Below are 144,179 nucleotides of genomic sequence, written 5' to 3'. Positions count from 1 at the left end.
GGACCCCCCAAGGCCTCACCCCATCCCCCACTTACTCTGTTGACTCAATCTTTGGCTATAAATGGGAAATTTATAAAAAGTCCAGTAGACAGAGGGGTTGAATGGCTGCAACCCCCTCCAGAAGAATTCCTTCACGATGCTTACAAACCGGAGCGTGTATTTGGCGCTTTCCTCTCTCTGACAGACTTTAGCCACCAGTGAGTGCCTAGGGTACGTATCACAGCTTTCCTTAATACGCTGTTTTGCAGGCAGACCAGAACAAGGGAGAAATAATATGCCGTAAGCTATACTCATTAATTCATTCAGAGCACAAGATGCATTGAGGCCTGGTGCAGAAGTGGTGGCATTTCTAGGCACATCACTGTTGCTGCAAGAACAAATCTTACGGATTTGAAGGAGAATCCCGCACACCCTCCTGGTTTTTGCCATTATTGGCTGGGCAGCCTTAGCTAACAGGCATTTCCCTATAGCTCTGCCTGCCACAACTTCTCATGGCTGCCACAGGGCAGCCACGGAAAGCAGAGAACGACAGCAGGCTCCCTCCCAAAATAGTTCGGGCATTGGTCACAGGACAAATTTTGAGAGTTATAGACTGAACCATATAGTACATGACCCTGTCAGCCACTCAAGATACACAGAACATCTGCTTTTTGAGGACAGCATTACATTCTACCACCAAATTCAAGTCTTCAAAATCAGGCCTTTGTACAAATTACTCAAAAACACATATGTTACCCAGTCCTATGAACACTAAGGGTTATTCTGTGAACAGCAGGAAAGCATTAGAACCTGGAATTCAAGTGTGCCCTGACCCTAAATTTATGAAGCAAATGTACAGGCAGAGTGGAGGGCATTTTCCTTAGCTTGTCAAGACAGGCATACCCTGTAGCTGTGGAGATTTCATTTCCTTTGGGAAAGGCATTTGTGCCCTGCCTGCCTACTTCCATGGAGATGGGGCTTTTTACAGGTTCGGGGGAATACAAAGATAAGCTGATATGGGAGCTCACAGGAACACATCTATCTGAGGACCTCCTGATGGCACAGTGCCTGCAAAATAACACACTGTCACACTTAACTTTTGTTTCATTTTTTCCCCTTTCTCTTTTTATTTTCCACATTTTTTTTTTTTTTACAGCTGTTCTTTTTTTCTGAGGTTTTTGATGTCCACAGCTCTCACCAATTAACCTTGTCTCCCACACACACTCTAAAATGAATGCTATGTGTTTCTAAAAACCTTTGCTTTCCCTAGGTAATAGGGCATTTTCTCCTCCTTTCCCTACTACCACCTTTTGGTATCCTCCCCACACACCTCTCTAATTCAGTAGTCTCATTACACTTATTTTCATTGCCTACCTTCTTCCACCTTCTCCACTAGACCTCCTCCCTCCCATTATTGCCTTACAAATCTCTCCCTTTCTTACCCAGATAATTTTCTCCACTAACCATTCCCCCCTTCCTCTTTTATCCTGTTCAGTTCCTACGCCCCCATTTCATTCCTACCCACACAGCATGCATTGTGCCTTTCTCCCCCCGCCCCAGTTTCAAAACTCCTCATTATATTTCATTTTCCTGAATTCTATTCAGGTTCTTGTATTAGCCTTCTTTAGGCTCAAATGCTCCCTTCATCTTGTTACTGCATGTTTCCTATCAGCTACCCTTTTCCTTTCCATGTTCATTCCCCATCCACTCTCTCCACTTTTAACTATAGTAGGATAGGTCCTCTTATTAAAAGCTATGGCCTATCAAAATTTCAGACAAACTTTTCTGATCAGGAATAAAGCCCCTGCCATCCCCCTTGTGCTATTTATGTGCCTGTAAGCTCCAAACATGCTTCAGTCCTGCTACATGCAGTCTTCTCTTGTCATTCATCTTCCATGTGCTTTCCTAACCTGGGATGAACCGTGTAGCTCAACCCTGGATAGTCAATGCTCATGAAACCAGGCATACATTACATCACGAAACTCAGTCAATAGCTCTTTCTGGTGGCACAAGCTCACAACCTGCCATTGACTCCATGAATACTGAAATCAGCCCGATTTTAGATTTCACTAGCAGACAGACTGACAGACTCTCTCTCTCGCACCCTTGCCAGCACTAGCTGGTGCATGTCTGTGTGTGCATACCCCAGGATGAACAGGGAACGCTGCACTGTGTCCACTACTCAGCAGTAACGTGAGCTCTGATGGAAGCTATGCCAACGGACAAATACAATTCTTTCTCAGCGTGAGGTGTGGGTTGTTTTTTTTTTTTCCAGTAGAAAGAAGGGCATGATTATAAAGAATTATTAAAAAAAGTCAAGAAAGTTAGATCAACAAACAAAATCCAATTAAGGAAATCACTCAATCAACCTCCCAGGGCTGGGGTTGATCAGGGAGCCATTCAGTAGGACCTCCAATACAGAGCCTTGAGGCTGTACAAAGATGGTTATTTTCCATGCTGTGTTTATCTAAACAAGCGCTATACTTAACCTCCCTCGGCCTCCTCTCTCTCCTAGAATCAAATGACTACATACTTTGGCATTTTAACTCCAAATGCAAAAACCACAATACCTGGTGAGAGATGTTGTTCTTAGCAGGAGGGCTGGCATCGAGCAGAGAACAAACACAAGCACCAAGCACCCAGGCTCTTGGAGCTACTACAGCACGGTAGCCAAAACCAAACACCCCAACCAAACAAAACTGGTATTTTAAGCTTTCTGCTGAAAAAGCAAGCTTGTACATACATTTATCCCCTCTGATTTTGAGATGGAATGGTCTGAAGGCCAGAGAAGAAAGCTGCTGTCCAGGCTTCATCAGATCTGGGAGAAGGAGCATGGCTCCTAGGACCTCCCAGAGCAGGGGTGACAACTAGACATCATATCCACAAGCCTTAACTAATGCCCCTTCTGCAGTTGCCACTCAGCTTCTAAGGTCTCTCCATCTTGTCCTCACCATCAGCCATCTCCCACTCCTCTCCTTCAAACCACACAGAGAGGGAATGTAACTCAGGACTGTCTGTAAAATGCTCTGCCTTGTGACTTTAAGGCCTAGCTAAACCAACATGGAGAATTCAGCCTCTGCCTTTGGTGCTAGTTACACAGAAGTGTTGTTCTTCAGCAAAGGAGCTGATGCTACAGCTGAGAAGAGGTCTCTTTAATCCAAAGCGTTGGGGCCTTGTGCTAAACCATTTCACCATCCCCCTCCTCCCCAAATCCTTGAGGTGCTTCTGCTGGTAGCCAGTTGCCATAGGAACCCTAATCTTTATCTGTTTTTCTTGTTAAATAAGCTGGCATCAGTACTCTCCTTTATGGGCTGCTCAGTCCCTCTCCTCCCTTTAACCCTCCCTCCTTCAAAAAGAGATAAAGAAAAGAGGAGAATATGCTTGACAACCCTCCTTTCCTCCCCTCTCCCCTTCTCCGCAGCTACTATGAGCTTCTCAAGTCCAAAATCGTGAGTTTGGCAGAAGCAGCCACCATAATGCAGAGGGGTGCGTTATGCCTGCCTGTTCTCTGAATTCGGCAGATAGGAGAGGAAGCAGAACCAAGACAGAGAGCAACAGGTAGGATAACACAGCTTGAGAGCCAAATGCTACAGTGACAGACACCTAATCCCAATTACTTGAGATGAAAGCTTTCCAACACTTCCCATGACACCTCCCACCTCCTGCAGTCCCCAACATCAGCCTTGTCTACCTCACTACAGTTAAGCAGTGCAATTTTAACGCCATTAGTGAGGGGACAGCCCTGAGAAGATGTTTCAAAGTTGTAAACTGAAAACGGAAAGCAAAGAAAGCTAAATATACAAGAAACACCAAAAAGACAAGGTATCTGCAGTGGCCTAGAGCTTTTTAAAATGAAGCAGTTTTCTTCCCTTCTATGGGCCAGAGATCTAGGCCAGAATTATGTAGGTCGCGAGCAAACCTTGTTTCAGCTGGTCTTAAGCCAATCCTTAGAAGGTGATAACTCCCACTCAGAGACACCTTTTTTTCCCCACCTCATGTATTTGCTTGAAAGAGAGACAAAGAACTGAAGTGGCAAAGGATGCTGAGTGAAGGAATAGAGCTGGCTGGGTGTGCACGTGCAATGGTCTGACCACGCTTTCCATCTCAGTAGGCATATACGTATGTTAAATGCACAGATTCTGAAGCTGTTCTTCCCCTCATAACACTTTTGAGCGCGACAAATACCATCCAGAGAAAGAACAATCCTATCATCTTGTTTATTCGCATGAAAGAAGAGACCTAGAAAGTTATTAGCATCAAGATGGGAAAGAACAGGCAGAAGGGGAATCTCAAGAGGCTGAATTCCCACTGCATCCAATGCTGAAGCAGGCTAGCAAACCAGGACCCTATTTACCTGAATCTGAAGTAACTAGATACTCCTTCATTCACACCACAACAAAAAAAACCCTCACACCATAGCAGAGGCATCAGTTTCAGGATCATTTGGGCATACCCAGGGATCTTCAGCAGCTGTTCACTGGCTTATGAATCATGGTCCTCATGGAAGACTTTGCAATGCTCAGCCTGCCTCCAGGGGATGAGGGCACAACCCTGATAGCAGCTGGATTGCTGATTTCTGGCTAAATCGAGACTTGGGCTGGCCTGCGTTTAGCTGAAAGATCCAGCAGCTCTGGCAAGTCAGCGGTAGAGAAGCAGCTGCTGTTACAGAGTGTTTTACAATTACTTGCCCTATTGCTGCACTTTGCACGTAGGTCCCCTGCTTGTCCAGCACACATGGATGCTCTTACATCTCTGTTTAGCAGGACCTCAGCTAGACTTCCCCTGGCTCTTTTTAGACATACACCTTCTTATATTAGCAGCCCTTTAATTTAAGTTCAGAGTTCAGGCATAATTCAGGTGAAGATTCAGATAACCAGCTCTACTCATGCAAGCTTTACCCACACTAGTCCATGCTCTGCCAAACTGTAATCTCTTAGGATCTGGACGCTCTTGACGTTCCTCCTGCTTCTCACTCCCAGGAGGGTTGGAAACAGCACTCAAGCAGCCCTCTCTGGGGATATTTATGCATGTGCGGTCAGGCCCACAAGTAGCAAGAAGAGACAAGTGAATAAAATAACATTAAGTAAAAGTTCAGCTAAGGTTCATTCATATTCTGGATGAAGATGTTGCAAATTCCTACTTCAAGTGAATCTGTCCTCTGTCAGAAGTCCTTTTCCTTGTTCCTCAGGAAAGCAATTTTTAAATTCAACCTAAGTTTCCTCTCCCACTCTACTTTGCTTTTGCCATTTCTCTGTGAGTGCTGCTTTTTTGAAGAGGTGCACACAGGAATCCCAAGTGACTTTGCTAGCCCCTTTTTATAATGTATATTCCAGGCTGACAGAGTGTACAAATCAGCTGTAAAATATTGTGGGGGTTATTTCTTCTGCTTCAATCCCCATGAGCCTCCCACCTCCAGTTTTGCTCAGAGATTCATAGTTTCTTTTTAAGGTTGTTCAGCTAAGTTAAAACAATCAAGCTTCCTCTGAGTTTGTATCTGAACTAGAAAGAGGTGGCCAGGGGCTGAGGGGAAAATTGTGAAAGATTTATCCAGTAAGCATTCATCATTTGTTGTTTATTTGAAATTAGACTTCCAGTCACTCAGAAGGTTTGCACGCTGCATTCGCACAAACTTTGTGAGGCAAGCATTGTAATGAAGTAAGTGGGCATTGCAAAGAGCTTGAGGGCTCCTTCGCGAGAGCTTGGCACAGCAGTTTTTGTTGCTTTCCCCTCCCAGCTCAGCCCATGCAAGATTTTCACAAGGTCCTCCTCAGTTTATGAATCCCTGCTGCACTAAGACTTCTCTGCCACCACCCCCACTCCCTCAGTGACTCAGACTTATTAAGATAACTTCTCTTTTTCTAGTTCCTCACCTCCAACACACTCAGTGCATTAAGCCACACACTCCTGCGCACACATAAAATCCTCCCCCAGTCACCCTCCCTCATCCAACTTTCCTCCTACAGTTCTTGCACTCCCCCATCCTGGAATGACAGAGCCAGTCAAAACCCACCCAAATGAGCTCAACCTTCACTTGTGCTCCTGGCTTCTCTCAGGCATCCCGCTGTGAGTTGGTGCTTGTAGACACCAGGACAAACAGGTCTGGGGTAGGAGTATAGATTTCTTCTTCCTCCAGCACAGCTTTCAACAAAGACAAGGTTTGTCCCATACAGAAGACCAGCCATGACCAGGCACGTGGTGAGGAGAGGCTACGGTGCTGCAATGAAACTAAGTACGTGCTACATAGGAGGTCTGAGTCTGCCCCGTATGCAGTGTGCAAACCACAGACATGGTGTGCTATGGACTGGTTTTGGAACCTACTGGCTCCTTAGCAGGGCGAAGCTTTGTCCCACACAGGAAGAGGGATTTATATGTTACTACTTACCCCTGTTTTAAGAGGTTTCAGGCAACAAAAGCTTCTCATCAGACTTTAGGACCAGCAGGTACCCTAATTTCCCACCAGACTATGGATGCTGTGCAGGCAGTGATGCTCAGGTGGTCACTACTAGTGACCTACGGTGACCACCATAGGTAACAGGAGGCTGAGGCAAGACAAGAAAAGAGTCCTTCCAGCCCCTGGGTCCCATTGCCTGTGCTGGCAATAGAAGGACCGTGATCTGCAAAGAAACACTGGCACTGAAGGGGAAAACAGGCTTTTGCCAAATCCAAGGATTTGCTCAGATTAACAACTCGGCTGCTGTACGGGCCTCTGTGTACACGCTTGCTTTTGTTCCTGCTTTTCCAACAAGTGGGGAGGAGTGGGATGTGCCTGAAAAAGTAGGACGGGGCAGGAGCAAAAATCACGTTCCTGGAACATTCAGGGATACATGTAGGGAGAGTTGTCAGCCTGGATCAGAAAGGGCCTCGGGACCGGGAGGCAGAGGGCTTACTGCACTGTGGGTCGCGTAGGTAGAAGTCTGTCCCCATTCCTAATTCTGGCAGCATCAGGTAGGAGTAGGGAAAACGGCTGAGGAGAAGGTTGAAGCAGAAGGAGTGCACAGATCAGATTTAAAGAAGGAATCTGCATCCTTTGTACCAAATGTAGTCACTCTTAAAATCATCTTCTGTCACACTTTTGTACTGATTAAGAGACAGTGTTCACTTCTGAAGCATACTTCTGTGCGTCTTCATTTCATAACCACTGGCAAACTGCTGGAAACACTTGGAATAAGGCAAACAGCTTTGCATGCAAACGGATTTTGCTGTTTTGCTGATCTGTACAGCTCTTTGACATGCACCACTTTGACTGCAACATTAAGGTCTTTCTTGAGCAAAAACTTCCAGATCTAACTGATCAGTGATGCGCATAAGCGAGTGACCCTGCTGGAGACAGGAGAAAATTTGAACTGTGGCCGTCTCGGGTGAAAAGATCCTTCATTAATTGCACTGCAACCCTTCCAACCACCTTCTCCAGTTGAATGGGTTTCTGATTTGCCCTGCACTATTCTGCTTTTTGGAAAACAGGAGTCAGATTCACTTTGTTCCTCACTCAGAGCCAGACACACAGCATATATCTTCTCAGTGTCTAAATGTGCAGCATAAGCCTCACACATAAAACACCATCAGAGGAAAACAGTTGGAGAGAAGAGACATAGGAGAAAGGCTGCCCTCTTCACTTCTTCAGTATTTTTGTTGGGTTGCATATTTCGCACTCTGGAAAGTTGCTGGATTACTTTGCTCAAAGTGATGTTTAATCACTATGAGTCCTGATAACTGGACAGAACCACACATTCATTATTTAGAGAGCTGTTAAGACATCAGCAGTAACAGAGAGGCAGCAGCTAAGCCAAGGCACCTCATCTTTGAGCCTGAAGGTATCATTCCTGTGAGAGAAGGAGAAACCAACATCTGGACACATACTAACCTAGGTCTCTCTCTGTGATGAGTTGCCAATAAGTGCTTCAGCGCCTGTTAATTATGGTGGTGTTTCTACAATGATGAGATGACTTCTCTGTGGAGAAGAGCTCTCATCAGGAAATTGGTTCTATTGCAATTAACATCTTTGAATATCCAAATTTAACATCCTCCTTGAGCCTTCTGCCCTATTTCAGGAAGTTTGTGATCAATCAAGTCCTGAAATAGAGCTGGAGATCTGGGATTCAGAAAGGGGGAAGGAGTTGTATGTTTGGGGGCAGGAGGGTTAAGCACACAACAGTTTCAAAATCACCTAGTTGATGTCTCTAGCAGCATTTCAGCCTCCCATCCTCATATGCATCATTTCCAAGAAAGCTACTATCATCATCACCACCACTATTTAAAGTCAGAATAGGTGACACACGCATTCCCATGCCTCTGTCCTGTCTTCAGGTTCAGCTACAGAGCAGGATCTGAGACAGAGACAACCAAAACCACAGAAAATATTATTGTCCTCAGGAGGTTCAAATACCACCTATGAGAACAATTAATGCAGCATGCCACACAACTCACCTTCCCAACCCCCTCCCCTCAAAAAAAGCCACAAGCTCATCAATTTTCACTTTCTAGGGCTTTCTGTCACTCCATCAGTCCCTACCAACTGCAGCTCCTCACAGAGCCAAGGAGAGAATGAGCAGATGCCAAAGGAGAAAACAAAACCAGCAACACATTTTGCTGGTCTTGCTCTGGACCACTTTGCATCTGAAACATCCAGTACTTCCAGCAGCAGCCCTGCCATAACCTAACTCAGGCAAAGAGGGCAAACAAGTATTTCCAATATATCCCTTTCTGGGATGAAGGAAACAGGCTGTCTGTGCAAGGCACACTTGAAGAAAAGTATATAGATCTAGCCAACAAGTTTTTCTCATCTTTTACCAAAAGAAGAAACCTGAACATTAAATCCACTTACTTTATATCACTGTCAACAACTGGGGGAAAAGAAGCCATACACAGAAAGGATCTAGTAAAAACTTCACTGCTAGCTAGCTATTAAGTTTTAAAATAAAATTCACAGCCAATGCTATCAGAAGGCTAAATCCTATGGCTCTTCGGTCATAACAATGAAATGGGATTTATTTTTTTTAATAGTATGAGAAAGACCAAAAAGAACTTCTGCTGTATTATATTCAGTTATATAAAATTTGATTTCCTGCTAGATGGTATTACACCTTCCCCATCTTTAAAAACCAAAGAAATAGAGTCCTATATACTTAGCTAAGCAAATCACTAACTTAGAGAGATGTTACATTTGGTGTAATTAAAATAAAATGTCATACCACTTTAGGTTCTACACTGCCATCTCTTGTCGTAAGCGTCAAAAAGAACCCAAAAAACTCAGTGAAGCTTGAAAGATACATATAAGACACACATAAGTAAGGTGTAGAGTCTTGGACCGCAGCTACAGCTGCTCTTAGAGTCATTTACACCTATTCAAAAATCAACAAAATATGCTTAAAAAAAAAAAAAATAATCACAGTTGGGCAGTAGAGCCCAGTACAACGACGGCAGGAATCACGGGGATTCTGTCTCTCTGTTCTAATGAGTACCAAATCAGACATGATATGAGCACAAAACTGTATAAATTAGTCCTACAGGCTTTAATACTGAGTCCATCTTTGTTTTCAGAGGGGGATGCTGCTGAGACAGAGACAGGAAGAGACTTGGATAAAGGCCTGTTCAAAGAAATCAAAGAGGTGGAATAAGAGGAGTGGGAACTAGTGAGCTGCTGAGTTAAAAAAAAAAAAAAACACCACTGCACAGCACGACGGCTTAATAGCTGAGAACACAGGGCAGAGGGGGCTTGTGATGTTCAGCACCAGCCTGTGAGTGGGCCCTCAGGCACCAGAAGAGCAGCATCAAACCTTCTGCAGCGCTGCATGCCACATCTTTCGACCGAGCAGGTGAGAGAAGACAATGAAGTTATCAATTGAATAACATTTATGAAGAGCCACAACCAATATTATGAGTCATTAGTGAAAGTTAGGAAATTGGGGTTCCCTTGTCCAAAATCATTCTGTATTTAATACCCTCTGTGTAGTGGCTGTTGCAAACTCATCACCCTGTCTTCCAAATCACTGTGATGTGCTTGTATTCACAGTGAAAGACATCTTGACTGTGATGAGTTCCGAATAAAATTTTGGGGGATTCTGAAACTAGTAATTTGAGGGATCTCAAAACCAGGTTCATGTCAACGAAGGAAGGAGGGTAGTAGGAAATAAAGGAGGATAACAGGAAAGCCAGCTCTAGCAATCCCATAAGATTTCCACTCACTGGTAGAAACCAAGTGGGGAATAACCATCAGACAGGAGCGCTCGGTCTATCCACTCAGGTAACCAAAGGGGCAGGTGGAGAGGAAAGGTGGCTTCAGGGCGCTGGCAGTCTGAAGGCAGCCCAGCTTCCCATGCCTGCTGCCAGCAGGTCAGCAGCAGAGAGCACTTGCCACATTCAGGAAAAAAAAAAAAAAAAAAAAAAAAAAAAAATCACACCCTAACCGCACAGGGAAGGAGAACTGCAGAGATCACAAGCATCAAGCAAACTTCATTCTCAGGGCAGGTCAAATTTGGGTTTTACCAAGGGTGAGAGGACCCCTCTAAAATCTTTGCACTTCAAGGCATAAATTCACAAGAGGTTATTAAAAGTGTAACATTATTCAGAGTTTGCAAAGTCCTCTGTCACACTCCAGCACTTCCACTGTTCCACACCATACATCTAAAGCCACTTAGTCCTTGGTGACATTTAACCAGAAAATTCCTCTTTAGCTCCTGGTACATGCAAGCTTATATAAAAGTTTCCAACCTCCGCATATTCCAAGGATGCTTGTCTTTCCACCGGTCCCACATGCCGGAGAAGTTCTGTCGGCTCCTGCACCTCCTGCCCCCAGTACGTGGAGCTTGTCTTTCTTGCCAACTGCAGGAGCTGCCCGGCTTGATGGCAGGAAAGCAGTAGAGCCAGGGAGGCTTGAGGAGTGCCCCGAAACTGCCCCAGGGTACTTGAGTGGGGAAAAGGAGGAGGGGTGGGGGGGAAGAGGTGGCTCCTAAGATGCCATTGGAACCGCTGTCATATGAGCAGGCTCCACTTCCCTCCCCATTTTTTATATTTAGGTCAAAACAAGTAGTTACTCAGAAAAGAAAAAAAAAAAAAAAAACACACACACAACACACCAAACAACTCCTTGGCTTATTTTTTCCATGGAGGACCTGACAATGTTTGAACATCAGGACAGCAAGTAAAAACAGAGCAAGGAATATCCATACAATGTCCAGATCCTCCTGAAATCTTACTTTAAATCCAGGAACCATGAGCATCAAAAGTTAGAGTAGGAAATAAAGAATCCCTTGCCTTGCCTCAAACAGATAACAACCAATGTGGTTTTGCAAAAGCTCTACGTGTTGTAGCCTTTCATAATGAGTAACAATATCAGGCAAAGCACGTAAGTCACCTTTGTAATACAGTATAATAATAATAATACACTACCATAGTTTGCTGGTACATCTTTACATGAGTAGGATGATATTAATCTTAGAAACATTAGGAGCTTTGCTTACAGCCACACAAAAAGTCAGATTCGGGAATAAATTTACTTAATTTACAGTGCACAGCAATAGTCCATCCCATGCTAATGCCAGCTGTTCTGCTTTTTGTCAATATGTTCTTTTTATTGGGAGTTTGGATTGCTGTTTAGCTGGTTCATTTGCTATTTTGTGTCACACATCATCAGCTCTTCTCTGCTGGTGTTTTCCAGCTTTACAGCTGAGGATTATCCCTTTGGGCTGATCGTCCTTTTTCCAAAAAGGTAACGCTGTGAAATACAGGAAGCAGGTATAACAAATCTGGAGAGGAAAAAGCTTTCATAGATGTCTGCCAACTTTTTTAATCTTTGCATGTTTCCCCTTAACACCTACTAACCTCCTACCAGAGTGGCTGAGCTTCAAAGTATACAAAAAGAAGTCTCCACCCCATGAGGTGGTCACAGCATCCCACCTTCTGCAACTTGCCTGGGTTATGCCGCCCAAGGGGTAATACCAAGCCTCCACAGTCTCAACTCTCAAGCCCAGCTCCAACCAGGTAGCAGGGATGTCCTGGGACATCCCATCACCCACATTCCTCAGGCACCTGTGCCTAGTAAATCAAGGGACTCACTGACCTGGGTTGCATTGCTGACCTTCACCTTGAAAACTGCTGCCTCTGCTATAAGCGACCAACTCAGGACACAGGGCACAATGCTCCCAAAGAAGCACCTTCAACTTAGAGTGACCTCATCATTACTACTACTTTTAACACTTGCTATCATTTCTGCATGAAGGTAAATAAATCCCCATCTTCTCTCGGAGACAGAGAGACTCTTCTGAAATATTTCCATTCAGCATTTTTTCCAAACAGCTTCTTTAACATGTCTTTTTTTAAAACCAACGCTGACTCACCCTCTAATGCAAGATAGTCTGACTCACATTTAACACTTTGATCTCCACGGCACATTTTGGTCAGCAACTGGCTTAGCCATATCCTTGTACTACATGTAAGGGGAAAGAAAGGAGAAAGCAAAATGTACTCAAACATCCAGTCAGTTCCAGACCAGCGAGAAGTGCTCAGGATAAACCCGCAGAGAAAGGAAAATTGTTTCAGCACCCAGAGACCTATTACAAATTAGAACAGAAATGAAATTTTTCAGCAAGAGACAGATTTGCACTTTTATGTTCCCAAATTCAGAGGAAAAGGGGGCTCCATACAAGAGATATTTTGCTTAGAGGGGTTTCTTTTTCTCATTTCGCTTCATCAAAATCCTCACGATAAAACTGAATGGCACCACTTCAGAAACGAAATAACAATCCAGAAATAATTTCCCATTTACACATAACTTGTGGTGGAATTTATTACTTAATACTGCTAAAGTATCTAAAAAGGGGAACCCTAAAATATGAAGCCCAAATTTAGGTCAGATATAAACTGCTACCACTTTGCCCATGGGAAGTCCCCAGTTCAAACAGCAAGGGCAACGTCAACATCCCTGTTAGAGTCTGACAACCCTGACCCAGGGAATGCTCCTGTGAGGTGGATCCAGTTAAACCATCTGTAGCAATTTTCCGGAGGAATCCAAGAAACTGAGGAGCAGATCTTATTGATATTAATGGGATCTGGGAGACTTCTTACTTTTAGCTTTCTTTGAAAAGTCTCCAGGTCAGCCTCAGAGCTTGGCCTTCACCTTGCTGTAGAGATCATAATCAACAAGGTCTTTGCCCACTTGGGAGCAAACTAATATCTCCTACACACAGGCTTCCAGGTAACTTACAAGTAGTCACAGAATCATAGAACGGTTTAGGTTGGAAGGGACCTTAAAAATCATCTAGTTCCAACCCCCCTGCCATGGGCAGGGACAACTCCCACTAGACCAGGTTGCCCAAAGCCCCATCCAGCCTAGCCTTGAACGCTTCCAGAGATGGGGCATCCACAACCTCTCTGGGCAGCCTGTTCCAGTATCTCACCACCCTCAGAGTGAAAAAATTCTTCCTAATATCTAATCTAAATCTACCCTCTTCCAGTTTGAAGCCATTCCCCCTCATCCTATCACTACACGCCCTTGTAAAAAGTTCCTCCCCAGCTTTTCTGTAGGCCCCCTTCATATACTGGGAGGCTGCTATAAGGTCTCCTCAGATCCTTCTCTTCTCTAGGCTGAACAACCCCAACTCTCCCACTCTGTCTTCATAGCCTGTGCTCCAGCCCCCTGATCACCTTCGTGGCCCTCCTCTGGACCCATTCCAACAGGTCCATGTCCTTCTTATGTTGGGGACTCCAGAGCTGGACACAGTACTGCAGGTGGGGTCTCACAAGAGTGGAGTAGAGGGGCAGAATCACCTCCCTCGACCTGCTGGCCATGCTTCTTTTGATGCGGCAGGCTTTCTGGGCTGTGAGTGCAAACTGCTGGCTCATGTCGAGCTTCTCATCAACCAACACCCTCAAGTCCTTCTCGTTAAGGCTGCTCTCAATCCATTCTCCATCCAGCATGTCTTTGTGCTTGGGGTTGCAAGCACAATAGACTTCAGTCCCAACTAAAGTGAAACAAATGTAAACTCACAACCTAGAATTTAAGAAGTTGTTTATTAGCTTTGAGTGTGTTTTTTTAATCATCTTCTGATTAAACAGGACAAAAAGGAGATAAGAGACTGGGGGAGAAGAGGGGAGAGATTTTGACATAGCGACTGGAAATTGATTTTAAGTGACAGAAGGTGAAACAGGCTTGGCTTACGGCCATGTTCTGAAAGGCAGGGTGCAGGGACCTTGAGACACCCATATAAACACATATAATGAAGCATTCTTGCTCACGATTCTTACCTAGATATCAACAGACAGAAAAATTCCCCTTGCTTCACGTACTTCCTCTGTGTTCCGGCAGACGTTAGCACCCAGATCTGCTGCACCCACATGTTTTTGAGTTCAGTCTGTGTTTAACATCTCGTGAGATCACAAAGGCCTACACTTTCAGCAGATGCTTTTGCAGGCCAAGCAGGCAGGACCAGGCTCTAGAAAACCCTCTGCCTGGAGTCAGAAAGCATTGCCAGTGCCTGTCGCCGCAGCATCTGAGCTCTGCGTGAGCAAGGTGACTTCAAGAGAAGTTGTACTAACCTGCAAACCTGTTTCACACCCTGTTGGAAAGGAGTGACAGCTTTATCTTGTTCCTTGCCCACAGCAGAGGCATGTCACAAGCTCCCCTGTCATGAGGGGCACCTCTATCACCAGCCCCAGCAGGAGAGCAAGCGCTCAGTAGAGAGCCAGGCTCAGGTTTTCTCCAGTATAAGGTGGCAAAAGGTCCAATTTATCACATGCCTCTACAGTTTGTCAGCTGCGCGTGATCACTTGTGAATAATGTTCTCCTGCCCAGCTCAGAGGCACATACCCATGCCCTCTCGCTGACCGTGTGTCATATGCAGACAGGCACGCATCTCCAAGCTGCAACTGAGATGCACTTATCCAGTGCTTTATGTGCACAGCACTTGCAGTTAACGTATACAAAGCGATACATATCCAACCAGCCAACCCTCTTCTTATCTCAGGAATACTAACATGCTGCCGACTTAACCCACAACGTTAGGAAGAGTCTATGTAATACATCTGCCAGACAACAAAGGCACAAACTCAGGTGACAATCCTGCCACCAGGATAGTGTATTGTCCATCTCCTCCAGCTCTCACTGGGACACTTTTCCCTCCAGCTGCACACCTTGCCTATGCTGTAACCAAAAAGGGAGGAATGTGGTGCAGCCAGTTGAACAAAAAACAAACAAACAAAAAAACACAAACCCAAAACAATCCCTCTGATTTCACAGGGGCAAGGTCTCTAAATCACATAGGATTTAAGAGGAAAAATTGCATCCGAGAAGCCTGGGCAGAGCTTGGCCCCAGATGCACCCCCTGAGCTCCCAGCAGGTGCCCATGAGCTGACATTGGTGCACAGGCAGCACCAGGTCCCTGGCACAAACCTTGGGGAAACCTGGCACTGAGATGAGGTGTTCCCAGGGCAGCCACAGCCCCACACCTCCATACAGGTAGGGAGGACTTTGCGGACCACTGGACAAGCATAGATGGAAAAAATAATGAAGTAGTTCTTTAGGCATGACAGTCTCCAAGTAACTGAAGTTGCATACCCAATGGTGGCCACACCTCCTCCACCTGGAGGAGCTGATAAAATTGCTAGTACCCTCCTAGCTATTCCCCAAGGAAGTCCTATTGTGAACTGGTAGGAAACTCAACTAGATCACCTATTTCTGAAGAGAACCACCAAGATGCAAGCAGCAGAGGGTTTTAGCTCCGACGCTCAGGTTGTAGCGGTCTGTTCAGGCACCAGCCGCCTGCCCTGCTCTGGGCTTGTCATGCCACCCTGCCCTCTCCACTTACTGCTCTGGGACTTGGGAGCACAGAGCTCCCCAACCTGCCTGCACAGCTGAGAGCAACAGCGTTCCTACTTTGTAAAATACCAGCCTTGGTGGGTAGGACTAGGCAGAGCACTGCTCACGGCATTTATAAGCTGCCCTTCCAAAAGCACTGCACAGCAGCAGGATAGGATCCTTGGCAAGCAGATCCTTTGCCTGAGGGTATAAGCACAGATTGAGACAAAACACTGCCTATCAGGCTGCTCCAGCCAGAAGGAATGAAGGTCAAAGGCTTTGGGAAAGAAGACACAGCTGAGAAACTGTGCTAGGAAGGCAGCAGTCAGTAAAAGAGCATCCAAACCTACTTTCCCTACAGCCCCCGAAATCCTCTTTCACACTGGAAAGATCCTCAGGCTGGCTAAAAATCAGAGAAAGACTTTGGTGTCCCAAGCTCATGTGTCCCCAAGGAGGTAGCCAAAAGAACTATTTACACCTCTAGAAAACTTTTGGGAAAAAAAAAAAAAAAAAAAATCATCATTTTGCCTTTATTCCTGAACTTCATCTCCTGCAGTGAGAGGCGAACAGCTTGCCCTCTGCCATCCCAGTGGTGCTGCAGGGATTAATTTATTTCTGTACCGGGATTTGAAAACCATTTTAGAAATCCCCAGAATTTGTCATTCTTCCCAGAAGGCACTTCGGAGAGAGGCTTGTGCTCAGCGCGCTGGGGCCAAGAGCGGGGCCGGGGCCGCAAAGACCCAGTCCGAGCCATCAGCAGCCACCCCACGGCAGAAGGTGACCCCGGCACAGCATCACAAAGACACTTGGCGTACAGGTCACTGTCTGCAAGCCAGCATGCTCTGGTAAGGATCCCCACGCACTGTGACACTGGGTGCAAGAGGAGCTATGCTCGAACGCTTACAGCGGCAATAACCAGACAGTGCTATTCCATCTCCTCTTTGGAAGTCACAGCAAGGGCCAACATCATGGTGATGAGCAAGACAGCTGGATCCCCAGAAAACATCAGGAGCCCTGTGTTTATGCTCCCAGGCAGGCAGAAACACACGTTCCTCTCCGGTTCATAAAAGAACCACCAAGACCAAGAAGGAGGGAGACAAAGTTAAGCAAATGTCTCAAGAGCAAGAGACAAAACAAGAGCACTGACACCAACTCACGAGCCCTCAGGCAGTTTCTTGCCAGCGAGTCCATCCCCAGCACTACCTGCACCTATTCACACTACTTTCTGTCCCCTGTTACGTATTAATAATTCTTGTTGATGGCCCTTCTGGTAATACATTACTGACAGAGTGGTTTGGGCCAGAGCAGTAAACAGCAGCAAGAACAGTCAAGCCCAGCAGAACCTGCCTGGCTCTGAGGGAACATGCAAGAGCGCCTGAGAAGGCGAAGCAGCCAGCACAGAGATTAATGCTGCAGAAGAAATTCAGCATTTTTCAAAGCTTCGCTTTACAAACTGCATACAGGCAGCAGCAGCACGGAAAAAAAATAAACATATGAACTGACCACTTAATACCATAGTTCAGACACCATCTGCTTAGGCACAAGAACCCTGTTTGCCTGATTTAGTTTGCTCCCTGCTAAGGAGCCCTCCTAGCTTTTATAGCAAAAGCTAAGGCATCAGATGACCTACCCTGAAATAGTCTAGCTACAGGAATCACAATTTTCCTGACACAACCAATTCCAAACAGACAAGCCACTAAAATTTGAAGCACCCCCACAAAGGAATCAGTTAAGTTGCTCCAAAATTCATATTTATTTTCAAACCAGCTACAATGGAACATTAACTCCAATTGCACATAGCTTTCCATGCTTAAAAACAAAACAGAAGAGATTCACGGAAGGAAAAAAAATGTGGCTTCACACCTGGAAAAGTCCATGTGAGACAGGAGGTCTGTTGCTCATTCTAGCATCTCTACATAAATGAGATTTTCTTTACACCACAGCATTCTGATAGACCCCAGAAGCTTAGAGCAATATCCTTTTGGATGCACAACTGTTTCTTCAGTGCATATTTACTGACTTTCTTCCAGCCCATCATTCTTTATTTGGAGCTATATTTTTATGCACAGAACAGTAGCTTTCAGAGTTATTAAAAAGTTCATCTGTTCCAGCTGCTTATTCCTCACTTAAACTCATCATTAATTCTCTTTTTATGACACCATAATTGTCCCTATGGCAACCAATTATGATGTCACAACAAGATTACAATTTTAGATAGGGGAACAGAATTAGCTTTTTCATTATTTGTTTAGGTCCCTAGCGGCTGTCACGCCTGATCAAATCACCGGCCCATGAGTTCAAGAACTCTCTTTACAATATCCCCCCAATACCTGAGATTTTCAGGGAAGGCAGCCAGAAACAAGCAGTGGCGCATGCCCAGCGAAGGATGGAAAGTTGCATTGCCTGGAGAGAACCCCTTTCCAGCCCCTGCAGGTCATTCTCTCACCGCCCCAAAGCAAGAAAGCATTGGCAACTTTGGTAACATTGTGGGTAGCCAGTAGTCAGAGCTGCTACAGATATGATTCATTTTCATGTAAAAGCCTAATCCTTCTTTGGATCCTACTAAATGTTTGTCTTCAATGACTTGCTGCAGCAGCGAATTTCCTATTAAAACACACAAGACAATCATCTATGGCAAGGAAAGGAAAAGCCCCTGAGCTCACTTATTTCATTGCATTTTCTTCTGCTCATAAACTAAATAACCACAGTCTATCATCTCTCTTCCTGCAGAATAGTCACAAATACACTTGAATGCCTGAAGTGATTTACATTGCTCTACTCCAGTCTCTTTTTATTTCATCTGTACTTTTTCAAGCTGCCAACAAATCAACGAAAGAAAAAAATGGAAAAAGAACAAAGAAGTCAAATATCAGCCACCCAGGTACAACTCAGCACATCGACAATGGCAGATGTCACATATTCAAGATAAAGATGATTTGTCCCCTTTCCTCCCCCTGTGGGTTTGGTTTGTGCCTTTCTGGCGAGGTGAACGAGTTAGGGTAGCAGCGAGAGTTAAGCTACGAGCGAAGCTCATCAAAAAAGGGGGCTGTCCCATAGAATAACACCAGGAGCTGCACAGAGGCACCAGCCGCCCCACCTCTAACACATGCTTCTTTCACCAACCAGATCTGGCTTTGAACCATTAAGGAACAATCGCCAGAGACCAGCGTAGTCACGGGAGATCCATGCATTTTCCTTTCCAGGTAATTTATCATAGTTCATGGAAAACTTGACAAATGAGCCCAGATTCCATAGAAAAAAAAAGATGGAGAGGGCAAGAGATTTACTTTCATGTCCTACATTGAGACCAAATCACAAAACAACCGCTTCCCAACTGCCCTTGCAGCTGGCAAAAGGGTTCCTTTTAAAGATGTGGTTCGCAGCAAGCAAAATGGCAAGATCTCTGTTTGGCTGTAGAGCTACTGCAGCACTTTAAAATTGACATACTTGCCAGTATCCACTAAAAGAAGTCACCACCTCCACTTCAAACCAGATTTATCTCTTGCCAAAAGAAAAAAAATCCCCAAAAGCCTCCCCCGAAAAAAAAAAAAAAAAAATGCTTTTTACAGAAAGAGTTCCCATGTTTTGCCTTTTTTTTTTTTAAATTTGGAAATATTTGTGAAACAGTAATGAGCACATACATCTCTTCACCCTATTTGTAGGAGGGGTCCATATAAAAACTAATTTTAGCTTTGGAAGACTGCTCTCCACAGCCTGTCTGCAGTTGATAGAGATGGGATCTTCCAGAGGACAATTTGGAGCCAGAGCCTGAATTAGGCTGGCAAAATGGTCCTCTGGAGAAGATTCTCTCACTTGCTAATGACTGTTGAGGACATCAAGGGAAGGTAGCCTCCCCAGCCCGAAATGATCCTTCAAGAATAACTCTTCCCCTCCTCCTATCGACTTCTTCACACATATCAGTACTCGCAATTTTTCCAAAGTCAGTTAAGAAGTGACACCCACCATCAAGGCATGCACGCGGGGACTGATTCATCACAGCAGAGCCATTAGAAGGAAATGCATTAGTCTTAATGGCAAGAACTGCACACTCACATGGTCTCTTCCCAAGAAAGTTCTTAAATCCTGTGGGAGTCAGATGTTGGGAACAGCAAAACCAGTACAACAAGTAGACTCTGCTCTTTGACAAATCAGCAATCCATTGCCTAGACATAATTTATTATCATAAACACTGTCTCGCTGTTTCGCTTATCATTTATATTCCTTTTTGGACTGTAGTTACCAACACTCTCCAGCCTTGAACGGAAGACGGTCATCAACCGTCCGCACATAGCCACTAAAAATATGCTGGCTGCCTCTTTCTCCATTGCCCAGATTAGTCGGTTGGGAGGTCCTCAATCCTGAACGCCAAATCTCACAGAAATTTGACTTCTACAAAACTCTTACCCTGTTGACCCAAGCACACAGTGGTGCAAACCCAGTGACCAGAACATGGGTAAGAGACCACCATCCAACTGAGAACCACCAGGTACCCCTCCCTGAGAGGCTGTAAATGCACATCTGACTGCGCCACGGTCGGAGGGAGAAAGGAGCAGCAGAAATGGCTACAAAACCAGGTCAACACTTCCCGAGGGGAGAAGCTTTTTCAGCCCTAACATCAGAGATCACTTTCATTGTCTGTGTAAGATAGGAGTTAGTGTCCAGTGGGTGACTACCTGGGGTTTTATTAATCAGGTGCATACTGCCACTAGCTGCAAAGGCAGACTCCCAGGCACCAAATATTCTCAGAAAGAGACAGGAAAAAAAAAAAAAAAAAAACCACAAAACCAAAAACAACATTAACCATACATCTGACATACATTCAGCTTTCAGACATCCCTGGAGAATGACTTCTCTGTTTAGCCATAAAAATATGGATGGCCGTCCACTACCCTGGTAATATACGTTAATCATGACATCAAACGGCTCCTGCTAGCAGTCAGAGGACAATTTGTCTTCCATGTTCATCCAGTCTCTGGTCCTTCAGAGGAGGCTATGTATTTTAGGGCTGATTAACACTAAGTGTGGTTATTACAACACATTTCTATCACAGAAAATTAATCATGACCAAGATAGTTTCACAGATGCTACCAAACAAATTTGGCTTGCCAGAATTCAGCATTTCCATTCTTTGGGAAATTCTCATAATTCAAATCAAAACGAAATAGATTTTCTCTTTTGAATCAGACTGAAAAAAGTAACTCAGCATGAAGAAATTCCAAGGAATTATAATACCAAGTATTCTGTATTTCAGATATTAAGATTAATATATTAATGTTTGCTCATCTTTTTTTAAACAAAAAAAAGAACAAAATCAGCATCTTCAAGAAGATTTCAGTTGGAAAATATTTATTTTTTTTTTAAAAAACATTTTGACATAATAAGTTCCACTGGAAATTTTACACCCTTCATTGTAGAAGAATGGAATTAGAAGTGAATGCATATGTTGTGGTACCTTCCGATGTATTACCTCACACCCTTAATTTAGAATGAGTGAGAGGTCACTTTGTTTTAAGGAACAATCACGTGTTTTCCCATTGCTGCTCTGTTTAAGCAGATCCTTTGCAGAGCATCTTTGAAGTCTTCCTCCTGTTTTCACAGGCACCCACAGCTCAGCCTCCTCAGGCAGGAGCCCTCCAGGCGTACCTGCTGGTTCCCACCACCGCCTTGTTTGTACACCTCCGTCACTCCAGTCAGACGCTGACACGCACTGTTGTGCCTGCAACTGCCTAACGCTAAGATGTTCTCACTGTTTTGCATTTATCCTCCTATTATTTGTGTTTTCACACATAATAGAAGCCGCTTTGTCTGCCTGCATAGTAAATTCGCCTCATTGTCTTACAACCTTGCTGCGAAAAGCTGTTCGGATTGATTCACAATAGGGCCAACATTTCCATCAAGCAAATATCACTCTCGGCACCTGACAAATTGTGACACCGTTTGCACAGTGACTGAATCAGAAACAAAAAGCTCCCGCTGGATGCTCGGGCAGGGGGAGGGGCTGGGGAAGGGGGTACCATGAAGGGAGCAGAGGCAACTGCCCAAGCAGGGCTCAGCCGCAGCAAGACTCAGGAGAGTCCCACATTTTCTGGCCGCCATCCCCAGGTTGCCATCAGCAGTGGGTGGGAGAGCTGACTTGCCAGGGAACAGCTTTTTGAGACAGCAGGCTGCTTCTCCAGCGGGAGGGGAAATCACATCTTTCTCTTTTTCAGCCTTTGTATCGAATTGGGGAAAAGTTGGGCTACAATTTTCCACCCCAGCTTATTTCCTCTTTCTTTCTCTCTGTTTCACATCCCTAATGGCCTCTTTCAAACTTGGAAAAGTTACTGTTATAAAGCATGACCTAGTGCACCCTAACCATGACTTCCCACCGTGCCCTTCTCTCCTCGTCTCCAATTAAAATTGCTTGTGACCCACTGGAAATCATAGAACACCAGATTGGAAGGGACCTCAAGGATCATCTGGTCCAACCTTCCTTGGCAAAAGTGTTATCTTTGGTCAGCTGAAGGGTCCAAAAGTCTGCCTGGGGCTGAAATGATCAAAACTTCTTTTCGTGACCTACATCTCCATCAAACACAATCAGGGAGAAGCAGGCAGACACCGGAGCTTCCAGAACCAACTACAGACCCACATCCACATCCTCCAGGAGACAGTCAGCTGCAGCTTCCATTCAGTAAGATGTACAGCTGCAGAGGACAGCAAAATAATGTCACTGGTGGCAGAAAGGCAAGGCCATCTGGTATCTTGGCACTTCACGTGTGAAAGAGGATGATCTGTGATTTTCAGGAAGCAAAAGATATGAGTAATCTCAGGATAAAGGCCAAAGACCAAAAAGAAAGTGAATTACCTTCTTTTTCTGCTAAGTCAGGAGAGAGGCATAATCAGCGTGTGATGAAAGCTTTCCCTGCTGCTGCTTGTGCTGCCACTCTCCCTGAATAAACAACGGCCCTTAACGGTTTGGAAGTGAGGAGGAATGAGCCCACCACTTTTACAACCACAGGTCAGCTCCCCTCTTCCTTCCATCTCCCTCCCAAAATTAGTCATCGCATCTTCTGTTCCCGCAGAGAGACAGCGGAAGCTGTGAAAAGACAGGAGCCTCCACATCGGGGTCCAGCAGCTGCGACTTACTCTTCGTCTGTATTCACTTTGTACGCTTGTTTTACTTGAATTCGGTACAAGACCGGGTACCGATATAAACACCAAACTCAAAGCCTTTCTTCGAAAAAAGGAAATTGGAAGTGTAAGCAGCATTTGTATCGACAGGTTGAGAATATTGTCACAGTCCCAGAGCTGATGGCAGAATTACATTTGGTTGCTTTCGTTTCAGTGCTAAGGAGGTAGGGGTAAGGTGAGAAGCGTGTATAGCGTAATCCAGGGATTAGGGAGAAAAGACCATATTGCCCAACCACGGAATTAGAGCATGCTTTTCTTTTAAATTCCCTGTTATCTGATCTCTCACGTTTTCACCAGACATGAGGGGAAAATTGGGAAGAATGCATGACCTGATCATGAATAGGTGAATCTAGGTGACTACATATAAGGAAATAAAAATATATGTGTGTCATACTAAAGATCTCTTCAAGTTACCAGTTATAGCCAGAGACAGCTTAGTTTTGTGTTTTCCATAAAAAAAAAAATAGGAAAAAGGAGCACAATTTAATCCACTCAAAAAAAACAACCCCACACAACAAAAAGATCACCGCATACGATTTTTTTTCCAAAACACATTCATTAAGGGGAGAGCTCACACACCAGCTCTCTGGGTCCACCCTGCCCTGGAGAGAATTTCTCCGAGTGCTTCTGGCTTGAGATTGCCTGCAGGCTTGAATGAGCATACATAATGCTCGGTTTATGTTGTTGAGGGCCATCACATCCCCAAGAGGGGTCTGGACAGAAGCTTGCCGTGGGCTGGGAGAGCCCAGGCTATTCCCAGAGGGAAAGACATGCAATATCCCCTCTGAAAAAGCAGAGAAGCTGTGTTCCAGCCACCCCTCTCTTTGGAGGGCACCAAAGCCTTCCAGGCCAGACTGTCAACAGCCATCCATGCTAAAGATTATGGGTTTTCTCTCCCTCAAACGGATTAAGGTTTAATAGGTAAGCTTTGGAAAAGAACTGCCACCCCTGTCACTTGTCTAAAGGCCATCAAGTTAGCAGTTTCTAAACAGCACATATAAATTTTGTGAGGGGGCATCTTAACTGCTATGTAGGTCCCAGTCCAGCTCGTATCTGCCCCAGCATCACAGCCAGCATTAGTCATCCCTCCCACTATCTGCTGAAAGAAGAGAAACCAAGAGCTTACAAGACACCAAATAACCCATCACTCAGGAATTTTGCTGTTCACTCTGGATCATAGCACATTTATCAATGATATGGCCTACATCAGACTCCGGGAAACAAAAAACATAGTTTTGCTGTTTGCCATCCAGGCTGAATCAAGATTTGCAAGGTCAAAAGAGAGTCATCACAACACTACCTTGTATCCAAGCCACCGTGAATCTACTCCAGCACTGTTTGTAATGCACCAGCAGGGCTTGTCGAGCATCTTTCAGCATTCCTTCAACACCCGAAAAAAATAGAAAAAAAATAAAATCTGAAAAGCTGGAGGAGGCAACTGGTGCCTCCTCCTTTTCGCCATAGGTTTGCATTACATTGACAGGGAGAAGTCCAAAACCAGTCTCTATCTTTATATCCAATTGCACATGAAACATGTACATAACCACTTTGAAGCCCCTGCAACATAGTCTAGCACCGTAGAGCTTGAAAACTTCCAATACTGCAAATCTCAAGGGGAAAGGAAGCAGCTTATCGTGAGCATCTTGACAGTAAAGAACCAGGGATGCAGCCCTGGACTATAGAGCTCACACTAGCCTTGGAGGCAGGAACAAACTGTTGGAGCAAGCTCGGTAACTTAAATCCAACCTTGTAGAATGTGAAGCCCAATAGTTTATGTACTTGGGTGTTCTTCGTTCATTGTACCGTGCACCGCACAGCTCCAGGTACGTAATCCCACACAGAGCACCGGTGTCCTGGCAGGAAGGTAGGGTGACAAATGCAAATTACAGAATGAAAAAGGAGGGAGAGCAACTCAAAAATAAAGAAATCCAGAAATTCTATCACAGTAAGAACTGGTAGGAACAAAAAGAAACTACCTGCTCCAAAGCCAAATATACCGCCCTGCAAGAGAAGTGACAGTTGCAGCTGTTGGCTACTTGCAGAGACAAAAATGAAAAATAAAGAATAGCTTATGGTCTTCTCACTAATGGAAGGCCTCCCACAACCAAACATGCCAGCTGCATCGGTACTGCTGCTAATTCCTTCTTCAATGTCATTTTAAATCAGGCTAAAACCTGGAGGTGACTACAGTGCCAGCAGCAAAGGATCCTACCAGCACAAGCAGCTGGCAAGACACTGGTACTGGATATCCCTTAAGGCAACAGCTTCAAAGGCACTTTTATTTCCTACCTACACAAGTTTTTAACATGTGAATTCTCTCAGTATCTCAACTTACAACAAACCTCAAAACTCATAATGAAACTTTATTTACACCTTTGGCATTTCACTTGCTTTCACAGGAGAGTCCGTTGCCCTCAAGGGCATCATCTCGAAACCATAAATCAGGCTAACTTCAGCAATTAATAGCCAAGGACCTGGCCTAGCATGCACCTACACATGGCGTTTCATTGCCTTCAGAGAACCTACAGGATGCAGTGCTGGAGTTGGAATGAAGCTCAATGTGTTTTCACAACAAAAGGATATACTCCTGGGATCATTCACTAATTGGATAAAAGCATAAGAACTACCCCATTACCATCCCTAGAGGAAACTCATTAGCAACCTAATGAAATAAAGTGATGACAGGAAGGTATTTTCTCATCATCTTTTAATGCTAACAGGCTTCAAAGCCATTTTGCTTCCTCACCCTCTCCTATGGTGCCCAGAAACCCCATGGCACCTCTCAGAGCATCACAGGCAGTCCCCTCTCCTGCATGTTACACAGCATCAGGGAGCAGTTTCAGAGCACAGAGGGATTCTAAGACGTTCAACTCATCATCTTTGATGAATCTGTGCAATTGAAGCTTAATCCCTGCCCCACTTGGAAAATGTTCCCCAGTGGGTCAAGCTTCCTGATGAGTCATACAGTTTAAAAGAAATATAATCTGGCTATTAGGGGCTTTGCTGTTTGTTTTTTTATGAAAAGCCAAACTCGGAAACATTTGAAAGAAGTTACAAAATATCAAAACAAATGTTAAAATTTTGAAATATTTTGAAGTTACTGAAATTACAAATATTGAAGCGAGTACCACATAAGCATAGTGCTTGTTATAATTGTCTATATTAAACATGAGAATTTCTTTTTCTCCTCCTGTAAAAAGTGTCACGTCATACCCTCAAATGCTCATGTATCATATAGCCCTAATCAGACATATTTTAGATGTACATATTAAAAACATATTCCTTAGGAACAGTGAGGGAGGAATGGATAATTTCGAATCCGTACAAAGAGGATAATAAAAAGCAAGACAAGGTATTCATCCACCACATTCCCACTATCCACACCTACACCTCTCACCACTAAACACCTTCCTCCGAGTCCCTGGACATTCAAAAAGAGCCCACATCTCTCCGCCAAGAGCTCTTACATACAGTCAGCCAGCCAAATACATCAATATTATTTATCTCTGCAATGCCTCTATGGCCTAGCCGAGGCTATAGGGCAGCCAGCAGCACCATTCCCCAATGCCAATAAGTAAAGGTATATGCCATCAGCAACGAGTTGACGGCAGCCCGAGAGAAGAGCATCCCACATCTTCTCATCTCTCATGTTCAGCCACAAAGGTACACAGGAGCAGCAGTGATGCGTTACATCAGTATGCCTCAAACCTAAGTACAATTAGACACCTCTGTTCTCTGACTATGTGGCCACTTCTCTACAACAATAGGGATTAGCGTTAGGTAGTCTGCAGGGCCAGTGAGCTGGAAAACTTTCTAGGTAGAATTTGAAGCCGTAACCCCTCAAAAAAGGGTAGATGGACGAGATGATAAAATAGCAGTGTCCCATTATGAACTGTAAATTTTGAAGTCAGCTAAGCTTTCAAACAGCTGTTAAATGGAAGGGGATTCTGGCAGTGCCATTCAGAGATGCATTTGAAGGGAAATCCAGGACAGAAAGGTTCAGGACCTCATTACCAAGCCTTTTTCTAGCATAAGTGTTTCAAACCACCAAGCTTCCTCAAAAATGCAGTATGGAAAGTACTGGGGCAAATTGTACGCTGTGACTGAGCCTGCTAACAGGCTCAGCCCTCCGCCAGTTTACTTTGCCAAGAGTGCAGTAGTTAGTGACCATTATTTCCTCAGAACCATCTAATAAATCTTTCACTTCCCCCTCAATCCCTCACCTACCTTTATGCTGAGCCATTTCAGTAAGGTGGTTGGAGGTGCTGAGACATTGAGAAGACCCAGTTAGTGCCCTGTGGCGGGCTCAGGTTACCATAACTCTCCCGTTTGCTCAACACACAAATAATTTGGAGGGAAGACTTGGGTATATTTTACTCTACACAAGATCAAATTATAATCTTGATGGGTAGCTATCCTCTGCCTCTCCCCCAAATTTCAGGTTTTCTCTGAAAGTTGCAGTTTTGGTTATCTTCTGTTCCCCTCTCCTTGTCCTTAAAGCTAGGGTTCAGGATCCATCCCCACTTTGTCACACGGACTCCATCTGCCATCTTAAGTCATTTTATCTTCCTTTGTTTCTCGAAGAGGATTTACAAAGAATCAGGTAGATATTATCACTTACAGGTTACAGCCTTACAGGTGGAAAAAGCTGAGAGAGAGTATAAGGGACAAGTATTAGACTTTTTTTGTTCTGTGTTAACAAACAAACAGCCCCTTCCTTGACCCTACACTGTCTCCTATTCCATTTGTGGGTCTCCCCTGCAGACAATTCTAGTGAAATTTAAGGTGAAAAACCCCACTTTCCTTCCCAGTCACCCCAGCGTTATCTTTAGAGAGGGATTCAGGCCCAGTCTGGGCAGGGAAAGCTATGCAGGATTCATGGCCAACCTGTGGCACATGGCAGCCAGCACACGTTAGACAAGGTGGTGCTGGTGTGAGGGCCACATGCATCTTAATCTTCACCAAGAAAATCCTGCCTGAATTCATTTATGGGCAAAATGCAAAAGGCAGGTTTACAGAGGGGGGGGAAAGCCTTTATGAGCTGGCTGAGATGCTATCAACCTCCCTGCTGGCAGCATAAAGTGGGTTGCGGGTACATCACCGATGTCCTTACCAGGAGCTCAGCACCCCAAGAGAATGGGTTATGGGAGAATTCAGGGGCTTGCACAACACGGGCACCAGGGTAGCAGTCATACCCCCAGGCCAGCACATCCGCACCGGGAGAAGAGAAAAAGTGCAGCACAGACAGAAATGAGAAGTGAAACCGGAGAACCCTGGTGGCTTTAGATGGGCCTCCAAACCTTGGACTCACCTCTTGGCACAGCACTTTCTATCAGACCTAAGGCCTTCAACAATGAGCAAACACATTAATATTTTATATGCATAAATACATATTACCTCCAAAGAAAGGATAGTTAAATAAAGGGAGAAAAACCACACACCATACGCTGGAATTAGCAACATAATGACATCCCTTCATCTTACATTCCTGGGCATTTATACAGAGTATGCACCGCAGCTCCTGAACACACAGCCCACCCTGGTACACTTTCCTCAGCCCACACAAGGTCCTATAGTAGGCTCCTATAGACTCTGCACATATATATGCGCATCTTCTTTTAATGTACTTATACAGGTTTTTTCCATATACACCCAGTCCTTCACAGCTTTTCTCTGTTAAGAGCAACAAATGGTCAAATCATTCAAAAACCACAGAGTGGAGGGGGGATGCACTGGGGGCGTGCAGGTGAACAGTATAATCGAGTTAATGCATCACTCCCACACACAAAGGTTTTAAAAAAAAAACAAAACAACATCCTCGTAGAGAGTGAGACACGAAAAGGAGCTCCAGCTTTCCACACCTGTTTTATTCCAAGGCAAAGTTCCTTGTCATCAGTTCTGTAACTAGAAGAGGTTGCCACAAAGCTGCGAGCCTCCCTTGCTTGATTACTTTCTTCCTCTTTCCCTTAATATCTGGGAGATTCTTTGGCTGATAGTCAGTATTTCATGCCCAGGCTGTGCTGGATTTACCAGTAAAGAAGCAGGAAGAGCACAGAAGACTGTTGCACATATGCATCACCTGCCCAACATCTTGGCCAAGTTGCCAAATCAAAACCAAACCTGTCAAAAGCCTGGTGAGACTTCGAGCAGATCATTTCATCAGCCCCATGACTGACCCAGGTGAGAAGAGCTGACCGTCCACTCGTTTATTCCAAAGGACTAGCCAGAACAAAAGTGGTTTTCCACCCCGTCAAAGTTACATGGCATCTAATTCAGCATTGATTGGCCAATTAAATTCTCCACCTGCAACAGACCCAAAGCAATCTGAGTCTACAGGTCTGTGCCTGTGCTATGCAGCAACTTTATTAGAGGATCCTGCTTTCGAATCACTGGTGCATTTATCTCCTTCTGATTATGTAGGTAATTCCACTGCAGCTCACGTTGTGAATGATAACTCTGGGTACAGCTACACGGCTTTGGTAGAGTACTGCTAACCTCAGATACAAAAGGGAGCACGTATAAGACACGCTCTAAATTCAAAGAGAGTCCTTCTACTTTGCGTGACCTGGAGACATCGATGGCCAGACTTGCAGCCGCATCTCAAAGTCAGGAGGGAACTTCAAATGTCAACCTGGTTTTCCCACGGGATTATTCTTGTTTGTGAACTATCCTAGCCTTTTTCTGCATTTTGCTCCTAACACAGAACTTCCACATCAAAGCTTTATAAATCAAAGAGCTTCGTGAAGGCCCCTTTACGTACCAGAGGCGTCCAGTGATACGCTTCGGGAGAAAAATCATAAAATGGTGGTGGATGTTTTGGGTGACGAAGTAAATTGAGTCACTGTTATGCGAGTGGGTGGTAACAACTCTGTACAGTACATACCCGAAACTCTTAAAGACAGTTGTAAGCAGATCGTATGAGATTAGGCCGAAGAGTGAGAATTATTTTCTTGACATTTGGTAGAAGATAAAAATTCATCCATCGTTTTCATGCAGAACGACCTCTCTCATTTATAGAGCTAGGATGTATTACGATTCAGGGAAACTTAAGTAAAAGAAATCAACACAATCAAAAGATCAAAGGCTGGTGTTGGGTGTTCTCACTTTTACAAATGTCATTCAGCTTTAATTATTTATAATGCTCCACAGTACACTAGTAAATGCTGTCATATTTCATAAAATAATTAAGCCTTAGTAATAGGAGACACCTCCACCATCCTGTCTCTATTTAATATTTACTGAGAAGTGATGTGTGTTTTTACGATCATTACCATGTCTGTAAATAAATAAAGCAAAAAAATGAGGATGTTTCCTACCCTTAAATTTCTATTTTGGTCTAAGGCCCCATCTGTAGTCCCAGGTACTTACGTGCTCATCAACAGTAACGAGACTTGGGTAATCCAGGATTTCCCAGGATTTCTCTGCCATAACTTTTTGCCCTTCAAATGCAGTAACAAAAGCCACTCTAATTATAACTCCGGCTACTTTTTGCCACAACAGACACGCAGCTATTGCTGATGGTGCGGGAGGAGCGGCCAGCTCGACTCTCGGCGTCTGCTTGCCAGAGGAAGGGTCGGCAAAGCACACAAGGCACATCCCGGACAGGTTCATTTATCAAGTCAGAGAAAAACATCAGCCAAGGAACCTCAAACCGCCTATTTTAGACAGCGACATTTCTGAGTGGAAATGGACGGCCAACGGACACAGTGAGTTAAGAAAACTCCAGCCACTTCCATTACTAAAAGCGAAACTCATGGTTTCCTGCTCAGGCGAACCGCCTTAGCCAAAGCCAAGACATGATAACCAAGCCGCCAACACGCTGCCTATGAGCGGCACAGGACTCTGAGACAATTCGTTACGGCCCCACTTTTGGCAATCCCCGAGCCGTACACAAGCAAGAATCCTAAAGCCTGCCACCCGCAGCAGCGGGCTGGATTTCTCCCCTTGGTCAAAACGAAATTACGTTGCTCTACATAAACTATTCCCTAGTGACGAGTGTTTGCCAAACGCCACTACGGCTTTCACAAGATGGCCATTAAAACTTACAACTTTATTTTTATTTCCAGTGCCACTAATCAAGATTCCTGGATTTCTAAATAATAATTAAGAAGAAATTAAAACCCATTTGCATTATTCATGGTTTTGATGGGTTTGCTTTTTGTCTTGTGTTGGTTGTTTTGGTTTTTGGGTGTTTTTTTGGGGGGGTGGGGGGGGTGGTGGTGGTGGTTATTTCATTAACCTTTTACTACTTCTCTAAGCTTAAACAATTAAATTACAAGACTGCATTTTGGGTAAGTTTTTAGACCTGCAAACACCTGCAAGAAACCTACCAGATAGAGATTTATTTCCAAGGTTTTCTCTAACCATAGCCTTTTATTGTGGAAATAGTCTCACTGAGTATCTCTTTGGTATAATCTGAATTTCTCATTATTCCAATAATTACTTTGGGAAAGCTACTTTAATCTCAACTTTAGTTAAAAGAGACCATGAGGTTCCTCACAGAACTCTGCAGTGACAAAATAATAAAGAATTAAAAGGAAAGAAAAAATGACCCATTATCTTTGTGTCACAATGTCTTGTAAATATTCTGCTGGGTCTAGAAACGTGGAGGGTAAACACTAGTCCAAGAACCAATCTGTAGAAAGCATTTTGCTCTGGCAGGGGTACATATTTAATTCAAGTTTTTGGTTTGGGTTTGGTTTTTTTTTTTTTTTTTTTTTTTTCATTTGTCACTTTCTTCATCCTGGGGTGGGAAACTGAGCTTCTGGTTCTATCAGTTTGGGGGGGGGGGGGGGGAGGGGAACAAACAAAAAACAACAAAACGAAACAACACCGCTTTTTCATTTTCTGAGCCCGTATTTCAGCTTTTAAGCAGAAAAGCCAAAACATTTTTAAGGTACCTAATTCCACATTTATAGGGTAAAAAATTAGCCCTAAAGAAATACTGCACAGCTGTTGGCATTCTGATGTTAGCATCCAACTATTAAGTCGGTTGGCCTCACTTAAGTGCATGAGGCTGAAAAGGGAGACCATTTCTCTGAGCTTCCATTCAGCCTGCACAGGGACCGGCTCTGCAAGACATCCCTCATCGAAGGATGGACCCTTCCGGTTGCAGAGTGCCCCTTCCCTCCCTCGCCAGCCCCTCATCGCCAGCGAGACCAGCGGTACCCACCTCCTGAGCTCTGGCAGCGGCAGCCCCTATTGCATCAGGCAGGGCAGGCACCTCGTCTGCAAATTAAGATCCACTTAAGGGATGTGTGTTGGCAGCACATACACACACACACACAGAGACACACTTTAAACCCATTAGCTCACGCATAAGCACAGATAAGTGGCATATCCCCACTGTGTATGTATACATAATTACAGCATATTACTAGACAGAAAACAGCAAGCAAACATCTACTCTTAACAGAATGACAAGATTTTGGTGGAGACAACGAGATGTGTGAATGTCAGGTGCAGGGTGGGTATGGCTGTGAACTCAGCAAGGTCAAGGGAGTTTTTGAGCTCCATGTGAGGCACACCTGTATTATTTAAAGCAAGTTTTTCCTCCTGATGGTTTGATACGCAGGACAAACGTGTCTACATTGGTATTTACTACACAAGATCATCACATATTTAATACAGCAGCTTCTGTATTGTAAGCCACTGGCTCCATCAGCACAAAACATTGTTTTTTGAACTATGTTACTCCTGGTTTTGATACAATCCTAGAGAAACTAACAAGTTAGTTATAGCTAATGACATAGTTGTTGCATAAATAGATCTGCATTACAATGAAAGCAGTTGCTGTTTGGCAACAAAAAAAAAGGGGGGGGGGGGGAGAGAAAAAGATAGACTTTAAGCTAGGCTGGAGTAAACCACAGTTTCATAATACGGAGTGATTAACATAAAATTAGTACAGGAAATATTTTTCTTCTTCCTTTTATCCTTTGTAACAATACCTTGACCTCTCTTTCAGCCACGTTTCCTTCCTTCAGTTGCCACCAACAGAGTTTTTCACATGCATTTTCATGAATCTTTATTATTTTAAGCGAGTTCCAAATGTTGAAATGTTGGGGATTTTTTCTGCATGTATAAATACAAATACATGTGTGTGTGTCAATGGAATGCACCTGCATAGAGAATTGTAAATGAGCTGCTTGAAAGTCTGTATGATGCCTTGAATAACTTCTATTGTACTAGCGGATAAGGGAGTCCAAGTGCCAACATAAATAGATTTTCCTGTATATAATATAGTCATTCACAAATGTATTTCAGCACCATAATTTACTGAGAGAAATGGTAGCAATTGAAGGAACCTGAGGGGTGCAGAGTATGGAGAGCTCAGTGGAAGTCCTTTGTGGAAGTTTTCTACTCTTCTATCTACTGGGATTGTTCTCATTACAGATAAATGAGGGAGTGTGCATTGTCTGTTGGAAACCAGCTCCAAAAGAAGAAAAGGTGTGGAAATCCAAGGATGCAAAGAAAATGTACTTTCTTGCACATATCTTAAGTCAGGTAGAATGAATAATATGCATCCAGAGATGCTTAGGAAAGGGCTTTTAAGTCTACAGGTTCGGGACTTACTGTATACTTGCCTAGATGGAGAAGAGAAGAGGCAGGAGGAAGAAGAGAAATAAGCCCAGCTTTTCCTCCTACGAGCGTTTATTATGAAACCCTGACAAACACACACCATGCAGAAAGCTTTAAGAATATCCCTGTCTTGAACACACTTCTAGTTGATGTAGAGAACAGGATGTTATAAGCAAATTTTAATATCCCTCCCCAAAAGGAGAAGACGCCCAAACTAATGCAATAAAAATGAAAACATACAGCCTGAGTAGAAGCACCTCCAAGATTTATTGCAAACCCCATGCCTTCTGTACCAAGAGCAGACACCTTAGCAAACCTGTCTCATTAGCAGTAACTTCAACAGCCCACCTACAGAATCTGCCTTTGCCTGTAATAGACAACTTGCCCCTAAATGCCATGTGCTAGGAAAACTGTCAGGGTAGAGATGCAAAAGCACCAAGAGAAGACTGATGTAATGCTCTTTAGGTGTCCGGTAAGTTTTCCTTTTCACATCACTCACCTTATGGAGTCTAGAATGAATCACCCCAAACTTCACACTCATCAGTGAGACCATCAGCCCGTGTGGGGAAGTCTCTCTGCACACATGAAGTCTTATATAAAACTTCAGCTTAATTACATCAGTTTTAAGCCCTACCACATGCAGAGACTCAAACCATTACTAAATTATCTCAGATGTATCTCAGCACATTAAAATAAAAGTATCTCCATGTCAGGGGAGATTCTTCAGCTAATTTACCTAGAGCTACGGGCACCCTTTCCTTGCAGAGACAAAATAAGTAGCGGCTGTGTTTTCTACCCTCCCAGTTAAGAGGGCTCACCCCTAAGCACACTAGAGTACTACTTACTGATGGTGCACTGCCTCTGCTGGGGCTTTGAAGCCAGAATTAGGTAAGACTCGAGAACTTTTAAACATGAAGCTTCTCAGAGAGCAATCACTTTCAGAAGCTGCTGACCATTAACAGATCTCAGGTGGTAACAGAAACGCAGACAAGCCCCACCGACAGCCCCTTCACACAGGTGTATTTACAGCAGGAAGAAACCCATTCATTTGACATCAGAGATGGGGGATAAGCCCATGGCCATAAAACATACATAACCCTAGTTATGAAAGTAGCACCCTGCTTCTGCTACAGCACGTCATGTGGCACCCCGGTGGCTGCCTGCTGTCAGCCCACGGCCACGCGTGGGGGTGCTGGGCACAGCAGCCCACCTCTCTTGTCAACCGCTGGGGCTTACGCAAGGGCTGCCGGCACGGGTGGGGAGCGGGCAGGGAGGGGACACCGGCACTCCGACAGACTTCCCGCAGAGAAACCTCTCTCGGCAGCAGCGATGCCACCCGAAAGGTTTTTTCCGATGCCTTTTGCGAGCGTTTGGAGGCGCCGGGAACACGGGCGGCCGTGTTTTTATTGAAAAGGACAAAGCGTAAAGACAAGATCTATTCCCCTGGCAGCCAAGCAAGATCCCTGACACTCTCTCTGAGTAACTCTGAAGTTCACCCACGTACACCGTCCCCCTCCCCATCTCCCCCAGCGCTGCCGCGCCGGAGGAGCATCGCAAACCAGACGGCAGCGGCGGGGCTGGGAGCAGGTCGCTGCCTTAACGGAATGCCGATCTGAGGGGGGGGCTCTTTTAGACTTCGGGCTAAAGAAAAAGCCTTCTCGGGCTCCAAAATGCTGCCCTCACGCCGCTGCCCGGCCGCACCGCCGCCGGACCCCGCCTGCCGCCTCCCCGTGCCCGGGAAGTGCCGCCACCGAGATGGGCACCGAGGGCTCCCGGAGCCGTCCCCGCCCGCCCGGCACCCACCTGTAGGACACCTGCTTCCTGAAGGTGAGGCTCCGCAGCTTCTCCTCCAGCGACTCCTCCGCCGCTGACAGCCCCGGCTCCTCCGGGACCCCGGCGGCACCCGCCGCCTCCCCACCACCCTCGGCCCCCCGGCAGCCGCCACCGCCGCCACCCGCCGCCCCCGTCTCCTCCCCGCCGGCTGCGGCGGGGGGATTCATTGCGGCGGGGCAGTGGGGCTGAGAAGGAGGAGGCGGGGGGGGCGGCAGGCGGGAGCCGGCCGGCGGCTGCAGGCGCTGGGGGGCGGCCGTAGCAGGGGGACCGTCGCGCCGGGGGCCGCGGGGCGCGCTGCGAGCCGCGGCGGCTGCAAATGGCAGCGCGGCCGCGCAGCATCCATCGGCGGCCGCACTGCAGCGGGGCATTGTGGGAAACTCCCGGCCGCCCCCGCCCCCTCCGCCACGCCCCGCCGCCCGCCCGCCAATCGCCGCGCCGCGCCCGCCGCCACGCCCCCCCGCCACGCCCTGCCGAGCCACGCCCCCGCGGTGGGGGCACTGCGGAGAGCCGGGGCTGCCGCGCCGCGGTCTGACTTCAACCGCGGCCGGTTCCCGCCTACGGGCACCTTAAAAATACCTTTTGAGAGCGACCTCGAGTGCCCCAGAGCATCCAGCGGTGCCCCAATCTTCTTATTACCCCATGTTTGTTTACATATTAATCACTTTTAATTTTTCTTTTCCCCCCCAGCAACCCCAATTTAGTACGTTCAGAATCAAAGCGCCCAACGAGATACCTGTTGACACAAGCGTCACAGTGCCCCTTAGTAAAATAGGTTGTCCTCCCACCTTGTTCCCCTCTTCTCCCTTCCGTTCGTTGGGGGAGACTAAGGAAAACTTTCCAAGGAGGCGACAGCGGGAGACTATTTAAGCGCATGTGCTGACAGTGACAATAAGATTAAAAAGTACAGAAGAAGTCAAGGCTTGGGACTATACAGAAATTCTAGTAGGAATTATGCGCAGACAGTGCTTTATTTTCTGCATCCAAAACTTCTCCAAGGCAATGCAATCCAAAATAGAAAGACATAAGAAAAAAAAAAAAAAAAAGAGGAGAAGCGGGAACAATGACACCCTACAGAGAAGGAAAACCCTACAGGAACACATTTCAGACCCACCCCTTCTCCACAGGTCTCTCCCAGCTGCCCGTATGCACCAGCATGCAAATCTTGCAAAATCTTGGGCATCAATCAGAATTAGGACAGTCAATAGCTTCTTTACACCTGATTCTGGCTCCTTCTCCAACCCTATTTGAAGATTCAGCTTCTCCATACGTAGCACACATCATGTATACGTCTTTCACCTCGACTTCAGCAATGTCAGGCAATTAATGTTTTCCTGTCCCTTGTTGGCAGTAGAGAAGGGGGATGAAAGATGAAAAGTGGATTAATTTTTTTACTATAGTTCAAGCATTTAAAAGCTTAACCAACTTTCAGAATTATATTCTACCCCTATGCATAAATGATGCATATATTATCTACATGCACATATGCTTCCCCCAATATGTATATAAATTTTCTCCCCCTAAACCTCAGAGTACTTTTAGTTACTAATGAAGCACACAGAAGAAAGCATAATTAAGCAAAACTAAAGCTCTTATGCAGAATTGTAAAAAGAAGGTCTGGATCCTGCTCTGAGCTGCATCCAGAGAGATCTTCAAACGAGCATGGAGCTCTACTGAGACCACCGATGCCTTTTCCATGAGGAGCTGGGACCTCAGTTGGAATGTCTCCAGCTGAACTTCCAGGGAAATTAGTAGCCAACAATGCTAGTGAAAGCATCCAATTTAAGAGCATGTGACAACTATGTTTTGGCAGAAACTAAACCATTTTGAGGTGGAACTGCTACAGACCAGTTCAGACCTAGCCCGACAGCCGGCTTCAAGGATGAGCAGCAGTGCCATAAGCCCCCCCCTCTCGCCATAAAATTATCCTCGAGGTTTTGTCATTGGTGAAAACTGTATGTTGTGTTGCTATGAGAAGATGCCAATGACATGTGCAAAAAAAAAAAAAAAAACAAACTTTAATTGCAAATTAATTTTGCACTTGGAGAGCAGAAGAGTGTGCATCATCTCACAGCTTTTTTTCTTCTCGCCTTTGGTCCCTCTGAGAACAGTTCTGTGGCTTGTGCCCCAGCAAAGCGCTCCCGCCTCCCCCAGAGCATCTGGAGCAAAGCCTAACAACAAAACTGATTTTCCTAATCCCCTCCCTCCCTCGAACATCCACGCCACTGAGCCACGTCCTCCTTCTCCAGCACAAACCCTGCTGTAGCTCCTGCTTGCCAATAACCATTTTGCCCACGTTTACAGTGGGCTCCGGGATTACCTGTTTTCCCTCTGACTGCTGCGATTTGCATGACTCATTTGCAACATGAAGTGCTAAATCGACTTCCGATGCCTTTTTCTGAATATGAGCAATTACGAGAGAATCTGAGGCTCGCGAAGGAAAGCCCGGCTTACACAATTACACCTGTGGCACAGCCATCAATTTCTGCCGTTTGACAAAGGCGGCACCAGCAGAAACTTTGTCAGAGCATCACGTTTGCTCCAAGACGTGGCCGCAGACATGCCATTGCATCGGGAGGGAAAGGATGAGCACAAAAATAGATTTTTTTAACAGGTTTTGCCAGTATCTGGGATCGCCGTGCTGGCAAAAGCCTGAATTCCCACAGCCGGGATCTCGTTTCTTAATGCGAAGGGCTTGGTTGTCGGGTTAAGAGGAGCACCTCGCATCCCTCCGCGGTGACTCCCCTGCTCATCTGGGAGAGCTCACAAGCTCCAGTAGGTGGGGAGGTCTTTTTCCTGGGTGGAAACTTCTTGCCCTACTGCATGCCTTGAATAGCAGGGTGGGTGGTGGGAATGAAAGAGGAAATGCAGAGAAAGAAGGGAATTCATCCTTTTGGAATAAAGCTAAGGGAAGGAGGTTTATTCCATTATTCACATGCGCACTGCAGTAAGTTTTATTCGGACTGGGAGGGACTGAAAATCCTATTCCTAATGGAAAAGAGGTGGCTATATGAAAACAGTGGGGAAGAAAGTGGTGAGGCAACCTTACTTGTTCAGTGTGCCAGGCTCAACAGTGGGAAGTCAGTCTACTTTAAATGCTCCATACTCCTTAAGGGCATACAGAATTCATCCTCAGGATAACATTCAACACTCACCTTCCAGAAAAACATACAAAAATACATATATTTATACACATATGCCTATTTTTTAAACATGACTGAACAAGCAAGAGCTTCCCTTCCCAGATCCAATGCTGATAGATATGCCCACAAAAACATTCACTTTTGGTCAGCATTTGAAGCTCAAGTGGAGCACTGCTTATCCATTGGGTAACTGAGAGATGCTGAGGCTTAACATAGAGCGACCCACTCTCACCACAGCAGATCACCATGTTGGGCAAGCAGCTCTGCCCGCGCTGGCTCCCGTTAGCTCTCCAGCCAGTTACTGCTTTCTGCTACATTCTGTTATTTTTTTCTTTTACCAAAAGATAGAGTTCAGGATCATGGGTACTACACACAAAACAACAAGAAGCAAAATCACAACCTTAGACTTCAGGAGGGCTAACTTTGATCTCTTCAAGAAACTGCTTGGGGAGATCCCGTGGACTAGGGCTCTGGAAGGCAAAGGGGCTTAAGGAAGCTGGTTGGTATTCAAAGACCACTTCCTCCAAGCTCAGGATCGGTGCATCCTGAAGAGCAAGAAGTCGGCCAAGGGATGCAGGAGGCCTGCCTGGTTGAGCAGGGAGCTTCTGAACAAGCTTAAGTGGAAGAAGGAAGTTTACACCCAGTGGAAGAATGGCCTAACCCCTTGGGAAGATTACAAGAATGCTGCCAGAGTGTGCAGGGATGAAACAAGGAAAGCCAAGGCCGCCTTGGAACTAAACCTGGCAAGGGATGTCAAGCTCAACAGGAGGGGCTTCTTCAAGTATATTGGAGGCAAAAGGAAGACCAGAGAAGCTGTGGGCCCACTGTTGAATGAGACAGGAGCCATGGTGATAGAGGATGCGGAGAAGGCGGAGTTATTGAATGCCTTCTTTGCGTCGGTCTTTACTACCCAGCTGAGCCCTCAGGAGTCCCAGGCATTGGAGAAAGTAACGGGGAAAGAGGAAGACTTCCCCTGGGTTGAGGAGGATCAAGTGAGGAACCAGTTAGGTCAATTAGATATTCACAAGTCCATGGGCCCTGATGGGATGCACCCGAGAGTGCTGAGGGAGCTGGCAGAGGTCATTGCTGGGCCACTCTCCACCATCTTTGAAAGGTCCTGGAGAACAGGCGAGGTGCCTGAGGACTGGAGGAAAGCCAATGTCACTCCGGCCTTCAAAAAGGGCAAGAAGGAGGACCCAGGAAACTACAGGCCGGTCAGCCTCACCTCCATCCCTGGAAAGATGATGGAACAGCTTGTTCTGGGCGTCATCTCAAGGCATGTGGAGGAAAAGAAGGCTATCAGAAGTACTCAGCATGGATTCACCAAGGGGAAATCATGCCTGACTAATCTGATAGCCTTCTATGATGGTGTGACTGGATGGATAGATGAGGGAAGAGCGGTAGATGTGGTCTACCTTGACTTCAGCAAGGCGTTCGACACGATCTCCCACAGCATCCTCATAGGGAAGCTTAGGAAGAGTGGGTTAGATGAATGGACAGTAAGGTGGATAGAAAACTGGTTGCAAGACAGAGCTCAGAGGGTTGTGGTTAGGGGCGCAGAGTCTAGTTGAAGGTCAGTGACGAGTGGTGTTCCCCAGGGGTCAGTACTGGGTCCAGCCCTGTTCAATATATTCATCAGTGACTTGGATGAGGAGATAGAGTGCACCCTCAGCAAGTTTGCTGATGATACCAAGCTGGGAGGGGTGGCTGACACACCAGAAGGCTGTGCCGCCATACAGAGAGACCTGGACAGGCTGGAGAGTTGGGCGGAGAGGAATCTTATGAAATTCAGTAAGGGCAAGTGCCCGGGTGCTGCCCCTTCACAAATGCCATGGATCAAATCCAGGTTTATACCAAATAGGTTTATAGAAAAAAAAAAAAAAGGGCTAACCAGAACCTAAGCATTTCTTAAGACAGTGGAAGTGAGACAACCCAACAGACATGGACTTACTCTGCAGTGGTTATCTTTCCTTGGTTGTATCACAGCACAGATGAGGGCCAGAACTTGTAATTTCCTCCTTACTGGAGATCCACAAAAAAAAAGAAGTAATTTTATAGTAACATATAGAACTTGTGTGAATACAACTTAAGATTAATTCAATTATGAAGAGTTAAAGAAGTCATTCCTGGCTTCTGTGAGGACCATTTGAAGCCCATAGGAGACTGCACCAAGAAAATGAGAAATCAGATCAATTGGTTTTGAAGCACAAACTGGGGGGAGACAAGACACACAAGCGTTTCTCATTCCACAGAAAGTGAAGCATGGTTTTGTTTCTAGTTACTGCCTTGCCTGGATCACCTTGCTTTGGTTAATCTGGGCGTGCTTTATTGAGAGGAGGAAGCCACCACTGGCCCCATTTTGCAGACCAGGAATCCAAAGCATGGAGAAGGATCAGCCAAATTCACCCGCAGGCCATGAGCAGGACTAGACCCAGAAGCTCGTTCCCCCAGTCCCTCTCCAGCGCTCGCTCTCCCTCCAGGAGAGATAATTCTTACAGAATTATCTTATTTACGGCAAAGGTGCAAGGTTTTGCTCACTGCTTCTAAACTCCAAGCTAGTGAGGTCCATGTTTCTAAAAAACCCCAAAGCAAACAAACCAGGAAAGGGAGCACCAGTAATGAATCTACCACGAAATACCTGCAGGGGCGGCGAAGTCTGTGCTGTTGTAAAATAGGTACAAGCAATAGCTAACAGCAAAGGGTGAAGACTTACCACCTGAGCCACGCCGTGAGCGGCATTGCAAGGAGCATTCGGACACCCTTCCTCCTGCCCTGCAATGGGAATCGGCCTGAGATACGAGTATCAAAATCCAGCCTTGAATTCAAAGAGTAACATGCGTTTCAAAGAACAGCACGTACCGGAGGGTGATAGGTAGCGAGGCTGACAGCTCATCACCCAGCATTTCTCCATTGTATGTGGGTTTCTTTTTTAATCACAGACTCCCCGCAGCATCGCCTGCTGTGTGATGCTTTAAGGGTAATAACTGAGACCTGAGGAGATTCTTAACCATTCATTAATCACCAGTCGGTGTTTTGTATGCTCGGAGGAACTGAGCTCAGCTAAAACTGAGGCGAGGGTAACTTCCCCAATCAGTCATGGTCTAACGATTTTCCTCTAAAAATGTTATGTATGGCTTTGACGCTGCTAACAAGTGCCCTGGATCAATAGTTCTGGCAAGTGAAATTGCCTGTTGGGAAAGCAAAGGGCACCGGAGAAAGAGGGTGGCTGCAATAACCTCTGAAACGATAAGAGCAAAGGAGCGGGATGCAGAACTTCACGAGCAAAGTCAAGTTCTTCTTCCCCCACCTTCCAAACGAAAGCATTGCAGACCTTCTTCATTCAGGTACAGAAACCAAATTTTGTAAGAAAGAGCTGCTTCATCAATTGCTCTGACCAAGGAGGGGGGTAGATAATATGTTTTGGTGCTGGAACCAGGCTCCACCTGGGAGAGATGCTTTTGTTACAGCGCTGCACGGAGGCTGTGTGTGCCATGGGACAGACCAAAAAGACTGGATGGGCAAAAAATAAACCTTCTTGTGATAATAAATGGTGGCGGGCAGCAAAGGCAATCCTTGGGTTAAAAGCATCAGGGTAGAGCTTAGGAGAGAAGAGCTTTTATTTTCCTTCACTGCCAATTTCTTTTGCTACTTTAACCTCTTTAGCCTAAACCCAAGGCATCTCTGAAAATCTGCATCAGCCACAAATTTAGTGCAGGCCGGGGTGTTCCAATTTTCATGGTAGGCTGCCTTCCCCAACCTCAAAAGCCGCCTTCTTTAAGAGGCCTTGAAAAGGAGGCACCAAAGCTATCTGTCATGCTCCTATTTTCACTTCGGTAAAGCTGGAACTATTACCTCTATCACTAGCATTTCTTGTGGAGGATAAGCTCTTGGCTGCTATTATATGGATTCACAGTACTCATATACAAGGTCCCTTTCCTAGTGGAAAACTAGCATAATACAAAATACACCATTTGTGAAGCCAGCTCTGCACAGGGTAATTTCCACATCTGCACTAGGCCATCCATCGCCAGGTTCCCTGGATGACCAGCAAAACCACAGAGTCCCCAAAGTGGAAGAAATTAGGCATTTTCTTTTTCATGTCTACTCAAAGTAGTGAAGGTCAAGGCCGTCCCCTGGCTGGATGCTGCTTCTGGGCTGCAGGGCACAATGTCGGCTGTTCGCACAGGCGAAATAGCAGCTTCTGAGGTGCTGGAGAAAGCTCTCCAGCTATCGCAGGGGTGAGTCAGGGTAAGGGAAGGAGCTGAGGCCAGCAGAGGACCCGACCCCTAAAAGCCGAAGCAGAAAAAGCCCTTTTAAGAGTTCACTGCAGTTTAAGCCATTAGTTGCCCAGTGTAAAGTCAGTGCAGGGAAAGGCCTTACTTTCCGGAGGGCTATTTGGCTCATATGAATCAAGCTCCAGCTTGCTCCAGCAGACCAGTATCACCAGGCTGAAGCTAGAGCCCTCGTGGGCATCAGCCTTCCTGGATCCCACTTTTATAGAGAGAGAATTTAATATTAATGGGGTTGTATCGCATAGTTGCACTCAAGTGCCATTATCATCATTAAATGCCATCAGCCTTCGTCTAATTTCCACCCATTATTGACAGATATAATTCTCAAAAAATGGAAGGGGCAGCCAGCTCCAGTAAAAACCCACACCGCTGTTTTTAACCTTCTCTGTTTAGAAATGTGCTAAATTACCGGGGTTCTGCCGTGTTGGAGATGGATACATTGCGCACAGCGCTGCACTTGGGAAAGCCGAGGGACCAGATCTTTTCCAACCATCAGGAAAGCAAACGAGATGTACTTGCTTTTTCTACAGAAAATATTTATTTGCAAGAAATGAAAAGCATAACATACTTAGCTACATATATGTTTAGGCTACAAAAGCAGGTAGTCTGTTCTTTCGTAGAATCAAGCAATTTAAAAAGGAAAAACAGCAATTTCTTTTCACCCAATGGACATGTTTGCGGTGTGAACAGTCAGGTGGGACCGGTATCCAGATGACAGTGCTTGTACAAAAACCAGAGAGGCCATTGAACACATCTACACTGAGTTCAACAGACTTATGGCAAAAGAACAGAGATATCTGCAGTCAGAAGAGGCTCCAACGCAGTTTACCAGGGGGTTTAGGGGGTGTGCTTTTGCATTAGTATCACTACTGTCCTTTTCATCTTAGATAGTATTAAATGTTTGCACAAACCCATACTGTATCCGCATGAGCGGAGGGAAAGGGAAAGATCAGCTGCAATGCCCTAGGGGTGTCACACGCAGAGTGACTCAGAGTCACAAGGTATTGTTTTGCCGGGCCCAAGGCAATGGCTTTGGCCCTGGATATGTATTTCTCTTCAAGAGGGTAACACCAGGTAATTTATCCTTGGAAGGCCCAGCAAATCTCAGGGAAACTGTGATGTACTTACATCACGCGTGGCCAACTGCTTCCCCTCGCTGGTATCTTACTGCGCCCCTGGGGCAGTTAGGGCAGTCCTGCTCCCAGGGAAGGAGGGATGAGGGATCTTTAGATCCTCTCCCAGAAGACCAGCCCAACAAATTGTGTTCCTTGAGCTGTCAGCTCCCAGGCGCCACTTTTAAAGGCTAATTTACACCATTAAAAAGAAAAAAAAAAAAAAAAAAGCATTCAAAGCCATAATTCTGCAGAACAAAAATGACACCCAAAGATACAATAAAGTCTAAAGTAATTATTTTTTTTTTTAACAAGCCAGAGCTGTCATACAGAAAGGCCAGACAGTTTATGCATACACACAAAATGACACAGTGCAACAACTTTCAGTCGAAAATTGCTAATAGGACAGACTTCAGACAGCAATTCACACGACAGTTTTACGAGTGCTCGGTGATGTGGAATGTGAACAGGTTTCAGAGAGAAACACCTGGACTTTCTGTTGCACCAAGTGGAATGTGCCCTGGGTGTTCAGGTAGATGCCTTTATTTAGTGATGCTTACTACATTAAAAAAACCAACTCTGTGGGGATTTTTTAATTGCACACCGTGCACAGATACACACACGCTCGCGCTCTTTCTTTGCTAACTGTACAAATGAAGAAAGCGAGACACCACTACATCAGCACCACTGAATTAAAATCTGATATGGCAAAGTCAGATACCAGCAGAGTTCTGTTAAAATAAATTGATTATTTGCCTCTGCTTCCCTCTCTCTCCCTCCCACTCCCTTAATTAAGGGCTGCTAAAGTTCAAAAAGATTTTTACCTGCTGGTTCAAAGGAAAAATGGCATATACCATAAAGGTCAGACATGCATAAACAGGACTGCAAAGTATTAAAGAGCAATAGGAAGAGTAAAGCTAAAACAAGGGGGGAACAAATAAAAAAGACTATCACTGCTGATTTATGGAATCAAGAACTAGGGTGTTTCCCTGTGATGTCAGGAGTCCCCTCATCGGCCACTTCTTTCCTCTTTTCTGTAAGACAGGTCCACAAATCCTTCTTTCCCATGTTTTGTTTTCACCTATGCCGTTCCAACTCTTAGAAGAAGAGTATGGAGATAGGCTTTAGGGCAGAGAAGAGACTATTGGTAATAAAGAATTCTGAAATTTCATTTCAGCATCATAAATGAGAGTTTCTTGCGAGATGCACTTTTTTCTACATCGGAAGTCAATTCAGGTATACACCTTGGTAAAGCAGAAAAAGGCCTGACATGAAAACCACAAAAACAAATGGCAATTTCCCTCTCAATCCTGGAGTCTCCAATGGATGCTGGTCACCTAAGCAATGCAGTAGTCGCTGAGATCACACCCTCAACGTATCCCTGGATGCTCACTGTCATTTTATTGGCCACGAGAAAGCTGCAATATCTTGGCCCATTGATCGAATCTTTATATCTTATTTGTAAAGACCTTAACATGTAAGCCAGCTCGTTCATCTTTGCAACCCCCAAAGTTGTTTATCCTTAATGCTGTAGTGCAAAGCAGCAACACATCATAGCTCTACACTACTTACACTGGCGACTGTAACTTTTGTAGTTACAAAGTACTGACCTACCATTTCACCTTCAGAATACAAAATGTTCCCTTTCTAATTAGTGACTCGAGAAAGAAATATTTTAGTCACCAAGAGTATAAAAATACCCCATACACTTCTGTTCTTAGCTGCGTGAGTTTTGTACAATGGCCTCTTGGCATTAGCTAGAATCTAGAGCCCAAATACTCAGTGGAAATCCCTCCCAACGTAGCAATTAGTATCATTCATTTACTTGACCTACATTCTAAATGCGTCTAGACAGAATTCACCACTGATAGTTTGGGGGGATGGGAGTGGAGAGGTGAGTTGCCTTTTTTAGCAGAAAAAAAAACTAAAGAAGAAAAGTTTTTATATTCATTTTCAGCTGTACATTAGAAAAATTAAGAATACACTGAGACACATTGTTACACAGAGATATATGGAAGAGGTCCCCTGCCTGTATAAATCAGACCTGCAGCCTCCAAAAGCAGTAAGTGAGAAGCGTGCTGTGCTGTATCAGCTGGGATCTGGCCTAAGAACCTCAGCCTAATCCGTTATTAGTCTGTGCTGCTTAAAAACATTGAATGGTATGGATGAAATAAGAGAAATGCAGCAAAGAACTATAAATAGCCTGGGATAAAAAAAACCCAACCCACACAACATTATCTACACGCTGGTAACAAGGTTAGAACTGTCACATGCCCTGTGCTTGATACTTTTTAAATATATATATATATATATAAAAATAATGCCCTACATTCTTTCGTAGCTTATCTCCCTAGAAGCAAAGACCCAACAGATCTAGACATGCTTTAAAGCTATGGGCCTAAAGGTAAGTTTACTAGCGTGTATGAAATCATGCTGACAAGCAGCATAATGTTCCAGGTGAAGACTCTAAGGATCACTTAAGTCCTCTAGTGGAAGCGGAAATTAAGTAGCACATAAGGCCTTTGCCTACCTGCCCATACAAACCCATTATTCTACAGCACCAAGTCACTGATCACTGGAAAAAGTACAATGGCAGAAGGCTAAGATCTCAAGTAATATAGCTGAGCTAATTAAAAGCACTTATCCTGGCACCCTCCCTGAATACGCGTTACTACTCCTTCCTCATGCCCTCAACACAGAGCACATTCAGCTGCCTCTCCACGTGGTCTGCAGTGCATCAACATTCACGCCCGGGTCACCCCTGGACTGCTGGGGCTGGCAGTGCCACAGCACGTGTCCTGCCTCCTCTGTCCCCCCGCTAGGTACGAAACACGGGCATAAACCACCTCCGCGGACAGCGAGGTCCTTGCCACGTAACAGCCTGTGGGTAGGTGATGACAGGAGATTCTTTGGCCCCTAGTACCTAGCAGAGAAACCTGTTCTGTTAAGGCCCCTGAAGGAAAATGATCACAAACATACCAAAGTAAAGCAAAACTTATTATAAAGAAGTAATATTCAATATCATAAATCCCCAAGCAATGTGCGTGCTAGGTCAAGAGATTCCCCAAAAGAGTATCTAAAAATAACTTAAAGGATTACACAAATTAAGATTATAGAAATAGATTATCAAACAGTTACAAGAAAACTGGTATTGCCATACTGGCTTGGATGAATTAGTTCCGAGGCCTGACCCAGACTGTGGCCAGTTTAAAATGGTCCAGATGAAAACATGACTATCTCCCAATCAGATTTGATCTGACATGCCCAAACTAAGCAAATAAAATGGCAAAGCTTTAACGGTGACTAGTGCAGTAGGTTTCGGAGAGGGGGGCTTGTTTGGGTTTTGTGAAATTGTCTGTCCTTTAAGTATTGAGAAATAATTCAATTTTGGGTTTAATTCAGTGAAGTCAGCTGTATCTGCAATGGCAGGTGATCCATTTAACTGATAATGGCCATGAGCTCAGGCAGAGCGGCCTCCTACTTATGAACGGTGCAAACAGCAAGACTAAAACCAGCAGCGTTGTGCTTAACAGCTTGGGACCTCTTTTGCAGAAGACAACCATTCAGTTGCCTTCAGAAGTGGCAAACCATGGGTGCTCTGAAAAAAAAAGATGATTTAGGAAATTTCTTAAGCTGTGGCCTTGCCCACTTACACTGACCAGCCATACGGGAGTGGAAGGGTCAGTCCCAGCCTTCTCCTGTCACTTTGCTGACCTCATGTGGCTAAGGAATGCAGCCATCCCTCGTGGCACCCTTGGTGGCACCTACCAGTGTTCATTATTTATGTGAAGCCTTAAATCATTGCTCAAAAAAACCCATACAAAAGTCGTTGGTGGATACTGGAATGATGCAGGGGACCCAGCAGGACCACTGTAAAGGGAAAGAGGCTTTAGGGAGGAGATAGACCCATGCCAAGAAGAAGGGAACGCTTGCAAAATAAACTACAATGGCATTTCTCCTCTCATTGCCACCAAAGGTAAAATAAGGAAAAGGCACTTGCACAGAAGAATAGGGCATTACCTAGAAAGCACGTCTGTACACCAAAACTCATTACAACTTCACGGAGTCAGATACATGTTTCACAGTCACTAATGTGAAACACCTTCTTAAAATGGCAGAGTGGAGACTGATCCACAGCCTGCTGTAACCCACCAAGTTCTTTCCATTAATTTCACTGAGATTTGAGTCAGGCCTGAGGGCGGCAATATAGGATACCAAAGGAAGGAAGTCTAAGGACAATGAAAAACAAGAAAGGAGCTGGTGTGGCAGCTGCTGTAATAAAATACAAATCCAATATTTTACAAAATAGAATACTTGCAGGAAATATCTACTGTACATGGTAAAAAATTACTTGTAAGGCTATGTTAGTATTTCCCTTATTTATCACTAGGAAAAAAAAAAAGAAAAAAGAGCTTCAAAATGGTTTATTCTTTTTTTTAATTGACTTGCTCTGGTAAACTGTGAAGTAGCTATATGCTGGCCTGCTGAATTAGGATTTCCACATTAAATCTATCCTCAGTGGAGTCTGAGCACCCTTCTGTAGTAGCCAGATAAAACCCTGCTCAAATCCTAGGGTTGGTTTGACTGTGCCACTCCAAGGACAAATTTCAAGAAGCACAGCTCGGCCAAAAGCATGACCAGGGTACCGAGAGAAGGAAAACCCTTAAAGGCAACAGCTACATGGGACAAAGAGGAGACAAAGCAGGGAGAAGAGTACTGGACCAGGTTTGGACCTGAATACTCCTCTTGGCTTTTCCACTGAACTTGGGCCAGTCGCTTTACCTCCCTATGTGCCCATCTCATCCCTCTTTTGCCTTGTCTGCTGCCTACATACTTAATTCCTCAGGTCAGGGGCTGTCTTGCCATACAGTTAATACAGTATCTACCACCTCCAGGCCTGAAGTGTGCCTAGCTGGGGCTACCTATACGCCTTATCTTTTCAGCTAAGCAGTTGGTCTAAGATTACATCTCTGGAAAAAGGAGGTAAGAGGAAGATAAAAGACCCATGGCTTTATTTTAGGGCAGCTCCAGTTTGTGGGGAGGGAATGGGTGTTCAGTGATATTTGTGTGTCCGATTTCAGAGTTTGCCCAGACCACTCGCAGGGTTAGGGAAGCTCAATTCTCTTCATTGCGACTGCTTGAACAAAATTTTGCAAAGCTAATAAATACTATTTACAACAGTAACAGGAAGATGGCAAGGAAAGGAAAACACAGGACAATCTGAGACTGGGTCTACATAAGAAATTCCATCAACACATCTAGAAGCCAATAAATTAAATCCATATGGTCCTCTCAGGAGGCACTTCTGGTTTAAGCCTTACATTGATTTAGTTTGTTGGGAAGGAACTGATTTAAGCTAAACAGATTAGCCTTAAGCAGACTAAAGGACATCCATCCGAAACATTGCATAAATTTAACAAAACCTGCTTTCTAAACAGATTTAGTTAAACTACTGTAATTCTCCCACACAGACAAAGTGTGACAAGACAGCGACTGATCTTTGCTTGAATTCCACAAGGGTGGAAGCAGTAGAGAAGCCTACTAGGACTGCTTTCAACCCAGAGAGAAACCCACCCCTCTAAATGATAACGGGGCTGGAGGGGAGAAGAGAGAAAGAGCTAGGGGAGGACAATTCAGCAGCATCATTGCCCACCCCTCTACTGCCTGTGCTGTTAACTCAACAGTATCAGGGCCCATTCTTGTCCCTTCAGAAGCAGACGACTCATGCTTCTCAATATCCCCAAAAGGCTCAAGTGCTGTAGACCAGTAGGCACGGTGCTGTGGCTAGATTCTGAGCAGCATTATGCTGCACCTCCTCTTTCTCTCAATTTCCTCTCCCAAGAAACCTGTCACCCACATGCTCCCATCAGTTTTGCATATTCCACTCTTCTACAGAATGTTTTTTGTGCTCAGATTAGGATGTGTGCATGCACGCACGCACACCCACCAGTCACCGGCACACTGCTGGCATCATCTGCCATCATAATTCAATCCTGCCCTTGCAGTATCAGACAGGAAAGGAACAAAAGCAAAGACAGGGACTGTGTGTGAAGTGAGGAAGGGAATTACAAAGACAAGAGATCCCATCTGCAGTCACAGCCTCACCAGTCAATGCAGAAGTTGAACTCCCTCTCTTTTGTGCTTTGGTTCACTGAGAATGACAAGTCAGGGGGACTTTGGTTGAAAATATGTGGGAAAGAGGGAAGTCAAGAAAAAAGGCCTTTTTTATTTTTTAAGAGGTGGCATTGACTCTTCTGTCTATTTCAATTATCTTCAGCGTTTCGTTTCCTTCTAGTTCGGAGTTGACTCTGCAGGGAACAAAAAAACCAAAACAACAAAGGTTAACGCCAATAGTTAGTCATTTTTAAAAGCGCATATCCTGCTTGAATTGGCTAATGCTAAAAAGGCACTTGGTATTTACCAGGTACTTGTCAGTAGGAGTATGGTAACACACCAAATTAGTCATCTCTTTGGCTCTAGGTATAACTTCGACACAAGTGCTCAGAAGGCATGTTTGGGGTGATATGGGTCATCCTAGCCCTCAGAATACCATTCTTTCAAACAAAATCCCTCCCTCTCCTGTTAGGCGTGCTTGCTACTGCTTGTTAGCAGAGACCAAGATGCGGGCCAACACGACAGTGGCAGGACAAAGAAAAGGTAAAGTGGAAAGAAAACTGCACACACATATTTAAACCAGTGAAACACTCCCTTTGCAGAGGCCCTAAAAACTTAGATTTCTGCTGAAAGAAAAAAAAATACGAAGGAGCTCTGTGTTAAGTAGTTCAGATAACCTTAAAGGTCTGCCTGTTAAGACCAAAGCCTGCAAACTTTCCACAGTGATGCTTTAGTAAGATCACTATTGTGAGAAGCTCCAGCTCTTCACACCCTAACCTCGTAGAAAGCCCAGTGAGTCACAGCCTCACACTTCCACCCAACTGGCAAAAGCTTATTCCTTTAGGGGACACAGAAGTAAGTGCGTAAAGAAGTGGATAGGCACAACTAACAGGCTTATAGGGGTTAGGTTTCTGGCAGAAGCACTGAGTTTGGTAGCTGTATTACTACAATATTGTTGCAACCACTTCTACGGAGTAACAATAAGTTTGCCTATAAGCTCTGCAGAGACAGAGACCAAACTCTTACTTCACATTCCACAGCACCCAGCACAGCTGAGCCCCTATTCTTACTGCTGGCCCCCAGGCACAAATGACAGCGACACCGAACACCCGTATGAGAAGCAGGCAGCCTGCACTCACCTGTGCTGCTGCAGGCCCAGCAGCACCGACTTCTCTAGCCTCGTCTCGTTGGCTATTGTGAACTGCATGATATCATCCTGCTGCGTCCCTGGCATGGCTTCCAGGGACAGCGTTGTGTACTTGGAGGTGTCTGCTTGCCTGTCACTGCGACCTGCAAAGGAGACTGGGCTTGACGACTCCTCCAGTTGGTGAGGCTCTTCATAAATTAGCAGACTCCTTGACCTCACTGCATACAAAGACAGAAGGCAAAAAGAGATGAGAAACAGGCAGCTCAGGGAACAGCCCATGTCCTTTCAGGAAATGGAAACCGTCAGAGCAGAACTAAAGCTGCAAAGGTCTTTTCATAGTGATTAACTGGTAATTTGATAGCTGAGGAAATATACCACAGCAGTGGTCCAGGTAGGGATCAAAAAGCTCTGAATTATTCACAAAACAAGAACAAAATGAAACAAACGCTTTAATAATATACGTTGAAAGTAACTGCTTCATTACGGTTTTATAGTGCTAACAGTTTTGCACTCAGTCCTTGAACTCTGTTGCTGCTTGCAAAGAACACACCAGCTGATATCAGTTGCATGTTTTAACAGTATGAATGTTTGCTACCGAGTAGAAATCCTGCTACCTTTTACAGGCCACTAGCTTCAGTTCCACAAACTGAAACAAAACTGCTTTAAACAGAAACACCAAGCAGGCTAGCGGGGAAAGGCTTTGCCCATGTCTATGAAGTCTTCTGCCATCAGAACAGCTTCCCAAGCTATCCTTTGAAAGACACAGGTCTATCAAGGAATGGCCCGCTAAGAAGCAGAGAAGCAAGAGGTGCTTGAGGAGGGGGTTAGGGATAGGGGTGGAAAACAACTGCCGAAGCACAACCAAGCAGGGAGCAAGACTGGGATAGTTGTCACTTACCAATGGAGTCTGTGTAGGACTCTGGCGAGGAATGCTGCCTGGGCAACACCATCTTTGTAGCAGAAGGATATGGCCCATAGCTCTGAGAGAAGCTGCCGAAAACTACTGCAAAGCACAGCACCACCATCTGGCAAAGGAAGGATGCAGAAGAGGTAAGTGCACTAGCTCTTGGTCCACACACGCACATCAAAACTAAGAATCAACACAAAGCAGATTTGATACTGTTTCAAAACAAATAATCTGAGGCTATTTTCGTCACTACATACAGCGTCTCATAGCAAAGGCGCATATACAATAATAATTCAGTGTTTTAAAATGCAGATTTCAGTGCTGGATTTTGTTTTCAATGTCTGCCACCATTTTTGGCTGGTAGCCTTATTTACTCCCAAAGTTGAAAAGCAGACACCACCACCATGTGTGTTTTACAGATGCTGCTGGGAATTTCCAAGGTTACTTCTGCTGCTGGCCCCAGTCTTGCTTCGAAGTGACAGAGAGGCTGGCAGAATGGGAGAAAAACTTAGGCCTTGAAAATAATTTCCATCAATTTATAGCACTAGTGTAAAGGGAACTTGCTGGCTGAGTCTAAGGAGGGAAAATGGAAAAGTTTCACTCTAATTCTTTTCTTATCCCGACTACTATGACCGAAATAGGCCAGAGGTAGATTTACAGCCTTAGTCATATTTTTATTTGGATGAGCAAGTTTATTTTTACTGGTATCAAAAGAACTGAGCATCAAAGGTCACCCTTGTTTTCATTTTACCACTCTAGACACCATTTCTCAAATACAATATTGTAGGAAATAATAAAACGGGTCACTCAGAGGGGCAGTGCTCCTTCTTTCATCACTGCAGCATCCAATAAAAAGCACAGGCCCAGGCTCCTCCATAATTTAATGCCTTCCCACAACCATTAATCTTCATCAGCCAGGAGTCTCACCTACCTCAAAATTAATTGTCAAATTCTGAAGAGAAGTTTCCCAAGCTGAGAATTTGCAAGTGAGGGGTTTCGCAGAGCAAGGGATGTGCCTTTGAATGGTAGAAAGAGATTCTCATTCCCCTACAATTCCCAGCTTTAGGGACACTCACCATAAGACAGGTCCCTGTCTGTGTGCTAGCTGCCTTACACGAACGGGACACTTTCCCAGCAACCATGGCTTGGAGTCTCTGCAACTGCTGCAGAAGTGTTCTGGAAAGCAAAGACAAACATCAAATGCACTGATGTACTTGCTGGTCAAACAGCTTTTTGCTTCCAATTCCACACCTGGCAATAATATAACATTTATGATAAGGTACAGAACATTAAAGCCCTCCCCTTGAAGTTAGCAGCAAGGAATGGTTTTAGTTTTGCAAGATTTTTACACCTGGACCTTTCAAAAAGGTCTTTTGGCTTTCCCTCAACCGATGTTTTTCAGCACTTTCAGAAGGCTCTTATAAATAAAAACTGTATTTTCGGCATTTCTACATGAAACAATTCTGGTAAGCATACAAGCAATTGAAACTGCTCTAGGTGCAAGCGACTAGATGCATATACAACCTGGTTCCGTGTCATGAATTCAGCGGGAGTTTCACCATTATGCGAAAAGGTGCAGAAGCAAGTTTATAACTGCTCTAATTGGTGGCAGAGGTATACAGCTACCTCCTTTTTCTGAAAACCTGCTGTACGGTGTTTTGAACCACATGCTGGACCATTTTCAAAGAGAAGGTCTTAAAGCTAGACATAGGCACAGGCTTCATTTCTCATAAATTAATTTATTAAACAAAGCACTTTATTCCTATTTGCTGAATCCTCCAGCAGTTGACAAAAATCACAGATGCCTGAAGTGGCTACTCTAACTGTGTCTTTCAGAGGTCCCAACCATGATGGCAATTCTGTTCTGGTTGGAGTCAGTCCCAGACCAGGAAAGCGTTCTGTCTTTCTGGCTGTTTTGTTTTGGTTTTTTTTTTTTTTTTCTGTATCATCATCAATTACTACAGTTAGGACACTAGGAACTTACACGGGAAATTATCTCAAAGAATGATTGATATAAGCTTTTCACAGCAGTTTTCATTTATTCATGAAAGCTTTTTAACAGACAAGAAGTAATCCAAACGCTTGTCCTCGATGCAGTCAAATATAGTATAATTTTGCATCAGGATGTTAACTTTGCTGTTTGTTTCCAATTTTACTCTTCATTTCTCCTGTAAGTCTCACAACCTATTTCAGAGGGTAACCCCCACAAAACTCCAGGCAACAGCTTTGGAGGCTGTGACGTCAAATGCTAAGGCAAGAGGCAAGGTTAGGGTGTCAGAGAAAATAGAAGGATTATTTTAAGATCAAACTGGCTAAAAGCTAATTGTAGGACAGACCCAGAGGTGCCTCCACAGCTCAATATACACTTGTCTGCCTATTATTATAGATTTTTTTAATCATCAATGCTCATTGCTAATTAGGGTTTAATGAATTCAAGGACTTCAGGAATGCATTCTGAAATGAGCACAAGGCATGCTCACAGCAAAGATTTATCTGGGCCAGCAGATCCTTCTCAACTTATTAAGAAAGGAAGTCTTGCATGCTCTTGAGAGCATGGTTTATTCTGCAACTCAATATTTAAAAAAGAAGAAAGTGATTCGTCTAATTCAGTCCTTTATTCACTATTAGAGAGACCACAGGCAAATTAAGAGATGAAAACTCTGTCCACCACGCAAATGAGACCATCCTAATTTTCCCTGCTCCCTTCTGCATCTCTCCCCAACTCCTCCTCCCATCCACTACATGGCATAGTGTTCACAAAGATTTGGTATATATATTTTTCCGGCACAGAACGTGCTGCATACAGTATTCCCGCCATATGCCACTAGCTATGCTATACAGCAATCCCTTTTTAACCTTGCACTTTCTGTGCTATTATAGGAGACTAAATTTCCCCCCCGTTTCAGGCCTGAGTCACTGAGCTCGACAGAGAACAGCTCCGCAGAGGGAGGAGGAAGGAGCTCTCTTCCTCCCCAGCTCGGGGGCTGGCGGCGGCAGCAGCAGCCTTGAAATGCTGATCGCTCCTGCCACTTTTTGTGGAGGCGTCAGTGAGAAAACAGCTAATGGCTGGTGAGGAAATCAACAGAGAAGAGGCAATTCTCCTCATTTTGCTTATCTCTGCCTTTTTGCGTCCAATTTAAAAAACCTGCCGGGCAGAGTGGGCCCAGAGAGCTGATTCCAAAACACTCTCTTTTTGGAAAGTATAATTAGGCAGGTATTCTGAGGTCTCCTATACACAGAAGAAGATTCATCACCCACCTTATTTACCAACTACCTTCACATAAAATGTCTTTCTCCCCCAGGTCATTTATCTGTTTGAGCAGAGCTACAGTGGTCTTCTCAGCGGACAAGGACTCAGTGTTGGGAGCTGACAGGCTACAGGCGCATTTTCAAACTAAGAGCAAGAGCCAAGGCACGAGCAAGAAACAAGTTTGTTAGTTCAGAGATGATACCAGTTTACCCTGCCACTGCCAAAATGGGGCACTCCTTGGTGCTTTTGTTCTCTGTTTGAATCTGGATTGCGGGAAGACTGGATTCCAGGGCCAAAAGATCTCCTTTCCCCCGCAAAAGCTGCTTTCGTTGTTACCGAACGGCTGCAAGGATGATCTGGACTAAGAGAAGGAAAAGGAGCAGCTCTCTGCTGGAGAGAGGAACTTAGGTTAAACGAAGATGATCCCTCTAGATAGCAGCAGGAAGGCCACGAATGCTTTTAGTGAAACACACTGCCTGTGGCCGAGTCCTAACAGGAGAAAATGCAATCCCAAGGCAGTGTGCATAAGGGGGTTTGCACCCACAGGGATTATTTTCACTGTGTCTGACACATTTCCCAGTGATATTCAATTAGAGGGTCACCTCCGTAGGAGGTGTGAACGTGCTTTCACGCTTTTTCCTGCCAGTGGAAGCACCTCATAGGAAAGCTGTAAAGTGACTGAAGACTCCTGCTCTCCCTTCCACACACTGCCAGCAAATTCACTGTGCCTGTGATGTCTTGTTTTCGTGTGCACATTCACGTATTCATCTTCAGAGGAGTCCCTTTCACTACCAAAGTAAGGAACAAGTCAAGGCTTCCCCTCTGCTTCCAGTGACACTTTGATTAAGAAGAGGAAATTTGTCACTCCAGGATCGAGCCACCTGGGAGACACTCAATTCAGTGCTTACGTTTAAAATCCAACATTGATTTAAACAAAAAAGATGGTTTCTAGGGGACACCAAATACTGTTTATTTTGATCAAGATTTTCCAAAGAATTTATCTACTTTGTGAGGAACAAAACCTAATTTTGATAAGGAGAGAGAAAAATTACTGTCTTCCAAGTCTACACACAGATTCCTTCTCTGTCTGTCCTATTAGAGGGAAAGACAATAAATTCCAAAGTAAAGTTTTCACTGAAAGACAAGAATACGTCAAAGCAGAAAAAAATCTACAATTTGTCCTCATTTGAATTACAAATAAAAAATCCAGAAATTTTTCATCAAAGGTGTTTCAGCATAAACACACTGTTCTGCTGCTTTGAAAACAAGGAGTCAGGCCAGGGCTGCCACGCTTTGTGGACTATTATAAGGGTCGTCTGAAGTGAAGTGCAAGATACCTCACTGCAACTTAAATCCAGATCCTTCACGCCTTGAAAATGACTTGGTAAAATGGCTTTACCAGCCTCAAATAAAGGAACAGCCATGCATATCAGTGAAGTCTGGCAGCTTTGGTGCTGATAAACCCTTGGTGGGTCAGACTGATATGCACCTTAACCTTTAGATGACTGCTCAATAGCTTGAGCCAGGAGCATGAGAAATAGAAGAACATCCCAACTGTATAAAGCTACTGACTTCAAGGTGTCTGTCAGCATGGACACCTACACAACTTGCTAGTCATTACTCCATGGCAGCAACTCGAGCAGCTACTTGGATGCATTGTCCGTCTGTGACGCTCTCAACAATATACCAATTGGATGCTATGTCTATCATTTCTCCAGGAGAAGTGATCATCAATATATTTGTAGCGAACAAGTCTTATGAGGAGTGGCTGAGGGAACTGGGGTTGTTTAGCCTGGAGAAAAAGAGGCTGAGGGGAGACCTTATGGCTCTCTACAGCTACCTGAAAGGAGGTTGTAGAGAGGTGGGGGTTGGTCTCTTCTCCCAAGTAACAAGTGACAGGACAAGAGGAAATGGCCTCGAGTTCCACCAGGGGAAGTTTAGATTGGATATTAGGAAACATTTCTTCACTGAAGGGGTTGTCAAGCATTGGAAGAGGCTGCCCAGGGAAATGGTTGAGTCACCATCCCTGGAGGTATTTCAAAGACATGTAGATGTAGTGCTGAGGGACATGGTTTAGTGGTAACTTGGCAGTGCTATGTTAATGGTTGGACTTGACAATCTCAAAGGTCTCTTCCAACCAAAACGATTCTATGACAAAAACAGACTCAACAGAAGTGAAAAGCAAAACTGCTTCTCATATGACATACACAGTACCAGATGTTTCAATACAGTCTTTAAGCCCAAATAGCCATGGCTCCTAGCCAGACAATGCTGGTGTCAGAGACGATATTCAACCCCCTAGATCATTGGCATTTTCTGCCTTTGGTCCCAGTGCCAAAACCTGAGTGGATCAAACCTTCTTGGTGACCGGGGCAAGTCAGTTCAACTCTCAGTGCCAGCTTCTCCTCACACCCGTTGCGTTTTAAGACAGCAGTACCCCACATGTTCAGATGCTACTGAAACCAATGAGAGCCTGGCTCACTTGTGGCTACAAGACATAACAGATATGCATGCAATAATGCGCTTCCTTAGTTTTAAGAAAACTGCCTAGAAAGGAACTTGGATGGGTTTCTTTTAAGGGACTGAGTCACATAAATTAGGAGAGGAAACATATGCTAGTGTTCTAATACTAAAGGTGCCAAAAATGCTGCAGTCACCCACTCAGAGTAATGAGAATTAAAAACTCCCCTGCGTCTTGATCCCCAGCCTCCTGACTTGCCTTTTAAGATGCATAAATGTCAAAGGAGATGCTTCTGGATGCAAAGGTTTTGACCACAATTGCACCTTTTACATTAAATATTTTCAGATCCAGAATTTCAGGCTAAGGCAGGCTCTCAGGGAAGACTCTTCTAATTTTTTTCGCGTTACTGAGAATAACGTATGAACATTTTTTACCAGAAGAAATTCTAGTGTTTCCATGGTTTGGAGCCAGATTTTGAAATACAAGCAGGGTTTCCCTGAAGCCTTAGGTATGTATCTGTGCAAAATGTGTTCTATATATAGAATAACGTGCTCTAGAAAACTGATTGCACATACTGAAAGGAAACTCTGCTGTTCAATAGTTGTATGGTTTGGAAATTGCCCTTCAGTTCCTCTCAACTCAAGCCAGACTATAAAAACATGATACAGACTGACAGCACATACATGTGCATGGATTTTTTCAGTAAGCAGCTATAGCCCAATTTTGCGACAAGGTAAAAAACCAACTTTGTCTTCATTCATTCTGAATGCATGAGCATTTTTACATGGAATCACAGCTCTTATTTTCCTGTTACCTTTCTTCCACCCTACAATTTTTCACAACAAAAGAACAGCTCTAATGTTTGTAGATCTACTTTTAGATAATACCTTCAACAATGTCTTAATTTTTTACTGCATTAAACACTCAAAGTTGCAACTAAAGTCAATTGGGGCTCTTCTTTGGGCATAGTAAGTAAGATACATGTGTGTATGACTGTGTGCTAGGTATTTTGAGAAATAAAATCCTAAACATTTAAATTTGCGCATCCAAAAATAAACTAACACTGCATAACTTTGACCATCACTGCTTTGAACTTTGATTCCTGACTGTACATAGGAGAAGTAGCTATAGACATAGCTGGAAGTACCAGCTATAGGATGCTGTGAAGACAAGTTCTGAAACATTTGAACAGTTTCTGGATGCCACATCAAGGCTCTGTACAAATACCAATAAGGAAACCAGACATTCTGAATTCACCATAGGAAGTGGATAATGTAAATTAAACAAGGGCCTAGAACCATGCTTTGAATGAGATCGTTGCACAATTATGCACTAAATAAGAAAAGTGGCTCTTTGGGGTTAAGGTGAAAAAAAGCATTATGTGGCATGTTACATAATGCAGGCTTGATGAAAGCAGGCAATTTTACAAATTTCTCAGTACCTCAATTTGAAGCCTTAACAGATTTTAGGTACAGTTTGTATCTAAATTGCCAAAACAGCATTGCCATGAATTACAAGAATTTCTTTGCAGAGGGTCAGGAACATCTGCTTCTCTGCAGAACATTACAAATCAAAATCAATGCTACTGCAGAGGGAAGAAAACAATTCTACTCATCCCACATGCCCAGAGTATGAAGGATTTGGAGATAATATCACTTCACTAAATATTTTTAGAGTGCTTAGCATGAGAGAATTAAGATCATCAAATAATAAAGAAGATGCTAAAGATCCTGTCTCAAAGGATGGACAATACCAACAAAGCTGTTCTCATGACCGCATCTGCAACAACTCCAAGATGAAAACAGCTGGCCAAATTTAGCCAAACAGGGGAGAACAATTTTAGGCTTGACAACATGTTGTTCCTGAGTGGTTCATCCACAGCTGCACCATTTTTTTTTTTTAGAGCAGCTGGCTTCAGCACCTCCTGGGACAGATCCTGAAGAGAAAAGCCTACTCCACACATATAGAACAATTCTTGGTTCTTTTATGTAAAACCCTGGAGGAAGATACAGGAGGCACAGAAATGGCTTGGCTCTCTTCAAACAAGCAGCAGATGTCTTTATGCATGAGCAGTGAGTGGGAGACTCTTCAGCAAATTACAGTGCTACAGGGTCTGGCTCCATGAAATCAGAGATTGGATCCGGAGATTAGAAACAACACATGCCACTCAATTAGCAATACATTGGCTGCCAGACAAGCTCTAGGGCCATTTTCCATGATCGTGGGTCTTGTCTTCAGAACTCAGCCTCCTCCCAAACTTCAGTGCCACCATCATGTTCAGTAGCAATATTCAACCACCACTACAAATGCCTCTAACTAGGAGGTGTTAACAGTGGGTTTATTTAGTATCTACTCATTAGAATTTGCCATTGTTAGAGAAAACACCGACCATAAGCCATGACTGACACTCCACTCTCAGCTAGCATCCAATTAAAGCTTAGCTATTGAACATTTTCTGCCGTGTGTCCTTTGAAAAAGCCACTATTGAGTCGCCCATTTCTTCAGAAATGAAGAAACAAGAAGCAGATTTTCCCCCTCCAAATGAATGAAATTCTGGGGTGTGAAATGGTTGGAAAGGTGCACAATAATTGCAATGACATCTAGTAGTCCAAGGAGAACTAATAATGACTCTTGAGCACTGTAATTTCTAGAAGCGTCATACTCCAGGTCAAGATCTCGTTTCAAAACAGTCTTTCGCTAAATAAAGACAATTTGGAGAGTTGGGTTGTAGTTTTTTGGTTTTTATGTGTCACTAACCATGTTTTCTTGGGCAGTGGAAGAACTCAAAGAACAGTGCTAAAAGGTTTCTCAAGCATACCACATGCTAGGGAGACAATTTAATACCTGACATCAAAGCCTCTATGCTTTAAATCACACTGCAGTCACAATAACTGGCCTTTCTCATCTTTCTTTGACATTAACCAGATCAGATACAGCTACTCTTCACATTTCAATTGATCTCTTAACTTCCAGATTTTTCACTTTTCACCGTAATATCATGCTACAATTTTGTTTTATTCCCTCCGTACCTTACCTGTTAGTATTCTCCAGGACTTCAACCTTCTTGCGCAGCTCACTATTTTCATTTGAACAAGTCTCAACTCTGGAGACAGTACGAGGAAAGAAAGAAGAAGGTAAAAGATCAGTCATTTATTAAGCTTGCTTTCACAGAAACCTCTATAATCTTGCCTACACTTAATGAAAAGTTCACCAACGAACTTCAGTAAAATCTTTAATCATACTTCATGGTGTAAAAGATGTTGCAAAAGATACTACTAGCTGTGGAGCACCTGCTTACAGTCCTCAACTACAGCCCAGCAGGTGCAGCTCATTCAGGATGGGCTGTAACTACTTTTTGCCCATTGAAATAGCAACAGCAAAGACCCTGCTCAGACTTTGTGTGTGCATCAGGCCATGGGACAGATACTTTAAAAGTCACAGAACATGCTATATTTATGTTGTTAGCAAGTATTTTGTGCAAAGGTGTTCAATGTGTGCATTTCATGGCTAGGATGAGACATCAAGCAATTTTGCAAATGCCATGCTTCTGAAATCAGATCCTTGAATTTCAAGTTTAGGGAGGTTAATAAGCCAGGAGGATTAATTTACAAGAGAGTGCTCATTTCCACACTGCCCCTGGAAACGTTCTAAACTGAAGTTGGTTATCATATGACATGCTGCATAAGAGGTGCAAGTAAAAATATGGGACTCCTAAAAAGACAAACATGACCAGCCAGAATAGCTTCAAGAAGGAAAAAGGGAAACACTTTTGATATCTGTATGAGTATGGTAGAATTTCACAAGAGTACCTCTGAGAAAGCAAGACTCATCCATAAGAGATAAGAAGAAAAAAACGAAATTACATCAAGGATATCACCAAAGATGGTACAAGGGGTTTAACAGATCCATCTAGTGAAGTGCATAAAAGAAATAGTAGAATCCTTGTCCGTTGGAAGAACGATTAACTTGGGATATAAATCACTAACTAGGGGTTTGGCTCCTTCTCACTAAAGGAAGTCGATGGGTCACATGCTGTTTTCCTGAGTCCTGCTTATTTTCCCAGGCAGTCTTGACTCACCCACTTCCTATGTCTGTATCCATCTGCACCAGAAGACAGAATATATTCACTTTGAATCTGCCTTTCCCTGGACACTGCCTATCCTCTAGGCCAACAGAGCTGCATGAGGGGGAGGTTGACAGCAGATGGGTCTTGCCTTATTTAGGGCTTAAAGTCTTTGTCGGCATGTTAGCAACACGCTGGAGGTAGACACAGTTACGAATGCGGCACCCCAGCACCCATACAAGCAGAAGCCAGAAGAAGGGCCTTTTCTCAGTCACAGCCACGAGATGGCAGCTGGCACTCTGTACACCAAACAGTCCCAGCATCAACAGCTGGATCCCTTCCCAGTCCAGCAACTAGTGCTATTGGCCCGCTTGAAAGAGGAAGAAGGCTGGCTTACTTTTTTTCCAGACTGTCCATGTATTCTTTCTTTTTTCTTCTACTTTCCTGGGCAGAGATCTAAGGAGAAAGGAAGAAAAACACCAAATATTTGCATAGAAAAAAAAGCATCAGAGACAAATTAATAAACTGGTAAAAAGCCCTGACGTTATTCGATTCAAGCCTCCGTGCTGTTCTCATTTCTATTCCTGGTAAGCAAAGCACTGACTTGGTCTGTTTCCACATCCTGAAGCAAGACTGCTCCTCTCAGTAGTATGAAAAAGAACATTCCCTGCTCTTACAGAACCAACCTTAAAAAGTAAATCAGATTCATCTGGAGAGAATATCCTAGGACAAATACTAAAAGGTGATCACAGGACAATGCATCTGGGAGAGGAAAAGCCCGTGCATGTGCTAGGAAGCAGCTTTGTAGAAAAAGATTTGCATGTCCTGATGAACAACAAGTAAAAAATAAGTCAGCAACACACCCCCGTAGCAAAGGTGGCCAACCAGATCTGGGTCTCCATTAACAAGATTGTAGCTAGCAGGTTGAGAGAAGTGGTTCTTCCTCCCTATTCAGTGCCTGCAAGACCACAGCTGAGTACAGTGTACAGTTTGTGGCTCTGAAATAGATACTTTGGATGTACAGAAGCAAGCCCAAAGGAGGACCACTGCTATAAGAAGCATGCTGGAGCACATGACATATGAGGAAAGGCAGAGAAAGCTGAGTTTGTTCAGATTTAAAAAGAGAAGACTAAGGAGGGAATCCTATTGCTGTCTTCAACTATCTTATGTAGCAAAGATGATGTCAGAGTGTTCTCAGAAGCGTACAGCAAAATGGCAAGAGGCATCAAATGCAAGTTCGGGACTCGTCACCCTTTGAGACAGTAAAATGTGACTGGACAAGCCCCTGAGCAACTTGCTCTAAGCTGACCCTGCTTTCAAAGCAAGGAGTTGGACCAAAGGACCTCCAGAGATCCTCTCCAGTATAAATGACCCTGATTATATGAAAGCAGTACATAAAATGCACAAGGTCATCTCCAAAAATTTTGATAAAATATATTACAAGACCAAATTCCAATTTGGTGTGGGCAAATTTACCCTTCTATCTGCAAAACCAATAACAAAATGCATTAACCTTCAAAGATGTACTAATATCCTCTAGAACAAGCGAGATGGCCAGGTCTGAAAAAAATGCTTTCCTCCCTATCACTAGGCTCATCCCCATGTTGGACAAAAGAAAAGACTTGTAGGGCATTTCACAGCCTTGGTATCAATCATTCATTTAAAGGTCATGGAATTCAGTGATCAAAAGACTAGGGCACTGAAATACATGGATTTTAAAACATGAAACAGTGGAAAAGAACACCTTCATCACCATGGAAAGAATACAGAGGTCTTTGCCTACCATAAGGGTAGGATTGTACTGTTTTTAAAATGGAGCCAAGCAACAGCAACTTGATACCCTGCTTGCTAAATACTCTACTGTTCACATGTTCAGGTAAATAACTAGACAGAGGCACACTGTCACAGTGACAGACAATTTGATGGATGTGGTCAGGAAGAAAGAAAAAACACTTTATTAAAAGACATCTTACAGCATTCAACTGTACCACAGGCCATTACTGCACACTTGTTGCAGCATTTTTTTAAATGAAGGATGAATAGGAATTACCCAGCAAAACTAACTAACATTTACCTTGTTCTTTATTTTCCTGCGGATTTTCTTCAGCACTTTCTCCTCTGCTTTTGTCAGGGGCAGTTTGGTAGGGATTGGATACCCCTCTGCTATCAGCGTCCTCTTCTCCTCCTCTGTCAGGATGAGTGGGCCAGTCCCCTGTAATTTCTGCAAGTGTCATAGAAATGAAATAACACAGCAGTAAGTGCACACAGCCCTGGAGAAAAGGGTGTTAGGGAAGACAGGCAGCAGCTCCCTCACTTCAGAGAGGACTCTGCCTACTAACACAGCAGCCTCTTGCAATTGGGAATGCATGGAAGGGGAAGACCTTTTAGATAGCTTCCATTCAGAGACTGAACCTTTAGGATGGGATTCCCTCAAAACAGTTGTTCTCGGCCCCGCTCTGCACACACGGAGGCCAACAGTAAAATGTCCCTTGGCTCAAACAGGGAAAGAGACAAATGAGAAGCACCACTGAAAATCGCTCCCTAAAGACCACCACTTGCTTTCGACAAGACAAAAGGACAGATGCAGATCTACCAGGGACAGGTTAACCTAGCAGGGCTAGGCCCTAAATGTAAAGCACAATCCATGGTGGGAGAAACCTAATAACACTGTTGAACCCTGTCTCAACTTAGAGGTGAGGCACATGCTGTTCTCTGTGGGAACAGAACAGACCAGTGTGCAAGAATTACTGGATCTGCAGTTTTGACCAGAGATGATCAAATCCATTGCAAAAACAGTAATTAAAAAAAAAAAAGAAACAGATAGATACATGATGGAAAAAGCTAGCCCAACTTACATGTGGGGCAGTCAGGAGAGGGGAATTGGAGAGCGCTGAAGCTGCACGTGATGTCACTTTAGCCGTGGCTTGTAGCTGGATTGGGCTTGAAGGAGGGAGCGATCTAGCCGGGCTCAGCCCTCCTTCAGAGTCACTGCCATGGCTGCTGGGAGGGGTTGGAGGCAAATGCAGGGGATCCACTGCTAAATGGCAAGAAAGAGAGATAACACAAGGTTTTGAGGTGCTAATTTAAATTTCCACTAAAGCCACCACCACCACCCAGTTTCCAAGACTAGAACTGCCTGCTAAGAAATGGATCAGGGAAAATGGCAACTTGGAAGATTTTCAGAGCATGTGGGTCTTCAAAGGAGGAATGAAACACAGCAGCTATCTTTAGGCTCAACAGACAAAACAGGGCTCTGTGCATATGCTCCAGTCATTCCTACCTACACTTCAGCTTCTTCTCCAAATGCTTTGAGGTTTAAGTATAACCCTCCAGTACAAGTCCCCTGTCCCTGGGAAACCACATTAACAGAGGGGATCTGAGCCAGTGTGCTTTCTCTCCAAAAACAATAGTCTTTCCTAACTTTGCTGTGGATTAAACAAATCGCCAGTATTTTTCAAGAGAAGAGATCACGTCCAAGGTATTATATGAATAGAGAGGACAGAAATAATCTGACTCCTAAGGACCTGGTTTGGCACAACTGGGAGGAAGTGACAACCTAGTGACAGTGAAGGCTTTAATGTACTGATGGAGCATGAGCAGCATAGGTAACTACCACAGGAACCTCTCTCACCCTGTGCTATCCAGAGCCATAAGCTAACTTCTACTGCACTTGCAGCCAAAAGAACCGGTGCTAGAATTGGCAAGCTAAGTGCTGCTTATGACCAAATGGGCCTGGACCAAGAGAAACAGGGCAATGTCTCACCTACTCATATTACATGGACAATTTAGCAGATGTCCAAAACAGCCACAACTAAGTCATTATTTCTCTGAGATAAATTTACAGCAATGAAAATTGGGAGTAGGAAGATACAGGGCTGAATTTGCCACCTTCCACTTCTGTTACACTTAGCAAATTTGAGTTGAAAAGATCAAATGGGTGGTGGGGGAGGAAGGAACAAAAATAGTAACAAAAAAAAGCTATTACACATGAGCTCTTTGTGTCTAGCACCTTAACTTTAGTAGTTGCCAGAAGAAGATACACACTTGAAAAACAGCAAGGCCTTTAATCCCACAAATTGAGCAATCAAATCTACGCCTTGGGTTGAGATAATAGCCTCCCTTTTTCCACCTGCTACATCACTTGCTTCTCTCCCTAGAGCAGTTCCAATTACCTACACAAACAAATTCACTCACAGAATATCAAGTATCAGATAACTGAGACCTAGTTATCTGCTCAAATTTTAGCCCAAATATTTGACTCTTACAAACTTTTCTTGGGTTAACATATGTGCGACAAAACTGTGTTTAACTTCAGGGTAGGGATCGTTGCTCCTCCTTTCTCATTTACAGATTAGCGCAAAGGGATCCTGGTGGCTCTTAAATCTCTCCTAAAACTAGTATGCTACAGACAGATGCACCAAACTTTTAAATGCATATAAACTCACATCCTTCCTTTTGTATCAGACATTAAAACAGTAGTTTCCACTTATGCTCTTCATGCATTCTATGCCTTAGTTAAGTCCCCTCAAATTGATTTCTAGCCTAAATAATGTTGTACTTTAAGGACTCAAGCTCTCTCCAGCAACTGTACAATTCTTAATACACTACAGACAAAAAAGGGATCATTTTCTTTGTGATGAGCAAGGGAAAAAAAAAAAAAAAGAAAAAAACATAAACGGGTCAGAGAGAGGCTGGCTCTCCAGCAGCCTGAGTTGAATCCCTAGAAGGCAACAGCTTCAGCCTAAAGATTAACATGGTGAATGAGGAAGCCAAATATTTAATCAGGGTAAAGTACATTCATTGTGCATTCTGGTCATCTCCCCCTGCATTTTGGGTTGGTAATTAACAGACCTTCCTTAGAAGAGAGGTTCAGGAACTGATCAACTTCATGGGGCTCCAGTTTAATCTCTGGAAGAACTTTCTGGCTCAGTGGTTTCATCTAGAAAAGAGAAATTAACAGCATGAAAACCCAAAGCACACATCTTAAAAATCCTAATAGAAGGCTACAAGGATGACTTCTCCATAAATGGAGAAGCTTCCTTCCCTCCTGCTCTGCTACAGGCAAAGCTTTCACCGCTTCACACAGTTTGCTAAACCAGGCTATAGAGAATACTGCCCTGACTACTCCCACTGTGGCTTTTCTTACTACTATATTTAGCTAAATAAAAGATTACGCCTCAGAGATGACATTTCAGACTGAAAGCTAGCATGCAACCCACTCAAATTACTTCTCTTAGCAACAGAGCTGCCGCTAGGATTTGTGCCGGACTGCACAGTCTGTTTGAGCAGACAGAAACACTCCCGGCAGTGGGGGAGAGCCTGTTCAAGACCGTCATCATCTGGGAGCAAGAGCAAGGTGCCAGTCACTGAGCACCGGATTATCAGACCCAAGTTCATTTCACGGTGTGGAGGAGCAGGAAAAGAGACAGTCACAGCTGACCAAAGTTTGGAGGACATCTGGCTTTCCCTGTTGACAGGGCTGGGGGACCAGGCTGCCAAGCTGTTGCACAGAGTCTGCCTGAATGCTACAGTCCCAGGCTTGAGGAAGTCAGTCTGGCACATCAGCATGCTCACTACAGCCGAAATCTCTCTCAATAACCTGTGTTGCACTAATACATGCAATGGTAATGAGTCACCAGCTAGTTCCGATATACTCTTTGCACGTCACGGCATCCCGAGCTACAGCAGGGCTACGTACTGGGGACAGCACATTCAGACTAGAAGAGGATTATGGGAAACTTGTGTTTAATTTTTTCAGTTTCTCATAAAATCATTTCTGTCGCACATTATTTCTCATCCACATCTAAGTGGAAACATTTATTTTCAGCATATACTAACTCCACCCGGCCTGGACTGACATCGCAGCCTGGGGACTGAAAACAGTCATGCTTCTTCCTCCACTGACATGGGGCTCTGGTGAGCCATCAGCTGCTGCAGTTCATTCTCCTTAACTCAACCACAGCCAAACTAAGCCCTTGTGAATGCCCACTGGCTGCTCGAGCTGTGGTCAGAAAGGCATCATCACAAATGCTCCTTACGAGGCAGGTTGGTGTGGAAGCAGCAGCAGCTCACAATGTCAAAGCTTCATAGATCTCACAAAAGTGACTTAGCAGGCAGACAGGGAAACTCTCCAGTTGTTTCACACAAGGAGCCTTGGTCTGATTAGGGGAAGGCACAGCAGCACTAAAGCAAATTATTATGGAAGACACTCAGCTTCTCATAGGCTCGATAGGGCAAATGGGTTAGTCAGTTCAGGTGGGACCGGTTCATTAGAAACTGTTTAAAAAGCTTTTAAAATGCATGAGTCCCAGGCTTTGGGACTAGCATAGAAGAAAAAGTTAAGACCTGAAGATGCAGATAACTGTTTTGAAACACAAGCTCTTACAGCAGTAATGAGACACCAGCAAACATTAAAAAACATTAAAGTAGATTGCACTGTGCACCCTGAACTGACAACTTTTGGCACCAAGGAAGCTACACTGGCACACAGTCTTAGGAGAATCTGTAGCTAATTTTTCAGAGAGGAGAAGAGAAACTCTGCATGTACCAGGGCATCTGTCTGTAGCTCAGGTTGTTCCCCCTCCAGCGACGTGGCCGTGACAGTGAGACTGACTGAAGGAGCAAGGCCTGACGTCTCGCACAACGCTGGCTCAGTCTTTATTGCTGCTGGAGTCAGCTCTGTACCCAGACACCATTCCTCATTTTCCAGGTCACCTGCCAGGGAAGGAAATTGGACACCACATGTTTAAGTCAGAGACAGAAAGACTACAAATGAAAATAATGTCACCCCTCCTCCAGAGAAGGGAAACAAACACAGAAGGCATTTCAGTCTATCAACAAAACTCTGCCCTTACTATTCAGCGCTCAGTCAATGCAGACAACCGTGCCATTCCAGGGCTGTAACCTAATCCTAGCCCCAGGATACAGAAAGGACCAGCGAGGAAAGACACAGAGCACTAATCACTGTACATTGCCGAAAGCTGCTAACACACAGCAGAACAAGACTAAACAAGCCATTGAGTAAAACAGCCAGGGAGCCATGTCATACACACACTAATGTCTGCTGACTCAGTTTTATTCCTCCTTGTAGAGATAGCATTTAGCCAGACTTCTGCTCCTTCTACTGCTTACAATCATCAAATAGCCAGAGCGGTGATATTATACTTCTAAGAACAAAGGATTTTTCGCAGTCTCAACTTCAAAATTTTTCCCCCAAGGATTCACTTAGTAAGTATAAAAGAGGATAAAAGGCTTTGATGATTTCACAGGAGCACCAGTGCTATGGTGATCATTCTCATTTCCTCCCCATAGCCCCTGGAAGTCACAGCACAGGCTGCATATTTTGAGTGGTGTCATGACTTAATCCCAGCCGGCAACTAGAACCACGCAGCCGCTCGCTCACTTCTTCCCCCGCAGTGGGATGGAGAGAAGAATCAGAAAAATAAGGAAAACTCATGGGTTGAGATAAAGACGGTTTAATAAGTAAAGCAAAAGCCACGCACACAAGTGAAGCAAAACAAGGAATTCATTCACTACTCCCCATTGGCAGGCAGGGGTTCAGCAGGGCTCCATCACGGTTAACAGTTACTTGGGAAAACAAATGCCATCACTCTGAACATTCTCCCCCTTCCTTCTTCTTCCTCCAGGCTTATATACTGAGCATGACATCATATGGCATGGAATATTCCTTTGGTCACTTGGGGTCAGCTGTCCCAGATCTATCCCGTCCGAACTCGTTGTGCACCCCCAGCCTACTCACTGGCGGGATGGTATGAGGAGCAGAAAATGCCTTGACTGCTTAGCAGCAACTAAAAACACCAGTGCATTATCAACACCATTCTTCTCCCAAATCCACAACATAGCACTATACCAGCTGCTAATAAGAAAGTCAACTCCACCCCAGCCGAAACCATTACATTTTAAAGCCCTTCTTCCATACTATTTATGTCACGCTTAGGTCCCACACTATCCAATACATCCTCATTAAACACCCCCCGCTTCTCATCCTTTGATATAATACACAGATATCATGCCCTTAGTCTAGTCAATTCCACAAGGCTATTAACAACACCACTTAAAAAAACCCAAACAACAACAATACAAATGCATTTTTGGCACTTGCAATTCTGCCTTAAAAAAATTCCCATTCTTATTGCTAGAGTTCAGTCATGTAAGGTCTTTTCTCTTGCAGGACAGTACCCTACACCATCTGTACTGCATCCCAACAGTGTACAGTGCGGTCCTCTGCCACAACTCGTCAGTAGTTGTGAGAAGCACATCCATAAATCAAGCAGCTGGAATCTGAGGCCAAATATACATAAGAGAAAAGAGCGTTGATCTTTCTTTCAAAGCTTTCTCCTGCCTTCAAACAGAATAATTACTGCATATATGGAATTAAAGCAGAGAGCAAGCATGTACACAGTATGGCTAGTAAACAGCAGCAGAGCTTCGAATTAACTGCATGTGGCACCATTATGAAATTCAACAAGAGCAAGTGTAGGGTACTGCATCTGGGGAGGAATAATCCCATGCATCAGTACAGGTTGGGGGCTGTACTGGAGAGCAGCTCTGTGGAAAGGAACCTGGGAGTCCTGGTGGGCAACAGGATGACCATGAGCCAGCAATGTGCCCTGGTGGCCAAGAAGGCCAATGGCATCCTGGGGTGCATCAAGAAGAGTGTGGCCAGTGGCCAGCAGGTTGAGGGAGGTCATCCTTCCCCTCTACTCTGCCCTGGTGAGGCCACATCTGGAGTATTGCATCCAGTTCTGGGCTCCCCAGTTCAAGAAGGACAGGAAACTGCTGGAGAGCGTCCAGCAAAGGGCTACAAAGATGATTAGGGGATTGGAACATCTCTCTTATGAGGAAAGACTGAGGGACTTGGGTCTTTTTAGTCTAGAGAAAAGACGACGGAGGGGGTATCTTATCAATGCCAGGAGGATGGGAACAGTCTTTTTTCAGTGGTGCCCAGTGATAGGACAAAAGGTAATGAGCACAAACTTGAACAAAGGAAGTTCCCTCTGAAACAAGGAGGAACTTCTTTACTTTGAGGGTGGCAAAGCACTGGAACAGGCTGCCCAGAGAGGTTGCGGAGTGTCCCACTCTGGAGACATTCAAAACCCGCCTGGACGCCGTCCTGTGCAACTTGCTGTAGGTGACCCTGCTCTGGCAGGGGGGTTGGACTAGATGATCTCCAGAAGTCCCTTCCAACCCTGACCATTCTGTGATTCTGTGATCAGCGGGGTAGGAGGGAGCCAGGGTGCTGTGGCCGTGCCACCAGCAGTCTGCAAGGCTGACACAAGACCCTTACACATCTGAAGGTATCAAGCTGGTGAGATGTCAACAGAGTTCAGCTGCAAACAAGTAAAAAAATTAAGAGCTTGTGGCCCCTGTGCTGCTATATTTCCTTACTATTAAGACCACACACGCGTACGGCACACAGGCACTGGGCACAAGCTGGGTGACTGGAAGAAGGGAGAAGTATGTACATCTCCAGTGCTAGTAATTACTTTGTGGTGGGACCTAACCTCCACCGCTGGCAAGGAAGGAGGTAATTTGAGTAAAGACACACCAAGGAATTAAAAATGAAAAATACGTATCCTGTAATCAGAAGCTCAAGAACAGTGAGCACAGCTCTGCCAAGAGAAGTAACTGTACGGCAAGGGCTAAATGCTGTATTTAAGTTTCTGGAGGGCTTACTCCCAAAGCTTTCTGGGAAATGCAGAAATATAAAAATAGAAGTATACATGAAAAAAAGAGGTAGCATTGTCTAAATATTAACTCAGGAGAGACGACATCGCTCTCTTTCAAGTCTTCTTGAGCCTCTCTACTCACAAACACGAGAACGTAGCTCCCCTCCCTGCTGACTGCAATGAAATACGCAGTGGGTCTGTGGACACACTCTAGCTTGCTGTGTGTAGATCACTCAGATAAGAGCTTTGAAGTGGTGTCTTTGCCTGGAAATCCAGAATCTCTTGGCAAATACAACTTTCAAATGCTTGTCTGGATAACTTTTGCCAAAACTTCCCCCACATCGTGTTGTGCTGAGCCTCTGTTTGCTGCCTCTCACATCTCTGAGTCGAGGTACAGGGTGGCAGCACTATGATCTAATCTATTTCAGACTTCCTTTGGGTGGGAAGACTACATACAAATGAGAGCTATCAGTGAACCAAGTAATCAGCCCTGAACTTTCTGAGATTTGTATCATCATGCAAGTAGAAGAGAAATCTAGCCGTGGGTGCCCAGCGAAACAGGGCACGTCCTCTAAGGCTGCACTTTGTGATGTTCATCACCTCTAATCCCCAAACTCATCGTGAGGATTCAGCTGCTGTAAGACAGCAAGATACGCTGGCCTTCGGCTGGTCATTTAACTCCCCTGGAACCTGACTTTGCTGATTAACCTGACATCCCTGCCATCACCACTTAGATCCGCACAAACTGCTCGGAGTTATTCTAGGCTTTAAAGCCAGTCTAACCAGTTCCTGGGGTTACGGATAGTTTTCAGAGACAGCAACACGCCACATTTAACCCTGAGATAACTTTGAAGAACTGCATCTAACGCTTTTTTGACATTATCTCTTATGATGCATGGTGACAGCTGTCATTGCAGATGAACAATCCTGTGAAAGGAAGGGATGGAGCAACACACTGGTCGAATCCCACCTTGATCCTCCCCTCTCCCCGCTTTTTCCAAGCCCCTGTTATGCATTCGCTATCATGGTCAGTGTTGTGCAACGAGTTACTTTCTTTTGACACATTCCAGCTTCTGAAGTCATCAAATATCTCTCCTCTTCTCCAAGAGAGCTGAAAGGACATTTCCCATTCTCCTTTCTTCTCTTCCTGAGCACAGCAGGTTGATGTTATCTGAAAATCATTCTTAGTTTATTCTTATAATAGCCCCTAAGCACCTCAGTCTACTTAGCCAAGCACTGTGCTAGCCGAACAAAGTGGCAGCCCTTGCCCCAGTGAGCATGCTGCACAAAACCAGATAAATTTAGGCAAATAGGGGGAAAATTGAGCAGGCTGCGGAATACTGGTCATACTGAGAGGCATGGCCCACGCTGTGCGACAACAGTATTTCTTATGGAGGGGTATGAAGAACCACGAGAGGTCTTACGGAATAATAATAACAAGCAAGAAGGTGCACATGAAATACTGAAATGAAAGAGCAATGGAGGCTGGCTTAAGGGACCCACTGGAGGAGAAGGGAGGTGTCTTCTCCAAAGCAAGACGTGTTGTGGAAATAGAGTAGATGACTGGTGTCAAAAAATTAAAGGCAAGTGTTTATATTTTATATGATCCAGAAGATACATATGAACTACTGAAACAGAGTCCAAAACAAAAGGCTGAGAAAATTATCTTGGTGATGGTATTCGAGATGGATATGAATAGGGCAACACTGAATTATTAAGGTGAGACAAAATACACTGCAAACCATTGAGATATAAAGAGAAGAAAGCCTGAACAAGAGGTTTAGCTATTCAAATGGCTAGGAAAACCCATATCCTAAAGATGGTCATGTTGCCTGTTAGAAATCTCTTCTCAAGCTTCAAAATCCCGACTCCAAAGTTCACTGTTGAACCAATGATACCACTGCTTTACCCCCACTCAAACTTCCTATGAACTTCAGAGCTCTATCGTGCAATGACTCTTTAGATGAGAAGCACTCCCCTTCACCCACCCTTTCATAAGTCCACGAATGCTAGGCATTTTGGCACATGAAATATGTCATTTGAGGAGTCTACACAGTACTTAGCAAAATCCCAGCTAATGCTTCTATGTGCAAAGCGCTAGCACTATTGAAGTTCATATAAGAACAATGTTAACTGAACATTAACGTTGCAAGTACCCAGGTATTAAGCAGTACCTACAAAGGTTTAATTCAGTGTATTTTTGCACTTTATATACACCTAAAAATAGGAATTTTTTAATAATGCGATCAAACAACTTCTCTGAAAAACCTGTGCCTTACCCAACATGCGGAATGCATGGCGCTCCCCTAACTGAGAAGCTATACCATGTTTTGTTAGTCTCATTTTTTCATGCACAGGCTCATCTCTCCTTTACCAAATACAATTCAAATTCTGTTTCCACAGAGCTGTTTAATTCCCTCTTAGGGCACAATCAAAATGCCTCACCAACCTGAATTAATTTCCACAGCGGTCGTGAAAATTCAAGTGAGCTATGGAGAGATTAAGGCCAAAAAATATCTAGTAATTTAAAATGGCCAACTGGAGACAACTGGAATTGGATTTTTCAGATGATTTAGCACTGTTATTATACTTTATGAAAACACAGTATGCATTGAGTTTTCAGGTGCAGCCACTTCTGCAAGTTAAATGTCAGAGTTTCAAATCCAGCATCCAAAAACCCCAGGGTTTGTGACACATGCATCTAAGATCTTATCTTCTGTGTCCAAAACTAAAATTACATTTCTTCAGAAAGCTTTTGTGTGCTCCTTTTGTCATCAAGCTTTTCCTACTTTTCCTGCAGACTCCTGTTTAGCATGCATCTTCCATCTTCTCTTAAAAAAAAAGAAAAAAAAAAGGCAGGAACCTTACAACGCACCAAAGTAAGTTCAATCAGTGTATTGAGCAAAGTTCTCACTGATAGGAAAAACTCTAACCATGTCCTCTTCTTTCCCAGCTGCACTTATCATGAGTCCAGCTTGGTCCCAGATATAACATGCAATGTGTTGTCAGATGCTGTGTACGCGGTAATGCAGGAGAGGAAGCTCAAAATGGCACATAATTCCCTCAGTACTGTAAGTGTAAGCACTGCACATCGTGCATATCTACAGCAAGGTGTCCAAGTAGCAAACAAACTCCTTCTGTCCTCTGCCTTTATTTTAGAGGCCCTAATCTTGCCCCAGGTTCCACCATCTGCAGTTAAGATGGACAACGCAAGTAGGATCTGCCCAGCGTACTACAAGTGGACTTTCCCTTTTCGCTTTCCTTTCTCCAGATCACTACACCCAAAAGGGAAAAGGCTACGCAACATTTTGTACAATGAAAGCTTAAGATCTTTGAAGTCCATTACGAAGACCGAGTTATGCACAAGTGCTTGCCTTTGCGTGCACAACACACCCAAGCCAACTTCTTTCTATGCTGCACACCATATACATTATGATGATAGCTTTCAACAGAAATGGATTTCAGTGCTCCTGTAAGCATCACATCCGTAGTGTGCACGTGATTTAGGCATACATGAAAACACACAGTGAAGAAGGCCTGTGTTTGTACATGGCAGAATTAATATATGCTACTTTTGTGTTTGTTAAAAAACATTTTTAGTATATCTGTAATTATATATAATATAAAAAAAAAATCAAACATACTCTCTTAACACCACCATGTGCAGCTTTCTAGGATACTCAGATTTCTCTGAAGAACTGCAACATTTTGCTTCTTTCCTTGTTCCATATAATATTATGGGAAGGCAGGGTAGGAAAAGTGGAAAATAAGGTCAAAAATACTTACTTCAACTGTACATTTTTTTTTAATATCAGAGTTCCCAGTGAGTTTTGCTCTCCTTTTTTAAATTATTTCTATCCAACATTATTCTACTTCTTCAACCTTGTCCAACATAGCACTTCTTTTCCTGAGAAAAAGTAAATCTTCTCCAATATTGATTAAATTTTACCTTCTGTGATAGATGTACAGAGAAAAAGAGCTTATGAAGTAACTAAAAAGATCTCCCTTGCTCCTCCCATTGATTTCAGCACTATTCATTAAAGAGTTTAACAGAAACACTTTTTGCATGGGTAACCAAGTTGCTTCAGTGAGTTGCTGTGTATTGTTAAACAAATGAAATTAGAGATGCACTCTGTATCTCTTCCTCCCCCCTCCCAAGCAGAGAGAATGCAAGAATTCAGCGAAACGTGATTTTCACCGTTTTTTCCCCTGCAGTAAAGAGGAAGACAGCACCACCAGGTAAACAAACCCACACGAGGGCTGTACAACTGAACCTAATGTTGAAGGGAAAAAAGACCCCCACAGCCCCATTACCGCCGTGACAGATTGTAATCACACCGAAAATAGATGCAAGTGCTGCATGTCGTTTGAAACAAGCTTGCAATTATAGGCCTGCAGAAGCATTGAGGGATATCCTTACATGTATAAGCAGAATGAAGAGGCAGCTCTCACCTCCTCGAAGTTCACTGTCCAGGCAACAGATTAAACAGCTAGAAAAAGACAAAACCAGAAACTTAAGGAGACCACAACAGACTACTGGTCAAAGGGCTTTGCACAGGTATCAGAAGAGACATCTCTGGACAGGCTAATGCAAGAAGATCCCTAATGAGTCAAACTGTTCTCCAGCCAAGGGTATTTAAATAATCCCCCTCTTCAGCTGTGTCACGAATTTGAGCAAAAGGGCTTCAGCTAATTCCTTTTGGTTCATGGCAGACCTTTGTACTGCCGTCATGAACCGCAGGGCTTGGATGCAGAGCCGGCATGGCTTCTGCGCAGCCGTGCCATGTACAACAGCATGCAGCCTCAGACTCGGCTCATCGCATGTTAATAAGACGCTTTGACTCAGATGCCGCTTAAACTTGCACCAAGGGTCCACATTTGCAAAGCTGCACTTTAGACAAGCGTTCGGTCCTTGCCTGGGTCCTGCCTCTGGGGTTGCCGCCCCCGTACAGCTAGTAGCAGGATCCAAGGGTGATCACTAGCTCTACACCACAGAAATACAGCTGCAAACTGGGAGCCGGCTAACTGCATGGGGAAAACACTTCCTGGAAGAGGCTCACAACTTGTTTGGGGGGGAAATGGCCGCTTGCTCTCTGTTGGCAGAAACACCCCACCACGAACCTGAAAGGGCCTCCGCTGATGCATAGATTCCGGGCGTGCTGCTGGAAGTGCCTCTGGCAGGGAAGTTCAGCGTCCCCAGCTCTGCGGTCTGAGCCTTTCCAGCCTCCCAAAGGCAAGTTGGACCTTTCTGGGGGAATAACTGTGTCCTTGTCTTGCCCCTGGGCTCGTACCATCCCCGGTGCCCAGCGCTGGGCTCACGTAACACCCCCCGGCAGACACAAGCCCTGTTTATCACGCCTGAAATGCTGAACTCCAACACCACTGCCGCTACCCCCCCTCTCCTCCTCCGTGAGGTGAGAGCCCACATTCATCGACAAACAGTTTCTCTTACAGATTTTCCAGATGGCATTTCCCCCTCCCAGCATGCACACACACTCCCACCGCAAATAATGAAACCGAAGCCCTCGAAACAGCCTCGACAAAGGAGATACTGTTTGACTACCAAACATTGGGGTTCTTTTTAACGTGCCAGGCAGGGAAAATTAAATAAACAGGCAAAGATGAGTGGCAGCGATACTAGTAATCACAACGCATAGCAGATGTAGCCTTTCTCCTAGAAAAGGATCACCAGTCAAACGGGCATCCTCGCTTCGAGCAGCACGGAGCCCATCTAAAACCCACAGATTATTTGGATCGCTATCAAAGTTATTAAGGTAGAACCAAAGACACATTGTTCCCCCCATACCTAAACAGCCAGGGTCAATACCCTCTTTCCTGCGGAGAATTTGACAGTTTTCAATCAGAATCATCATGTCATGTAAAATCAGCCAGATGTCTTGAGGTTACAGGTTCTGCCTTAACCTCCCTTCAGACTAAGACTTTACACAAGCATAGCTGTCAGATGGGATACAGTCCCTGATATTTTTAATTATTTTGCCTAGGGGTAGAAAAATGTTATTTTTATAGCATCACCCTTTACATATATGGGAGCGAGGCACAGACTGAGGTGGTAGCTTGGATTTACAGCCTTAAAGCCTGATACTATTAAATGTCCTATAAAAGACTATGATTTTTTTTTTTTTTTAAGATATGCAAAAATTACCCACAGAAGCACTGTGTTCAAATAAAACAGTACTCTCTCACCCATCCGAATTTTTCTACCCACACCCCACACGGATGTTGTGAAGGCATATCCATATTATGGCAGCAATCAGGCTTCGACACACTTTAAGAGGACTTGATGCTCACAGCACATAACGAAGTGAGCATGAATGCCCAGTACAGCACTGCAGAGAGAATGAGATCACTGGTTTCAGAAACAACACGACTGGAAGTGGGAGGAGTATTCCCCTAATGTGCATCATTAGGGAAACTATTCCTGGGAAATCAGCTGCTGTGGTCACTTGACACAGAGTTTTGGAAAAGAACTGCAAATGTCCCTTTGTTTAGAAAGGAACTGCAATAGCTCAGTGTCCAGAAGCTACCCTATATAGGAAAACACCAAGGAAGTGCAGTTCATTTAAACTGTATCTAAGCAGAAATCAAGAGGGAACTTAATCTCAGCCTACAAACAGCTGGGGAAAGAGGTTTCTGAGAGCAGCCGGTTGTTTACTCCAGCAGGAAAAAAGGCCATAAGGACTGCAAATAAAGTTGTCAATTATTAACAGTCAGCATAAGTAAGCATCAAAATGCCCACCTCTAAATCAAAACTGAGGTTTTTCAGACACAGCTGCCCAAGTAGAACTTACAGTCTTGATTCAGTGACCTACTGAGATTTCAGACTTTGGAAGTATAAAACTTCAAAAGTCTTCTCATCCTTTAAAACTGCAGATGCTGACAAGAACTGACTGCTGCCCTTCCATATAAAAATAACCCAAATACAGGCTATCACCACTAAATGGCTTTCTCCCCATTTCCTAAATAAACACACAAAAATAAAAAGCCCACACAGGAAAAAAGTTGCCTTGGAATGTGCTTGCGAGAATTATCAGTATGGCTTTGACAGCATCTTTTCAAAACACAAGTGAATTTCGTTGTCCAGTTCCATTTTCTTTAAAGTCAGGGCAGAGGAGGTCTCACTGTCACTGTTCACATTTCATTGACTATTTATCATCTTTGTTGGTGACACAGAGGTTGGGATTGAGTGCACCCTCACCGAGTTTGCCGACACCACCAAGCTGTGTGGAGCGGTTGACAAGCTGGAGGGAAGGGATGCCATCCAGAGGGACCTTGACAGGCTTGAAAGGTGGGCCCATGCAAACCTCATGAAGTTCAACAAGGCCAAGTGCAAGGTCCTGCACCTGGGACAGGGCAATCCCATGCACAAATGCAGGTTGGGTGGAGAATGGATTGAGTGCAGCCCTAACGAGAATGACTTGGGGTGTTGGTTGATGAGAAGCTCAACATGAGATGGCAATGTGCAATCACAGCCCAGAGGGCCAACCATATCCTGGGTTGCATCAAAAGAAGCGTGGCCAGCAAGGCGAGGGAGGTGATTCTGCCCCTCTGCTCTCGTGAGACTCCAACTGGAGTACTGCGTCCCCAACATAAGAAGGACATGGACCTGTTGGAGCAGGTCCAGAGGAGGGCCACAAAGATGATCAGAGGGCTGGAGCACCTCTCCTGTGAAGACAAGCTGAGAGAGTGGGGGTTCAGCCTGAAGAAGAGAAGACTCCAGGGAGACCTTATAGCGGCCTTCAAGTGTCTGAAGGGGGGCCTACAGGAAACATAGGGAGGGACTCTTTATCAGGGAGTGTAGTGATAGGACAAGGGGTAATGGCTTCAAACTGAAAGAGGGTAGATTTATTTAGATATTTGGAAGAAATTCTGTACTCTCAGGGTGGTGAAACACTGGAACAGGTTGCCCAGAGAAGTTGTGGATGCCCCATGCCTGGAGGTGTTCAAGGCCAGGCTGGATGGCGCTTTGAGTAACCTGGTCTAGGGGAAGGTGTCCCTGCCCATGGCAGGTGGGGTTGGAACTAGATGATCTTTAAGGTCCCTTCCAACTCATTTTATGATTCTATGACTCAGTATTTGGAAAACAACAGACAGAAGCAGGCCAATGCCTCACTCTCTCTGTATAAGCCTACATAAAAAAATAAAATTAGGATATATTATATAACCTACAATACATAATAAATATGACTAATATATACGTAGTATATACATATATATTATATGTGTGTATATATGTGTATATATATAAAATGTATGAAGACCATACTGAGCCTCAAGCCCACACGTGCCTCTATGCGAAAAGACAGCACATGACATCAGTTACTGCTTATGGACTCCATAGGTAAAAGCAAGCATTTTCCTATACAAAGTGCTGCTTGAGATGAGGGCTGGATTTATCATTGAAGGGCTATTTGCCCTGTAGAAGTGGGAGCCAAATACAATGATTTTCAGGGTTTTGTTTGTTTGTTTAGGTTTCTTGTTTGTTTTTTTTCTTTTTCAAACCACCTAAGGACATAGAGTTGAAGCTTAAAAAGGAAAATTTGGGTTTTTAAGCACATTACAGGAAAACATAACCTCAGCAGTAAAAAGCCCAATAACAATACAGGTCCTATTCTGGGGCCAGCCCCAGTTTTGGCACAGTTAAGCGTAAAATAGAAACATACCATTTCTGCAATCAGTCTGTCAAACCTTTTGCCAAGACAAGCCGCTTCAAATCCAACAGTAACTTCAAAGCATTCCTGATCAGGAGAGCATGAACAGGAGGGGCAGGTGGGGACCAAGACTAGTCTCAAAAGCAGAGCCCTCAGGGGTCGGGGAAAGGAACGCAGCCCGCCACCTGGCCACAATTTGAGGAAAGAAACCATACAAATGATTAGTCGGCTCTCCACTGTCTGAGCCCTGCCAGGCTCACAAACTAAAAAACACACAAAAACCAAACACACAGCCACTGCAAACCACCCCCTATCACTTGAGCTGATCCCAGAGGACGGGAAGCCCCATGGAGATGCCACAACCTCAGTATTACTTGTACTCGGTTCTCGCCTATGGATCTCACACGTCCAAAACAAGGGGCAGCTACTGTCCTAAAGTTTGTGCCTATGACTGACAAGATGAGGTATCAGAGGGCAGGGAAGGACCTTACACTCGCATCTCAAGTCACACAGGAGGCTAACCATAGTCCCTGCTGAAACTTGGTTCTCGCCTTGCTCCTGGCCATCTGACCCACAGTCCTCCATTTCCAAAAGGCTGCAGAGACTGCAAAACTGCAGACAGACACACACCAACTGTAACAAAAAATAAAGCTTTTTTCCCCTAACCGTTTACAACTGTCAGAAGTGAACCTATTCCCCAAAAGTCTCTGATGGGCAGCAAGAGGTCTCCCTTATCCATCAGCCCTACTCTCAGCCTCCTCTCCCAGCTTCTTCATTTCCTTCCAAGAAGCATTTTCCACTTCACAACTACCCACCATGCTTCTCCACAGCTACTCTGCAGTTGTCTCAAAAATCCCAGGGCTCACAACTAGAAAGCAGAAATCTGCTGTGTGAGAAGCAGCAGCGCAACTGGTGTGGTTCATTGGTACCTGGGATGAAGCCTCCTTTTTCATGTTACAGCCTGGAGCATTCCCCCAGACCAGGTGCCATATTCACCAGTTCAGGCAAACAAAAGCACATGATCAGCCAGCTGCAAGCGAGCAGGTCAGGCCTATAAATCTCTGTCTCTAGTATCTTTAGTCTTAAAAGCTTTTACAAAGTTTAATATAAGAATAGATTCTCGGGGGGGGGGAACCAAACAACTAAATGTCAGACATCTTGCTCACATCTGCTTTAAAATAGCTGCTCTTGCCAACGCTTTCACAGGCTGGAGATTTAGGGACTGACGCCTTCAGAGACCCCACACAAGCAACAACCTGCCAGTATTCAGAAAAGTTCTTCTGCACAAAGCTTGGGAAATACCCTCAAAACAGTGAAGTCAAAAGAGCGAATAACTGGGGAAAACTGCTGCTGGGACCTTGATTTTATGGATGCTTAAACTTGTTCCCATCTTGAGGTCAACAGGACTTCTCGGAAGAGTTAAACCCAGGCTTACGAGTTTGCCAGGTTTTACACTTCTAGAACTCTTTAAAAAAACTTTATATAAGATTTATAGTTACATGAATAGGTCAATTTAGCGGTTGTAGAAATCATGGTAATGGCTGGGTAGTGGCCAAGTGACCAATGAGAATGGCTCATGGCAGAAGTTAATTGTTGCCCTGCAACAGTTGGTAAGAAGGTGCTTACAGAGTCAGAGCAATCATTCACTCCACTGTAATGTCCGAAAGGAAACATTAAATAACATTTTCAGTAAGATTGTCAGAGACTTGGCAGGGAAAAAAAAAACCAAAACAGAAATAGACACTGAATGGCTTAAACCTGTCTTGAAGATCATGTGCCAAACAAGATGAGCCTTTTTCTCAACGGCCTTCAGACCCAGGCACAACTGCTCTGTGCCATCCTCCTCTTCCTCACACTGCTGCTGACTGCAGGCACATGGGTCCACAGCACCTGCACATGCACATGCACACAAGTGTCATACATGAACTCACCAGCTCATTTCTACTCCCAGTCCTTGCAGATCACGAAACCTCACCATGGAAAAACCATGAAAACACGACAGCTCTAAGAGCTCACCAATCTGCCCGGTGGATTGGTTATTTGGAGAATTTAAATCTTTTACACATTTATATATGGACCTCAGCCAACCTTGTTTCTCAGCCCCTGCCACTCCACAAAACCACTCCCAGTTCCCTGGCAGCGGGATATCATGCTGGAGCACATGGACTATCCCCTCCATACCCTGTACCTCCTGCTCCACAACAGGACACTGATTCTCCCAGTAGCTGTCCCCCTACTCTGCCAAGGAAACTGGCATTCACCAGAGTTGTCAGGATCACTGTGTACCTCCACTGTCTAACAATGGAGATGCTTTCAATCTCCAGTGCCAAACCCTGCAGTATTGCCACCCACAAAATCCTCCTCTCTTGCTCTCATGGACTCAAGAACTGAAAAATCGTCAGGGTGATGCCTTTGGATATCTATCAGACAGCCATGTTAACTGTAATTCTGCAATTTCCTCAAGTATTTCTCTGAGCTTCGCTGTTTTGAAGTCAATAGGTATTGAAAGGTCGTGAGCATGATTCCAGGGTTAAGATTAAATAAAATCCCAAACATCAAGAACAACTCCTCCTCCTCCTCCTCCTCTCTTATGAAACACTCTGCAGAGTGAACAGAAGATGAAATGCTTTCCATTCATTTTCTATTTTTAAACACACTTGTTAATGTTTCTTGGCTTTTTAAAGGATCCTTTGACTAGAGCTCTATTAATTACCCAGAGGTCTCAGCAGTACGAATTTCTTCAAGATTTTTCCCCCAAGGAAACTCCTCTCACTTTTAGCCTAGTTTGAAGCTTCTCCCTATTAACTTCTAGAGAAGCTTGCTTTCTGAAGTTTCTTGTGCTTGTTTCTCCTGCCACAATTAAGGTTTCTATCTTCTGTACATATTAATTTAAAGATATTCATATAAAACAGGCAGGAAATATAAAATGGGAAGGCTTTATGTAGATGATGTTTCCAGATCATCTCCAAAACCCCTGTCTCATGTTGAAAAGCCTTCTCACAGGTTTATTAGTTGTCCTCTTGTGAAATCTCTAACAGACCGCATCTTGTTTTAAAAGAGGGCTTTAGACTACAAAACTGTCAGCCTTTGAAAACTCATGTCCTGGTGGATCTTCATAAACAGCTTAGCTCGTTAATGCTTACGCATAAGCACTAATCTCTCTCTCTCCCTTTTATTGCTATGCAGCTTAGTACTCTACTGCTTTTCACTGTAAAGCTAATGTTGCAGACATAAACCAATTATTAGGAGTGAAAGTCTGCCATGCTGATTATTCTTAATAGTTACCAGATATTCATGGCCTTGCTCCTCCGCCAACCTTGCTTTTAACTTGAGCTCCCCTTCCTGCCAGCAGGCATCTTCACACCAAAACAAGACGGTTGGATCCCTTCCTCCCACCATTCCTGCATTTCCCGTTTTTCCCCTCCAGATGTTTGTAACTGCTGAAGTAAAGATAACTGCTAAAAAATGCTGTTGGTTTTCATCATTTTCTATGCATCACTATTTCCCACAACCACAGAATCTATAAAGTTGCAGTTATTATGTCTTTACATGATCACCAATGACTTCTTGAAGGACATTTTTTTTTCTTTGCTCTTTTCTTTGTTTTCTGAAAAGGAAAAAAGAACAACCTAGGACTTCAGCAAGACAGGTTTTAAGACTGGGGCAGTACCTGAAGTTACATTCCTACATGTAATGTAGGAATGTAAATTTGTATTTAATGTGTATTTAGAAGCATAAATAAGATGATCTGATTTTCATTTTGCGATGCCAGGAAGCTCCAGATACTCACGACCGAAAAATAATTGTTGTTTAGAAGGTTGGTTGGTTGGGTTTTAATAAACCTGAAATCATGTCGCTTTGAAGGTACCTCTAGAGACCATCTTGCCCAACTCCTCATTCAGAGTACCACCAATTTGGATCAGGTTGCTCAGGTCCTTGCCTAGCCCATCTTTGAGTATCTCCACAGCTGAAGACTTCGCAGCCTCTCTGGACACCTGTTCAAAGGTCTGATCACCTCTCATGGTGAAAATAATTTTACTAACACCCAACTGGTTAGTTGGTGTCCCCCAGGGATCAATACTTGGTCCAATCTTGTTTAATATATTCATTAATGACCTGGATGAGGCGACAGAGTGTATCCTCAGCAAGTTTGCTGATGATACCAAACTGGGTTGGGTGGCTGACACCCCAGAGGGCCGTGCTGCCATCCAGCGTGACCTGGACAGGCTGGAGAGCTGGGCAGAGAAGAACCTAATGAGGTTCAACAAAAGCAAGTGCAAGGTCCTGCACCTGGGGAGGAAGAATGCAAAGCACCAGTATAGGTTAGGGGTGGACCTGCTGGGAAGTAGCTCTGAGGAGAAGGATCTGAGGGTCCTAGTAGACAGTAAATTATCCATGAGCCAGCAATGTGCCCTTGTTGCCAAAAAGGCCAATGGAATCCTGGGCTGCATAGGGAAGAGTGTGGACAGTAGGTTGAAGGAGGTCATTCTCCCCCTCTACTCTGCACTGGTGAGGCCACAACTGGAATACTGTGTCCAGTTTTGGGCTCCCCAGTTCAAGAGGGACAGGGAACTGCTGGAGCGAGTCCAGCGAAGGGCAACTAAGATGATTAAGGGACTGGAGCATCTCCCTTATGAGGAAAGGCTGAGAGAGCTGGGACTCTTTAGCCTGGAGAAGAGAAGGCTGAGGGGAGACCTTATTATGGCGTACAAGTATCTAAAGGGTGGGCTGAAGGAGGATGGAGCCAGGCTCTTTTCAATGGTTCCCAGTGACAGGTCGAGTGGCAATGGGCACAAGTTAGAACATAGGAAGTTCCGTTCAAATACACAGAAAAACTTCTTTATGGTGAGGGTGACAGAGCACTGGAACAGGCTGCCCAGGGGGGTTGTGGAGTCCCCTTCTCTGGAGATTTTCAAGACGCGCCTGGATGCAGTCCTGAGTAATGTGCTCTGGGCAATCCTGCTTTAGCAGGGGAGTTGGACTAGATGATCTTTAGAGGTCCCTTCCAACTCTGAAACTCCGTGATTCCATGAACTGGAATTTCCTTTCTCACAACTTGCAGCCATTACCTCTTGTGCTATCACTGTGTATCTCAGAGGAGTCCAGCTTTGTCTTCTCTACACCGTTTCATCAGATAGCCGTAGACAGCAATAAGATCTCCCCCTTTGTCTCTTCTCCTGAAGACCAAACAGAACCCACCTCATCCTTTCCTTACATGTCATGTTCTACAGTACTCAGACTTCATGGTGGTCCTCATTTGACTCATTTGGTTTATCAGTCTCCATTTATTTTCAACAACCACAGATGCAGATACATGGAAACAAGTGTATTTCTGGCCCTTCTCCCATTTCTTTTTGATGGGCACTTTACTTCTAATTGAAAAATGTTTATAGTTCAAAGTTAGTAAGTTCTGCCGAGCACAATTTCCCTGTCTATGGACAAGTTTCTTTACTCACAATGCCTGCAGACTTAAAAGAAACAAATCCCTTCTGTGATTTCATTGTAGGTATTTCAGTTAGCACCGAGCACTCACATGCACCCTTAGGGCATCATCACCCCATCAGGAACATTTCATTACTGCATCACCACGACAAACGAAGAAGGGTTTAGTGCGTCAATGTCAGCAGACTTCGCGCGCATCAGTACTACCTTCATGGAAGTTGTCATCGGTTGAGATGTGGGTCAAGGGAGACTGGGGTCGAGAGTCCCCGCAGAGGGAGTAGCTGTGTTCTGCCTGGATGAGGGGTGCTGGGGACGCTGGAGACAGTTCCACCTCCATTATTTCATTCTTCTCAGACAAGAAGGGATCATTCAAGAGCTGGCCTAGGACATCTGGTGAAAACTCATCCAGGAACTCTGTGAAGTGCTGTGGAGATAAAAAGGGGGGGGGGGGGGGGAAGTTTATCTCCTTGCCTGTCATGCCAACAACAGGAGAGCATTGATCAGAATAATTCCAGTATCTGCACTGGGCATCTGCACCAGTCAGCAGCAGGATCTACCAGCCCTGCCTAACAACCTCCTTCTCCAATCACTACTTCAAGCTGAAGAGCTACAGCTAGAACAAAAGTCCTCTCAGAGGCATACATTACAACAGACGAGCCTGTGATTAACTTGCAATGAAAACAGAAAATAGAAGCACAGTAGCTATGTCCTGAAGCAGCCTCCTCTCCCCCCTCCCCAAAGGTGCTCACTACAGCATGCCACCAAAAATGGAAAAGCACATTTCACCCAGACAGCGCGAAAGATCCAGCAGGATTTATCACCAGATCACTTTATGCATGGAATAGGATATATTGGGTTAATGTTCACTGAAGCAGAGAAGAAAAAGGAAACACACTCAGACACAGACTCTGACACCATGTATGACTATTTGAGCCGTGCAGAACATACACTGCGCTCTAGGAAAACGGGTCCATGCGCGTCCCCAGCCATACAGTTAACACGTTTGCTATAAAACAGGTTTCCTGGCTGATTTATGTATCTATTTTAGAAATGCATTCCACTGAGGACTAGAGCCCCTATCCAGCTTCTAGGCCCCACAGCTGGAGCTCCTGATAGCCAGTACTAACTACCACTTTATTTATTACCCTGAATCCATTATACTGACAGCACATGTTAATGCTGTATTTAGTAGGATAACTTTGTGTTTGTTTCTTATTCAAAATAAGCACAAACCAAACATCCCGGTCTACCTCCTTGAGACTCCAATGCAGTTCCCATCAATAGCCAAAAACTCTGCCGCTCTTCTTGGTTTTGTTTCCATCATCAGAAGACTATTTCTTTGACAGACCAAGCAAATACAGTGCAAGAAACCATTCCTGCTCAACTCATTCACACAAAGAATTCTATTTTTGTACAAAAATATTTGTACAATGAATTGTAGCGAGCTTTTCCAAACAATCAGGCATTATCTACCATCTTATATAGGAGTCTCTGTCGCCTGGGGCATGATCTTACAAAAGCCTAAGTCTGTTTTGCTCTGGTTTTGCAAGCATTATTGATCTTGGCTCTTCGTCTTGCTCTCTCCTGCAGAAACAAACAGTAAAATTCAAGATTCGGCTTCCTGTAGGCTAAATTAAGAATTAAACAAGTCAATATTGTATAAATCCATGAGGGAAGCGGTGTGCCCACACTCCCATGCACGCACATTTCACAGCTCCAGCAGCATCCGTGGCCTTGAAGCCTGATGCTGAAAAATGCTGAGCACAGCCGGCTCTCACAGAGTCCCCTGGAAGTTCGAGCGCCTCTTCCAAGATGCTCACGAATGCTAACTGTGCCTTCTTTCAAAATTAATAAGGCTTCAGTCAATTTTGACTGACACTGAGGAAAAGAAAATATTTACTAAGCATAAGGCAATAAACAGAGGACTGCAGTTACTATGGTGGAATAGCAAGCTAGCTATAGTAAAGCCTTTACAAATGTCAAAACAGATCTGTAGCCTCATATTTACTTGCCATAAGTGATAACACTGCTAAACAAACTCTCAGATGACTCAGCAAGAGGGTCATGACTACCTTAGAAATCCTTGTTTATTTTAATTTTGATAACCAGGGACTCACTAGGACTTCACATCCAGGGCTGCTTCCCAACATCTGCAAGGATGCGCAAAGAAGAAAGGAAAAGGATGCTCAAGGTTAGTTGAACACCCTGGTGCATGAGTAAAACTGAGTAGGCAGCCATGAGAGCATAAACAAGGAACAGAAATGCTTTCCAACCACGACAGAAGTTATGGATGAACCTATAAAAAACAGTGCCTTTCTTAGGGAGAATATTTTCGCCACAGTCGACACCCTTCTTTTCATTTGGGGTAATGGTGACAGTCAATTATATATGTTTGCATATTTTTCTAAAGTTGGCTAGAACCTTTCCCACTTTCTAATTCTTGCATGTGTTATTCTGACTGATGACTAGCAGATGCTGAAATAGGGCTGCTACGATATTTGCACCCTGGTTTCAACTAACAGCTACTTTATCACCAACATCATCCAATCTGAGGATGACATCCTTGAAAATATCATACCTAAGTGTTGACCTAGTCTGATGCTATTTAGACATTCTAATTTAAAAGACTCAACCAAAAGACAAAATGACCAGAGGCTACTCAGCTATTTTTGACAAAATCACAAATAAAGATTTCTATTAGCTTTCTGTGTACTACTGCTTCGATATGGAAGAAATTAATTTTGAATACCATTGTACTTTTTCCATTTGATTAAAGTCAGTTAAGTCAGGTTTTGAGGTTTTTTCTTTCTGAATGGGGAATTTTCCTAAAACCACTTCAGGAAAAGTAAAGAAGGAAACAGGCGTTCAACTTCCCCAAATCAGAAAGAGAACCTTGGGGTGGGGAAGGATGTTCAACATGTTCATCAGCATTTGAGCTTTCTCCTTTTCACGTGCAGCTGCAACGCAGCAAGCTGTGAGGAAGCACAGAATTTGCATTTACAAGAGAATTGTCTGATAGCAAATAAATGGTCAATCAGTTTTTTATATGATTCTCTAGCTTCATTGTAATTTTTAATCTTAGTTTTAATGGTCTGTGATATAACTTTGAATACCGGGCAATAGAGAAGCCTCAAACAATTGCCACAGGCCAGACTACACAGCTACTGAACTCCGGGAACAGATAATTTTAGGGATCCGGACTTCTCACTCAGTGATTATAAAAAGCACCACCACTTGAGTTACAGGAATCTTTCATATGTTATACACATCTCTACTACAGTGAACACTTAAAGCTAGCTCACTTTGATTTTTTTTCTTTTTTTTTTTTTTTTTTACTTAAGCAAACAATTATCTAATTGAAAGCAGCTCCATTTGACTAGAGAATTAAAAAGGAAAGGGCACCTGAGCAGCAGCTGCAGCAGAAACCATCCGGGAGCAGTTAGCCTCCAGCTCCTTGAAACTTCCACCTACACCTAAGCTGCTCCCTCTGTCATTTCAAAGCACATCATCCCATTGCCAACCCTCCTCTTTCTCCTCCTCCTCCTCTCCGCGCTTCCCCCTCCGCTTCCGCACAGACCTCAGCGGTCATCAGACGCTTCCAGAGCTGCAAAGCCACAGAATGACCCTCAATTCTGATATGGCAGTAACCACCCTTGCACTCAGGAACAGGAAAGGGCAATTTAGGGAGGAAACTGAGAATTTTACACTTACAACCTGAATATATATTTGCTTGGAAAAGAAAGAAATTCTTTGTCTGTGGCTTTCAGCTTGGCACCTTTAACGCAGACAGCTCACCTTAAAAAAAAAAAAGAGGAAAGAGTACTTGCATTGAAAATGCGCCTTTTTTTTTTCTTTTATTGTTTTTAATACCTCTGTAGACAGCTCCACTGCCAGCTCCCTGCTTTCCTCACACCCCACTGGCAGCCGCAGCACTAATTGCAGACATGTGTTGGTACAAGGAGTCCGCTTGAATTATTAAAGGATTCTCTCTACATAGCAAAGGGAGGTGTTCAGCTGGGGTTTTAAACCTCTGTAAAAAGTCATGGATTTAGGACAGATGTAACCTTATCTTCTGCTTCCCCTTCCCCCAGAACACTGAAAAGACAAACAAAACAGCAGCGCTCCTGTTTACAGAAAGAAAGTAGGTTGCAGCCCCACAGAATTTCACCACCAATCTGGTTGGACATTTGTTCCTGCCTATAACCCAGGCGCTTTTGGGGAACACAAAACATCTACAGACATCACCCCGCGGTAAGCAAACAGAGGAGAGAGCTCTTATATCCGGGCACACAACGGATTTTGGATAGCTCTTCGAAAGTAGTATTTGGCTGCAGACCAGCTGGCCGCAGGCTACAGCTCTCCATAGCATCTGCCTGTTCCTGCCAGACAAAGGACCTTTTCTCCAGCTCTGCCTCAGGGGCAAGTTTTTGGTGTTTGCTTTTTTTTTTTTTTTTTAATTTCTTGTCTGATGAAATGAACATCTCTGAAGTAAAACAGAGACTCGGGTTTTGCTAGGTGCACGGGAGTACTGACTTCTCCACCAGATGACCTGAAGCCATACAAGAGCAGCACTAGAACTGGTTGTCTAGAGGTGCCACGTTACCTTGACTAAAAATGAAAGAGCCGTGTTCAGAAAATTGGCCTTCTAAGAACTCACTAAAAAAGGAATGAAGAGAAGTCAAGAGCCCCACATGACACTTCATAACTATGTTTAAATTATTAAACAAGTGACAGGCTTTGCCGAGCCTGGAAAACGCACTGCGTCAGCTCCAAGTCCCACACACTGATTGTAGCAGCACAATCCACCCTTTCCAGCAGAGCCACCTCAGAGAGGAGCTACAGCGGCAGCACCCTGGCACACCCCGGCACCCCGCTTCCCAGCCAGGTGCTGCAAAGTGAGCTCTGCTCTCCAAGCAGCCCAGGACAAGCCAGCCTACAGGCAGCGTGCTGGGGTGAGAACCACCCATGAATTCCTGGGAGTTAACAGCTCCCTCCTGGCTCACCCTGAGGTTTCCCCATCCTGGAGGGACCAATCCCCCCTCCACAAGAGGAACTGCCCAGGTGGAAGCATCCCTTCTACCCATGATGCACTCATGGGATTAAAATGAAGGCCACCATCCACACGTAGGTACAAAACTGCCTGATACTTCTCTCTTGTAAGGCTTGAGCAGTAATAATGGGGGGTGGAGGGGCAAGGATTGCACCCTTGGTTCTGTATCAAAGCAATCAGGGTCCATATACAAGGCAATGCTCCTGGAGAAAATGAGGAAAGAGGGGAAAAAGAGGAGACCACAAACCAGCCCCCATCCACGGGGAAGTAAACGTATACCACAGGCGTGAATTTGCCTCCTCCTTCCCCACTCTTCCCCCCCCCCCAGCAATTTCCTCTCAAATTAAGATAACAGGGAGAAAAGGAAATAATTTCTTCAGCAGCTCTTCTGTGGTTTGCATAAACAAAGATGTGTAGGAGATAAACCACAAAATATCACAAAAGATAGCATTTCTAATTAATAGCATCAAAAAGATCAAGAAGCGTGGCTACATGGAGATACCATCTCCTCTTCAAGGAACCACGCACAGACATCTGAGAGCTGCTTATATGGTGGCTGAGGAGGTTTGAGTAGGAGTCACAGCTGCTAACAAAAGGCTTCAAGCTCTGCGGCACCCGGGCAAGGCACCAGTCGTTAAGGATGGCACATATGTGCTGGTCAGCCTTCATGGGTTGAGCTCTACCCTTGACTGCATGGCAAGAGCTGTAAAAGGCATCACGCACCTCGCTATCAGCTCTGCCTGGGTCTGCAAGTGCAGCATCTACCCACAGGGGCTTGGAGCAGAGACCTGCCCTTTTTAAGCTAATGAAGAACCATATCATGCTGCTCGTGGAGGACTGCACACATAAGCCTACCAAAGATGACAATGCAGCAGAGAAGTCCCTGACTTTCTGCATGCCTAACTCCAAGGCTAAACCCCAAGGCACAGGTTAAAAAGCTTCCTCAAGGCAGGTGCTTTCTTCACAGACATGTTACTGGTGGTGCTGTTGATTTTCCTGTTGCAAGTTCATCGGTGATGGACTGGAGGTGTCAGTGTGCACCAGCTTCCAACAATCAAGACAACTGTTCTCAGTACTCACTGGCACTTGGGCATCAGTTAAATTTTCAGAGATTCAAACACAAATTCTGAAGATTTTCAGGTACCTCACTTCTCTGAGATTCTTCCTTTTCTAGAAATACTTTATGCTTGCAGCAGGGAAGCTGGCCACCACTCACTCTTCTCCAAATTCAGACACTGCCTGTATCGTGTGTTACCCATCTTTGGCAGGTTTGAGAAGAGCTACCGATGGAGCCCCTGTAGCCTCACCTCTGCAATTCACTCACATATGCCCTGTGAGCTCCTCTACTGGCCTGGGGTTTGTTGAGACCTCACTGTTACGAGGCAGAGATCCAAGCTCCTGCTGCGTTGCTCTTACATGGATGAGAAACAAAGGACAGCCTAGCAGCAATATAGTATTTTTCCATATGATTGATTCCAAAGACGGGGGCTGAAAGAGAGACTAGACCAACCCCACAGAGTCATTCACCAACATCCCCACAGGGAGAAAGAGTGAAAGAGCAGAAGGCTGCAGCCCATACAGTTTGATATACCAGGTTGCCTACCTTTGGTACGCATTAATTGGGGGAGACAGACGACCAACTACATTTGGCGGCGAATATTTGAAATAAATTAATGCAACCACACCTGAAATAGCTGAAATCTGACTTGCCAAGAGACCCCTTGGACAGACCACAGTATTGAGCATGCAACTGCAGGCACATCTAACTGTTTACTTTTAAGCAGGACACAGGTCCTCCCTCTCAGCCCGATGAAGGACCAAAATAGCTGGAAAAGCTTTCTGATGGCAGGAAAAGAAGTCTTAGATGCAGCCATAGCAGAGAACAGAGAGACTGAGGACTGTAAACAGTCCCCCAAGTCACACCTAAAACATGCTGGTAACACAGCAGAGAGATTTACCCTACCCTGGCTTAGGTACCTGCTAAGGGCAAACAGAGGGAACCCCAGATTTCTAGGTGTTTATCTTCTACAGTGTAAAAAGCAAAACCAAGATGCAGAGAAATAGTTGCTCAATTATTTTACTCTACTATAAAATTCCTTACTGTCTAGTCATTAACTACACTGAAATTACCTCATTTGCAGGAGGATATGAAGAGTAACACGAAATTGGTATTTGAAAACAGCAGAGAGCCACCATAACAGCAGATACGATCATTTGGAGTCTCACACCAGCAATTGCTCATTTTAAGCATAAAAAAAACCCCAAACATTTGGATGGATTAAAAAAATCCACTAAGTGAATAACATTCAGGTTGTGTCATCAGCAAAACAAATGCCAGGAAATTCAGAGCTAATAGATTTACATGGTAATTAAATCTGCACATCTTCCCAACTTGCTCAGGTTACACAGTTGGAAATGCTGAAGTTCATGCTGAGCAAATCTTATAATCCACCCCATTATGCACACATGCATGCCCACACTTCCACTGCAAACACTCAAGTATTTCCAGCCCACAACCAGCAAATAAAAGATGTCTTTATTTTTAAGTAATCGGGGGGAATTTTTCAAGAACCATGTTTACTCCTTTGCCTTTCCTTGTTCCAAAATATTATTTCATGTTCCTTAACACCCCACTGTCCAGAATTTTTTTTGGATTTAAAAAGATAATTCATAATAAAATTAAACTCTATAAAAACTAGGACTAAATATGGGTTGAAATAAAATAATAATAATAATAATTTTAAAAAGCCCTTGTGCAGTTGAGGCAAGGGTGAGAAACAACTCTGAAATTCAGTGTCTCTTAAACCCACTGCAAGCAGAGACAAGGATACTATTGCTCATTCCTAACCCAAGCCTCTTGGGAGTCATAGAAAATACGAAAGTCCTTTTCACGTTCCCCTGCCCTTCCCCCAGTGCATAGTTCTTGGGTCTAGTCTAACTTTTCAATGGGCTGGGCGCATGTTTTGCTATTTCCCACCCTCTCCCCAAAAGAGCCAAAGCCAGAGGAGTGAGTCACGGTGGCCAGAGCACCGGAGCGGTGAGTCAGTGAGCTGGAAGCCCTTTAACAAGGCTCCCCCCATCTGGGTCCCTGGCTGAGACCTCAAAATACATTATTAATTCTGTGTTGCAAGCAAGCATCTGGATTATGCTCTCAGGTCAGATGCACTCATTCTTTTGTTTCGGCTACCTTTTTTTCCACCCCCTTATTTTTTTTGCCTCTTACACCAGGCTCAAGGGTATGCACTTCATTTGTCTCAGTCAGCTCTTGGGCTGCCAGTTTGAGCAGCAGAGCCACAGAAGGCTGAAACTCTCCATCGCTTCTCCCCATGCCCTTCTCTTCACCCGGTGAGCAGCAGTGTCACAATTCTTTACCACCAGCGATTGCAGAAGCTGCGAGACAAGCCTGACTGACAGGTCTGCCTTTCACGAGCCTCCAAACCACCAAGAGTAGGGGGAAGCCTCTCCCCGTCACCTCCAGCTACTGTGACTCACCCCAGACAGAGCTAACCTTCCAAAACTCAGTCATTGGAGTCTGATGATTTTTGGCACCCAGGCAAGATACTTAAAGAGACCAGTTATGTTATTAAAAACTATCTAGTGTCAAAAGGAATAGATGCAGTTGGTTTGTTTTGGGTTTTTTTTTGCCCCAGCTATGCTCCAGGCATGCAACGCCAGTCATAAATATTTGTTGTGAGATAATATTAATTTGCTGGGTTACGCCCCAGGTACGCCTACAGGCTCTTTGGAAGGAACTTGCATTTACCACAAGTTTTACATCTAACTAGTGTCTTCTGAGTAACTACCCAGTGTTTAGCCAAAAAATAAGCAGTGAAAGAAAGTTTTCAGCCAAGTTGAAACCCTCATGTACAAATTTTACAATTCACCAGTGGGCATTTACGGTCTTGTTTGCTGCCCAAAAGTTTGGCAGCAGGGATAACACATTTTGTTATTCCACAACTGGTTTAACATATTGCCACTTTTGAAAGAAAACAGTACCTGGGTTTCTTCTTCAATGCATGCAGATAGAACTTAACATTACAGCAGTGTTTCACAACATCTGGGGGCACAGCACTTGGTTTCATTTATCATCTTCCCTCACCATGGAAATGGGAGGGGAGGAAAGCAATGAAAATTCATCTGAGTCTTCATGTAAGAGCATCCCTTGTCAAAGGGCACAGATAAGCCCTTTGTAAAGGGCACAACCAGCACGATTCCTGTGTTTTAAACGGAATCCATTAGTTTTGCACCCATTTTAGAGATCATAGAATATCTCAAGTTAGAAGGGACCCATCAAGATCTTCAAGTCCAACTCTCTCATGACTTTATGGATGTAACAGGAAGGAGGAAAGGATAACCACTGAGAGAAGTCAGAAGTTACAGGGATTGTCCAGCAATTCAGGGACAGTTACTTAAAACAGAGATGCTGTAACCTGCCCTGCAGGCTAGCGGCAGTTCGCTCATCTGCTCACCCTGCAAGGTCTCATCACAGTTCCCACATGTTAAGCAACACTTGAAGCTGCCAGCCTCTGCCCACGGGCACAACCTCCCAGAAACATAACCATCCCAGGGGGCACGCCGTGCTGGGATGCCGTTAGGAGAGCCCAGCAAAATTGTAATTTCTCCTCTAGGTTCCCCTTCGTGCAGAGGGCCTCTTGCAGAACGCAGATGCTCTCCAGCTCAACTGTTTCATGCTTAAAGAGTTCGCAACAGCCTCCTCCCTGAGGACCAAACCAGTATCTTTCAAAGGAGGATCTTAAATTAGTCCGAGCAGTGTAGGTAGGAAGCAACAACTTCTGCTCCATCTGCAGTGCTCGCTGCATGCTCTGGCTTGCCGCTCCTGACTGACAGGACATTTGACATTTAAAATAAAAATCGCTATCTTCTTCTTCGACAATGTTATCTCTTTAATGGCTGCAAAGTTTAAATGGCAGGGTTCCAGCTTGCAGGAGCAATTGTTCCTTCGTTTTCCTAATGCTGGCTGCAAACCTACACACCACCCATCAAAATTCAGCTCTTTAATTAAAGCTGTCTGGTTATTATAAAATAAGTAAGGCTTTACTATGAGTATTGGCAGCTTAAGGAGAGATTGAGCATTTTATTTCACTAAATAAGTTAGTAAGTTTTGTTTTACAGATTCATTTTTTATTCCAGGAGGGTTCTGCTAGGTTTTTTTGTTTGTTGGTTTAAGTGTAGAAGCATGAAAGCTGAGGCTTGAAAAGAAAGGATAAAAACGTAAGCTCATAAATGTTTAAGTGCTCTTAATTTTTGAAGTCAGATTATCTCTTCAAGTGCCTAAATGCAGACTCCCTGAGTTGATTAAGGAAAATATGAATTAGCTTTTATAAATGTGGCCTAATATTCATAGACATAATGGTTAAAATTGCAGATGCATGTAAAGTTTTAAAAAGAAAAAACACATGACACACATATAATCCTTTCTTGAACCCAAGAGACAGGTGCTTGAGCACAAGGGAAGGAGAAAATATTAGAGTGGTTTTGCAAAACAAGTGTGAAGAAATCCACAGGTCATATCACCTTACCCAGGAGATGAACTGCCCTGCCTGATTCAGAGCTCAAGGATCAGCAGCCTTTGGCTAGTAATGACCTCAGCTGCCACAGGTTTTAGACCCTGCCCAGCAGAAACTGCTGCCCCCTCTATCAGACAAATATCTACTATCAGAGCAGAAAGAGGAACAACACTGGCAGGACTTTGTGTTCAGTGCTGCTATCACTGAGCGTTACACATTAAGTACCATGCACTAAAAAAAGTCAGTTTGATGTCAAATCTTGTTCCAGCATGTGATCTCACCAGATAGTGGAACAAACAACTACATCAAAGAGCCCTTTCCCAGTAAATAAGTCCTACACCTTGCTTTCAGTAGAAACGTCCTGTGTTTTGATCTGACATACCTCTCATCCTTCCCATAAACTTGCATTGAGCCCGAACATTGCGGATGCATGCAGAGCTGATACTTCACCACCAGCAGGTATAACCAAAGCCCTTCCGTCCCAAATCGTCAAAACGTTTCCCCGCTTGCAACTTTGCAGCATGCTTCATGTCAAAACACCTACTGCCCCAGGAAGCTAAGGAAAAGACGCTAGAGCTGCTTTGGATCAGCCAGACCAACATCACAGCAAAAAGCCTTGCGTTTTGAAGCCGTCTCCAGTGGTCTTCCACACCATGAGATGGACAGGTCAAGACGCCCATTTGTTGCACTTAGACAGCCTTCACTCTGCAGATATTCACACAGGAACCCACAGAAACCATTTTGGCACCTAATTTTGTATAGACCAGTACCTCCATCAGCACTGGTACTTTGGCATCCTCCCTCTGAGAAAAGACACATTTCACTTTTATGCCACCACAAGACTGGTGGGTGTCACTTGGTTTTTACTTGTGTCAAAGGCAGACCAGTTTGTTTTGAAGCTCTACTGAAAGCTGTAGAGAGAAAGGAAACAAGGACACAGGATGTGAACAAGATCAAATAAATATATACTCAAAAGTATGCGTAGCATTTGTCTAGACAAATTATTTTAAGATAACCCATACTTGAGAGCTGGTATTTCAATTTCCTATAACAAGTCCTTTGTCACAGTGCCAGACAACATTACTTCAGTCAACTTTATTAAAAAAAAAGTAAAAAATAGGACTGGTACTGGATTAAGGTTCAGGACCCAAAATAGCAGTAGGCGGAAACATCTGTATCCTAAGACCAGGTCTTAAACAAAAACAAAAACCAAAGTTGTGTGCTTAGTTCTCCTCTATGCTTCTTCCCAGAGATGCAGGGACTAGTGGATCAGCTCATTTAATAACATGTGCTGGCTCTCTCCCCCACGAGTCCTCATAATACAAGGGAGACTTTCAACCCAGCGTTGCCTTCATTTGCCTGTGACTGGGCCTTTCAGCTTCTTTAGCGAGCCCTCCCCCATTCAGAGCACCCCCTTCCTTCATCTGTACCTACTGCTGTACCTTCCATTTCCAGACCTCTACTCCCAAGCAGGTGAAAGAAAGGCTACTCATCACCTTGCAGGATGTAAAGAAGATCAGCAGAATCAGGAAGGAAGCCACAAGCTGCAGGCGAAGACCCCGGAGGAGCAGAGCCAGAAAAGCAAGGGTGCAGAAGGAAAGCAGCAGGAGGAGGAGGGAAAGTCACAGTGCTTGGGAAGGGATAAAATAAACCTATGACAGATAAGCAGCGTATTAAGATTGTGCAAGAACTTCCTCCATCCCCAGTTGCGTATTTTTGCCAAGTGTAACTGATTTTTGTGCCTTGCCATTTAAAACTACCTATCTTAAAGTGGTCATTCTCACGACTGCTATGGACTTACCCTCATCTATTCTTTCCCACCCAAAAGGCAAGTTCAAGAAGGAAAGGAGACTTGATAGGGGCCAGCACTAGATTCCTACGTCCCTGAGTCAGCAAAATGGAGGCCCGCCGCTGTGGGAGCAGTGCCAGTGTGCTGTCAGGCAGCACAGCCCTACCCTTCTCTGGCAGCAAACATTTCCTCCAGCCCATGCTCTGCAGTCCTTAAGAGACGGTCAAGCTCTTCAAGCTGTCCCCGTAAAACATAGGATCAAGAGAACCTGAGAGAAGGTCTTTAACCAAGAAAGCATCAATGTTGATTGTAAATCATTCATGAACATTTCAGCATATGCCTAAAAAGCAAAACCAAAACCCCTGCCATCTCACCACCACAGGTGAAGAGAAAGCGACACTGGGCAAACAGCCCTGCTTACCATGGAAACTTAGAAGTATTACATATTTGGGCTACTGGAAGAAAGGAAAAATTAATGAGAATTAACCAAAATCAGAACCTAGAAAACAAGAAAGAGTTAATAGCAAATACAATTCAGAGGGAAAAAAAAATCGCTTCTGAGTTTGTCAGGACCCAGAAGAATGTTAATTATAGATCAGGCCATCGCTTGGCTGCAGTTGGGGAGGGGGGAGGTGGCAGGGATCAAAATGTTTAATTGAATATTCCTGGGAGGGGGTGGTTCTGAATTACTGCTCTTTATATGAGAACAGATGATACAGCCATCCCACAGGATGGTAATGAAATGATTTTCATCCCAACAATAACGGAAGAGAACATAAAAACAACAGCTACACAAAGCTGGCCATTTTAATTAGCAAACCCAGAAAACCTCCATCTGAAAAGTCTAAACAGATCTTCTAAGGAGCTCTTGAAACTATTTTCAGTATGAGACAATACTGATGGACAGGAAAAAATAATATGAAAATATTTAAGTGTAAACAAGGCAACCAAATAACAGCAAGTTAACCTACCTACTGTTCATTCCTGACTAAGGGAAGAGATGGAGAAGGGAGTAGTTAGAGTCCAAGAATAAAAGGGAGAGAAATCTAATTTATGCCTATACTTCCGCAATAACTGATAATCTAGCTTCTCAAATTTAATCTCTTTTTGTAATAACATTACATGCTTAATACACTTTGTCTCTCATAAGGCAACTGACTTGGTGCTATACAAAACAAAGCCAAAGCGATATGAAGTCAACAGGCCACATTCAGTGTAATAAAGAAATAATAAATCTCCAGATGCGAAACACAAATCAGCTGATTACATCACATGTTTTCAGTGGGTTCCCACAGGGATCGGTTCTTGGCCTCAGACTCTAATATTTTATCAATGACCTGAGAGTCACCACCACTGAAGTTTGCAGATATCACAGCATCAGCAGGAGCAGCGAGTAATAAAAAGGTCAGGTCACAAAACCAAAACACAGAGTACTTGGTAAGCAGCCATACACAAGCAACATGTTTTAAATAAAGCTGAAGGTAAAAAGAAAAAATTTAAAAAAAAAATCTTACTGCTGCAAACAAAAGGCCCCAAGTCACGCTTTGATGACTGACAATCAGAAGCAGAGATCTCAAAAAGCACTTGGGACCCTGGAAGAGAAGTGGCTGAAGGTACTGCAAGTGCTAGGTGCACAAAGGAGGCAGACGCGTGCCCATGCTCCGAGCACAAGAGAACCTTGCTGCACAGCAGGTTGAGCCCCTTGGCCAGAGCATAGAGGTCTCACACAGTCCCAGGAGCAGCCCAGCACTGGGGACCCTTGCACAACCATCTGGTGCTGTGGGGCCAGTGCCAGGCTCACACAGCCAAAGAACAGCAGGGAGGTAACGGTACTGCAGAAATTTTGCCTTTTTTTTAGGGGTTTTTTTGCTTGTTTGTACTTGTTTCTTAAATGAGGCTTCATATTTAATAGAAGTTGCCCTATAAAGCTCAACCCCCAGCTACAGCTTTGTACTACAACCTCACGCCAATCGCAAAACCTGCTGCACAAGTCTGAGTCCCCTGCACAATCCCAAGTGCACAGGTTTGAGGACTTCAGAAGACAGAGGGGTGTGAGGCAGGAATTAATTTTCTCCACGCTCATGGCAGACGCAGCTGCTACTGGCCTCAGCTAGGCTCCAATCCTATACTGCCAAATTCCAAGAAAAGAATGTTGAACAACTTTAGAAAGTTCAGAGAACCACGAGAATCACTGCAGAGCTGGAAATCCTGCCTCAAAATAAAAGCAAATAACAAAAGAAGAAACCAACGTATTCAGCTTGTCAAAGAGGAAACAAATGCAGAACATGAACTTTCTTAAGTACTGAAACAGGGAATAAGACTTAGAGAACAGCTCTAACAACTTGCAGCTAAGATTACAAGCTGAAGCCAGATTCATTCATCATGGTTACAAAGGGACACAATATTAAAAAAAGGGAGAACAATCAACCATGAAGGAACAGCATTAATTCTTCGACCCAAGCCATTCTTAATTGAAGACTGGAGGTTTCCCTACAAAGATATGCAGGAATTCAAACAGGAAACAATCTGGGGAAGTTTTAGAGCCTGTGATTTACATAAGGCTAAACTAATCAATCATAATTGTTTCCTTTGGCCTTGTAGCAAAACAAGGCTGTTTACTAGAGCAGCAGCATGTTCTGGAAAACTCGATACAAACTTGAAGTTGGGAAACCTGCTGATGCGGCTTTGCATTCCTATATTCCAGATAACTTGATATCCTTATCAGGAAGGCAGCCGGGGAACACAGTTCAAGAACCAAGGTTTAAAACCAAAGGTTGTTCTTGTTAGACACAGCCCACCTACTCACAAGCAAGCTCCAAACACAGCGCTTGATAAACTTCAAGTGGCCAGCACATCTCACAGCACTAGCCCACTGAAAGCCTTTTCCCTTTGTTTATATTTAAGGCTGGGTTCTCCAGCCCTATTGCATGACTGAATCAGCTTTCCTCCATGCGCCTGAGCTGGGCTGGTGAGGGCTGCGGACACCCCAGCATTGGCTGGGAGTGGGAGTCCATACCACTTGCCATCACCCCGAGAGCTGCACCTCAATAGAGAGCTGGGAGAAGGTGTCAGAGGAAAAATTTGGCCTGCTTGCATTGGACTTCAAGGTTTCTCAACCAAAGAGATTGAAAACACAAACACCCAGCAGCACTCATGCATACAAACTATCCTATCCTTTCCTACCCTATTCCCTATCCTTTTGATACCTATCTGTTCCTCAGAAACAGAGGGGCAGCTGCAGTCGTGCCAAAGCACAAGTAAACAAACTGTGAGTATTCACAAGCACACAGTGTTGTGATCATTTTCAGAGTCCACCTTCAATTTCCAAACAAACAACATCTGACAGACAACTGGTTTCAGTGGTGATGGGAGATTCCCCATGAGACCAGGCGAGGGGAACTCTAGGGTGCGCGCGGGAATTTAAAGGGAACTTCCACATGGAGGGAGCAACTTCAGAAGAAGTCATTTAGCAGTCGCTCATTTCCAAGTCTCTTTTACACGTCTCTTAGTTAGCAAAGCTGCACATGTCTGCACATCTCCATGGCCTATCGTCCTTTCCAAATACCAAGTCTGCAGCAGCAGAAGGCTGCCCATAGCAGAGATATCAGAGGCGAGTTACTTTATTCTTGCTTTAAACCTGAGAAAGAGCCCTAACACAAGCAGGTAACATGCAAACCCATTCAGACACACAGACAGAACAAGATAGCTTGGGCTCATGTTAGAAGAAAGCTTTTTTTTTTTTAAGTTTGATAAAAGAAAACGTTAAAAGCGAACAGCTGACAGAAAGAAAGGAGAGGGAGAATTTAAAGGAAAGGAGGAGTTTCATCCTGCTTTAAAGGTTAATTACAAGATTGATCCCACCAGGCAGCACGAGTTTCTGCACTAAAGCAGAAGGGAGCTCTAGCCAGTGCCTCCAGCCAACACATACACACGCACCCACCCCTGTGCAGCATCTTCCCAGCCTGCCTCCCTCAAACAATGCTAACACGCAAAAAAAGCCCCTTTCACTTGCAGCACTATGATTTAATTAATCGGATACATCGAGCCAGGGCGCTGTGCAGTGCGGAAGACGAACTCTCCTGAGACTGCCAAAAAAAGCCTGCCAGTGTCCCGGGGACAGAGACGGGCGGTGAGAAGTTTCAGACATTGCATAAGCGCAGGCACACGTAATCGCTCATTCGCACTACTCTGGCCAAGGCTAACTCAGACCCCGGCCAGCCACAGCCAGGATCCACTCGAGCTGTTCCGAGGCGACCGGGTGCCCGGTGAGCTGGCAGCCAAGGGAGGGAGAGGCCCAGGCCTGTGTGGGGAAGGAGACGGGGCCTGCTCATGGATGCCTGTCCCAGCATCTAGCAGGCACGAGCCCTGAGCCTCCAGAGGCCCCTCAGCCCCTGCTTGGCTAACCGTTGAAAAGAAGGAAACCACTTAAAAGAAGGGGGGGGGAGGGGGAAAGGTGTTTTTTCCAGGCTCTGTCAACATTGCTGTAAGGAAAGAAACAGGGCCTTGCGGTTAGAGGGCCTGGCAGGAGCCAAAGGCACCATGTTCTGTCCCACACAGCCTGAGTGGGCCCGGGCCTCTTGCCTCCTGGCACAAAGGTGCCCTTCGCCTCGCCGTTCCACATGCCTAAGGGCAATAACGAAGCGATACTCTATCACAAGGGATTTCAAGGATAACGGCATGGAAGATTGCATCACATTCAACGCCGAGATTATTAGTATCATAAAAACGCCAGAGAGAGATGGGAGGTAGAGGGAGTCCTTTGTCGCAGGGCACGGTGCTGGATGCTGTGCCACGCAGCCACTTCAGGTTTTAAAGGGCTACCGAGAGGTAAAGGCAAGCTCAGGAGCTCAGAAAGCACAATTTGCATTCAAATTTCAGGTGTCGTGATTTCTTCCCTGCAGCCTGTAAGCCATCTGTGGCGCGTGGCCACGCAAAAACCTGGCTGCCAAGCACCAAGCCAGCACAGCCCCCAGCGTTACATGGCTCAAGCAGAGAGCACCTGAGGCAGGGAAAACACTTTCCCAGAGCTAAATGAGTCTGGTTCTAGGGAAACACAGGTATGCAGCCAGAAAAATAATCAGGGGAACCTTGTACCGCTTATCAGCAATGCGTAACTCCAGAGCCAGTTAAGGCTATATATACACAGAGCTATATATGTGTGTGTGCGTGTGCGCATGTGTCTGTGTGTATTAAATATAGCTCAGTTTTTTAATATGGCAGCATTGGCTGAGGAACAGTTCGGATGAGCATCTGCTACAGACCATCTGGACTGGGAGGGATAGAGAGTGAAATGCGATGGGACTCTTGAGGAATTTGAAACTTGCAGCGTATTTTACACCAAAAACTGTTGCGTAAGGTACACCGACAAATGTGTGATATCAGGAAGGTTCTCTAACTAAAAGAAGAAAAAAAAAAAGAAGAAGTGATCCTGAAACTGCTGCTTCCTGCGGGGGTTGGAGTTGGCTGCAGGCAACAGCACTGACCTCATGCCGCTGAAATTCAGCATCATTAAAAGAGACAAAACCAAGTTCTCATTACATGCATCAGTATGGGAGAATATCTAACTATTGGACTGGTGTTGCCCCAATGAACTGAAAGTGGTACTTGATGCTCAGTGCATTACCGTGGAGTATCTTAAGCTTCCATCAAAAAATAAAAGCTCAGAAAAACCACAGCAAGTTTTTATTCATTAAATTAACATACAAGAACAAATGGTTCGTGTGTAAAGCACTCTGACATCCTTCTGAGTAAGATGGCTTCATATTCATAATGTATATGCACAGATGGAGATATTATCAGTATTCTTCTCCAAAGACCTCAGCAAAATTCTATGAACCAGAAGATTTTATAAATCAAGGCTCACAATGACTGTCTTATGCAGAATCAACACGAAGACTCAAACATGCCAAAACTAAAACTGTCAGTTTTTCAGAATTGCTGAGCACCCCCTCCTTTTTTTTTTTTTTTTCCTAGTTGCAAGATCTGCAACAGGTATCAAAGGAAACTAAAGAATATGAAGTAAGCTCAAGTTTGCAGGGCCTGCAAACTTCCCCAGAAAATTTAGGTGTGCAAAAATGACAAGGGATTAAAAATCACTGCTCTGATTCTACTAACAAGTTGCAGTTCCAGATGGCTTGGGAAGATCTGGTCTTCAGGAAGAGTCAAAATGAGCATGGTTGGCACTAATGCCAAATGGGAACTCTGCACTTCTGGGATTTCCATGAGCTAAACTGTACCTGTCCTGTAATGGTAGCAAGTTGCTAGCATGTACACACTGAGAACTCAAGGATAGGACAATACCAACAAATAACAACTCTTCTTTTGGACAGAGCAGCTGTCCATCTTTTCTCCACTACCAGTCATCTTTATTTTTCTAATGTTGTAATAAAAAATGCCTAATAACACTTCAAAAGGTCCAGTAGGGTAGCATTTTGTAAAAGGAGCCCACAAGACCATTTTACAGAAGGACCTAATAGCTCTTTTCCACGAAAGGATCCAGTTACACAAGGCTCTGGTTTGAGTTTTACGGGGACAGCCAGCCACACTCAGAAAAGCCAGCAAACAGATGGAGATAATAGAAATTTAAACAGACCATCCAGCTTTCAGTATAACCACCGTATGGGGTATTTTATCAATTGCCAGGTGAGTGGGAGGGTGGGGAGAAGTAGAAGAGATCATAAATCTCCCCACCCTGTCTACGTTGCTCCAATCTCTGGCTCGTGTAGCAGCAGTTAAAAATTATTCCCCTTTTGACAGGGTTTGTTAAGCCAGTCAGGAAAGGTCAGGACAGAACATAGAAATAGATTTAGACCAGATGCCCATGCTAATAGTAATTCAAACCACATATTCCCCACCTGAAATGAAAATATTAAATAAAAGCAGTGATAATCTGATATGCTTTTAAAGGTTTAGTGGTCTAGCCATTTTTATTTAAGCAGATTATTTGTCTGATCCTTACGCAAACTCATTTTTAAAAGTTCAAGGAGGGAACAGAGATACATGTTGAGAAGCAGCCTTTTTTGATGTGTAGAAATTTGCATTTGTGGCTTTTTTGTTGGCAAGATAAAGGCCATACACACAGAGCTGTAACTGCAGGAATAAAAGCTTGATATGACTTTTCATACCACATCATTGTAAATAAAGCTTCCTGTTACTACACAACACTGCTACCATATACCTCCAAGATGGGCAAGCAGAGCGATAATAAGCAAATTGGCTATAGACCCAGCAAAACAGTGTGAAATCTCTCATTGCTAAGGGATGCCCACGTGCATATTCAAGTGCTCTCCTGCCATGCTCTGAAGTTGGCATTTTGTTTAGGGAAGAAATCAAGCAGCTAAGGAGAACTACAGAGAGGCTGAGAACCGCAGCACTGACTTGCTAAAGTCTTCAGTGATGAGACGGGCAGAAAAGAGGCGGAAAGACACAGCTGGGGAGCAGGACAAGAATGCACACAGCTCCTTGTCTTGCTTTTCAACACTTGAATTCCCATGGCAATGACTCTTAGCCAGAAAACAAGAGAACACCTGTGTAACCGGTGCAGGAACCGCCACAGGCAAGCCTCCTCTGCTGATATATCCAAGCTTCGTCCTTGGTAAGATAACCTGTAGCAGCAAAAAGGTCGTGCGGTCATTCACCTCATCCAGCCTCTGCCGATGGTGGCACAAGAGCACGTTGCATGTGATGGGAAGAGCCCTTGGGAATGTTGGGGAAAGGGATGACACCCCAGGTGCTTTTTGCACAGATACCCATCTAGCCATCTAGCCCCAGGATACCCACACCCTTCAGTCACTGCCCAAAAACTCAAACACACAAGTTCTGGAAAAAATCCAGAAAAACAGCCCTAGTTTAAGATGACATTGCCCTCTGGCTCCCTGCAGGACTACCGCGCTCTCACAATGGGAGAAGCAGGCCTTCGCCCCAGTCATTTCTGTTCACAGGAGGGAAAAAGGTGCCCAACTCACCTTCCTTAGCAGTGTAAGGTAAAACACCGGTGCGTAAGGCCTGGGCACCTCTTCCCATGGCAGCCTCCAGCAGAGACACAAGACAGACAACTGGAGGCAGCAGCATGAGAAAGCAATGCTGTGCCACAGCTCCCCTCTCACAGCTGTCACTGGGCATGCTTTAAAACACGTATTTTAAATTAAAAAATTCTCAATGCCCAAATGATACAGTTGTTCACCTTTCCTCAGCTATTAGAGCAACACCAAGAGCTGTGCTGTTGAGCCATTTATTTTAATAAATTAAATAAATACAGCTTCTCTCGTACCCAACACCACCCTTGCAAGAACCTGCATTTTGGAAACCAGCAAAGAAAGACCAAGTATGTGTCCAGAGCGGCTTCAGGGCTACTTTAGCCCAAATCACAGACAACAGAGGAGTTGTCCTCAGAAAGAGGCAAGAGCATCCCCACAATTGACCCCACCAAAGCCCCAGCCCTGCTCTCACACTTTAAGTGCCAGTAACTGAAGTGTTAACCCCTCCCCCTGGGAATTACATCATCCCTTTGGTAGAATAAAACCATACGGATTCAACGGGTTTTGGATAAAAGTTACGCATGCACGCAAGGCTCAACGGTCTCAGGACCTCAAAAGCCTGACTGTTGGTGCTGCCGCCTGCTCCTTCCCCACCAACCCAAATCGCAACACAGGAGACATTTGTTGTAAAAACTGCCCCATGGCAGGCGCACAGAGCGGGGACTGTGCAGGCAAGACATAAAGCAGAGGTGGGCTCCCCGCTGGAGGGGAGCTGTGCTCTGTTTCTCTTTCAGATGGATTTCTGAGGCTCTTTCTTCCTTCAGCGCAGCCTGTCCAAGGCACATAAACAGAGAAAGTGAGACGTTTCTGAGCAGAGGCAGGACCTTGGAAACCCCATTTCTTCACCCTGCAGAGAAAGAGCAATAACCCCAGCCTCCCCACCATCCACCTCTGCCAGCAGCTCCCCGGCAGAGCCCCTGTCTGTGGCTGGCGGGTGTCCAGCCTGCCCGGATACCGCACCGGGAGGCTGCAGCTGCAGGAATGTCTGGGACTGGGCGCACGCAGCTTTTCTTAATTGCACGCTTCTGCTTCCACCATCTCAGTCTGTCCTGGCTGGGTATTTTTTAGGGTTGGTTTCTTTTTTCGTCCCTTCTTTTTTTTTTTTTTTTTTTTTCCCCTTTCCTGTATTCTGCTTTTAAGTGGATGGGGGAGAGGAGGAGCAAGGGGAGCAATTATAAGGCAGGCTATTGCGATGGCATGCTGCCTTGCCTATTCTTAGGTTTCGAAGGGACACCCTCCAGGCTGGATGACCACAGTGTTATCTTACCCTCATTTTTGTGTAACAGTTGGGTTTTTTTTTTTTAAACTCTGAGAAGTCAGTTTTCTCTGTCGATAGCGGTGGAGAAAGTAGGGCTCTCAGACAACACAAACCAGTGTGAACAAAACTGAAGGAACACATTCAGAACAAAACTGAAGGAACATTTCAGAAAACCCCAATGTGCCTGAAAAATCCAGCAGGCCAGGAGGAGTGTTATAACAATATCAAGCTATGAAACATTCTTTGGCAACCTGTCTTTTACAGCTCAAGAGGCTAAGTGCTGCCCATATGCAATGGATGAGAGCACATCTTGAACACTGAGCAAGTCCTGGCAAAGTCACATGCAAAGTACTCAGATACGCCAGCCCTATAATCAAGACTCACTAAGCACAACAAGGAGACACGTTCCAACTGCAATACTGAGTTTGAAGCCATCGCACCAGATTTCAAATGCAACAGGAGTTCATAAACATGCCATCTCTTACACCCTGACCATACATCCTATCTCTTTCACCAATAGGTGTGGTGTGGCTGTCTCAGGCTCTTTTCTGTGTCCTGCAGCATTGGCACTTCAGGCATCACCAAGAAAATCCCAGCGTTGCTGTGTCACTGGGAATTTTGAGATAAAAATATTTAACAGGCATAACCTGCAGAGACGTGTGCCATCCTGCCAGGAACTGTGTTGTATTATTATTCACTTTCAACAGAAGTTACCGTCCTTCCCAGAGGTCAGTGCTCCCTCAGAGAGGACAGCTTAACTCCACATCTGCTTCTCCAACCCAGTTCCATCAAGATGGATTTGAGGTCCACTATTCAAGCTAACACACACCACTTTCACAGAGCAGTATGAGGGAGCTACTCCAGGTTCAGTTACACTCACAGATCTGAAGGGGCCAGCCAGGGGTCCAGCATTCCCAGCAGAGCACACCTAACCAGAGCCAAAGTCACTTCTTAATTTTTTGCTTTCTCTCCCAAGGGTGATTCCTGCCTTATTTCTGACCTGCCCGGCTGATCAAGATAAACCTCATTTAAGAGGTCAGCTAGGTTCCACAGCTTTATAACAGCTGCTCATCAGCAGCCCAAGCATCGAGCCCTGCACAATTCAAACTCTCCCAGGAAAGATGAGATTTTTTTCTACCCACCTGTATTGGGTTTGCACGGCAGGGTTTTGGTAGCAATGGAGTGGGGGGGCTTCTGTGAGAAGCTGCTAGAAGCTTCCCCTATGTCCAACAGAGCTAATGCCAGCCAGCTCCAAGACGGACCTGGTCAATGATGGTGTTAATGCATCTGTGATAACATATTTAAGAAGGGAAAAAAAACCTGCGCAATTGCAGCCAGAGATAGAAGTGAGAATATGTGAGGGAAACAAGTCTGCAGACACCAAGGTCAGTGAAGGAGAGGGAGGAGGTGCTCCAGGCACCAGAACAGAGATTCCCCTGCAACCCATGGTGAAGACCATGGGGAGGCAGGCTGTCCCACTACAGCCCATGGAGGTTAACAGCGGAGCAGACATCCACCTGCAGCCTATTGAGTACCCTGTGCTGGAGCAGGTAGATGCCCAAAGGAAGCTCTGACCCCATGGAGAGCCTGCGCTGAAGCAGGTAGATGCCCAAAGGAAGCTCTGACCCCATGGAGAGCCTGCGCTGAAGCAGGCTTCTAGCAGGACCTGTGGAAAGAGAAGCCCACGCTGGAGCAGGATTGCTGACAGGACTTGTGACCCCATGGGGGACCCATGTTGGAACAGTCTGTTCCTGAAGGATTGCACTCAGTGGAAGCAACCCACACTGGACCAGTTCGTGAAGAACTGCAGCCTGTTGGAAGGACTCACATCAAAGAAGTTCATGGAGGACTGTCTCCCACAGGAAGGACCCCATACTGGAGCATGGGAAGAGTGTGAGGAGTCCTCACCCTGAGGAGGAAAGAGCAGCAGAGACAACATGTGAGGAACTGACCACAACCCCCATTCCCGATCCCCTTGTGCCGCTGGGGGGGTAGGAGGTAGAGAATTTGGGAGCAAAGTTAAGCCCGGGAAGAAGGGAGTGGGGAGGGGAAGGTGTTTTATGATTCAGTTTTTATTTCTCATTATCCTACTCTGATTTGATTGGTAATAAATTAATTTTCCCCCAAGTCGAGTCTGTTTTGCCTGTGATGGTAATTGGTGAATGACCTCTCTCTGTCCTTACCTTGTCCTACCCATGAGCCTTTCGTTGTATTTTCTCTCCTCCATCCAGCTAAGGAGGGCAGTGACAGAGCAGTTTTGGTGGGCACCTGGCATCCAGCCCAGTCCAACCCACCACACCACTTCTCAAAACTGCATTGCTTACAGCAGCAGCCTGCCACACAGAGAATTTCTTCTTGGACTGTGCTGCATCCAAGGTCTGCCTTTTAGCTGTAGTACTCCCCTGAAGTTTGATCCCTCCAGCAACCCTTCATTACAAAGTCACCAAATCCAGAAGATGCTAAAGAATGTGTAGTTCTGTTCCATGGGAAGTGGCGGAAACACTGTCAATGGGGTAAAATCTAGTCAAATCTTGCATGGCTTTTGTTCCTTGAGAGCAAATGTTCAGCCACATCTGCTTACAAACCCACCACCTGCATGAGCACTGCCTTTGCACCCACATTGCCACCAGATGAGACCAGCTTTCATGCACAGGGCTGCCTCTGTCTGCTCAGGCCTTGGCTGCCACCAAGGAAAACCTATTAACAGACCCTCTTAAGAGAAGTATCGTTTGATTAAAAGGAGTTTCCCTCCAAGAGGAAAAGTCAGACCAGTAGATGGGAAGAACCTCACAGGAGGTGCCCTTGTAGCTGCTGTCCCCCTACAAATAGTACTACCTTGCACAGAGCACCGCTCCCTTTACAGGTATTATGAATGACACACTTTGTGATTTAATTGGCACGGTTAGCCCATTCTGGCTGAGGTCAGGTCCACAGACCTTCACTGAAGTGAAAAATGCACTTCTATTAAGAAAAAAAAAAAAAAAAGACAACAATATTTCAACAATATGGGCAACTTAATTTTCTTTAATTATTCAAAAAAACCCCACACACTACTGAGGCATGTTCGTATTTATTTTCCAAATAAGTCAATGCATGAAGTGACCTCCTCAAACCAGAGCAGCATTTGGCATTGAAAATGCAACAAGAACTTGAGTATTCGTGTACTGGGATACGTAAATCTACCTATCTGTACATGTAAGGCTGGAACACACATGTCCTACCTTCAGCCTCAGGAAGAACCAAAACTAGCATAGAGAGTAGACAGCTTTAAAGGTTCCCTGCAATTAATAAATTCTTCTTACATTCACAGGATGAGCAGTTTGAGCTCTGTCAAAGATTTCACAAAGTTTCTTGGTGTGAAAATGCACTTTAAAGACCATTTTCACTTAATTGTCATCCCATGATTACATGAGGAAAAAACAGAGATTGATTCGGACATCTTATCCAAGTTTGCATTGTGTAATTGTAACACATCTCCAGGATGAACTGCTCTTTCTTGGAGAAGACTGTGTGGTTCCTTACCCTTATGAGGTCATGGATCAGCCCCAAACATCTCAGGCTATGGTGCATCCTGATCAGGACGTACTGTCTCTTATGATGCTGCAACAACAAATTTAACTGCCTCGTAGGATTTTGGAGGCTACTTAGCACAATCCTGAAATCCCTGATGGGTGGAGACATCAGAACTACCATAAATCGGCAGAATCAATCCTGCAGGCTGTATTTACAAGACTGCCACCGTGAGCCCTCGGAGGGTACCAGCTATGCTGCCTCCTCCAAAGCGTGTGCGTGCATGTGTGTTGGGACACACACACACACACACAGAGAGAACTAATTCAAGCCTTCCTACTGAAGGGAACATCTGCTTCTGGCATACAATGTTCGTAAATGCCATCAAAAAAGACTACACGAGGTAACAAAGTACTTTATGATTGTTTATGATCACCGCATGCAGCCTCAAACTGAGGTATCTACTGATCTCCCGACTATCTGCCATCAGACACAAAGTACCCAACTTGTTTCTTACTACAGAAACAAGCTAGACACGCTGAAGCAACTGGAAAAGAAAATTCAGCTGAGGTTCTTTTGGTAAGCAGACGGACCACTGCAGTGGGTTGTTGTTTTTTTCTGGTCTTCCATATATAGTTGTGACAACTGCAGTAAAATATTCGCTCAGCCGCCCTCCCATAGCCAGCCGAGTCTGTAACCACGCACCCACACCGCAGAGGTACTCAGAAGTTACGAATCCCTCCCCCACTATTTACACAGCATGACAAGCTGGGATGTCACCGCTGCAGCAGCGTTAGTGCTCCAGACCTCCCACAAGATACCAAACCTGTGTCTCCTGAGCAAGGGAGTATTGATGCAATGCCAAAGGAATCACAGAATGGTTTGGGTTGGAAGGGACCTTTAAAGGTCATCTAGTCCAACTGCCCTGCAATGATCAGGGACATCTTTGACATCTTCAACCATCCAACCTGACCTTAAATGTTTCCAGGGATAGGGCATCTACAACCTCTCTGGGCAACCTGTGCCAGTGTTTCACCACCCTCATTGTAAAAAATTTCTTCCTTATATCTAGTCTGAATCTACCCTCTTTTAGTTTAAAGCCATTACTCCTTGCCCTATCAGATGAGCAACTTGGATGGCACCTTGCGTTCACCAGCAGTGTACTTCCTGTGTTGTTCAAGCTCACTGTAGGGTCAGAGCTAGCTGGCAACAACCAAAAACTCATAACAGGAATTATTTTATTTTAATAAATTGTTATTAAATCACATTTTAAGCACTGCATATACAGGGCTGGATTGCAAAACGTTTCATGCTTCCATGTTTTCTTCTTCACATGTGCTTCCATCCAGCAAACCCCCACAACATTAATGAGCAAGATCTTCACCTTCCCTTATTGCTACACATAATCGTAACTAAATAAAAGATGCTCCTTCCACTTATAGCTTCCAAAATTTCATAACCTTACCTAAACTACAGCATTTAAACATTATTTTGCTAACATGCAAGTGACACATTCTGATATATTCTGCATTGGACTGTACACTCCCACCCTTTCCCCAAATTACAGAAATCGTCTCCAAAATACTGCATACCTCCAACAAAAACAACACACCAGTGGACAGGTCAAGGGTTCTTGCTAAGGCTGAGCGTACTCCTTCCCCTAGTGAAGAGGGAATCACATTTGGATCTTCTGAGGTTTGCATCACCTTCTGGTAAAGAAACAATTTACCTTCTTTTTTTTTCTTTCTTTAATTCTCCCTACCCCTATAAGCCCAGCCAGTATCTCAACCAAAGCAAGCAGCTGAACCAGCTTGCACTGCACTTGATCAGTCAGCCTTTGACCAAAGCAAGAAACATGGACCTCCTAGAGGTGCCTCCAGCCAGCAGTTCCAGCTTTCTAAGGTGGCATCAATTCACACAACTGCATGATGTCTGCCAGAGGAAGGTAAAAGAAAACACAATCTGTAGATAAAGATCCTGCTACTAAGTCGTAGGTTCATCACGCATATACTAGAAATACAGAATAAGAGGAATTCAGCCTCATTTACCAGTAACACCTGTTTTAACTGAGATTACAGCCAGTTTCTACTTTCTTAATACTCTTGCTGGTCAGTCCAACTAGTCCTTATTAAAGTTTTAGGCTATGAGTCCTCCTTGCTATTCCCCCCCCCCCCCCCAAAATTCAGTCAAACTGACTCTTATCCAGTCCTTCCCCTTGCCCTCAGCCTGAACCCCCTAAAGAGCCCTCCAAACCTTAACTCATAAAGGGAGAAAGTTCTCCTATTTAAATTTACCCAGCAGCAGCTGGCAGGCCTGGGTCAGACAGATACATGAAAATTTAATGATGTAAGCTCCACAAGACAACCAGCATCTACCAGCAAGGTTGGGAGCAGAAGTGGCACCCCTCTGCGGTACAGTCTTGAGCATCCTCCTGCAGTGCATGGTTTCTAGGGCAGGAGCCGGCTGAAGCAGCACACATTTCTCCATTGCTCTTCTACTTCCCTCTGCTCTTCCCTGGACCCCCTCAACAAATCCTACAGCTATCCCAATCCTTTCCCAATAAAATATTAGAAGTCCTTTTTACTCCCCAGAGTTGTTACACTTGTGCCCTTTCATATGAGACTGTCCACCCATTTGAGAGACCGTGCACTAAACAATAGCGGAGGAAAGACCTAAATGGGGCAGAGCTGCTCCTCACATAAAATTATAAAGAATAACATTTTATAACCTTGTTTCCCCTCATTGTCAGAGAGGGATGGAAAAAATCTCTCCTTCGCCCTCCCCCGCCCCCCTTTTTTTTCCTTGTTTGTTGGTTTTTAAATGAACACCACCAGGACAGCAAGATTATTTACTAAAAAGACTCTGAGAAGCTAACACTGATTTCAGCATTTAAATATACTGTCTGTCAGCACACCGCCCATAAGATCCTAGTACAGAGGCCCCACCGTTTACTCCCTGAGCAGGGAACATCCCTGTTTGGCTTGGCTCAGTCTCCTGAAGCGCTGCGTCACTAACTGGAAACAGGCGGATTTGCATGGAGCTTCCAAGAAGAGGCTCAGAGGAGCGACGCAACGCAGGAATCCCCCCCCCCCCTCAAACCAAGCCAGGGAGAAACGGGATGCTCAAGGAGTCAGGTCTTTGCTGGGTCCCCAGCTAAACTGTACCTATATGGGTACAACTTGGCATGGGGAAAACCCACTCCGGCCTGAAATGTTTCAAATATCTCTGCTTAATGCAAGAGCTCTGAGGCAAAGCATCGTACAGACACATTTTAGATAGCCACAGCGCTACCTTAAAGCTCACAGACATTGCAGCATCTGCTAGTGTCTGAGCTTCTGAAAGTGCCGTTTCCCAGCACCAGTCCTGCACAGCCGTTTCTCTTTGGTACGTACTGCAGACCACTGAAGTCACAGCCTGGTCTGTGCAAAACTCTTTACACTTCCTTGCCCGATTTGCCTCCAGTTTTCTTCACACCCCTACTTGTTCCAGATTTTCTCTGGCATCTGCTCACTCGCTTCGGATCATCTCCCCGGACCTTTGACTTGCATTCCTTCCCTGCTGCTAGACTAAACTGATGGAGCACACCCTGCCTGGCTCAAACACCAGACCTCTTGGAGATCTATGCAGAAGTGCGAACCGAGATTTTTGGGACCCCTGCCTGAAAGGGCCTTAAAAGGGCTCAATTAAGAGAGGGCACGTAGTTGAATACAGACCCCTCCAAGTACTCTGAAAAGTCAGGGTCTTTAAAAATAAAATAAAATAAAAAAAAAATCACTCCTCGTTCTTAGGACAAGGGGGGGGGGGGGCAGGGAGGAAAAGAAAGAGCGAGCTTTACATTTCGCTTCTGCTTTAATTTCCATATTTTCTATTCTGTGTCTTGGCCATAACCCAAGTGTCCAGCTCCCCAGAGGCTGCTTCGGGGGTGAGGCCAGCAGCCTGGAACAGCAGAACTGCCCGTCCATGTGGTTTCTGCATGGGCCCACCTGGTCCAAGCAAAGATCTGCTCCTAATCTGCCAACCGCATGCTGCAGAGCCTACTGTCGTGAGGAGCTCAGCTCCAATATGCCAAGCGGAAATGAGATAAGACAGCTTTGCAAAGATAAACCTGCCGTGCGTCAATCGCAGGAGGGGGCTAAGCACACATCCAGGCTCCAGGCACCTAGAGCGGTTTAAGGTGTTGCATGTCTTGCACTATTGCTCCGCTGCTGCAGGTTATTGTTCCACAGCAGAATGGCAAAGGCAATCACAGGAGTACTCCTCTGCTCCACAAATTAACTAGTGCTGAAGGACCAGGGATGCTCATCTATTCTGTCCTCAGACAGGTAGGTGTGAGTGATGACTCCCAGCAGCAAGCGTAGCTTCAGTGTCTCCTGGGAGACCCAGCAGAGCCTGATGGGATCATCAAGTCCAGGAGCTTCATTCCCAGCCAGATCTGTTGTCAGTGCTTCTCCAGGAGGTACCCAATGCTGAGCAGCAGGTCAGAAAGGGGACACTTCACGAGCACAGCAGCTCCCACCGACACCAACACTCCACAAGCGCGCTGGCAGCTTTTTGCCAAAAGGAGAAGCAACACTGCTTTAGAAAAGCTGGGCAATCTCCTGGTGATCACTGTGTTTCCAATACAGCTTTAAGACATTTCCAAGCCACATCTGCTGTCCATGCTACATTTAAATAAAATATTTTTCCTGCTAGCGCATTCCAAAGAAAAACCAAAACAGCACTACCACCAGAGAACGTTATGCCAGACCATGGAAGCAGTTTAAGGCAGTGTCTTCTGCCTGCCAGCTACCTAAATACAGAGCATGTCAAGGAAGAATAATTATTCACCCTTCCCAAACGTCCTGGGCACTCTTCTCCTCCTGTCTCAACCTGCGTGCCAATATTAAACACGAGACCCCTATAAACCATGGAGAGACTGACCCTGTATCAAAAACAAACTACCAGGCTCGTTAAAATGCTGCTAAAGTTCTGGTTGGACATTACTAAGGTAAGGCCTGCCACAAGCAATGGATTTTAAGCTTCCTCCAGCTGGTGGTGTAGAAAAACACAGGCTTGTAGTATTGCAGCAAAAGGGGCAGAGGGACAACAACGATCTTCCACTGTTAAAAACTGGAGTAAAAGTTGGTACCGTTGGTACAGCTGGGACCATATTAGCCACCACCTTCCACTAGCTCTACCTTTAAAATGAAAAGTAGAAACTTTCCTTTTTCGTCTGGGTATTCAGCCCACCTCCTCCTACGTTCAGTCTATTGGGTTTTCCTCATACCTCATCCTAACTGCTTTGCTTTCTTCCTTTCCTCTGCCTTCTTTCACCTACCAGGGCTGAAGACACTGGGCAAACTGACACTGATCAGGTGTGTGTCAGCTGGTCTGCCCCAGACAGAGGTAGAGGGAATACAAAGCCTTCTCTGGTACTCAACTCCAAGAGGAGGCCCAATATACAGGAGGCCCAATATACAGGGCCACCTCAACTCCAGGTGGCCCTGTATATTGGGACAAATGCCTTTTTCTACCAAATATCTTACCATTTCCCACAGGCCTTGTGCGCTGTAACCCTTTTATACTTACCGAGAGGTGTCACAATAAACACAAGCAGCTCAAAACAGCTTGAAGAGATTAAAGCATTTATTTAAACTTCATTGAAATCAACACAGTTTAGGATGACCAAATGCTGTGATGCATTTGGACAAATTAAAGGAGTCACTGAGGGTGCTGCTGTATGCTCTGCCTTGCAGTATCCAAAGAGTCAACAGGCCCAGCAATAAAGTTTTACAGCGTTTTAAGTTAGAAAGGACTATGAAACATTCCTAATCTGACCTTTCCACACGTCCCAGTCCACTATGTTTCCCTGAGGTACCCTTTTACAGGGTCTGATAATTTGTCCTTTGTTGAAACATAACTTCCAGGAAAGAACATGAGTGTGCTGAAAAGATTGAGAAATGAACATTTTTTCCCCAACTCCAGTATATTTTTCGCCCCTTTTTTTTCCCTTGTTATGCTTTGCAGTTCTTCCATATCCTTTTTTCAGAGTTGAACTTCAGGAATTGGACACTGCATAGTAGCACTGGTCTCACCAACTCTGTATATTGAGGTTAAATAGAGAAATTGGTTTGAAAAACATGGATTTTTTTTTTTTAAACAACAAATCTTTTTCCTTCAGAATCACCCTAGCAGAGCACATGAAGTTGCTTGTCTACTCTGAACTCTAGACCATTTTCCAAGTCCTGATTTCCAACATGTATTCACCTGTCCTGTAGGCACAGACACATTTCTTGTTCCTAGACACATAACTTGCTTCTGGATCATTGATGAAAGTCTTGAGAAGCCTCCTGTCTGGTACCTTTTTGCAAAGAAAAAGAGAAATCTACCCTCTGACACCAATTGTCCATTAACAACTACTTTTGAGTAAACCCTTTAATTTCACGCATTTTGTGGTATGTTTTTTAATCAATACAATGAAATAAATATCCAATTACTTGCAAAACTTCTCTACTTTCAATTTAATCTCAAAGAATTAAATCAGGTGTGTCTGACTATATCTGCTTTTCATAAAATCCTCTTACCAGGGTTAAATTATATCTGTATCCTTCCACTCTGTAACTATGGAATCCTACAAGAGTTTTTCTGTTTTTAAATATGTTACATACCAGGATCTCCAGCGCATAGTTTTTATTTCCTCAATTTTACTCTGTCTTAATCAATTTAATGCTTTGAGACATTTCCTCATGATGTCATGACCCAACAAAAAAATCAGTGTCAACAAGCCAAACTTGTCCTCTGGGACCTTGCATCCTATCTGGATTTCCAGTTATCCAGGTTTGTTGGTTCCAAAAAATTTTGTAACCTGATTACTGACAACGGTAATTTTCGTACTACACCATAAAAATGTCCCCTTTCTACCCTTACACTTGCCAACATTGTCTTTTCCCCTTGGATATTCTTAGCCGATCATCATCAGCTCCTCTCTGCTTCACATGGATTCTTTTTTACTCTTCTTTAACCTGTAAGTATTACTTGGGGCAAAAAGAAAAAAGGTATTTTCAAAGGACATTAGCAGCTTAAAAAAGGAATAGCTTAATGATAGCTTAGGATTCATCATCCCCTTCATCATAATGATAATTTTATTCCAAGCACAAAGCTCTGAAGGGATCTTGCTGCAAGTACAATGATACTCATTATGTGTGTGTTATGAGAACCACAGCTGAAACCAAAGTTTTCGCAGACTCTCTATTCTGGTACTGATACTGAAAATTACATTATATACATCATATGAAACTGAGAAAGAAGCCTCAATAACATTAGTCTGAGCTTAACATAAACTGTTCTGATCATATCACTTCCACATCCCCTTCCAAACACCTGTCAAAGCAATAACCATTTAATGTTTTCAGTCGTTCCTCATAAACCAGCTACTTCAACCACTTACTTTTGCTGTTGTTCTTTGAATTCTTTCAAATTAGCCTGTCTTTCAGATATCCAGGTGTCAAGAACCGAAAAGGCCACAGCCAAACTGTAGCATACTGACACCTACAAGCCCCAGGTTTCCATGCATCTCCCCAAACCCTACTTTTCAACGCCTTCATCACCACTACGGCAGTGGCACAGTTAATTCACCAGCCACAGTCACAACCCTGGCTCCTTCGATATACGGACTTTACAGCTTTCTGCACTAACTGCTTCAAGTTGTCTCTTCCCTCAGCCTTCAGCAATGCAAGTCTGCAGATTCTCATTTCTTGTCTATATTTCCAACCTCCTTTTTTCCCCTCTCAAACACCTTCAAATTTGAAACAACATCAAATGAGTCCAGAGGTTCCTTGTAGCTCTATCCCAGATACCATATCACATAATGTCCCTCTTAAATACTGAAGCCACATCTTAAAACCAAGTAGGTTTTTTCATCCCCAACTGGACTTGCCAGAAAGCTGTTCCAAACAAGGCACTGAGGAGAGGGTTGTCGTATGCCTCTCTCCCAGATCGTTTTCATTAAAGCTAAAAAAGATGTTCTGGACTTGAAATGCCTTTAATTTTTTAGGAAAAAAATCAAGACATTTACTGCACAGTTTTCAAGGTCAGTGCCATTTTTTTTTGGTGGTTTTTATCTTGCAGACGTGTTTGTAGTTGAGAAAAAATGGCAACATAAATTAAGTCCATCTTTCCCCTGTGGTTTTGCAACATATTTCTAACAACCCAAGCAACAGCAATAGGGAAACGTTCCCAAGTCCCAGAGCAGACTCCCTGCTGCGCTTTTTCAGCAGAGAAAGATGATAGTCCATAGGAATTCAGCTGAAATTTTGCTCTGATTTAATACAGCCAAATAAGAGGCCACAAGTCACCCTGGGCAAGTACAAAAGTAAGACTTTTCTTTCTCTTTTAGTCCTTCTTGTAAGTGACAGCATCCACTGAAAACCATGAGAAGCAAACCAGCCGAACAGAACAGAACTGCAAAACCACCAAGGCGTGAGGAGGAGCCAAGTTTCGGATGCAGAAAGCTTGTGCCTTAAAAACAGTGCCAAAGCTTATTTTCAGGGAGTCACGCCTGAGCGGTGCCTTCCAGCTGCTGGCGGGACAAGCCGGCCAGGCACCCCGAGGGCAGCTCGCACATCTGGAGCCCTCCTGCAGCTGCCAGCTCCCACCCTGCCCAGCTGGCTGGAGACCTATTGTCATCAATTTGATAACTGTGGGCAGGAGCCTCCCAGAGAGTCTTTGCTTCAGCTCCTTCAGGGGTGCTGTGAGGGAAGGGGGCAGGCAGATGTGTAGGCGTCGATCTGGAGAGGCAAGGCCGGGGACACTTTCTTACGGGAGGAAAGGCATATGGCCCACAGCCAGTTGAAATGGACATCCCAACAGAGACCACAGCACTGCACCAGGGAGCGCAGGAGGCATTAGAGGCATATGTCGGCAGGGACAGTTCGGGGTTTTTGTTTGTTTGTTTGTTTGTTTTAAAAAACACCTCTATGCTTTATGCCTGTTCTCTTAAAAATACAGCTTACCAGCCTGCCCCAAACACCACACCAGTCCCAGCCCTGAATCACACACATAGCTGTGCGGGGGGGGGGACAGCGGAGAGGAGGAGGAGAAGTGAACTGCGGCACTGAGGAGCTCGAGCAAGACATACCATAAGTGCCGACGACTAGGCCAGTTACACCCGTGATGAGGAAGACAGATGTTTTGCAGAAAGTCAGCCGTTGCCTCATATTAGGAGGTATGAAAGCAGACAGTTTAGACGTCATATTTTCCTCAGTCTTCATCCTTTGCTAGCCAGGACAGATCCAAGAAAGCCAGGTATCTGGCTGCAAGAAATAATGACCTTCTTAAGTCTTGGGTTCCTCCTGAAGATCTCATCCTGTCCGTAATATCACAAGCCTTCCCCGAAAGGAACAGTCACATCACTGCTTTTGCTGCAAGAAAAGCTGGAAGAGCAGATCAGCTCTTTACTGCTTTTAAGTCTTGGTCCTACACATACTCACGCAAATCTCTTTTGTGGGTACCAGAAGCTTCATAAATGAGAATACACATGTTTTCAGACAACCCACACAAAATCAAAACACTGCAAGCAGATTACTGAAGCCGACAGAAGAATTTATAGGAGAGTGGATAAAAAGCAGCCTGGGGATAAGCTTCCCCTTGTGCACGTAATTTGCTGCAGGACTGCGGGGTGAAGGAACAGAGACCTGCTTGGTATTCAGGGCTTGGGTTTGTTGTTTTCTTTTTTTCTTGGCTGTTTTTTCAGGCTTTAGGTCTACAAAACCTCCTCCAAGCTTGTCACAGGAGCTACTACACAGGGTGGTCTCTTCCCACACCTACAGTTTCAGGGTTAGCCACAAAAAGGAAATAATGCAGGTAGTAGCCAATCCTTATAGGTATGAGATTGCATAAACAGCCTCAAAACAAATGGGGTAGGCTTTTATAAGGTCATATCATATGACAGAAGAGCAAGCAGGTGAGGCACCCAGAATTTTATCAGGAAAATCCAGAACAAAATTATGGGTGCATAAACAAACCACAAGTCCAACACACCACTCTGCATATCATGTGTGCTGCACAGAAGTAAAATATATGCACAGAAAGATGCTTTTGTTCAGGACAGCTGGAATTCAGTTCAGTTTTCCGTCTCCCCATTTCAGTAAATCCAAACCAGAACTGGAAAAAAAAAAAAAAACAAACAAAAAAAAACACCAAAAAAACCCCACCCAAACTAAACACACCACCCCAAAAGCATTGCTTCCGCTAAACTGTGGTCATCAATAGTTTCCTAACAAAAATCAGCAAAACCAAGTGGCATCAATCACTCAGTAGTTTAATGGGGATGTAAAAAACTCGGGGATTAGACTACTGCCTGCAATGCCGTATCTAAACCTGAGCAAGGCTGTGCCTTGGGTCCAGGACTGCTGTGGAAGGAACCACAGCACAGCTCCAGCTGGAAGGGGGCTCAGGTGGTCTCTAGCCCAGTCTCCTGCCCAAGCAGGGTCAGCGCTAAGCTCAGACCACGTTACTCAGGGGTTTATTCTGCCAGGTCTTAAAAACTTCCAAGGACAGAGAGGGTGCAGTCTCTTTGCGCAGCCTGCTCCAGGGCTGAGCTACCCTCACAGCAAAGCAGTTTCTCCTTACCAGTCTGAATCTCTCTCACTTCAGTTGATATCCATTTCCTCTCATCATCCAGTCATGTGCTGGTGTAAAGAGCCTGGCCCTTTTTCCACTCTTTTCTACAGACCTTCACACCACAGCATCCAAACTTTGGAGAAGGAAAATTAAACAGGATACTTCAAAACTCAGCAATTTGAAGATGCTTTCCTTGCTTTGCAAGCCACCACATGCTTAAAAGCATTTTGCCACAGCTGAAGACCCTGCTTAGATCCAAAATCTGGGGCAGCACTCAACATCCTTGGTGCAGAACAAGGGCGAGTGACCGTCCCCATCTCTATTGGAAATTAGCCCATCTCACACAAGGGAGCCCACACTTTACCTCTGCAGGCAACCTCAACACAGGGAAGAGCTGGGAGACAAGTGCTCCAGGGTGTCACCAAAGAGCTGCAGGAGAGGAGCCAGCCCAGCATGTACAGCTCCAGGTGAGCCACCAAAGAGTATCAGCAATACTGCTCTTTGCCCCTACATGACAAGGGAGATGCCTCCACCAACACTAGCTCACTTGCCTCCTGCATCTCTGCTCAGGACATATCAGACTTCGCAAGGAAGGAGGCCTGAAGTTCCCTAAGGCGCCTGCCCAAAGCTCCCTAAGAGGTTATCAGAGCAGCCTGCTCTCTATTTCTCACCCCATATGACTAACAGATTGTATGAAAGGACAAAGCCAGTCCCAGCGTGGCTGCATGGTACGTTTTCCCTTGGCAGAGAGGAAAGAGATGAAGTGGGTGTCACATTTTTCCATTAGATTTTTGCTTGTCACCACAGCAGAGCCAGATCATATACAGAAGATTGAAAGCTGGTTAGCAGCAGATGGCCAAGAGGAAGAAAAAAAAAAAAAAAAAAAAAGTGAGTAGTTTCCAAGACACAGCGAAGGCACAGAGAGGTCACCGGCACTATTAAGCTACACATGGCAGCTATAGGGGCAGCTCTAGTAATTCAGGTCTATCCCATTTAACCAGCCTTTCCTTATCTTCTCATGTTGCCTTCTCCGCTTCCCAACTTGTCCTCATGAGAGGGAGCGCTCCTTATTTGATAGAGCATTTATATCCTCCCTGCACACATTTAACACTGATATAACTCAATTCAGTGACTCTCATTTTTGTGGTGACAAGCTACATTTGACAGCTCACAGAGAGAATGACAGTCCCTGGTACGAAGAGCTCAGCACCTCAAGCTGGAGACAGCAGACGCAATGCCCACCTCTGCTACGCCTTATTAAATCTCACCATTTTTGACCTGTCTTCTTTACTGCCTATTACTCGCTTAAATGAGGTGAAAGGGCAACATATTTGCCAATAAAAATGTGGCCGTAAGCCAAGCTTATTTTTCGCACACTGTTTCTGTCACTTTTACACAAGACAAACAATTTGGCATCCAAGACAGCCTCCACTTTTCACCAACACTTGGCATCACGGGGGGGTGGCAGTACCATCGACCAGATCCAACATCAGTGCTTCTCTGAACCTCAAATCTGTCCATTTCTCTGCTACATATCCACATGTTTCTCAAACAACCCTTTTTCCTGTTGATCCTTGAACAACTGCCTCCTCCAGGTAATCCCCTTTCTTTCCAGTGACATCCAAATAACAGTCCACTGGTATCAAATAAATACACACACAGCAGAATTACATCTAAGCACAACCCATAAAGCTACTCAGACCATTCCCACTGCACATTCCTTTAGCCCAAAATGCAGTTCCACCACCCCTTCCCCAGCCAAATGTTCCCACCTGCCCTCTCACATCAGCACCAGTACCTGGGCTGCTACAGGGTAAGCTGTGTCAGGGAACGGATACCCTTGAAAGCCAATTTCTTGCAAGAAAGTCATTTTACAACTGGATGAGCTCCCCAGCAGCTGCCACAACAGCCTGCGGTTACATCCAGGTGCAGAACCGCACTGTCAGGTCTTGTCACCCAGAAAAAAAGCAGCCAAAAGGCATCCAGACCGTACAGATTTCTCATCTCCATGATTCACAGAGGAATAGGGACCAACGGCAGAAATGAATGTGCCCTCCCTGAAAAAACAGATGCAGAACTCTACTGTGAGAGAGCCCCTCAGGGACCCACCCAGAACCCGTCTCCCTCAGAAAAAGGAAAGCTGCTCCAGGCAATCGGAGGAGTTAAAGGGAAGACCTCATAAGCTCAGGGCAGGCAGCCAATACTGCCTGTGAAAAATGCCACCGAGCTAGGCTAGTCACCCTATCTGACTGGCTATCAATAACCACTGAAGTCTCACGCACAAAATGACCTCTCTCGAAAAGGGAGAGAAGCAGCCCAAAACAGAGGAAGCAGATGATGGATGTTTAAACCAAGTATTACAAAGTGACTGGAAAACAGCTTTTGGGAACGCAAAGCAGGAGCATAGATGGCACTGAAGGACAATAACCAATATTTGGATAGAGCACAAAAAAGGAGCATCTATCTGCAAGTGCCAAGCCAGCAAGACAACTTGCCCCATCAGAGCCAGAGGGCTACTTTCAAAGGACCACCTCTTCACTTTCAAAGGACCACCTCTTCACTTTCAAAGGACCACCTCTTCACTTTCAAAGGACCACCTCTTCACTTTCAAAGCAACAACCAACTATCTCCGAGGTACTTCAGTAGCTGAAGTACCTCAAACCAGGACAGAGGCACCGAGAGAAAACGAGCCCACGGTGTCACAGACCACACAGCTCTTTAGAGAGATGAGTAGCTAGCAAGACACAACCCAACCCAGGCACCTCAGTCCTTGCTCAGAGCCCTGGGTAGGTCTGCAGCCCCTGCACGAGCCGGGCCATGGGAGCCACGATGCCCAGAAGGTGGTAGCTCCCGAGGCAGACAGCCCTCTGCCCCTGCTGTAACAGCGCTGAGCACATCTACTCTAGCTTCGCTCGGTAAAAAAGCCTATTAAGGGAAGCTTACATGCCCCTCAAGCCCAGGTGCAGCGTCTTGTGTCACCCCACAGCACGGTACTGCTGCGCACAGTGGCTCCTAAGGTGCTGAAGCAAGTTTTATTCTGCAGGAGTAACTTCCCTCCCACATCTGTCAGACAGGTCGGACATCAAGCGGCTTTGCCAAGTGGTGCTGTAGGTGACAGTCACACAGCAAGAAGCAGAGACAAGCTAAGAGACAGTCAGAGCTGGTGGTACCTTGGTCAAAGGCCTCTTTGCTTTATTTTTATATTTACTTAGCACGAAGATGATCTGATCTCACAGCATTCAAGCAAAAGCGTGAAGGCAGACCTGCAGAGGAGGAGAAATAAGGCACAAAGGAACTGCTGCTGCTGAAGTCAGTGCATCAGAGCGCAAGAGGGACACAAAAGGTCAAATCAAACTGCACGTCCCCATCTAGGACTTGCAGCTAGTCACATCAGCCTCCTTCACAGACGCAGATGATCCTAAAAAGTGAGACTACTTTAATAAAAATAAAGTAAAAAATAAAAAGTCACACATCACCACCCCCAGCGGAGTGGAAACTTACTTAACCCCCAGCTATGAAAGACCGCAAAGAAGGGACCCTTCACAGCATGAACAAAGACCTGCAAAGAGCACAAGTTTCCCCCCATCCCTGTAGATAAGTTCAACAACTCCAGACACAGGAAAACCCTGTCTGGTAACAACGTGAATGAAATTCCTTTACCCCAGCTATCTCGAATGACCTGCTCCGCGCTTAACCACTGGCTTTCCAAAGTAAGGAAACATTTACAGAGGACAGTGCAGATCAGTCACGTCCATCAGGAAAAAAAAAAAAATAAATAGTGTTTTTGTATATTAAACACTGGCTCATTCTTATCTACCATGCTTCAAAGTTAGTCCCCTAACATTTTTTCCAGCTCCTGTCCTCACTGCAGATCACGCACTTCACTATACAGTTACAGCCAGTTCAAATGAAGCCAACCAGCAACTCAATACCCTTATTTTTCTAATTTTAACTGTCAGAAAACGCGAGGGTAAAGTTTCAAAGTATCCCACTCATGCCTATCTCAGCTTTTAGAGTAACTGTAGATCATTTAGACCCATTACCAGTACCTGACATATCCCTTGGCAAACAGGAATGGTTTTTCTTATTTAAATTTGAGAAGAAAACAAGGGGGAGTGGGGGGGGGTGGCTTTCAGTGCAAGGCACTGAATAGAACTAGTTCTGCCATTCAGCAGTTGCGACCCTGATTTTTTTTTATTATTATTATTTTTAATATGGAAAGTAATTCTCAAAATTTAATGCTACCGCTTTGCACAAAGTCTGTCCACAACTATTTAAAAATTTCACTCTCACATTTGCCCCTCTTTACTGCAGGATTTTGGCAAAATCCTTGGGAGTACTGCCTTTACAAATATTTCACCTAAAGTTAGCTGTCTGATCCTCTGTATGCAGGTGTACAGAGAAGAAAGAAGGAGAGATTTCAGCTTTCTTGTTAATGGGCAACAGGCCAATCCCTACTTTCAAATAAATGAAGTACCCCCTCCCCAAATAATAATAATTTAAAAAAAGGATTAAAGTATACTGACACCATATTTTACAGAGAGCTACAGGCAGCCACCACAAAATAAGATACAACCAGCTCCACACCCATACATGCTGTGGTAACCACAACTTTTTAATTAAATACACACAGATTGTAAAAACGAAGCACTGTTGTCCATTTAAATTAACTATTGCCACCGCCGTACTCCGAAAACCAGAGGCACTCCCTGGCAGTTCGTCCAGAGGCAGCATTTCTGCAGAAGTCATCAGAACACCAAGTAACAGCAACCATCGTTTTTGTGGCAGAGGAAATGAGTCACAGCGAGCTCCCAGTGAGGTTCAGAGGCTCATTATGGGCAATTTCTATCTGAGGAAAAAAGGTCAGCTCAAAGTTTCCCCAGCTCATCTTAGATGACCATCACAACCCTGAACAATAACATTCAGGGGCAGATCGCTTTGGTTTTGCTCTCGCAGGGAGACAGCAATTCGGTAGTCAAGGCCTGGGACACCTCCTCCACTCGTGGCCGACTTACGCTGCCCACAGCATCACCAGTGACATGGCAACAGGGCTGCTGAGCTCAAACACCGCTCAGACAAAGGCAGCACAAATACAGGCTGGGCTGAGAATGGATTACAAGGAGCCCTGAGGAGAAAGACTTGGGGGTGTCGGTGGACGAGAAGCTCAACGTGGGACGGCAATGTGTGCTCACAGCCCAGAGGGCCAACCACATCCTGGGCTGCATCAAAAGAAGCGTGGCCAGCAGGGCGAGGGAGGTGATTCTGCCCCTCTGCTCTCGTGAGACCCCACTTGAAGTACTGCGTCCAGCTCTCGGGCCTCCACTATAAGGAGGACATGGACCTGTTGGAGTGGGTCCAGAGGAGAGCCACGAAGATGATCAGGGGGCTGGAGCACCTCTCCTATGAAGACAGGCTGAGAGAGTTGGGGTTGTTCAGTCTGGAGAAGAGAAGCCTCCGAGGAGACCTTATAGCAGCCTCCCAGTATATGAAGGGGGCTTACAAGAAAGAAGGGGAGGGACTCTTTATCAGGGAGTGTAGTGACAGGAGGAGGGGTAATGGTTTTAAACTGAAAGAGGGTAGATTTAGATTAGATATCAGGAAGAAATTCTTTACTGTGAGGGTGTTGAGACACTGGAACAGGTTGCCCAGAAAAGCTGTGGATGTCCCATCCCTGGAGGTGTTCAAGGCCAGGTTGGATAGGGCTTCGAGCAACCTGGTCTAGGCTGCCTGCCCATGGCAGGGGGGTTGGAACTAGATGATCTTTAAGGTCCCTTCCAACCCAAACCATTCTATGATCAGCAATGTGGTATTTGAGGCACTTCAATTTTTTTTTATGTAAGCTTCAAGTTTAACAGTCAGGCTCTTTAAAGAATAACTAATTTGGGCTACTTCGTACTTGATGTACCTTCCAGCTAATCACTCATCATCAAGACACTCAGGATATGACATCTGGGAATTTAGTCCTAAATATTTAAGCCATCCGCTGCCCCCATGTACCTGTAGGCAGGTACAGTTCTACATGTGCCATGCCAAGATCACAGTCACACTTATGTTTAGCTGCATTTTGCTACCATCTGGAAGACGCAGCCAGCAGCTAATGTGTTAAAATAACCATGAAAATGGCGGGGGGGGGGGGGGTACATGGAGATTGCCTCCTCTCAATATCGAATAAGGAGTTTTCAAACATCAAAGGCTCATGAGAACCATCTGCCATTCAGCTGCCATTCAATGGGACAGGTAGTTAGCATTACATAGCATGTTTGTCAACAGTTATCTATCTGCATCAGACCCGGCATTGGCCACTGAAGATGCCATCCTAGCTGGGCCACAGATCATCTCCAGCAGAGACCCACGAGGGCAAGCAGAGCTCTCCCACTTCAAACCCGCCTGCGTGTTACGGAAAGAGCGAGCAGCGGCAAGAAGGTGAAGAGTTTGCAACCTGGCCACACTTCTGCTGCCTTCGGATAGTGGCAAGCTTTGTGCTTCCTTTCTGCTCGACTGCCAGGAAAAAGAAAAAGCATATAATAATAATAATACCTTGCACAATGCCAGCGTATGGTATTACCCACACACAATCATAACAAGCTACAGGGCATATGAAGATTATGTATGCCGACACATCACACATGCCATGAACACACCTCTGGGAAACCCTTCAGCCTTTTCTTAGACAGGAAACTAAGCCCCTCTGGAAAAATAACTGCTATAAAGCTATCTGGCATTCAGGTGATTACTATAAACCGTGAAGACTTTAATGAGCCACCTCAAGGACAGCTGCCTGCCAACACCAGAGCTGAGCTCCGCAGGGTCCCAGTTTCTCCCAGCACAGCCGATGACATCACCGACAGCACCAGCGGCGCGAGGGTACTGCTTCTCACGCTGCTCCAGGCACTGGTGAAATCATCAGCTGTTAAAGAGAAATGTGAATCCCCAGGAGGCTGGATTTCAGCCCTGGTAATTAAGGCAGGCTGGAACAGTTTAAAATAGAGGTCGAGTTTTTAAGTATATGCATACTTTCACGCTCGTCTACTGGCTTCAAATCAACCAGACCCACGAACAGCCTTTGTGGTCGTAAAAAGGTTAAAATTTAACTTAAAATACACAAAAGGCAGCTGGCACAGAATTCTCACCCTTGCCCATCTGCACATATGGGTCCAACTGCAGAAGGACATGGATCCTTCTTCCTGCTTGTGAGGTCTCCCTCCTCCCCCTGGCCAGTCCAGCTCACGCTCCTAAGGCTGCATGACCATCCCAGGCACCTTTCCTAAGCCCACCGAGACGTTTTCCTGAATGCAGACTCGCACATCCAGCTACGGGACACCTCATGAGCATGCGAAGACCAGAAGATGCCATAGAGCACGCGTTCTTCAGCTGTGAGGATGAGAGCACCGGTGGTGGGCACTCATGCAGATAGAGTGTAGGACGGTCTCCTCATCACCTTGATCCTTTTCAGAAACACCCTACAGTAAGTTCACAAACACAGCAGAACCAGCTGGGTCAAACCAGTCCTCCCAGATGGAAAGCATAAGCCAGGAGAAGAACTAATGTTTCATCCAGACGGTTTTGGGGTTTTTTTTGTTCGTTTGTTTGGTTTGTGTTTAAAAATGGTTCTATGAAGCTTTGCCCAGAGGTAAATGGAGAACTTGTGTTTCATGATATGAAGCACAGTATTTTCCTCCACACAGCAGAACACACTTTGCAAAAGAAAAAGTTCTACAAGCAGAAACATAATTCTTGGGGCTGGGGAATAAAAACACATAATTTCAGAAAATTTTCCTTTTTTCCTTTAAAGATCCTAATACCCCACTACACCTACTTTATCAAGAAAAGCATTTTACTGCTTTTATTTTTTTGTACTGATAGCTTCTTTCTGAAGAATTCCTAAAACAACAAAAATGATAACTTGATTTCACACTTTTTATTTGATTTTAAGGTGGTCTGAGGAAGACTCAAACTCCTAAAAAAAAAAAAAACAAACAAACAAACAGAAAACCACACAAACAAATCAATGGAAGAACGTTACTCTCAAAGGGGAGTCACACCCCAAGGTTTTGCAGATGCACTGCCTCTTGCAAAATGCACATCACTGTAGCATTTGAAGCTTAAAATCCCCAATAAAACATGTAAACAGCAGAGGGAAAAGCACCACACTTCCATCTACCAAGCAGCCAGGATGTTTTGTTTGTCAAGCTACACTTAAAACCAAGTCCCAGAGGCTCCTTGAAATAGGTCAGATAATGCACATATCTGTGTCACTACAGCCACAAGTTCTAGCCCAAGCGCAAGATCTCCTTCAGGGCGCTAATTAAAAAAAAAAAAAAAAAAAAAAAAAAAAAGAGAATACTAAAGAAGAAAAGAGTGGCAACTCCATTCTCCTCAAGGATCCAAACAAAGCAGGAGGAAGTATCCCAGCACAACTGTAAAATCTGAGCTGGAGCACTCTCCGAAGAGCCTCTTATTTCATTTGCAACATTCCTCTTGTTAAAGAAAAAGACCGTGGCTTGTTAAAGAGAAAAACACAAGAAAACAGCTGTTTGAAGGAAGAGCTTTCCTTTGTTAAATGTTCCTGCTGGCTCTTTGAAAAAAAAAAAAAAAAAACAAAACCCAAACAAAAACCAACCCACCATAACACACGATTGCTTTTCCCCGGACCTACCACAAGATACACATTGCGAAAGAAGGCCCAAGAATTTTCAAAGACAAAGAAGCCAAACAATGTTTAAAGACAGTCACGCGTGCAGCAGGCTTGCTTCCTGCTGAAACAAGGTTTGGAGCTTGTGACGGACACGATCCCGGATCAGTAAGGCCACCATGTACTGCGCACAACAAATAAGGTTTTCCTTGTTTGCCTTTCAAGACCAACAGCACGATTTCCACGCAGCCCCAGCACGCCGCCTCGCCGCACGTCGTGCTGTGGGACCACCACTGCTCCCACGAGAAGAGGTTGGTCCCTCTCCGCAGGGTGACTGTATTTGCACCTCACTCTCTCGGGCGCAAGAATGAAGTGCAGAGCGCCCACCCGTACCTACCAAGCGCCTTTCCTCAGCCACATGCTCATCACCACCACCATGTCACACCGGGTCTCCACTCGAGCACGTGCTCGACAACTACACTGTGCTTTGCACAAGCAGTGGAGTAGAGGAGTCTTCCGTGCACACTGTCCCGAAGCGGTCCAGCTCACTTCCACTTAGGATTCGCACCTACACAGCCTTTATAAAGTCGAATCTCTGTGCTTGCAGAGTCAACACACCTCCATGGGATTGTCCTAACTATGCATTGTACACAAGTATAAATATGGGGATCCCAGTAAAAAAAAAAAAAATAAAATTTAAAAATCATCAAAACTTCACATGCTGGCCCTCAAATCCACTCAAGCAAGGATTTCATCAACATCTTTAGAAGACGCCCCATAGCACACCTACAGGACAGTCAACTTTTCCTACACTGGAACGGCAGCTAACAACCAGGCTCCGAGTGCCGAGGAAGGAGAGCCCCTCTGTTCACGACGTCCGTCTGTCCATCCCAGGCTGTGGGGACAAACCGGGCCCTTCTGTCACTTCCTTCCTGTGCTGGAGGAGACTGGGCAGCGGGACGGTGTCCAGAGCGTCTCGCTTCAGAGAGGACGCAGCCGGTGACTCTCGGTGGGACCCCGGGAGTCACAGGGAGCGCTGCGGGGGAAGGGGGAGCCCCGGCTGTGGGCACCGACGGGCCGAGCCCTGGCCACAAGGCCTGCCCGGGGGCACCTCGCTGCCCCGGAGGGGACCAGGCCCGGAGAGGCGGTGGTGGGCGAGCACCCGCCAGCCGAAGGCCTACAGCCGCCTCACCTCTACCCACCGGGAACCGACCCCCACCCCGAGGGAGGAGGGGGGGGTACACCGAGGCCGCCCAACACGACCCCCTGCCACGGCCCTCCGAAACGCGGCCGCCCGCGGGTGCCGTCTCGGCCATCCCACCCCCGCCCTCCCGGCGGCCCCGGCCGGGCAGAGCCCCCCGGAGACACACCTCCCCCGCCCACCGCTCCTCACCGTGTGGCACAGCAGGGTGTCGGGGTCGGCGGGCTCGCACAGCTCGCTCAGCTTGCGGTCCCAGTGCAGCAGCGGCGGCGGCTGCTCCCCGCCGCTCTCGCACACCTCCATGGCGGCCGCAAGACACGGGGTACTCCCCACCGCCCCCCTGCCCAACCCGCGGCGGCCGGCTCACGCCGCACCGCCCGCTCCCATGGGCCGCGGAACCGCTCGCTCGCTCGCCCGCCCGCCCGTCGGCTCTCCGCTCCCCGGGCCCGTCGCCGCGCTGAGGCCGCGTCCCCGCCGGCGGCACTGTGCGGGCGTCGGGGCGGGCGGGTCACACCGCCAGCTGCGCGCCGCGCCCCCCCCGCCCCACGCCCTCGCCCCTGCTTGGCCACGCCCCCCCGGCCGCCACCGCCAATCGGAGGCGAGGAGCGCGGCCGGCCGGCGGGCCGCGCCCCAATCGGCGCTCGGCCCCTGCACGGCTCCAGCTGTGGAATGTGGGCGGGGGCTCCCGCGGCGCGTCACGACGGGGGGAGACCCCCCGCGCGGCCAATGGAGGGCCGGGGTCGGCGGGAGCGACGGGCGCGCCAGCCAACGAGGCAGCGACAAGACTGCAGCTGCCGCGCGCCGCCCCGCCCACCCCCCCCTTCCCGCGGTGTCGGGTGTGTGAGGGGCGGGGGGGCGCCGCGCGGCTGTCCGGGAGCGCAGCGGCGCCTACTGCCCGCCCGGAGAGCGGCCCGCGGCCCCTTCTCCGGCCGTTTGACTGGGTCGGCGGCAGCAGGCTGAGGCGGGATGAAGGGATTCCCGCTGCCCGCGGGAGGACGAGGCCGGGCTTGCAGCGCCCCGGGACACCGGCCGGGGCGGCCCCCGCCATCCCCGCGCTGCCGCCGCTGTGGTCAGGTCCGCCGCGGCGGGGTTGGGTTGGGAGTTGTCGGCTGCTCGGTGTTTTGGGTGAGTTGAAAAGGAGGTGTGAAAATGGGCGAACGCTCGTGGTTCGATATGGCCGAGCACTGCTGACCCGTGTGTTAAAGCCCTGTCAGAACCCACCTTCTAAAAACGGGGCGCAGCCACGACGCTGGCAGCAACGAGCGCTCCGCTGACGGCCCGATAGCGCTCCAATCAGCCAGCCGCAAAAATAATCCCAGTCCATGGGAAATTCTGGTATTTTAAGACTTGCATTCCTGCCAAGCTGGGACAAGGCTGACATTTCACCGACCTTTAAAAATGAAAGATGCCAAATCTTCATGATTCAAGAAACTGGGTGTTCTTCAGTGCCTGGTTTCAGCTCCTGGAACTCAATCAAAGCGTTTCTCCGTGGGTCAGCGCAACGCTAATTGGCATTTCCACGCTGCGTTGTGCAGGAACCGTCACTGGATTTCCTGACACGTTCTCTCTCTTCCAGGCCTCCCATTTAGACTTCATCTCTTGTGGCACACTGCTGTCATTCTCTCGCAGCGCGCAAGTGATACAGTCCTCGCCGAGGAGAGCCTAGAGTAGTCCTCTGAGGAAAACAGCCATAAGGACCTCTCATTACCCATCAGGCACAATGGCAATGAGAAGAGGAAAAAGAATGGTGACTTTTGGGGGGTTTGACCCTGTAAGATTAATAAATCTTTTTTCGGTTTGATTTAAAAAAAAAGTGTAACAAAAGCTACATTGTTTGGTGAAGAATATGAAGGGAAAACTCCTTACTGCCCCAACCAAAGATCTCCTGCAAAGAGGAGTTATTTTAAGTTATTGTGAAACAAGTCAGTCCAGTATATGCCCTCAGCAGCACAGAAAACATCTAAAGCCAAATTACTAGCGCCTGAATTGCTACCTACCACTTTGCCAAGCCCAACCGGAGGTACAAACTTCTCGTGTCCTGGCACTGTCAGGCACTGTTGTCAAAGCAATTACATTGTGCCAGCCCAGAGATGCAGATTGTGAAACTTGTAAAGGTCAGTTCCTTATCCAGAAACCTCCGTGTTTTCATTGGATGTGTTCTTACTTTCAAAGCTTTTGCAGCCTTGTGATAATCCATTTAACAAAGGGGCTCTCCATCACTCTGTTGGCTGACATTAGATGCTTCTAAAATTACTGCTGTGACTAGAGAATTTCTTTGGGCTGGGGCACTAAATTACTGTTTTGACCGTGTGAGAATCCTAAAGGGAGAGCCATGTAAAAAAAGCCACCTTAAAAGAAAGAAGGTGCTGACTGGATTACTGCAACTTCATTCGCTGAACATACTGAGGATGAGGGTCTTGTAAGGACTGGCATTTGACCAAGAGTACTGGGATGAACTTTCTCATCCTAACACATTTCTCAGGAGGAAATACTGATTTAGGAAACAAGTTGCACAGTACATATTTTTGTTGTTACCCGTTGGGTAAAGCGCTGATGGGAAATTAGGCACCCTGGGTAAACGGTGTGCTGCTTTTCCCAAGGGTTTCCACTATTCCTGCATGATGTAAAATCATGTTCCCCTCACCTCTACACTTCCTCAGGGGCTCTCTTGTAACATTGGTACTGAGGCACGGCCGCCGCTGTGGTATAGAGTGCTGCTGAGTATTCATAAGCATCTTGGAAGATTTCTTTGGCCAGTGAAATATTTTGATACGCAGAGACTACCCATTTCTGGGGCTATTCACCAATACAAAACATAATATTGGCAACTAGGGACTGATATCCTGAATGGGCATCCTGCCCTGTTCCTGCCATATTATTAAAATTAGTGTTCAAGGCTACATTTCATTTTTGAGCTTCAGTGTTCCTAAAACAATTCCCAGAGACTTTGTAAGGAAACATGACCAATTCATGCTGTATGGTGGCAACTAACAGCCTATAGAGGACACTGAAGTTTTTGTGCTCCGGCACCAGTTCTTCTTGGGAAAATAAATCTGTAGCAGCAAGGTTCTGCTAAAAATTGGCAGCACGTATGGGACACCAAGAAGGAAGAGACAAAAGTGGAGGAAATTAATCCTTTCCAGAGAATATTAATTATTCAGTGTCCTGATACAACACATGGGGTAGAAGTCTAATGTATAGTGTGTTGCTGCTCACAAACTGACACTACACTAGAAGTCAGGCACTGTGGAAAGCACCACAAAACCAGCCAAAACATTATACAGACACAACTATCCTCCTAACTTTTTCCCATATTGCTTGGAGGATTTTAAATTGTAGACTTCAAGTTACTAGCATGCTGAAAATCAAGGCACTTTTTCTGCGTTTTGTAACTCTCCTCTTAGAGCAGCTTTAGTACTATTTTTAAGTTCCAACTCCTCTAATTCTGAGAGCATTTTGATTTCTTCTTTTGTGTAGGACCACTTCCTCATGACAGACTTCTGAACTGGGTTTGAACTCACTGTCCAGCACAGGGGCACAGTGCAAAAACTGACCAACAATCTACAAGAAAATAAAAAGGTGTGGCGTTATTGTCTGCAGAGATGGGGCTGAGGGGAGAGGAGAGCTCAGCTTTCTTTTACTGAGCATTCTGTCGCCTTTCTGCAAGGAGTAGAAAGCCCACGCAGAAAAAACATAGAAAACCCACGCAGAAAACTAAACTAGCTAAGACAGAGGAGACTGTTAAGGCAGAGCTCCAAACAAACACCACTTATTTTAAACATCAAAGAAAAAAGCTGGCAAGAATACAAGCCTAACAAGTCACAGAAAACCTGGCAAAGGAAAAGAGCTCTCCTTTCCTTGCAGATCCGGGTTACAGAAGCTGCGACTCCTGCAACCGCATCATTACTCAGTTCTCGATCAGGTCAGTTGCACAAAGGCTCATTAAATATTTACAGGTGACATTTTTCTGACTTGTGACGACCAGGATCAAGATAACCATCTGTTTTCTCCAGCCATTCTGTTCAAATAAGTTTGAAAAGTCAACCAGCAAGAAAAGAACAAACAGCAACAGAGCCTACAGGATAACAATTGCTAGGTTTTTGACCAGCTACAAATGAAAAATCTTACCCCTTTAAAGCCATAGAAAATGGCCATAGTTAAAAAAGGTTTCTTCAACAAACTTAGCACCTCTTAAAGAGTACCGGGCACAAACTTCAGGACTACAAACACAAGCGATCAATTTCTAACCACAGTAGTTGCTGGAAATTGTTCTGAAATGGCAAAGTATGGTAATGAGCTGGTTTTTTTATCTGGGACATAAAGCAACAAGCAGAAGAAAGAAATCTCATGCACACTAACACACATTTCCCACAAGAGGATGTCTCCGTAGAAACCCCATGAAAGTTGATTTCTTTGTCTGTCATGGGCAAACACATTACTTGCACTACCCAGTACCTGGTTATGCGCTAACAAAGCAAATTTCTTGTGTAAATAAGATCTAAATCGCACTGCTGTCTGGAGAAGCTCATCATTGCCAAGATAAAACAGCCACCAAGTCTTAGTTTGTACTTACACACACGCTCAACTACTTGGCAAAAAGGCTTCTACCACAGAAATTTCAGAGTTAAAAATAGAAAGCGTGCTTGAGAATAGTGAAGTTTCCTTCCCACAATCCTGGCATTACATTCCTCTCCTGACATGAATACTCGTGAAAGAGGGATCGCCAGTACTGGAGACAGCCTACTACTAAAAACCGCAGAATTGGTACGCTGACAGAAACACACGTTCCCTTTACCAGAATATTCCTACCTCCTGAACCCAGGGACTTCTTAAGGCACTAATTCAGCTTTCTGGCTTTTACAATTCATGATCTCTCTGCATGGGCTTTTACCAGGCTCCCACAGGCACTGCGAACTTTCACAGCAGAGCTGGCACAGGGCTCAAACCCCTATCCCCTTCATTCAGGGGACCACGCAGTCAGCAGGATGCAAGTCTTTTGGCTAGGTTAGAACACAAGCCAGGTACCTGCTGGTAAAAAGCTCTAGTAATTCTGTACCAGTCCGAGCCCTCCGTCATTCTTAATTCATCCTGTTACTCTGCCCGCAGAAATTATGAATTGTGAGACAGAAGCAAGAGAAGATGCTTCAGCCAAAGAAATCAAGTCCCACTTCACTGAAAGAGCCCTCTTGTTACCTTCTACATTACATGGGGTTGGGGAATTCACGTCTGTGTTCTCAAATACAGGTCACACTTCAAGTTGAAAATGTTCTCTGCTGTGCGACATAGGCACAATGCCCACGGTGTCTTCCTCAAACGAGTGCACTACAGCCACAGAAACAAGCACAGGAGAGGGTTTCCTACACCTTACACCAGACTGACAGAAATAACTGAGTGGCATTGAGCTGCCTTGCAGACCAGAATAGCTCTGTCTCAGGGCTGTTAAGAAATGCTCCAAATACTTGGTTAAAATGCACTGTCATTTTAAAAAGAAATCATCTCTATTTTTTATCTCTTCCAATCTATCTCCATAAATACATAAAATAAATTCCTTGTGAAGGTCAAACACTTCTAAATGTCCCAGTTGATGCAAGCAATCACGGTTTGCCTAATCCAGTTTACACAAGAGGTTAACACGGACAAGCAAAAGCTGAATGCCATTTACTAAGGTACAGCGTGGAAAAATACCCATTGTCTAGTTATAAATAAGGTATCACTGTATTTAACTCAGTAGATACCACTTCCATTCTCTAACATTTCCTCCCAGAGCAAGTACCTAGCCGTAAAAAAAAAACAACCCAGTTGCCATAGGAATACTGATTTCACACCTGATTTTCTCATAACTAAGTAATTTTTGTTATAGATTAACTTTGCCACATAGCAGCAAAGCAGACATAAGAGGTGAATGCACAACATACCTTTGCCGCTGGTTATTTTTGCTGTAACTATGTCTATTGCTAATGCAGAATCATTTTTGAAAATCTACCCTAATGCAAAATTGTGATGAATGCTCAAGATGCTGCATCGCTTTTCAAGCGGTGTTCTCAAAGTAGGTATGTGTTGTTTTTGTAGCAGGTCAATCTTTAAAAGCGTACTAGCAACTTTAAATAGAACAACCGGAAAAACAAGAAAAGTTGAAGTTCTTGAGCAAATATTTTCCTTGTTGGCACCTAATCCTGTACCTTGTGCTAGCTCAGCTCAGCTCTGTCCCCATCCTGAGCCAGGGGCAGAGATTAGCATGAGCTGTTCAGCAGCTGCTGAGAGAGGTTCTGGCAGTTCTGGCTGCTCCATGTGCAGCGGTGAAGGGAATCATCGCCACCACCTCTACTCTGAGTTCGGAGTAGAAAGCCAGTTCCCAAGCTCCAAAGCAGAGACCGTCATAAGCTGTGTTGAGCTTCACCACCACAGCAGAGTGCAGAAAAGGAGATAACCACTGAACAAACGGAGGCTTAGCACGTTCACTCGAGGCCTCCTAGATATGAAGAAAGCTTAAGACAAATCCCAGCTTTCAGCTAACAGGAAAAATTTGCGTGGACCAAACACAAACTGTATTTGGATCACGACTATAGAAGTGCACCATCACAACTTCTCCCAGAAGTACAGCAGGCTCAGATTGAACAAGAAGTAGTTAGGGGAATTAAAATCCGAACTTGCGATTTAAAAAAAGATACCACAATCTCCTGTGGATGACAACCCAGTTAAGTAGCTAAGCATTTCCAGTACATATAACACCTCCGTATGCCAGTGACAGAGGCACTAGTTACTACTAGTTAAAGCATTAAGTTCAACAAGAAATAAATGCTGAACTGAAAGAACTGAAGTTTTTGGTAGTACTGACAATGCTCACAGACAGAAGCATAAACAAGATCATCATTCTGTAGAGGGACGAGCTGCAAAAACTATAAGTAAGCATGCTCTGTACTAGGCTCAGAGAGAGATGAGATACAAAATCCCACCAGCTTTGAAGGCAAAAAAATGTCACTTCTAACATTTTTCTTTCCCTGTTTACATCACGCTGTATTACAGTGGGAATTTCACTTCTCTGTGTAATAGAATGAAACACCCTTTAGCTGTGCAATTTTTTACTTACAATACTGATAATTCTCAGTGTTTCTGACAATAAAACAAAGTTAAAGTGAAACAAACGCCACTCCCACATTAACTGAGAGTCCTGGACCAGGAATGTTTTTCACAGGCTCCTGCAGGCCTCCCAAAAGGAACAGCCAAGGCAGTCATTCCTCCAGCGCCTCCTGATGGCAAACGATAGGCATAGCACCCTAACAAGGTACTGGGATGAGAGTATTGCTGTCATAAGAGTCATCATCTGTCAAATGCCATAATAACGAAGACCTAAGCACATGACTAAAACAGGGTTTGGTGAAAGACAACACTTGATTTGATCAAATGCTATGATCAGTAGAGGGGGAAACCCAAAAGCACAGAAGGCCTTCTCCAGGTGTGTGACAGGGAAACTTCAAGCTGAGCACCAGTTGACGCCCATGGCTCTGGTTTAAATTTATTGTCTAGTTGACTTAGGTAAGGAAAAATGGAGATTGACACCTATAGAACAGAGGAGGGATGTTAACCGTGAGAGGTGATTAAGCTGTCAGGCCCCACAAGACAGAAGAGAGATTGTTAAGGCAGCCAAGGAGATAAGGTTTGAAAATGGCTGAAGATGCAAAGGGTGACTTCCACTTATACATCCGTCAGCTCAAGAATTAATATAGCTGCCTGGGTTTTCTCTTAAGAGAGAACAAAATAGAAAGAAATCCAAACAATGATGAACAAAGAGAAAGCACATAGAAAACCAAAATACAACACACACAGATACCCTATAGATAGCAAACATTTTATTTATTTTTTAAAGAAACTACAGCCATATACATGATTACAGGATTATGAAGCACTGTAAAACGAAAGGAATGAAATGGCCTGGGGTCCAAGCACTAAACAGCTTCACGCCCTTTCTTTCATACCACCATCACTCAGAAAAATTACATTATCTGAAAAGAAATAAAGAAAATTTAATCTTCAGGATTGTTTTGCCCTATTGGAAGCCTGCACACCTATAGAAACAACCTATTTGTGTTAAAATAAGCTGCTAAGACATGTATTTCGGAAGAGAATAGTTCATAAAATAAAACAGTGTCTGATACAGGGTTCTTGCTCAATCTCCCCAGAAAGCTGACAATTCAAGGCAACCATATATGCTATGAAACAAGTGTGCTAAACCTGATTAAAAGCTGCCAAACAGTCAAAGATACCAGAAATATTTTACAATAATGGTTTAATTCTTTGACTACGATCTCTATCAGTTACAGCTTATTTCCTTTTTATTTTGCCATTTTCAGTATGCACTACCATTTCATCACCATATGGGACTATAGGAAGCTCGTATTTCATCAAGCCTCAGTAATTTCTAAAGCATCTTGAGACTGGGGATATTGAACACAAAGAAGGAACCATTAGGATAAATACTAATGAAAAAAAGAGACTTGTTTCTCCCCTCCAGCTATTTATAAACAGCAACCTACAGCACTGCTAGCTGAACTGCTCCTGTGAAAGTTTGATTACTATTCTTTTACAGAGGCTGCACAGCAGAACCATCCAGAATTGTGGTTGGTTTTTTTTTCCTTCTCTTGCACAGTTTTTTTAGATATACTTGTGTAACAGAAATGTTTGCTTTACTACCCAATTATTTTAGCCTTCCCTCAAAAGCCACAAGATAGCGGCTCTACCCACAGCAAAGACATAAGATGCTTACACTATTTAAAGGCTTAAGAAAAAAGTTGAGTTTGCCAGTTCTCTTCTTCATTGTGTCCACCCAAAGGACAAGTCTACTCCCTATTCATTCTGTGCTCTTCTTACCACCACTAGCTACCAGACTGAGGTCTCTCTAAATTCTCCATTGAGTTATCCCCACATAAAACATCTTTTACCAACACAGGTCCTTAAAGTTGGTGAAGCCTCCAGTCTTAGAACAGAAGAAAAAATTCCCTGCCAAACCAGGACAAAGCTACTAAACAAACTCTGCTTTGCTTAGAATAGGAAACTGCCTGACCTGCAGTACTACATACCAGTGATCTTAAAACACACAGGAACTACCTGCTGCATCAACTGGTTTGTGTGAGCAAACTATGCAACAGTTTGCAACTTTATGCTCTCATTTTCTGTGTCTTCACAAGCAGTGCCAGAGGACATCTAGTGGTACAAGTCTATTCATTCTCTCAAAATCCCCAAGTGCAGATAGTGAGTGAGGATGAAGACAAACCAAGCTCTACTTCAAAGGTCCTCCACCCCCTCTCCATTTTAAAAGGGCAAGGTAGGCCTTGGTTCCTTACCTGCTATAATTGTTGTGGCCTGCCGCCTCACGTTGTTTTTATCTGTATATTCACCATAGTCTATCTTCCCTTCAACATAGATACGAGCACTGAAAAAAATGAAAAATTTGGTTCTGGTCAGAAAACTGTAATGCTATTTTCTCTTGCGTATCTGATTCTGAATATACAGGCTTTTGCCTCACTTGTTTGTAGCCTGTCTACTAACTTATTTTATGGCATTTCTATCTTAGTATAGTTCCTGTTCACCATAATTATTACATCAACTGATTATTAAGGCACTAAATCCTCAGCCACATTTGTTATTCACTTACCCCTTCTTCACATACTGGTATGTAACATCCCTGAGGCCCGGCCTGAAGACAGAGATCCTGTGCCATGTCGTCTTCTGACTGATATCACCTAAAATATATAAAAATAACAAAGTTGGATGCCAAGTCCTCTTTTTGATGCAAGCCTCAGAAATTACTTTCAACACGTTGGTGTTCTCACATTATGAAAAGTACATTGCTCATTGCAGACTCACCTCCCTGCGTTACCTCACTTTCCCCTGTTCGCCACATCTCGTTGGTTGCAAGAGAAAATATGGTAACGGGATTTTTTCCCTCCACTTGCCTCATGATAGGGTCCTGTCCAACCCGACCAAGTAACTGAACACGATTCATGGCTGAAACGTGAGAGAGTAAATACGTACACAGGTGAATTATGATGCTTCTAATCACAGCAAGTCATAAGTTGGCAACTTTTGTCAAGGACCAGAACAATGACTTTCTGCACCTCCTAACCATTTTCCAGCTCTTGTGACCTTTGGCTTATTCAGGACCCGCAGACGGTTGACTGTGCCTGTACTATTGTTGTCACTGCTGAATAAGCTCATTTAGAAAGCTAAAGGTTCTTTATTCTTTCTATTCCTTTATCATCTTTTTCACAGATACATCCATGCATCACTTGAGACTATTTTGCATTTACTTATCTTGACTTCTATTTTTTTCATTATAATGACACTGTAGCACTGCGTTGCTTTGCCCTTTAAAACAACAAAGTTGCATTATTACCAGGACTAGGTGGACACAATTTATTCCTTCTCCTTGTTGAAGGACAACTGCAGGGAGGTCAGGGAAGCACCACTCTTGCACAAGGAGCAGGTGAACAGAATGGTAAAGCCTGAAGCATACAACTGAAGCAAATCATGGTGGGGCAGCAGCACCCAAACAAGTCCCCCAGGCACACGGGAGTCTGAGAAACAAGCACGAGACACCTAAAGGCAGGTATTAGAAAATATGACAACAGCATATCCGATTCACTGCCATGATAAAGCATGACTACCTGCCTTTTACAGGTTGTATTCCATGTCAGGGCTTTTTTCTTTTCCACCTTAAGGGCTGTTTGACTTGACAAAGACCAGATAGGAAGCTACTTGAGTCTGTTTGTTTGAAACACCACCTTGTTAGTTACTGCATTCAGAAGCTACCATTCCTATCTGTTTCTCTCTTGGCATATTTCCGTCATTCTAAAACCCAGTTAAAAAACACAGAGTAAGAGCTAAGTTTCATCTCAGGAGCTACTTACATCTTTCCAGTACCAATGAGCCAACCGTATCAGACTCATGTCTTACAAACTGGCGAAGCACCTGAAGGAACACACGGGTGTTAGTTTCCAAGACACAAAGTATGAACAGGGTTCACATGCCTTTACACCTCGTTTTCCAAACATTTACAGAGGTCTTGCAAGTACATTCTTTTCTGGTGACTTACAGGGGGACTGAATGGAGAAATCTGTTCAGCTAAATGAAGCCAATGGGATTACTCAAAGAATATTTGGTTGAAATGGGGTTAAAAAGCTGCCTAGGAAAAAGCATGGCCTGAAGGTATATCTCCAGCAATTATTTTTGGGACATGCAGTAACTACTATTTTTATGTAATACATAATGGGGAGGATGGTTTGAAGGGGGGTGTGTGGTTTAGTTAGTTGGGCTTTGGATTTTGGAAACAAACATAGTTTTGATAGTTGCATCAACTTTCTGCTTCACTACAGAGATTGACAAGATGTACCCAAAACATACATCTATCCACCGCCATAAGCAGTATGATGAACTGATAACCTCTTGTTCCCAAGCAAACTGCACATCAAGGCCACAAAATCCTGAGTGCTGCAGCTAAACATAAGTGAGAAAAAGGAAAGAAACTGACTTGATGCTGGCAAATATCACATCCTTGAAGAAAGGAGAAAAGCAAAGCCCAGGAACACCTCTGCAAGAGGCCAATGCGCAGCAACTGGAAGAAAAGCTCATCTCTTATAACAAGTGGTTGCAAAACTTAAAGGAAGGTGGGACTGACAGTCCTAGGTTGAACAGAGGAGCTAAACAGAGGAAATGCAACTTGCAAAACGAGAGGGTTTTGGTATGTCTGTATGGTTCAGCGATGTATATGCAAGTCATCCAAGACTCATTTCATGCATAAGCCGGATCTTTAAATACATCAGGTTTTCAGTGCTGTGGTAAAGGCACCAGCGGTTACGGCTGGTCCGTGCAGGAAAACCCGCTGGTGGGTAGCAGAGCCCAGGCTCCGCCAAGGCCCGCTCCACCATCTCAGTGCTCCTCGGGCCCTTACAGCCGCCCTGCGGGGGAGGGGGCATCTGTCTCCCCGGCGGGAGGTGCAGCTCAGCGACCCTCGGTCAGCCCCGCACCTCACCACGCTGCCACCCGGGGCGGCGGCGGAAACCAGCTCCCCTGACCAGAAAATTATTACGAGCCCCGCGGCGGGTTGAGAAGAGGCAGGAGCTGCTCCTCCTCACCGCGCCCCGCGCCCCCCCCCCCCCCCCCCTCCACCAAGCGGTGCGCTCCCTCAGGGAACCGTTAAACCGTCACCCGCGGCCCTGCCCCCCCCGCCCCCGCACGGCCCTACCTGCCACACCGGTCGCCGCAACATGCCGCCGCCGCGCCTGCGGAGGGAAAAGCAGGGCTGAAGCAGCACCGGAGGGAGACCCCCGTCCTGCCGCTCGACCCTCCCTGCCCCCCCGCCACCCCTCCGGCCTTCGCCCGACCCACCCGCCCTCTGCACCTCTCCCGCCGCAGCGCCCGCACACGGCCGGAAACGGAAGGGAACCGCCGGGTGCAGCGCAAAGAGGGTCCGGGCGGAAATGTGGCCCCCCTCTCCCCCCGCCGACCCTTCCGCGGGGTGGGAGAGGGGAAGAAAGCGGCCCGGGGGGGACGGGAGAGGGCAGCGCACCGCGGGAAGAGGCAGGCCCCGGCCACGCACGGTCACGCTTTTGCCCGCGGGTTATCGAGATCTCCTGCGTGGCGAGGAAGGATGCCCAAAGGAAAGTAAAAAAAAAAAAAAAAAAAAAGTCACTCGTCGTAGGTAAAAAGGATTAAAATCTTTATTTGCAGGTTTCGCTTCGTAAAGGGTAGTGTCTAACAGTTTAAGAGCCAGCGCTGTCCCAACGCTTGGAAAAAACCCCCAACATTAAAAACGGAAAAATAACCGAGTTACCAACTTTACACTCTCCCGCCTAACAGCGCGCCATTGGTATCCAGCTACCACAGTGGGACGCACAGCCGACACCCATCCAGGAATTACATTGAGCAGTGGGGGGGGACGGGGATGAGA

General features: G+C 45.0%; 2 protein-coding genes across 6 annotated transcripts in view; both read right to left on the bottom strand.

Moving 5' to 3' along the window:
• Window positions 1-50,097: 50,097 nt before the first annotated feature.
• On the bottom strand, window positions 50,098-131,561 carry CREB3L2 (cAMP responsive element binding protein 3 like 2). Of its 3 annotated transcripts, none has more exons than XM_082479697.1 (12): window positions 131,429-131,561; window positions 85,841-86,057; window positions 68,381-68,547; window positions 66,685-66,772; window positions 64,689-64,870; window positions 63,908-64,054; window positions 62,231-62,289; window positions 60,805-60,873; window positions 53,136-53,235; window positions 52,051-52,177; window positions 51,145-51,370; window positions 50,098-50,199 (listed from the first exon to the last, which is right to left on the bottom strand). In XM_082479697.1, the coding sequence occupies exons 1-12, from the start codon at window positions 131,537-131,539 to the stop codon at window positions 50,124-50,126; spliced, it is 1,569 nt and encodes a 522-aa protein (XP_082335823.1). In that variant the 5' UTR covers window positions 131,540-131,561; the 3' UTR covers window positions 50,098-50,123. The 3 variants fall into 3 exon arrangements, with proteins under 3 accessions (XP_082335823.1, XP_082335824.1, XP_082335825.1); XM_082479698.1 differs by having other exon boundaries at window positions 64,689-64,867; XM_082479699.1 differs by lacking the exon at window positions 131,429-131,561 and adding an exon at window positions 96,594-96,713.
• Window positions 131,562-139,068: 7,507 nt separating this feature from the next.
• SSBP1 (single stranded DNA binding protein 1) overlaps window positions 139,069-144,179 on the bottom strand; it is a 9,816-nt gene continuing 4,705 nt past the window's right edge. For 2 of the 3 annotated variants that reach the window (XM_082496890.1, XM_082496891.1), the window contains 6 exons: window positions 143,475-143,511; window positions 142,141-142,201; window positions 141,098-141,238; window positions 140,886-140,973; window positions 140,575-140,663; window positions 139,069-139,236 (listed from right to left, as the gene is read on the bottom strand). In XM_082496890.1, coding sequence (XP_082353016.1) covers window positions 139,190-139,236; window positions 140,575-140,663; window positions 140,886-140,973; window positions 141,098-141,238; window positions 142,141-142,201; window positions 143,475-143,511 — 463 coding nt within the window. In that variant the 3' untranslated portion in view covers window positions 139,069-139,189. Of the gene's footprint in view, window positions 139,237-140,574; window positions 140,664-140,885; window positions 140,974-141,097; window positions 141,239-142,140; window positions 142,202-143,474; window positions 143,512-143,630; window positions 143,656-144,179 lie in introns of those variants that run through there. The other variant, XM_082496892.1, reaches the window with a different exon arrangement.

Source organism: Vanellus vanellus (genome assembly GCF_965231255.1).
Source record: "Vanellus vanellus genome assembly, chromosome: 1".
Taxonomy (NCBI): domain Eukaryota; kingdom Metazoa; phylum Chordata; class Aves; order Charadriiformes; family Charadriidae; genus Vanellus; species Vanellus vanellus.
The sequence above is the reverse complement of the archived record's forward strand: the minus strand, read 5'-3'. Positions and strand labels throughout refer to the sequence as shown.

Bases quoted from the DNA above. Each gene is read 5' to 3' on its own strand.
- CREB3L2 (XM_082479697.1), bottom strand. From the start codon at position 131,539: ATGGAGGTGTGCGAGAGCGGCGGGGAGCAGCCGCCGCCGCTGCTGCAC. The intron at 66,773-68,380 runs GTACATGCAGAG...TCTCTTTTCTAG, and splicing joins AGCTACAGACAGATGCCCTG to ATGAAACCACTGAGCCAGAA. The intron at 64,055-64,688 runs GTAAGTTGGGCT...TGACACTTGCAG, and splicing joins CTCTCCTGACTGCCCCACAT to AAATTACAGGGGACTGGCCC.